The sequence below is a fragment of the Sylvia atricapilla genome, chromosome 6, assembly GCF_009819655.1.
Source record: "Sylvia atricapilla isolate bSylAtr1 chromosome 6, bSylAtr1.pri, whole genome shotgun sequence".
Classification (NCBI taxonomy): domain Eukaryota; kingdom Metazoa; phylum Chordata; class Aves; order Passeriformes; family Sylviidae; genus Sylvia; species Sylvia atricapilla.
Genome location: NC_089145.1, coordinates 46,230,373 through 46,349,599, shown reverse-complemented (window position 1 = coordinate 46,349,599; position 119,227 = coordinate 46,230,373). Strand labels below are relative to the sequence as shown.

The following is a 119,227-nucleotide window of genomic DNA, read 5'->3' as shown; positions in this document are numbered from 1 at the left end:
CATTGGCCCAGCTGTAGATACCCTGAATCAGCTCTGTCTGAAACTGAAATTCTACCAAGAGGAAAACATATCACCCTGAGCCAGGATAACTCCAGCAGACTGAGAAATTTCTTGTTTTCAGGAGCAACATGGAAAGAAGAGAAGGGGGAGAGCAAAATCTCTCTGAAGAGTACAAGGAACTCTTGGCCACACTTCAACATACCAATGCCCCTCATACTTCAGACATACTGACCCAAGGGAGAGAAAATGTTGAGCCAACACATGGAGTGGACTGCTCATGTGTTGTGGCCTGGTGTTATCAGGGATAACTGGCCTCACCTCATGCTCCACCAGCACAGCATCTACAGGTAACTAGTTAAAATCTCAAGGTTATGCATTTTGATCCTCAATGACTTCCTTTGTTAACTAAAAAAGTAGCATCCACCCCCACCATACAGGAATATTTTGGCATACAGTATGCACAATGGGAGGTAAAACTAGGCTGCATTAACTTTGCAGTGTTTGACCTCCATTTTGCACAGATTTTAATAGACAGGCCTCTTTGTACCTTCATTAGTGATCTGTCTCTGATGCTTTTGGTGTCAAGGCCCTACCTGAGAAAAATTGCATTTCTGAAGTGTTGAGACAGCAGTACTGTAGCTGAAGTCTCAGGAATCCTGACCTAAAACTCCCCACAGTACCCTAAGTGGCGATGCAGATTGGCCGAGCAGTGCTTTTGTTTTATCTTTCCAAACAGTCTGACCTGACATTCAGCAAAATTAAGGCTTTTGAGAAGCAATAGGGAATGTTGTAAGCAGTAAACTGTCATATTTGAAAAGTAACATATTGCACTTCAAAGTTACTGTGTATTCTCTTGATTTGTCTGAAATGCATCTATTGAAATAAGAACCACAACTAGCCAGAAAATCAGAAAAAGTCTGAAAGAAAACCACCATCATTTGTCTTTGGCTAACATAAAATCATATATTAAAAATGTACTACAACAGTTTATGTTGGATTCTTTTTCTGTTCTAGGTCTCTTCAAGCCCCTCGTGGTTTTTTGGTTTTTTGGGGTTTTTTGAGTTTTTTTGTAAGGTTGAAGTGCTATATATTAAAGTATTATATTTTATATAATACTTTAAATATTAAAGTATTACTTTTGCAAGTGTCTTGCAAGGAAAGAGATGCATCTGGGGATCTCAGGTCTATGCATTAAAGGAATTCCACAAGATTGTGGAGAAGATCAATGCCTTTGACTTCCTTGGTCCGAGAACCAGCTACTGCTATGCCACTTGGCATGCATCATTTCTAGTAAATCTGGAGCTCCTTGATGACTGAGAATTCAAGCAAAGATTTTCTCATGTGCCCTTGGGAGAACTGCTGGCTTAGCCAATATCTAGTACATGCACAGTTATGTGGATATTCTTGACAGTTATATTTCTTTGAAGATGTGCCAGTACAGGCAGTATTAAAGGGGTACATCAGGTTTTTAGTCTTTTATGACTTTTAACTCTTGCTAGTTCTGTTAATGTTTTCAATGAAAATTGTTAGTCCTCATTGGTAAATCTGTGAGTTATTAGGCATCAATATTTTTTGTGCCCACATGCTGTGTGGATGTTAATGGAAGCTGTAGCCAGCTGTATTGATTGTGTGTACTGCAGGTAGAATTGATTTAAATATGGCACTGAACAATAAAACAGAAAACCACAACTTCTGTCCAATTTAGAAATACAGTCATTCCTTCCAAATCTCTGCAGGGTCTGTGGCACACACTCACATACAGTGCATTTACACCACCCTTTGTTCAACTCCTATTCAAAAATGAAGTGTCCAAAACTGAGCACTGTTCTATTCTGTGAGGGACACTCTGCAAGCCTGGGCATTTACTTTAAGACCTAAAAAAATCAATATCTGCAGTGCTGTAAAAGTCCTGTGGAAGTCCAGAAAGTGGTGAAGCTGACTCTAATAAAGCAGTTCATATGGAAGAAACAGGTCCCCAAAGTAGCAGATGGCTTTAGGTCAAGACTGAGATGCAGATTTCCTTGTGGATGCCCACATGTGCGTATGGATGTGAAAGTGAGAAAGCAGTATCAGGATTCCTTCTCTCTAAGAGCTTCAGTTTCAAACAGTTTAATTTCCCATCTTGCAGGCTGTTTGGTCTGAGAATTTCTGGTAGCCTGTAAGGGTTGTAGGTAGGGAGTAGGTTGTGTGAATGTCCTCTCATCATTTTTAAATTATTCAGATGATATCAATAACTCCAAACTAAAAAACCCCAACCAACTATCTTAAATAACATTCTGAGTGCCTGTTGCTTTCCCATCTATGTCCCGATCTCTTGCACTCCCTGTGCTATTACAGAAGGAAAGTAAATTAGATGAAAGCTAAATGTGAGCCAGCTCTCTGACTCAGCCATTGAACCACATGTTATAAGGGTTCAGGGGAAGAATTCTCAGTTGTACCACGAAAAGAGAGGGTTTATTAGTTTCTACAGGTTTCCAAAAATGACACAGTTTGATCTGGAACTGATCTGAAACTCATGCAAGGGCCTCAGCAAAATTACAGACACAACTAGAAAAACAATTTAGAAAACTTGCTTTCCTAAAACTGGACTTAAAGAAAATAATTTTCCATGCCTTTCATCAGAAATATTATTAGCTAGTAAAACTTTCAGAGCACCAGTAATTATGAGTGCTGCTTCGTGAATCCAGCCATCTGGTTACAGGATAAATATGCCATTACAGAAATAAGATTTCTGTGGTCAAGAAAACCCTAAAACAAACCTGACTAAACAAAGGCTCATTGAATATTTCCTAATGATTCCTCTTTTTCTTCATTTAGCTTCATTTTCCACTGTTTCTCAAAGGTCTCATGAACAAAGAATTTCATTATAAAATTGCCCAGGATCATGTCAAAATATCAGTTAAAGCCCAAATAAAGACCAAACTAAATAAATATTATAGTTAGCCTCATAAGCACTGAGTGGCTGCCTGCCTGGGTGGTGAAATCCCATAGACATAGTAAATCTCTTGTTTATCATAGAGAAACGAAAATGTAGGAGGAATAGAAGCCTTTCAGAATTGCATGCTATAAAAAAACCAGAAAAATTCTTTGGAATACACATTTTTATTGGTTGCTATGTTTACATACACTAGAGGCCAGAAGAGGATAAATGCCATAACAATAGAAATGTAGTCTGGTCTCTTGTTTTTAATACAATACTACAAGGGCAACACATTACTCATTCTTCTTGGAAAAAGCCCTTTTGCCTCTAAAGTTCTACTCTGAAAGGGAGAAGTTCTTCTTCCCCAGTTTTACTTCAGTATATGGCATGTAATTACTGAATGGCATCTACAGAATGGAAGCTTTTTCTTCTGGGGATATTTCTCCCCTTGTGCTGTGACATCAAGGTTTACAATCCCCTCAAAGGTGGCAACCTCAGCATCTTGCATAATTGGTGGGAAGGAGCAGGGTGAATCATTCTTTCAGCATCTTCCCCAGAACGGTCATATTTAAGGAGCCATTATACCCCAAACGAAATAAGACAATTTCCCTCTCTTCTGACCAGAACAGAGCCTGATAATTCCTACTCCACTATAGAAAACTATGAATCCCCCTACTTAACTGCTTCAACACTCTAAGGAGTAATTTAATTGTGAAATAGTAGTGTTTGGGGGAGGTTGTGTTCAAGAGAGATTTTGAAGGAATAATAAGAGACTATCTTAAAAGAAGTTCGTGAATCAGTGAAGAAGGAGTGAAAAATAAAGTTATTTTCTGGCAGTACAAATTGAAATTATCATAACAGGTGAATAAAAAGTGGGAGTTGACCTCTTCATACCAAATAGGAGACAACAGAAAAGGTCAGAGTTTGCAAAGAGTTTGGAAATAAAAAGAAGCAATCGCCAGTGCAGTAAACACAAAGAAAAGCGAGTGAAATCTTCAAAGGGTAAAAAAACCCCTTGGGTCTGAAGGGGTAAAATGTATTCCTGAAGCCTAGGCTAAAAAGCGTGTGTCCCTCACATTCTGTTGATTTACTCATTTTCACAACAGCACTGCTGCTGGCTCCCAGAGGCAATGTCAGCCTGGGCTCCAGAGGGGCTGACAGGCACACAAAGGTCACCAAAGCAGAGAGCACTGTAACCTGGAGGGCAGGACTGGAAATACACGGCTCAGTGTGGTAGATCACATTGTTAGGACAGCTGAACTCACAATTATTCCTGCACATGGACACCCAGGTTTCCCAATCACATACTGGGTCCCTCTAATTAACCACTCTGTATTCTCCTAACAGAGTATCAATATAAAGCTCTTTACATTGCACTGTGTTCTTAACCCGTAAGTACCAAGAAGTACCATAATTAGCAGTTACCGTGCCTGCTCCTCTGGGCTGGTCTTCCTCAGCTGGTCTCCAACAGACTTTACCAGACCTTGCACATAGTATTGCTCTCTGTGAACTCTGGGCTGTTTCCTTAAAGTCTTTGTCACGCTGAGCCCTATAGAATACAGGAAACAAAATTCTTAAGGATGTTTTAGAGTGGGCACAGTCAGACTAAGTAACTCTAGCAATATCCAGCAAACTAAACATCTTTATTTATCAATATACCACTTAGAGGCTTCCTATTTAGCCTTAATTGAAGAGCATCTAATCATGACACCTTTGATCTAAAGGCTTAATTAATCTTAAAACCACAAACTAGGAAGTTGTTTAACGCTCAGATGGAAAATAAAATAGGCATGATTTGCTTTTTGTGATCAGCTTAGTGTATGTCATTAAGTTAATTTAAAGTACCACATATGGCACCTTGTATGGTTTCAACTTTGTAATTATTATTTTAATTAATCCTAATGTTTCTCTATATTTGGAAATGCAACTGACTGAAGTATTCTCTTTCTGGCAATCAGACATGAGGAAGAGAATAAAACTGACACCGCTTCAAAGGAGATGTTGATTTTATTAAGCATGAAATGCAATTTAGGAAAGATTCCTCAAGAAGAAATGTTGCATCTGTCACATGCAACTAGCACTATACCTTGTCAGGATTTATGAAGAAAACAACTTTATTTGATGTGTCTGAATTTGGAGCCATGCTGCTGTTGGCTTTCCTCTGAAGGACATTGAATCAGAAAAGCAGGGGAAGGAGAGTATTTGCTACTGTCTACAAGCCTTTTGCTAGAGAAGCTCTGTGAAAATCCCTTCACCCTTCATTTCAGGCATGAACCTTAGGAGACAGCAAGAAACAGCAGAGCCATTGGGACTCAGGAGCTCTCGGTTATTTCTGCTCTCTTGTGCTGGCATGCAGCTGTGCCCAGAAGAGCACTGCTTGCTCTACAGCTACTGTATAAACTTTATTTGCTGTTTAATGTATAACAGTGTGTTCACTGTGTAAGCCTGTTCAAACAATATAAAGACAGTACAAAAGGCAGTAAAGGTCAGACGAATGTGAGGGGGTCCTTCTGAAAGTGCCATGGATAACATTAGATTTTAGTAGCTAAGGACATTAAACTCACATTAGCTATCTGTATCATAGATTAAATCAATTAATTAATTCATGCCCAGCTGAAGAAGTTCATTAGGGAAATTACAGTCTACTCTGCACAAGGAAAATCTTCTTTAGCCAGGTAAGAAGGCAGATTACATTTTCACTACCATGGAGATGATTTTTAAATTAAACTTTTAAACTTTTAAAGAAAGCAATAAGGCAAACATGGATCACTGAGCACAAATTGTAGAAAGCTGTAGGATTTTGGGGAAGGTCTAATTCCCATAATTAGTAGATAACTAGGGCATCTACTTCTTTGGTACATACCTAGATGGCTTCCACAGACTTCAGCTGGTCAGAACCAAAGCGTTCATGTAGCATGAAGTAGATCCAGGAAGTCTCACAGCAGAAAATCTGAAGAGATAATCAGGAAACTCAAAAGCAAATCTGCAGCTTCCAATGAATGGACATCCTACTTCTGCTGGACTTGGGTCAGAGTGCAGGGGTGTGAGGGGCATGAAAGAATTTGTGCCAATGTGGAAAATTATGGTCAAGGCCTTCTCTGTGAAGGTGACTGAGAGGTGGGGAGTGAAAGGAGGGGTGGGGGCAAGATGGAAATGTTTAAGGGATAAAGATGCTTTGCCACCTCTAAGACCAGTTAACCCTTCCCAGGAAGACCATCTGACACTGCAGGAGCAGCTCAGGTCAGGGAGAAGAGAGTTTCTTCCCCTAGGACACCTTCCTAAGGTTTCTGCTGCAGCTAAGGACTCCTGCCCCAGTGCAGCTTTCACACAGTGCCTATCTGCCTAAAGTCACATACACAAATGCACACACTGCTCTTCTTAATATTTCCTTGCTGGGTTCAGACCCACCAGCTAAATCAATCTAGCTTCTGACCACATATCCCAGGTCCCTTCTTATGCCTAGCTCAGAAATATCCATCCTAAAGCCCCATCCTCTTCAGGACAAAAAAGAAAAATTGCTTAGCAATAACTGCATTTTTATGGAAGAATGATGCATATAAATATCCACTTTCCACTCTCAATTTCTTTCATCGTGTATCACCTGAATTTCAGATCACAAGCTGTGAAGAATTGAAATCATATGGCATTCCTGGCAGTATATAAACTCACCAAGACAAAAATCTTGACAGATCCTATGATTGTTGCATGGGGACACCACTGGTAGCTGCTTCCTTTACTGTTGTTATCTGATCCCCTGTAGGTAGCTTCCCCTTCTGTGCAACTCCACATTACCCTTCTACTGCAGGAATTATTATCTGCATTTGGACCCAGAGTTCTCCATGATCACCTTTGCCTAAAAAGGTCCTATTCCCAATACCTGTGCAGTAGTGTGCTGACTGGTCAAAACATGGAATATCTGGATAGTTGATCTGCAAATATTAAAGAACAGAGAGAAAATAGGAAAGAACAGAGGGAGCCCTCACTGGCATCACAACGTGCTGGAACAAACACATGGAAATTCCTGATGGAGCTCAAGGTGAAAAGGTTGACTTTGTGGTATCCTTAGTACTTGTAAATAAATGCTAGAATGTTGTACTTTGCAACTGTTCCTTACATCTTGTGCTTCTGGTAGGGAATAGAGTCCAGGTGAGCAAAGAGCATCTACAGGAGAAGTAGGGGTTTTTAGCTGTCAGGTTAAAAGGTTGCCAGGTAAGAAAATTCAAGGGGTACAACATGCTTTTACTACAAGGGCAAGGCACACTGCATGAATCACAGTTCCACTGGCCCTTTCCTTTCTCTTTGCTCACAAGTCACCAACTGCAGGAGCACTACCAGCTGGTCATTGCCAGGGATGAGATGAGAAATGTAAAAAAGTATTATGTTTCATGTCTAAGGGCAACAAAAGATGTAAATTATGTGCTTTAGTCAGAGTCCGCACTGCAGTCCATCATCTTACAGGGTATCTCTTTCTTGTTGGTTTTCTTCCATTTCAGTTTTACTGGAAATTTCCCTTCTTGATCATAACCAGAAATACAGCCTTCTTCCTGCACTGTTTTTTTCCAAATCTGAATTTAATTTATTGAACAAACAACTGCACATTTCACATTACTAGATCACCTGCCTCTGCTTATATTGTCTGAGTCTAAAAGACAAGGGTCGCCCTCTGACTGATTGAGGTGATTGATTTCCATCTCATATCTGGGACCAGCTGTTCTCTCACAGCCATCAATAATGTTCTCCTTAAACACACCTGAAGATAATAGAAAAAAACCACCAAAATGCTAACAGGTTTCGTAAGAAGGCTATTAAAAATATTTCATAGCAATTGATTACTACAATATTCCATCTATCATTTGTGTCAACTATTCCTTGTACTTTCATGGCATTCAGGAGTTTCAGTCACCAGAAGCAGGACTCAGCTCTGCTGAAGTGAGTGTGCGTGGGATTGGAACCTTTCCCCTCGGAGGCAGGTTAGTGCCTGTACACAGTCCTCCACACCCTTCCCTAATTCCCACTGGTCTCATCCCCAGATCTGCTTCAGAGTGAATGAAACACCATGCCAGAACAGTTCTAACAAGTAGTTTCAGATTTGCCCTTTGGATGAAAAACATTTTCAGAAAACCACTTTTCATTTTCTGAGTAAATGAGCTGAAAGTTTCTTGAAAGGATCAGCAGGTTTTGTCTGACCTCAGCTGAAAAGCAGCAAATTACTGAGGTGGGAGAGGTATTGTAAGAGTCAGACAACATTTCAAAGAAACTTTTAAAATACTGTTCCAGTTCAGAAACTATCAAAATTAAATGCTTTAGTTTTTCATCTAAAAAGTATTTGGGAAGAAACTATTCAGCAGATTCAGCAAAAGCTTCAGAAGTTGTTCTGACACAACATGTCTGGATGAAGATGAGTTTTGATAGGAGTATTTTACCCTGTCAGAGCCTCTTCTCTCTTCACCATGAAGCTGACCTTCCCCTAACTAGAAATTCTCTAAGCTTTTGTGAAAAAAGAAATGCAGGGAATATCTACATTATTTGCTGTTCCTCAGGAATGATTATCTGTCCCGGATCTGGTTAATGTTTATGACAGAGTCTAGGTGTGTAACATTGTTCAACAGCTGAAAGAATATAAAGAAAAGGACAGACTCTGTACATTTGAGATAATTGACTAGAGCAGGAATAAATATCACCAAAAAATGACCGTATTTAGAAACAGCTACTGAGCATCAGATCTTTCACAAACTGCAACCTTCAGAGCCCCAAAAACCTGGCTTTTCCTCTTAGCTTGCCATCTGCAGTCTCCTCCATGGCCACCATCTCCCAAAATCTGGGTGAGTTTCTGAGGAGCAATAAAGAAGGTAGAAAGTAAAAATAAAGCCATACAAGTCTTATTATAAGCAAAACAGACTAGCAATGAAACTTGGCATGAAAATGCATTTTTGCTGTGTAAGAGATATTTCAAGCCCCTTTTCTTCACCAAAAGACATAAGGTAACTCCTGTTGCTAATATCAGTGTGCTGTTTGGCCAGATTGTGTTGGATGTATCTGTATATGCTCAGATTATTGTGGAGATGATCAAAACTAGCTGGATTTGTTTGCTACATGTCCATGCTCACCATCATGTAAATAGTTGCAAAGTATACTCAATGTCAGCTAAAAACAGCTAAATCAATGCTGAATTTGCACAATAGTCTGTTTAAGTATTAGGAAATACAGAAATTCATGTGGCACTCACAAATACATCTCAAGACCCTCTGTGCAGACATCTTCATATTTTTCTTCAGGAAAGGCACCTTATTGAAAAAAATGCTGGACATTGTTTCTTTCAGGTATATGAATATCTTCCCTTTGAAGTAAGACTGAGGCCTCAGAGTTTTACCTCTGGAGAAATGTAATGTCAAATCAGTGTCAGTGGAGCAGGACTCCACCAGTCCCATATTTCACCAAAAAGCACAGCACAGCCACCTTCATCCTGGCATTTCCTAACTGCAGGAATTTGCAGTTAATGTCCCACTGAGGCGCCTGGCATGTGACAGCCCTTCCAAGAATTCCAGGTTTTATCACCCCATTTCTGAGGTGTCTAAATGCATAATGAACACTACATATTGTGGATGAGACAAAAAAAAAAAAAAAAAAAAAAAAAAAAAAAAAGAGATTCTGGAGCAAGAGAAAATAATGCAAATGCTGGAGCAATCAGCCTAACACACAGGAGATGGTAGTCTTATGGGGTTTAAAATCAAGCTAAATAATAAGCTAGTTTTCAGTCTGCTGGGTATTTGTGTATCTCCAGTTTCTGTAATCTCCAATTGCCTAGCCATTCAGAGAAATCTAAAGGATCTGATCAGAGGTGACGTACTTTTTAAGGAGAGATTTGAAAGCAGAAAGCAATTCCATGGGACATGTACGGAAGTTGATAACTCCTGAGCAGCTTCTAGAGTTTAAATCTCTTATGGACCATATCTCACAGCTCAGGGCAAGAGGTGTGCAGACATTTTAAACCTGCAGAAACCTAGGACCTTCCTTTGGTGAAAGAAGCAACCATTACCAAAATGAAGATCTAACACAGAGTACGTTCAGACCAGATAGTTTTAGAGTATAAAAGCAACAGGTTCACTGAATCTTCCTCTTTCCTTTGGTTCTCCATAGGGAGCAATTGCAAAGAGACACAGAGAGGAAGGAGATTTGTCCACATAAAAGGTAAAGAACTGTCAACATTTTTTCTCAGATGCACTCACATATACTGTGTATTCATGGCTCAAGAAAGAAGAACATAAATCTACTCAATAATAAATGCATGTGTGCAAGAGAAATGAGTGTGTACTTGAACATTTTCCAAACCATGTTCTCCTGTGCTGAAGGATTTTTTCACTAATTAGAGATAGCTCTCCCCATGCAATCACACAACTTCACCTTGGGAGATGCTTTAGCTTGTCCTCAGAAAAGACAGCTAACAGTCAGACCTGTTAAGACACTTGCAGTCATGCCTTTTCTACACATGCTTCTTGCACACTTAGAAAGTAAACGGAATTAAATCCCAACTTCTTGAACCGCCTACTAAGGACGGTTTCAGATGTTTACACATCTGAAAACTTACCATCTTAATGGACATATGTGAAACAAAATGGCCATATCAAATATTTCTTTCATAGCAACTTTTAAAATAGCTCGTTCAAGTTCACCTGTTCCAAGGTTCACCAGTTTCCATCTCTCCACCACACAGGCTATTAGAAAGTGTATCATTAGCAGGCCTGAATTACAGGCAGGTCTAGAGAAATCAAGGCAGTTACATGGATTCCTACTGAGATTTAGTCAGTACTGGGAACTGTCAAGGTTTCTGAGAAGAGCAGAGTCCTGCGCAGTGCTGAGCTCAGTCTGAACACAGGCAGCTCCATGGAGGGGTGTGAGCCACCTGCCATGGCTGTGGCATGCTGGGGGCACAGCAGATGGCCCACCAGATTTGTTTGTTCTCAGTGTGTATTGTGTGTGCTGTGCTCTGGCAGAGCCTGTGTCTGGACAGCCCGGAAGGAGCCTGCCTGCTTTCCTTGTGCTGGCTCTGCTGGGGCATGCCTGAGGACCAGGAAGATGACACGTTTCCCAAGAGCTGAGTGTTTCAGGGAAAAGCCTCTGGACTCATGTGGTGAGAAGCAGAGGGAGTTTCCCTGCAGGATGAAATGCAAACCTGTAGTGCAAGTGGAGACAGGGACACCTGAGAGCATGGCTTCACAGTCATTTTTTGTTAGAAAGGTAGAATAATTTATGTTGGAAGGCACCTCCAAGGTTGGAAGGTCATCCAATCCCACCACCTGCTCACAGCAGCACCAGCCTGGAATCTAGCTCAGGTTGTTCAGGGCCATGTCCAGCCAGGTTTTGGATGTCTTCAAGGACAGCAGTTTCACAGCTTCACACAGAGATGTGGCCTTGTATTTCACTTCCCTGTGAATGCTCCTTTCCATAGATGTCACTGGCATTTCCCTTGCTACAGCTTGCATCCCATGCCTTGCTCACTACCACTGAGCACCTCTGGCTCCATCTGCTCTCTAACATATCCCATTGTGTGGGAGAGGACAGCAAGTGATGTCTCTCCCTTGGCCTTCTCTTCTCCAGGCTGAAAAAAACCTGTTCCCCCAGCCTCTCCCCACTTGTCCTGTGCTCCAGAGACCATCAGCCATCCTGGGGAGATGGCACAGATGATGGGGGTTAAGACATCTCTGGCAGCAGCATCCCGTACTTTGGTCAAGTTAAAGCAACTATGCAGCCACAGCCTAAGAGAAGGAAGCACACTCCAAGCCAGATTTTGGAAGTGATAGAACATAACCCTCCTCGGGATCCAGAAGGTCTTGACTGCATTGCAGAAAAAAACTGATGCTAAGACTGGCAATATGGGAAGGGATTCACTGCAGGGGTTCAGGAGACAGTACTGGGTGTGCATTCCCTCACTGGAGCTGGAATTCATGTCTGTGCTAGACATTTCCCCTTGGGGTGAGCCCAGACCTACCGTGTGGAGTTGGTAGGGGGCAAGAATAACGCACAGCATTAAAGCAAAGAAGAAGAAACTTGAAGGTGAATTCTGCTGTATTCTTACTTGGAAGCACTGGAGAAGGCACTTGACACAACTGTACTTGGTCTGTATTGGCACTTGTTCCAGCAGGTCACTACTGAACTGTTCCATGTAACCATGAGGGCCTTTCCTCTTGAAACACAGAGCTCCACAAATTAAATATAGCCTGCCAGGGGAGAGTGGGATGCAGCTTTCCCTGGCTCCACACTGACATTTACCCTCAGCACTATCATAGGAGGGACTCTGTGCTCTCTGTACTCCAGAGGGCATCATCAGAACAGCAACAACCCATTGTGCTTTAAAATAGCTTTTATGGAAATTAGTTAAATATTTTAAAAAGATGAAAGTGTTTCTCTACTAGGAAAGCAAGCATACAGTTCTTCTAACTTAAATTATTAATTCTTTTCAGACTACAAGACACCTGATTTCAAGGGAATTCATACTGAATGACTCTTGTTAGTGTTGTCAATTTACTAAAAAATTAAACAGTATTATTAGTATCTTTCAATAATAATAATAATAATAATAATAATAATAATAATAATAACAACAACAACAACTTAAAAACTCCACAGTAACATGGAGTTCAAAGTAATGAGACACCTAATGTTGCAGACCAAGAGGACCAAATGGGAGGATTGCTGTTCTTCAGAATACCAGAGCAGTGCCTACATAAGCTTACTGCCTGCATAAAAAGAGAGCTACAAGTTCCTGTGCAACATATTCTGATATCAAATACTGAAACAGAGTCTCAGCAAATTTCAGGATGGCTTACACGATTGGATGAAATGTTACATAGATGAGGAAAAAGAAAACAGGTATCACATTGGATATAACATTGGAGATTGATATAGATTAGATTTTGTTTACATCATTTTCCCTCTTGCACTGCCACACAAATGTCAGCAGATGAATGGCACTTCCAATTGCAAGAATAAATTGCTCTTAAATGAAGTCATATTAAGTCAATTGGGTTTTCCTTCACTTTTTTCAGTAACTTTACTCATAGCTGAACTTTCATGCTCTCATTTTTCTCTCAGTGCATGTGTTATTCATCTACAGTCCAATTATGTTTTAGATAACTTCTTTAACCTCAGAGGATATTTTCATTTGTTGGTTCACATAAAAACAGGCTGCATTGTGCCCAGCTGCTTTTTTTCAGTCTGTAAACAATTCAAACACATTTGCTAGCAGTCTGGATCAAACACTCTGCCTACCTTTGCATAGGTTAAAGGCACCCACAGAAGAGAAAGAGGTAGAAGCCAGGAAGGAAAGGATTTGCAGAAGCTCCAACAGCCCTAAATGCACAGAACCTTTCACGCTGTGCCTACTGGTAGTTTCACATGTGAAGGCATACAGGCTGGAAAAGAGAGGAGAAGAAATGCTTCCATTCATTGCTAACCCCTGAAGAATGGCCCAGAGGAAAATCTTTCCTAAACATTTATTGTGTTATTGTAGAGCTTTTCTTTCTGAAAGATTCCTTCTTTCACATGCACTACAAGAAAAGGCATTTTCTTTACATGAAGGACATTGAGGTGCTTCAGCATGTCCAGAGAAGGGCAATGGAGCTGGCAGAGTCTGGAGCACAAGTTTTGTGAGGAGCAGCTGGAGGAGCTGGAGTTGTTCATGCTGGGGAAAAGGAGGCTGAGGGAAAACCTGACCACTCTTTACAGCTACCTCAAAGGAAGATGCACCAAAGTGGGTGTTTGTCTCTTCTCCCAAGTAACAAGTGATAGAAAAACACGCAATGGCCTCAATTTGTGCCAGGAGATGTTCAGACTGGATATTAGGAAAAAATTCTTCACCAATAGGATTATGAACACTGGAACAGGCTGTCTAGGGAAGTGGTGGCATTACCATCTTTGGAGGTATTTAACAGATGTGTAGATCTGGTCCTTACCAACAAGGTTTAGTGATGGAGTTCTCAGTGCAGGGTTAATGGTTGGGCTGGATGATCTTGGATTTATTTACCAACCTAAATGATTCTATGATGTATAGCACATTTTCTCCTTGAATCCCCTACCTCCCAAGGGGATGCTCCTCCTGGATGGAAGGTGTTCACTGGGGCACTGAGCTGTGAGCTTTTCCAATCCGTCAGCCATACCCACATTAGCACAGTCCCTGTGGCTGCCCCTCTGTGGGTGTTGCTGGAGCACATTCTTAACAGGGGTCATGTAAAACACAGGTGGCCTGACCACATGGCTGCAGCTCTGTGTGAAAACAGGCTCTGGTGTCCTGGCCTGCCCTCCCTTGTCTGCCTTTTGGCAGTACCCGCACTTTGTGCCAGACCACACTGGGAGTACAAGGCAACACTTTGTCCTTCAATCCATTGCTGCACGAGGCACCGGGTGACACCAGTCTGGCCGAGGTGTGCTAGGTGCCATGGGGTCCTGGATGCACATCTCTGCCATCATCCTGCCACCCCTACAGCAACCCCCAGCCACTACAAACATCAGTACTGTAGCTTTAATTTTAAAAGGGAGGTCCCCAGATATTGGCCCTTAATAATGGTAATGCAGGCAATTAAGAAATAGTGTATAATTTAAAATAAATATGCCAAATAAGAACTATTAAAAGTCTGGTATAGAGGAAGCAAAATACCTTGTTGAAAAATACTAAATTGAGATCTGACTGCAGCATGCATCCACAGAGGCCTTTTCCTTAGGCTCATGTCTAGTATTATGTATATATTTCATTTTACTCACTTCAGTTACTTCTACTGAATGAACTCATGCAGTTTACAGAACTTAATGATGCATGTGAAGTATTTCCCAGAGTGAGTAGCTAGATTCCCATTAGGAGGATGTGTAGAAATGCAGGGGACTCTTAGGACTGCTCTAAGAAAAGGCAGGGTCTGGCCATGCATATACAGCAAAAATCAGGTACATGCCCAGAAAAATTGTCTTCACTGTTTACTCTGCACCATTCCTAAAGTAGTAATGCTTGTCTGTCCTGGTTAATGTTTTCTAGAGGACATTTTGCTTTCATAATGCTATTCAACTGAATAAATAAGAGAGAGAGCTGCAGGGTAGTCCTGGTGGAGACAGCAGGATCCTTGGAAGCTGCTGTAAGTAGTGATTTATTTGCTTCCTACAGAGACTTTAAAAGTGTCTCCTCTTGTTGAAGGCAATCAGTTTTAATTCTTTTCTAGGGTTGTATCGTATACTGAAATCTGTCCTATATAATGAGGTTTTATTTTGTCACATAAAGGACATAGGCATCACAACTGAGGCAATGAGTTGCCTACACATTGTCAGGTCACTGGAAGAAGGAGTAAGAATCTAAAAGCAGAGTAGGATGTCTTGACGGAAGGCAAGATGGTCTCAAGAGCCAAGAAATCCTAAAAGGGTGACTTGCCTGATGTACCTCCTGCAAGAAATAGGCCCTGACTCATTAAAAGCCTGATGATGAGTGCTTAGAACATAGGTTTTTTAATGTATTGCTGGTTCTTTTTAAATAATTCTGGTGATTTTTATACTGAAGGTCTACAAGAAATACCATTGCTTAGGGAATGGTGTATCTAATGTCTGCTTCCCTTTTAGATGAGACATTATTGAGGTAATCATCAGATTACAGTCCCATTGAGAGGAAAGTGGAGAAATTGGTGATTTGCACATGTTCAGAAGAACACAGTGAGGTCAACATTTTTAATGAGCCAGAAACCAGGCTGTGGTCAGGTGTACACTAGAAGGTAGAAACTGAAAACCTGGTCTGTTCTTGCAGGGAGAAAATCCTCTCCATCTTAAACACTGCACTCATTCTTTTTTGTCTGATTTTTTATTCTCTTGGCCTCAGTGATGCTTCATCCCTGAGTGTGTGCAGTAACTCAGGTTCAACAGCAAATACTCATGGTGGCCTGGTAGAAGAGTGAGAGCTCATGTCCACTTGCTTCAAGGTAAAGGGAGGGTTAGAGGTGGGTGATGCCACTTTCTGGGTGAGTTCTCTAATGCTAAGCTGGCTGACAGAAGACAGAAAAACAACAGAACAGCCCTGTAAACAGTCAATTTCTAAAGGATGATGTAAAGTAGGCTTCCACATTTCTGCTGCAGAAGGAATTACTTTTAATGAAATATTCAGAGTGTCTGGATTCTCTAAACAGTCCAATGCCCTTGGCTTGTGTTCACAATCTCCTTGGGGCCAGGCATAGACGTATCAAAATGTCTCTGAATGTTCTCTTGTCTCTGAATAAGAAAATTAAATGTCTAGATGATCAGTGTGGAATAAGCCCTGAACCTGTTCATATGATTAAACATGCAGAGCTTTCTGGTTAGCCAGGAAAGCACATGTGAGTTTGTGGTCCTGGACAGTAGGCTTCTGAGGTCATGTTCTCACACAGAGATATGGCTTGTCAAGTCTTTCTTTTGTGATTTTTTGTGGATAGGTGATTCTTTTTACAAGTCTCTGAGTAGCCGATAGTTCAGCAGACACCACTGGTGGTTGTGGTGCTGTAACTTGATGTGCCCAGTGCTCCAACAGTGCTGCTTTCAGGAAACAAATTTCTCAGATTTCCTTCTTCAGAAACAATCAGGAGGGAAGCAGCACCATCTGGTGAGCAAACAGCTTTTCTATTTATACCTTCATATGTTTTTGAGTAGTGCAATTTTTCACATTGTCTGAAATTAGATTATCAGTGAAGACCCCTTATGGGAGTAGTATGGGATGAATATTCATGTCCTGGAATATTACATGGGAATCTAAAGGCAGAATGTTGTCTCCAGAATATCTTCAAATCACAGAGACAGAAATCAGCCCTAAAATGGGCAAAATAGCTATGTCCACAAAGAAGCAAGTTCTGTCAGTCAGAAAACTCAGTCCAGCCCACTCCCAGGTCTTCTGGTGGAATTATTCTAGGGTAACTTCAGCTGATTCCAGTGTTCTCCATTTTCCTTCTAAGCTGCATGATAGGGAATATTGTGTGCTAGGGAAGGGGTAATATATCCAGCAAACGTTATCGCCAAGTCTACTACAGATAAATTGCTAAAAACACTGTCTTCCAAGTGTTGGCATGCTCTTGTATCATTGTCTGTTTTGACTGAAAGCTCTTCTGTAAAGCAACCTATCCTTGAACACCACAAATAAACTGACATTATGTAACATGCACAGAAGACAGGCAGAGGTTAACATGTTTCCTTCCAGGCTATTCAAGTCAGACTAGATTTGGAACTAGAATTGAAGTGCTTTTCACTTCTACTGCCATGCTGATGGACAAACTGTGGTTTTTTCCAGAAATTATTGAAGTAAAGGCATTAAAGAACTTTTTGCAAACTTAACTCCTTCAGTCTAGGAATTTCCTACAGGCTTCACAGCACAGTTTCTCAGCCCTTTGCTTTTTACTGGATCATTAGCAACTATGCTCCAGGGGAAAATCTATCAATCTTTAAGACCATATGAGAATCTGCATCTTCTGTTTCCTGCTGAAAGGGTGTCCATTGTCAATTTGTTAGTGACTGCTAACCCAGAAGCCATAACATAAAATGAAACAGTAAGTATCAAATATGAAATAATGATCCCCAAGCATATTCTGAGGGTTCAGAGGGTGCAAATCTTATTATAAAAGTACCTTTAGGTTTCAAAATAGGGAACTAATGAAGAGGGCCACTTGTATCTTGAAGGCTTAAACAACAAAAAAAGATCTCTACAAATCACAGCTGCTAAGTCTTTTATAATCTTATGCCTTTAAAAGTAACCATTATCAAGATTTTTGTGAGGTCTGACTCATGAGTCTTGACTGTTTGTGATTGGACAGTACCGAGTAACAGATGGATGATTCAGATTCAGATTGTATTTAATTATCTGTGAATTCAGAGCTGTAATAAAATGAAATTAATTCCATGAAAGCACATAAATTAACAACAAAATGTGAACATGTTGTAACTACACAGAGAAAAAAAATCAGGATAGGGAAAGCTGCCTTCAGAAAACTGTAACTAATATTTTACAGAACCCTTACAGAACCACTTTATATCCTTTCACCATAATTTTGAGGTCGAGTCAGTTAAAATCCCTTTCTGCTTTGCATTCCAAATAAATAGCATTGGCAGTTTGAGGCATACATGGCAAAGTCTATCTATCAGATGCAATATTTTGTAAAAAATATTAAATCTGATGAGATAGAGAACAGGTGGTAACTTATGTTTAAAATGAAATTTTTCTCAGTTTTGGTATTCATGTTATGCTTACTAAATTATGACTGCAGCTGAGTAAATAGTTCATAGTAAATAATTTATCCACAGGCAGCTTCTGAATCAGCCTGCTGGATATGGGGAAATAGATTAGGCATAGCTCTAATGCTTTTGTTTGGGAGTTGATTTCTTTTCAAAGTCTGACTAATACTGGTTCACTGATAGTTCTAAAAACTCAGAACTGGAGCTTTTGTATTGAGTTACAAGTATCTAGATACTAGATACATCAAGAATTATTTCAATGTCAAAATCAGAAGAGACCAAATTATAATTTAAAACTACTGTGTATAGTAATTAAAAATGTAGCCACCAAGAACCCAACCCTTATTGTTTTTACACTTGTCAGTAATGCTGTTATAGCAAATCGGCCTGCTTTTTAAAATTACTTACAACAAAAACGTAAATGTTGGAATATTTAATTACAGCTTGAAAATGTTTTGTTGTTCTCATAAGCTTAAGTGGATATTCAACTATTAAATACAAATGGGTCCCTCTGATGATATAGAGAAAACAGGACGATAAGCATAGCACTTTCTGACGAGTCTCTCAAGTTGAGTCATGCCAGAGATGAAAGGTGCAATTGGTATAAAATGTCTCTCTGTGCAGAATTTTAGCAAATCTGGCTCATTATCTCCTCAAACCCTGTGCAACTCTTGCACCATTTCTTTGCCCTAGATTCCTCCTCAGAAACGAGGTCTATTGGGACACTCATATCCCAATTTCCAAGGTCTCTTTTTAAGAGCTTATACAGTGCAGAGTGTCAGCTGTGCAATGGAATGTGGCTACCACAGCAAGTGTAACACATTGATAAATGCTTTGCCCTTTGACCAGTGGACAGCTGATAAAAATAAGGCCTTGTTCTTTGTTAATGACATTGACTCCTGTTGTGCTGAAAAAGAAGCCACTCCAATGGTTTTGATGAAGAGACAGCACATTGTTTCAGGTTCTTATTTAAAATACTACATTATTTCTATAAAAAAACCCCACCACCTATTCTTTAGAGAGGTAGGTGTTTACATCTGGTTTGCTACTGAAGAACAGCCCTTATTATTTGGTCTTTCTTTAAATAGGACACCTTATCAATCTGATCAAAAGTTTATTTAAAGATCTCCTACTTGCCTGTTTGCTCAAATTCTGTTTCTGCATAGCTACTGATTGTTGCTCACTTGTGTGAATTTCCTTTTTCTCCCCTAACTCAAAAAACACCCAGATTTCTTCTATGATGAACTTTTAAGGAATTATTCAGACCATTAGCAGAGTGGTACCGCAGCCTTCCAGCAATTAGGCAAGAGGTGTTTTCTGATGGGATATGCTCCATTCTCCTGCCTGCTGAGGGTGCTGTGTATTCAACTAATCCATGCTGAATTTTGTCTTTGCAGGTATTTAGGGTGGGGGTGGCACAAAGTTGGCGGAGACTTGCCAGGAGGCCTGGGAAAATAAAAAAAAAAAAATCTGGCAAGAACTGGAGAACATGGAAACTGAGGACAAAAGAAAGAGATAAGACTTTTAAATTGGGTGGTAATGACAGAATAACTCTCTCTACATAATTAATTTACTTACCTCAATAATATCATGTCCTTTTTTTCCTACAGGATTTCAATACAAGAAGATGAAGACCACACTCTACCTAAGTTTGCTACTGGCTGGGTTTCACACTGTTGCCCACAGTCAGCTCCCACCCAGTGACCACAAGGGACACGATCCAAATGACCCAAAACATCACGTACACCACAGAGGCGAAGCGCTTGCTTGCCTCAAACTTGTGCCAAACAATGCTGACTTTGCATTCCAGTTTTTTAGGGAGGTTACACAGGAGACACCCAATAAGAACATTTTCTTCTCTCCTGTGAGCATCTCCAGTGCCTTTGCGATGCTGGCCCTTGGGGCTAGATCAGCCACACAGTCTCAGATCCTGGAAGGACTCTCCTTCAACATTACAGAGATTCAGGAGGAAGAGATCCATGAAGGCTTCCACAACCTAATTCACATGCTGAACCATCCTGAGGGTGGAGTCCAGCTCAACATGGGGAATGCCATCTTTGTAACAGAGAAGCTGAAACTCCTGCAAAAGTTTTTAGACGATGCCAAAGCTCTGTATCAGCTGGAGGCTTTTACAACTGACTTTAACAAACCCACAGAAGCTGAAAAGCAGATCAATGATTACATAGAGAAGAAAACACACGGGAAAATTACTGATGTGGTAAAGGACATGGACCCACAAACTGTAATGCTTCTGGCTAGCTTTGTTTTCTTTAAAGGTATTTCTCCTCTAGGGTTCACATTCTCACTATTCATTCTTATCAACAAATCTAATGTTGCCTACCTCAACTGAAAACTGGTCTGGGGAAATTTTCAAATGCTCTTTGCTGGGCCAGAGATCCTCTAATAGCATAGCAGAGATGGTGTAGAGGTTTCAGAACCCCTCTTGGCATAGGGAGGCATCTAGAGGCCACACAGTTTGTTTCTCTTTGTGACAGCTCCAGGAGCTCTGTTCTAATCCACAGCCTTCCATGCAGTCTGAGCTGGTGTTTCTGGGTTTAGCCATAACTCCAACTGTCCCATATTTTACTAATTTTCAGTGAAGGCACTGAGACATATATATGACCTAATCCATCTTCTTAAATTATGCATGATTCAATAGCCTAATTTTCTACATTTCCCCCTATTTCCCTTTCTTTTTCCCCCTATCAGAGTCCTTTATACATGCACACTAACACTTTTATATGGGAGAAGATAGTGACAAATAGGGAGAACACTTTAAGGAACAAAGCAGAAAGACTGCATTTGTGATGTGGGTTAGATTTGCCTTTAAGCCTGACCTGATCTCAGATATGAGGTCCTACATTGTTGTATCTACAAACTGAGGCTTATTGTTAAAGCCAATAGAAATTAATTGCATGCAGTATGAGTACACAAATGATGTTTACAGAAAGGCCACTTAGATCTCCTGAACAGAAAAGCAGTGGTGGGTACAAAATAACCACCTAATTATTTCATTACTGGCATCTGAAACATATATTAAAAGTGGAATACAATGCACTCTTTTGAACAGGTAAAAGATCCTTGCATTATTGTGATACACATTTTAAAGTCTTATGTTTGAAAATTCTGCATTTAATATGTGGAGAAATCGGTGAATATTATTACTAGCTATAAAAATTTAGTCTATCATGGGATAAAACATGGGATATTCAGCTAAATTCTTCTTCTCTGTGTCAGGGAGCTGGGAAAAGCCTTTTAAACCAGAGCATACTGAAGAAAGGGAGTTCTTTGTGGATGCAGAAACAACTGTGAAAGTCCCTATGATGAACCAGATGGGCAGATTTGACTTCTATTTTGATGAGGACCTGTCATGTACTGTGGTACGGCTGCATTATAATGGGAGTGCTACCGCATTTCTGGTTCTGCCAGCAAAAGGGAAAATGAAGCAGTTAGAGCAAACTCTGGACAAGGAAATCATCCAGAAATGGTCAGACCATCTCTTACAGAGGTAATCTTCTGCAGTGGCACCTGATTTATAATGTTTTTTCTTTTTGGGGAATGCAAACACTATGAACACAGCAATTTTGGGAACTGAATGGGTTATTTTTGGCTTGTGTGCTCTAGTTGGAAAAATCTTGCAGCTGGTTGGTATTTAACTATTCTTTTGTTGATGGCTGAGTGATTTGCTGCACTCCCAATGAGAGCAGAGATATTTAGATATTTAGCAGAGAATATTTAGATATTCTCTAAAGAATATCAAGCTTAGATTGGTGTTTCTAAAATACTCCATGGACTGAGAGGAATGGTTGCAATTTTAAGCAAATCTTCTACACTGAGATTTAAGCTAGTGTGTTTTTCCTCTTACGTCACTGGCACACTGACTCAGGCATAAGTCTGAAATAAAGCACAACTTACACAGTTTGTAGTAGTGCTTACAGACATGATATGTCCTACACAATTATGTTGCAGCATTCAGTTGTTGTTAGAACAGACAAGTGATTAATTGTGGATGTCCTGATTTTCTGGCATTTTGTTTTGAAACTATAAATATCTAATGAGTTTCTGTTAGCTTCAACCATTGACACCAACATCAGCTAATGCATTTTACAACCTTGTTTGTCTGGGAGAGAAGAGATCTTAGCAACAGTAGATGAGTAATATCAAGTTAATACATGTTTAATTTACCAAGCTCTGCCCTAAATCACAACTAATAAGTGCAGTTCACACCCATATATCTCAGTGCATCATAACAGAAATACCAGCACAGTTAGTAAAAACATAATGGGTAGCAAATTGAATATGAGCTAATAATGTGATAGTTCAAATATCAAAATAAAAATGTATCATTCTCAGCTGCAATATCAGGAAAACCCTTATCTAAATGAATTTCTGGTGCAAGGTCATTGAGTATCAATATAGGAATAGGTTATTCATGGGAGAAGCTGTGAGAACCAAATGGCATTTTCTGTTCTACTGTTTTGTTGTTGCCAGTGCTGATACATTTGGTGTCATCCATTTTGCTGTTCAATATTCAGCCCAAGCTGTCGCTGGGCAAGGCAGCAAAAGACTTGAGTCATCTAAAGGGTAACCACGGCTGTGGGTGACTTGGATGCTCTGAGGATCCCTGGACAGGCCATGAAAAGAAATCCAATAGAAAGCACAGTAAGCAGGAGCTGCCTACAGACAGCTCACAGTCAAAGGAAAACTTGATCATGGCCAGCCCAGAAGAGGAAGACAATAAGAGGACATGGAATCCAAATGTGCAGGCGGCAGGGAACAGATCTCTCCTGGGGCCATGCCAAATGCCCCAGTTATGCCAAAAATACTTCTTTGATTTGAAATGCTGGGATCTGCTACACTTCTCCCTAAACAGACTTTGTCAGGACCTCTTATCATCTCTCCACCTTCTTGAGCAACATGGGTAATCCCTCATCTCTGCCTGTAAAGAGGGGCTCTTGTTACTGTTCTACTTAGTGGAGTGCTCTCAGATTACCTGAAACAAAACACCAGGTAAATACCATTATGACTGCTATTATGATCAAAAATGATAGTTCTTGTATCACCATGAGATGCATCAGCAATTGAATTCATACTCATGGTACATTCCAGGTCCAAACCCCTGGGATTTGACACTCATGGGAATTAAAGAAATTTCTCACCATCATTTATAATCCTTCTCACCGCCCTCTATGTTTCTCTTCTACCTAACAGCTTTATGAAGCTCTACTTCCCCAGATTTTCTATTTCTGGGAGCTATGAAATAAGTGACACGCTTAGGAAGATGGGAATTGTGGATGTGTTCACCAACCAGGCAGATCTCTCTGGCATCACTGGCACGCCAGAGCTTCAGGTTTCCAAAGTAAGTCTGTGGCTGTTGTCTCGTTCCTTTCTTTCACAAACATGCAGAAAAATCCATCAGTGGTAGCATCCAGAAACACCAGTTATATACAGCTCCCAGCTTCCCAATTTGACTGCAGCTGAGTCACCCAGGCCCTGCAAACTTACAAAAGGAGATTGGCCCTTGGTGACACTGGAGATCAAATTAGATTGCTGCATCTCTGTTTTTTTCCAAGACTGGTATTGGCCAAGATTTTTTCAGCAGTATCTGAAACATGAGAGGAGCATCAATCCCTGACTCCTCAAGGAAAACCCACTAATGCTCCCAGGAACAGCACAGCCTGTCCTTCTCACCCTGGAGACTCAGTTCTGGAGGTGCAGACAATTATGGGTAGAGACTCTATCCTTCATCCAATATTTTCGACTTTTTTTAGGAGACTTCCACAGCTCCATCCTATCCCTCACTTAGGCAGCCATGACTAAAACAATACAGCTCTTCTGCCTCTACACCCTTCTCAGTGGATCCCTCAAAGCAGAGCTGTTTTAAAAGGACTCTGATTCATTTCTCAAGAGGCTGTTGACTGCCCAGAGTGACTGTTTTGTTTTTTTCCTAGGTTGTCCACAAGGCTTCTCTGGATGTTGATGAGAAAGGTACTGAAGCAGCAGCAGTAACTACTATTGAAATCATGCCAGTGTCTTTACCTCCAACCATTGAATTCAGCCATCCCTTCCTCATGCTGATTTTTGATAGAGATACAAACAGCACACTCTTTATAGGAAAAATAGTTAACCCGACTATCACTAGCTGAAGTGACATATGAATTTTGTTTGCTACTACTAATTAAAGATGTGAAAATGCATGACATGATTCATTTCCATCTGTACCAACACATATATGGTTCTTCGTTAGCAAAATTTTTTATTTTATGTCATCATCAAAAACTATTGGTATTGACCATGACACTTGCTGAAGAGAAGGAAAGAAATTATTTTAAATTCAGCTAGAAAAGAACGTATTTTTTACCTGACTGAAAGACAAGGAAAGACCTAAGCTTTGCCAGAATTTGGAAAGAAATGCTTATATTACAATGGAAGACTTCTGCTTAATACAAGGTAGTCAGCAGGTAAAATGATGAACTACATAATATATAAGAATATAAAATTATATTCTTGCAAAGCAAGTAGAAGTGGTTGTAATTTACCATAGGTAAATCTGATACGGGAACAGTTGGATCAACATTGCAGGGTAACCAAAACCTGAAGTTTCTAATGGAGACAGCTCTGGGAATGTGAAAAGCTGCCTTCAACAGCTTTCTGTACCAGAAACCCTTTATCATTCTTAGTATCAATCTAGCAGCAAATCTTCCTGAGTTTCTTGCAGCTTAAAAGAGAACAGGAGGATCAACTCTGCCCTCAACCTGAAGATTTTCACCACGTGTTACCAATTTCACAGATTTAGATGGAGTCACTGACTTTTGACACATGTATCCATCAGTGGTGAAAAGGAGGATGTAGGTGAATGGGAAGGTGAAATGTTCGGATGGCAATTACACAAGCATACTGTCAAGCAGCTGAGATTTGTGGAAAATCTATAAGGTGACTCTGGAAAATCAGAGATTTTTCAAATGTTTTTGTCCCTTTACAGACAAAAATTTAAGTAAGGAGCATGCAACAAGCAAATCATCTGGCCCAGGTAGGGGTGACAGGCACCTAGATAGAATATGGAGCAGCTTGAAGGCTGGCTGGGAACCACCTTCAATGGACTTGCCTTGGCAACTGGTATCAGGAGTACAACTGGCCCTGTTTTCCCTAAAGCTGTGTGGTTTGGGAAGAGATTAAATGGTGTCATGTCATTGGCAATGATGCTGGGAGCAGTCAAATGGCTTGGGAGGCAAACACAACCTTCAGCAAAGTCTTGTGTGACCCTCTGTGAAATTAAGAGCAAATGTGATTTTATTAGTGTGGTGTAAAGCACTGTCTCCTCTACTGCAGTCTAAAGGAAAGCCACTTTCTGCTCTGTGTTCCTAGTAAAAGCCCTCTGTTAACATGATGCATGATGGCATCTTTTTGACTAAATACAGTCTCAGTATAGATGAATATATCAACAATTCATATCATCAAAGGCAGGAGTCACAGTGACAGAAGTGCATGTACTCTTCTGGCACATTCCTGCATACTCGTCCATCTGTTTGGGTGGCTTTGTGGCCCAATGCCCACACAGGAGTAATCAACAAGGCTCCCTACCTGGGGCTTTTCATCTCCTGTAAATACAGTTACAGAGTGCAACTTTTCAGCTGTCATCACTCCTATTGTTTACTGCTGTTAAGTGATGGGCATCCAGCAAAGCAACAGTAAAACCTTTAGAGGGTAGAGAGCTCAAAGAGGTGAGATCCTCAGTTATGTATTGAATTCCCTAGAATTGCGGTTCAAAAATGGAAATAATTGATTTTAGTAGGGTGATACTGTTTACATCAAGATGGAAGAAACAGAGGCCACAGATGAATTAAATATTACTTGCCCCACTTTGCAGTGGATGAAGACATAAACACAGAAACACAGCACAGTGGGAGGAAAGTTGTCACCATGTGGTTCTGGGAGAGATTTGAAGATGAAGAGAATTTCCCACATAAGCAAAATCAGCTTTTGCAGTCTGTTAATCCTTATTTTTGGAAGGCGATTCCTTCCTTTCCTACCCTTAGTGCCTTGGTGCCCTCACAGATCTGCCCCCTGCACAGGCAGGACGCTGGAATTCTGTTCTCCTCACACAGTCCAGGAAGAGCCCACAGGGCCGCAGCAGGAGGAAGGCACAGGAGCTGCGGCAGAGAGCTAGAGCACTTCACAGCTTGTGCTTCTCCCCTCCCTGCCTCCCTTATACGATCTCTCCGTGTCTGTAAAACGCGTCGGGGAGGTTACAGGGACACTCAGCGGTGCCAGCCACGGCAGGACAAAGCCGTGGTGAGGAGGGGTGTCTGCCGTCCCCACAGGGGATTTCCCGTCCCTCAGCATCGGCCTCCCGGAGCCGTTCGCTAGACTTGCTTCATCGGGCAATAGCTCCTGCTGTATTGACATCATGCTGTGATTTTCCACTGCAGGATTTGCCAGAGACAGTGTTAAGAAGAGGCAGGCACCACACTTAGCACAAAAGAGCAGCAGACAGCTTGCTCCCTGCCTACATCCATGCTGCGCTGCACTGTTTGCCATGCGGCCCGCTCTCATCTCTCTCCCCCATCCAACAAATCCTACTCTCCTAATCCTGCTCTCGTCGCTGCAAGCAACAAAACAGGTTTTCCTGATTACACTCATTCTTCTCATTTCCTCTCCGGACCGGCTCTTTTTCACAGCCTCCCACTCTCCCTCCTGCAGACTGCCATGTTGTCCCTCCCACAGGCCGCCGCCGTTTGTTCATGCAGGAGGGGCGGGCTGCGGGCTCCGCCAGCGGGTCCTGCTCTCTCCCCCAAAACATGGAGGGCAGGGATAAACAGGGCTCCCTGCTTCCACAAAACACCTCCGGGCCACTTACAGCACAGCGAAGAAGGCTGGGCAGAAGGGCAGGGCTTCAGGTCACTAGGTTATTGTCATTTGCTATGCTGGGCAATGTGGGACTATAAATGAGCCATAGACACGTCTCAGGGACAATTAATGACCTGGTTCATTAGCCATTGAAGCAGCTGACGCAGCTATCGACCGTAAGGATGGAACTCACGGCTGTGCTGGTGGTGACCCCAGGTTTGGGTGACCTGCTTGTCTCTCGGCCAGGTGCCAGTCCTGTTTCACTGACTGCACCACGGCAACGCCATCGGCAGCGGCCGCCAAGTGCTCCAAATACCCCATCCCAAAATTACAGCAGCCTCCTGGGCTCACACTCTGATTGTTGAAGCAGCCATTTGAGGTTTTGCTCTTTTTCTCACCATCACTAAGGCTGTAGCTGGAGGAAGGGAACCAAAAGTCCCCGTCACCTCCCACCCCACACCCTTCAGCCTCCCTACAAAGAGCAGTCAAGAGAAAAACTCCCTGTTTACTCTTCAGGTGTGATCTGACAGCTCTTGCTCAGCAGGAGGAAAGACACAGGTCAGTATAAGTATACAGGTCAGTATAAGCCCTTACTTCGCAGATACAACAGTGTTGCTTCTAATGCAGTGACCTGCTTTTTGTTTAAGAGCCTTGGTTCTCTGCACTCGCCAGGTTTTGCTTGGACCTGCCCAGGCCTGCCTGGGGTTTTGTTATAGCTATTTTGTTTGTAACAGTAACTATCCAGCAATTGGTCGCTATTACCTTGTTTGTTTAATTTTTTCTTTAGCTTTTTATGATTGTGTACAGATATTTGTGTAACCAGGAGATATTAAAGACAAGGAGTTCTGAGTAGAATGAAGACAGACACAGGCCCCAGAATGAAAAATGAAAGTATATAGAGATGGTGGGATGATAGCAGGGGACCGGAGAGCACAGAGGATGATACTGGACACTTCAGAGTTAAAATCATCTCACCAGTGCTCAGTCACTGGTCATCAAAGCCTTACAGACCTGGCAGCTGGCTGAAAACAGTTTGGGGCGTAACTAGAAACTAAGAGAACAGAGATTGAGTACACAGTGTATGTGAAATAAAGCACAGGTCCTCTGTCCAGGTGTACTGTGGACCTGTGAAACATTGGAGAAAATCAAGGGGAGGAACAGATCTGTAACAGTGAAGCCAAGCAGGCCCCAGAGCACAGAGATTACATCTGCCCCATGTACTCCTCCTGGCAAGGATGTAGCCCCCCCTTTCCTTAAGCTGATGGTAGATGAAGAACTGAGGTTTTGGAAGGAAATCATCCCCTCCAAACACCCCTTTGTAGTCAGTTGGTGAGCTCTGCCAAGTGCTTCAAACCTTCCGGATCAATATTGGACAAAAGGCAAAAGCTGGTGCAACAGGGGGAAGAGGAATCAGAGGCAAGGAGCCAGCCCTGGGTGGCAGTCCCGGTTCTCCCCCAAAGACCCTCCCCTGGCCTTGCCCTCCCACCAAGCCTGGGCCACAGGACATTCAGCTCTTCCCCACAGCTGGGCAGCAAGACTGTGAGGACATCACGGAGGGACAAGGGGACACCCCCAGGAGGGAGGCTGTGATCTGCAGCCCAGGGACCTTCTGGGTGACTGCTCTGGAGCTAACAGGCACAAAGCTCTGCTGAGATGTGTCCCACAGACAGAATTTCACACTGCTTTCTTTATTAGTCCAGAAACAGAAGAAAGCAGTACAACAGGCATCAGTAGGATTCCTTTTTCTGTGCCTCCTTATCTTATCTGTTATACTGATACTCTGTTATTCAGTCACTAGATGTTTAGCAATTTGACCAAAAGCAACTTTTTTTTTTTCTTCCCCTAGCTACAAGAAATAAGATGTCATCATTATTTATTCTGTCTTATCTTCAGGAGCTGAGCCAGTCAGCTATAGATTAGTGGAAGGCATCAGCATGCCTCTACTCATTGACAAAGGAGAACAGCTCACTGAGAAGAGATAAAACCATAGCAAAAAACTCTAGCAGGTTGCTTTCTTCATGGTTACATGGAAAAACTATTTTAAAACAAATCTTCACAGCTGTAAATGGCTGTTAGTTGTCAGTCCTGTGACAGCAACTCAGAAGTTGTAGCAAAACCTATGTGTGCTCAACATGTGTCAGAGTTCCCAGCCTCTGACCAGAACTGATGCTGAAACATCCAGTGCTGTTGAGGCACTGAAAACAGCCAGCATTTTTTAGGCACCTTGTTGCAGACCACATGTGAATGTTGTTGTGCAGGCTGTTGGTTGCAGGAGACAAGCCTGAGAATCTGGTTTTGTTTGTCATCGCTCCCTAGGCTACCTGGGTATAATTTGAAGCACTTACATTACAGCTTGATCTAGTTCTATCCATTATTTTATATCCCTGGGTTAGCTATGTTAGTTTACACAGAGAAGCTATTTGCCTGGTAAATGGTGCAGCTGAGAGATTATCAAACTACCTGCTGTGTTGAAATAGCTGGCTTCAAAGCACAGGAAATAACTGTTTAATCAACTTAACATGTCTGGCCACAGGTAAAAGTCTAGCATGACTTAGTAATTGTATAACATTTAAAACTTTAACAAAAGCTGGAGGGATTTATATTTTATTTTAATTTATTACATTTTATTTTATTTCTTGGGGGGATTTAATTTTCAATATTCTCAAAATATATCCTGAGTCTCTCATACAGTCATAGGGAAAAGACGCACTACTGGAGTGGCTTTGCAGTGGAAATGAGCTCAGCCTGTCATGCTGGCCAGTGAGGGTGATGCCATCCCACAGAGCCCAGGGCATCAGCCAGGAAAACCTGCCTCACTCAGCAGACTTCCCAAACAGGTAGATTTTGTGTGCATGTTTCTTTGTCAAGTTTGTGTCCTTCGGTCGCAAAAGAAAAACTTCCTAATGATTCCATACTTTAGCAAAATATAAATGCAAATTTCAAGGTTGTGTTTTAGCTGGTGGCTGCGGAAAAGCTCAGCCTCTTTGGTTAGCACAGGAAGTGATTTCACTCTGCTTCAGCCCATGGCCACCAGAATTGGCAGTGCTGGGGCTCAGCCTGGCCACTTGGGCAGAGAAAATGGGAGTATCCCTACAGTGGGGGCTGATAATAAACAGGAGTTCAGGTGAGAGGAGGGTTGTAGCTCTCAGCCTCACTGCCAGGCAGAGAGCCACTGACCATGGTACAGCACCCCAGTGTCATCCACTGGGTGTCCCTGAGTGTGCTGCCCTTCCTTGGGTAGCACAGACAGAGGCATGAGGAGAAAGAAAAGATTTCCATGAAGTTGGAAGTCTGAAGTCAGGAGTGTGTTTTTTGCTGCCATATTTGTAGGCATGATCTTCCCTAGAGAAAAACCACCAATTTCCAAATGTCCCATTTAACGTGTCACAAGCAAACCCCACAATTTTTAGGATATGACAGCTGAGATCACCTTATCACTGCAGAATCAAGAATAGACACACTTGAAGACAGACAGCGCATTTTGTTCCAGCTTAGCTCTGCCTACCATGTATATCATATTGTAACCAATGCAGGTTATGTTTACCAACACAGGACATATCTCCACAGCTCCCGAAGTGTGTCAAGAGAGCTGAGTCTCACACTTCATGCAGTTGGGGAAGTAAACAAAGCCACACATCAAGATAGCACAAAATCTGGACATTTTGAGATTACTGGGAGTCTGTGATGACAGCACTTCATAACACAAATTTCTCCCCAGCCCAAATGCATTACTGTTCAGATGACAAAAGAAACCATGGGGTTTAGACTTTGCTCCCTCCTGGCTGTTTCCCCACACCATAGAGCAATGCTGGGGCTGTTTGACATGCCAGCAGGTCTCCCTAGGTGGGCTGTGCTCCAGCAAGGAGCTGTCTTCTCAGACAAGGGCTGTCTTCTCCCAGCTGTCTTCTCAGATTCTTTCCCAAGATCTGCCCTCAGGGTGATTGCAATTTGGCACCATTCCTAAGCACCATTCCTGTCCCTTCCTGGCTCATGGGCAAAGAGACACAGCCCAGTCCTCCCAGCTCTGCATCTGTTTGCTTAGGTCCTGGCACTCAGGCTCAGTGCCCTATTTCTTTCCTAAAGATACACTTGTACACACTGACACACATTGACCTTTACTGTATGGTTTGGGGACATCAAAGTGTTAACCACTGTTAGTATAATTAAATCAAATTACTCTAAAGGAGATGGTGGCTAAGGCACTCTCAGTGCACAGGGGAGATTCTATGAGAAAATGCTTTGCTAGCTTATACCTTTGTTTTTTGCTCTCTCAGGGCAAATTTAAGATAATGCTCATGTTTGCTTTGCAGTGAGCATGCTGACTTTGCATTGTTCTTCCACCCCGACTTCCTATTGCTTGATTTTAAACTAGGAGATAAAACTCTGGGCAGACTCCATTGCACAGCTCATTTTTCTTTTCAGCAGAACTGAAAAAAGAGGAGGCATTTGCATTTCATGTATGCTTAGGACAAAATTTCAACCCTGGCTTCAACTTTTGCTTTTGCAGCCTCATCTGTTAGAGCTTGCTGGCTTTCAGTATCATGCTGGGGACTGGCCTCAGCAGTTGAATCTATCATATCTACTTGAAGTAGACACGCTGTTACCAACATAAACTGCAGCATGTGCATAATTAATTGCTGAAGTGGTCCTTGAGTGAGCAAGGGCAGTTAAACCCACAGCCTGCTCAGTGAAGTAATGGAGTTATGTCATTATACCACTGTCTCATACAGAGACTTTCTGCCACTTCCCCTTGAGCAGCATGAGCTGTACTGACAACAGGACCAGCTGTATTGGTGTAATTGCTCCTACAGGGAGTCTCCCACTGGCTCAGCTCTCAGTGAGAACTCAAAACACCAATGCAGGTCTGGGCACGCCAAAGAGTAAGAGCTGCTGTGTAAGTCAGCTAAGTATGGGAGTCACACAGCCTCAGAGGGACAACAGACTTAATGCTGTGGTGCTAGTTAACAGTGGAAGCTGTGAGTTTTGCAAGGCTTCACATATTGAATTTTGGTCAAAAAGCAGGAAGAGTTAAATCAATTTCCCAAAATTATATTTACTGATGTGCTGAATCATTCCATCTTCCATTGCACTAGATGCATACAAACCCAAGGTTCTCCTATGAGCTAAAGGATTGTTTTAAAATAATATAGTTCTAGATTGAAAAATTTCTGTACAGAAACTTCTGACATAAGAAATCTTTTTTTATTTGTCATCTGTTGAAGGGCTTAAGAGTTTAAGCTCACCCAAGAAGTCACTCATGCTAGAACAAAAGTTCACACAAGGATTTAGGGTATAGACACTTTCCCATTACACTCCTACTGCATTATTTCCTCAGGTAAACAGATCTATGTCAGCTAAAATTAGTGATACAACAATAAAACATCCACACTGAAAGCACTGGTAGTTTTCCTCCCCTTAATATTGGAACTATCTGTATCTTATGGTTTTTTTCCATATGAAGAACATCAGTTCTCTGTTATCTATGTTCTGTTTCATGCTCCTGATCTGCTGCAGCCCGTTGTGTTACACATTACCTGGGAGGAGCAATTTGATCTGGTACACAATAGTGAGAGGCTGAGCATCTAACCACACTCACACACCATCCGTGTTACTCATACACAAGTCTAAGAAGGAGTTGAGACAGGATCTCTGGAGCAGGTTAAAAGCAAAGATACTTGCCAGACCAACTTATATGGAGTACAGGCAGGGTGGATTATCATTGGGTCCGACTCCCACAAGCATCAAAGTAGGTGCAATGACAATATTCTTCCTTTATGTCCAAGCTCAGATCTTCCAATGCCTACTATGGCTACGTTGTGCCTAAGCTGTAAGGCAACTACTGTCAAGTGGAAGATACAGGTTTGGGTGGCAAGTGTATGAACCATGATGTTAAAAATCTGTTCTCTTACAGTCTCTTGATCGAGTCCTCAATTCTTTGCTATTACTGGAATGTGTGTTCACAAGAGCACTTGTTTGCACTTGTTTGCTTTTTGGTCAGAGAGAGCAAAGTCTTGTTAAATATAGCCACTTGCTCAATAAAATGTAGCTGAAATATCATATTCACCCTACGCTTATCTTCTACTGAACAGAAATGTTGGCTGACAAGAAGTCTGACCACAGGACTGGCTGTCCTTTAGAAGGACAGTGACTGGAACTTGAAGACACCACTGCTCACTGAAGAAGAATGGGTGGTGCAATATAATTTAAACCTCCTGTCAATGCAAATGCTTCCTTGCTCATTACAATGCCAAAAAGAAAAATGAATACCTCCATCAAAAGCAAATTATATGATGCATAAATCTTGCATTCATTCTATAATCACATGCTGACCAAGGTTACTATCATTTACTATAGAGCGACTTTAGCGGGATCCAAAAATTGTTTCATTATATAGGGAACAAAATAGGTGCTTTCAATCAAAAATGCCTAAGAGGGAACAAGTAAAGATGCTAGATGAGGCCTTCTGGGAGGTAAGAAGGATGTCTTGGATGTGTTCAGTCACTTTTTCTGATCTGGCCACAGCCCCAGGAAGTGTCTGAAGACTGCTCCCACACTGGAGATACCACTCTCTTTTAAAGGAATATATAATACAGTGTATTATAGGCTTTTAAATGCTTCAGTTTGGCACAAAATCCTGAATGTAGGAGGCTAGGAATCTTTCCAAGAAAAGGCATAGGGAACAGTGCTGATATTGTAGTTATGACTGTAGCACAGAAAAGCTGTAACCTACAGCTGAATCACCACCAGGGTCCTGACAGTGAAGGTGCTTTGAGGTGACCCATGGTCCACATCCTGTGGGAACACAACTTTCTACTCCAAGGGACACAGAGTTCACTGAGAGACTGCATTGTCCATGCCAACCACGTGGGAATGTGCTGTTACTAGCCAAGAAACAGACCTCAAATGGCCAGTTATGTTTCATGGATTGATGGACTCTTGGGCCTGTTCTGAGCGCCTACAAGGTTACTTTTTCTGAGCTCTGTTCAATAAAGTCTCAGCTTTCTGCAACCTTGATTGTCATCTGTTTTTTCTCCTACCAGCTGTCCTATCACCCTATAGGAATTAATGCTTACATAAAAACTGTTGATCATGAATATATCTCACTGTTCTTTGTTATCCTGGAAGTGAATATTAAGATTTTATCTACCTGTGACACGTTGATGGGATTAATTTACTAGCATAAAAATAAGTATCTGAAAGCAAATGTATTTGCACTTTTTTGGTACATACAAAGAGTTATCTGGCCTGTAGATTCAGTGAAACCTGGTTTCCATAACTTCTCTAGTGTGGATTATCTGATGTCTGGCAAAGATGAGCTCACCACTTCCTCCCACAGTACAGGCTGTAAAACTGTCTGCCCTGGATCAGGTCATTCAGCTTCATGAATTTGGTATGTTTCAGACCTTCATCATTTTGTCAGGGTGGATGCAAATAAAGAATACTTTCAAAATATATTAAATGCAATTGAAAGAAGGTCAGAGAGAGAGAATAAGATAAAGAAAATATAACCTAGGCTGAAAATTTACTGACTCAAAGTTCAGCATTAGATGGCATTTTAGCCAGAAAATATCAGGAACTGAGAAGAGCAGTTCTGTAGTGGCCTAAAAGAAATCTCTCAAAAGAGCATTAAATTTAACACCTGGTTTCCATCAGGACAGAAAGTGGTTCATGCATTTGCTCCATTTGCCATTTTTTTTCCAATACAAATTATATTCTCACTAGCAATGTATGTGCATCCTTAAGAAGTTCCATTTCAAACATGAGTAAGGTTGCTAAGTGACATTAGCACCTAAATCAAGGAAGTAAAAATTAACACCTCACATCTGGCATTGCCCACATATTAAATGCAATATTCTTATGGAACATAAAGAAAGCCACAGTTGAGTACCCATGCAGCTCATAGACAGAGGTTGCTGTCCACTTAATTATTTCACTGTCTAAATAGTTTTCCTTATGAGAAAGAAACAATGGACATGTAGATAATGTAGATACTGTCTTCAAAACATAGATACATAGATCACAACACAGATGCTGTCCTTAAAAACTGCAGGAAGGGCCTGGTCACAGACCAGCATGTAGATATGAGTAGAACCAGAGAGGCACAGACATGTCTCATGGAAGAGCACGTAATTCGAAGTGCTGGAGCAGCTTAAACAAAGACACCAAATCCTGTATGAAACCCGATTCCTGCTTAAATACTCCATGAGAGCGCAGCCAGGTCGATATAAACTTTCTCGAGGCAGAAATGTTGCTTTTGAATATCTAGTCCCTACATCCTCTAAGAGGCAGAGCACGGTCAGTGCCAGGCCTGCAGCAGGTTATTGCATTGATCTCTCTGTTCAAATAGAAAACCCCCTAAGAAACACAAGTACCCAACCCCACAATGCAGAGCTCTTTGCCAGTCACTCTGGACAATGCAGGTAGCACTAACTTGCACTCATTTGGTACTTAGCAACCCTCAGCACATTTCACACGTGCCAGAGGGCACCTTTTGCTTGTCTAGAGAGGCCAAAGTGCAGAGACTTCTTCATTATGTCAGGTAATTGCTTCAGACCAGACACTCCAACACCACGAGTACCAGGAACTTAGACTGATTATCACTGCAGTAAGGAGATGCATATGCAGTGCATGTAAATATGGAATTTGGATAAGAAATAGTGGGCAAATAGATAATATTTCAAGTTCAGACATCAGGAGTTATTGATTGCAAGATTTTCTACCATTCTGAAAGTGAAGCAAAAGGTTTTTTCCCCTAAGACATATCAATCTCTTACACCCTTTGTAATTTCTGCCTTTTGAGCTGAAATTTTTTCCAGGAATTTAAAATAGAAATGCACTTGCGTTTCACATCTACTGGAAAAACTTTGAGATGCCCTCCCTGGAGAACAGAAATAGCTACCAGTGCCACTTTTTAAAGCTTGTGTCTCCTGCCTGCTTAAGTCCTGTCTCATGGCACAAACTTAGTAAAGCATAGAGAAGGGCAGCTGTCCAAACACACAAAATGATCCTTCTTCCCATTTGAGAACTAAAAGTTGTGATGACACCTGCTGGCTCCATGGGGACTTGGCAAACACCACCCAGCCTCATCTAGAGCTCTTCAACACTTGCAGGTAAAAATGGAGGATAAATAAATAATTGTGAATTAGCATTTTTGCTTGCTTCAAGTCAGAAAATCATAGGAAACAAGGCTAGGAACTTTAAAAGATCATTTACTCCATCCCCTGGAAAAAAAAACAGCATCTGTGCTACTTCCATCGTGCATCATGGATGATTGTTTTACCTCTTACTGAAAATTTATATACTTCTCTGGACACAGTGTTACAGTGTTTCATCATTTTTGCATCTCCTATAAAAGATTCCACAGTAAGATGTGCTATTAACAGACAATTATACTTTCATTTGTGTGTTCAAGGACACTTAGCACTTGACTGTGAACTTGAAATCACAATGGAGATACTTCAGTCCTATTTATGAGCTACTACAGCTTTACAGCTTTGTCCTCCTTGTGCAGTAGTACACCCATCCCACTGCAGGTGACATGCAGGAATAGTTACCTTCCACTGCAGGAATCCTGTCACATGAACAGTGGCATAGTTGTACAAAAGGGGTTAAGCTTATAAACAGTGTAGGTCTGGAGCGACAGCCACATCCCAATGATTTCAATTATGCTGTGCGTTCTTGGAGTGGGAGAAGCAGCAGTCACCTTGATGAATCAGCTCGTTGACAAACTAAGCATGTTCAGCAGACTGTATAAAGAGCTGGTTTATGACTGTGGGACCATGTTAGTTTATGTGTTATGAATAATTTCACAGTGAGGCTTCAGAAGAACTACAGACTCCTTGCAAATCATCCCCTGCATTATTCCTGGTATTTCGTTTAGTCTAAGAAGTATGGAAGAGGTTAGATCACATTCAGGCTAAATATTTTCTTCATTTGACACTTTTTACTTTTTGTTGGTCTCCATTATTGGTCAGTATTTGTGACTGATTTCACCCAGATCCTTCAAGACAGTTGTAAATACCCTGTGTCTGCCCTTGAAAAACCAAATGGGTAGCCACTAGCTGGGGACAGAAATTTGCAGGGCCTTGAGTGAAATGTATTTATTTGAGCAAGGCAAGAAACTTAGTTCCAAAAAATCTCTCACTGGGAAGCTGGTAGAGATACAATTAATTAAACCACCTGTCTCCTTCCTGGAACCTGCTCTCAGAAGTGCAATCATGCCTACCATATCTCAGAGCCCACTTTGAATCTCAGCTGTGGTCAACTTGCAAACTGCTAAAATGGGTCATGGCATGTGGAGCAGAGGCATTACTTAGGCAAGCACTATTGCTGTTCCAAGGAGATCATAACTGGGAGGAATCATAGCCAGCACAGGGAACCTAAGCCCCCAAACCCCGAGTATTAGGATGACTGGTATCTTCATGGTCACAGAAGGTTTCCTAAAACTGACTGAGGAAATTAGGTAAGAGAAAAAGCAGCCACTGAATTAGAGGTGTTGCCAGCCCTAAAAGAACTGCAAAACGAAGAATTCTTACAAAGAAACTCTGTATTTGGAACAAGCAGCTGAATCTGCCTCTGCAGTACCTACCCCCAGGTACTCAAGAGTCACAGCATTTTGTCAAACAGATGGGTGAGAACCTGGACTACATCCTCACTGCCAAGTTTTTCAGAGTTGCATATGCATCCAAAAACATATTGTTGTCTATTAGAGAACAGACAGTCTTTAGCTCAACTGCTGCTCAGCCTCAGCACTGGCACAAGCTCCCAGCAGAAGCAATGCACTGGTATTGGTTGTGCTTGTTCTGGTTTCAGAGGTGGTTTTGTCCTAAACTGTGGAAAAGTGCAATTCTGCCAGTCACACACCCTCCAGTCCTCTCCCAGTAAATCACTCTGTGAACATGTATAGTTTGGCAGAGTGCTACCCATATGTTGTGTGGAGTTTAACTGCTCAGAAAGCTCTGTTGAATCCAAAGGGCAACTGACAGTATAAATAGGAGTTGGTGGGAGGAATATGTTTAACCCAATAGTGTACGGTGGATACATGCAGCAAGGTGTTACCTGGCATAAAAAAAACTAGCAAGGGCTTTGTGAGTAACTAGAGAGGAAGACAATTCTCTTAGATCTCTGTTACATGGCTAATGTATCTCATAACAGCCTCCTTTTCCCTCTGGGTAAAACAGGATTGATATGGGCCTTGTAGTCCAGCAAAAATTTATGCTAGAGGTTCTTCAAAAACTTGAAGATTTCTTCAAACCCCTCTTTTCAGTACCTCCTATAAACAATCCTAATCTTTTGCATATTAAGTATCAACACTGAGTGTCTTAACTCAGCTTCCAACAGTGACCACATGTGTCAGCATCCTGGTGCAAGGAGGAAGAGGCTTGTTTGCCTCTGTCTGCATACTGTCATTGCAAATAACTGCTGATTTTGCTGAGCACAAAAGCTGGGCTCTGTGGCCATCAGGTTTTCCTTGTATTTTCTTTTGGGCCACAACCACAGTACCACAGTCTCCAGAAGACTCACAGATTCAGAGACACACCACAGTAATGCAGCTTTGTTTAACCGTAACAGATGCAAATTTCTTCCATGTGATGAGAAGACACTTGAATTTCAAATCCAACTGAATTAACCACAAATACATATAGACTAGGCACTAGGGGAAAAAAAAAAAGAAAAAAAAAAAAAAAAAAGGTCCAGTCACATGGACAGAGAACAGAAGTTCTGAAATCACTGGGGCATCCACAGTGGAGTTTTTCATGTTTAGGGACTAGACTGCCTGATGTTAGAGCAGGGTCTTCAGTTCATAACCCCATCTTATTTTCCCATATTCTTTAATACAGTGCCTACACTGGGGGCCTGTTATGACTGGGATTGCTTCTAAAAGAGAGAGTATTTTTAATTCATTTAAACCAACAAGAATTTAAGGAGCTAGAGCATGTGACCCCTCTGTTGAACTCTTAAGAGCATAAATCTCTCTCCTCCAGTATGGTGTCCTTGCAACAAGGGTACAAATCTGGTTAGACAATGGAGGGGCTACATTTAGTTCTTAAAGCTCTTTCTAATCAAATCTTGCATTTTGTAAGCAAACGCTGTTATAGAAGCAATGCTCATCAGCAGCAAACAAAAACCTTTTTAAAATTGAGTCCTGGATGCCCTAATTCTTTTGGGGCTTTCTAAAATGTCCAGTACATCCACTAGACTGCATATGATATTTTTTTTTTTCAGTTCAGTGGAGAATTAGAGACTAGTACCCTTATCTCACATTTTAAAGCCAAATTATTATTCATTTACAATCCAAATCAAAATTAAGGGTTCTACTTCATTTGGGAGTATTTTTTGAAATAATTTAGGAACGTGAGGGGAAGATAGGGAATTCCATGTTTATGTTTCATCTGGAACTGGGCCAACGACAGAAATAGCGAAGAGTTTAGACCATCCCATGCTACAGAATGAACTATCTGTCTTAAAGAATGTGCCTTGCCCAACTAATAAGCCTCAAGACCCAAAGCCAACCTTCAAATCTGTTCAAGCAAAACCAACTGAAATTCCAAAAAATGTATTAATGCCTCCCATAGCTCTGTATAACTTTTGCAGGAATATCAGCTTGGCCCACTTTGTGTTTTGTGGGAGAAACATCCCTCAGTGGTTATCAGGCAGTTGATGCTGGCAGAGTGATACGTCACTGAATGAATACCTGGCACACTCCTCAAAGAGGGAGTGGAGCCCTGGCCTCGCCTCTCAAAGCATGGCCAAATTGCAGGGCAAGGGAGCTGGTAACAGCCCTACAAATGTTCTGTACCTTCTCACTCCCTCCCTCCCCCTTCCTCTCTCCCTCCCTCGTGGCTTGACATATTCTTTTATGTAAGGGGATAATTTAAGCAGGATTGGATACATCTTCCACCACTGAGTAGCTCAGAGCCTGCCTGAAGAATAATTCTCATGGGCTGTTGGATTCGGGGGTACACATCCTGATAGGGTGCTGAAGGGTTAAATGCAAAGAATTTATTTTTCTCTTGTTTCTCATGAAAAACACAACATATTTACTGGAATATACCCTTCCCTTCTTATGCCATTTATTGGAAACACATATTCAGTGTTTATAAAGCAGTTAATTTATAACGGACAAAACCAGATTATCAGTCTTTGGAAGAGCAAATATTTGTTCAAAAACTTCTAAATGCCACAGACATCTTCATCTCATTTTTAAACATAACTGATTGAGAAAAGTAACAGAAGAGCTACCTAATAGGTAAGATAAGATTTATATAAAGCATTTAAAGGAAAGATTATATTTATATATATATAGATATAGATAAAATGCAATTTTACGTATTTATCAATGATTCTCTAGACGTGATGTTTTAAATGGTTGTAGACCTTAATCATCTTCTGATATATTTTTCTCTTGCTCTAATGCCTTCAGAAGAAAAAGGCATTAGCACAAGAAGCTTCTTTCTTTGATATTACTAAAAATAATTTTTTTTAAATGGAAATAATGTTCACTTTGCTTTAACATACACTTTACTAATGAACTGTCTGCTCAACAAATAAAGTGAGTTGTCTAAAATTAGCAATAAGCTTCACTCAGGTATAAAAATACAAGTCAATAATGTACATAAATTCTGCTTTATTGTTCCCAGAACTGTTTTTCCTAGTTCTAGAGGACGTGCTCTATTTCTGACTTAGAAAGATGAATGATACAGCTGCTGTAATGTTAACTTTAAATGTTTGCAACCTCAGATTTGCAGTGATTATTTAGTGCAGCTGCAAGGTTCTTATTCCCCTGTTCATTACACCCAAATTGGTGGCAGTTTTCTGTGTGCTTGCCTGAGGATTCAGGAATCTTTTTTTTTTTTTTGAATGTTGAAGAGTTTAGGACAAACCTGTAAATAAGAGCTTCTGCATTTGTCCTGCCATTTCCAACCAAAACCTATCTGTGTTGGGAAGGTAGAGCCCTCTGGAAGGCAGCTCAGCACTTTGCACAGTCAGTCCCTTCACATCTCCTGGAGGAAGCTGGTGGCCTCTTGAGCCAAGTACTGTCCCAGACTTCCCAGAGTGAGACAGACCCAACAGTGACGTCTGCCAAATGCAACACTGTTGGATGTTGTGCAGGAATTGCATCCTGCCTAGAAAAGATGAGGAAGAGCTTGCACTCTGCATTGCCTGATGGGCAGTTAGGCCTGAGGCTCTTCTAGAGGGAGGGACTGCTGCTGCAGAAAATCCTTTCCCTGTGACTGAATATGATCAAAAGCAAAATTTTATAATCCCTGCCTCTTTGCTAGAGCTGGCTGCAGTGTCCAAGGATGCTTCTTCAAAGCAGGGATGACTCCCAGAGGAAAGAACCTTCTTCTCTGCCAGGGCAGGTACAGCATTGCGGCAGGAACAGGACCTCTGTGCCTCTGTTACTTCCCACTGAAGTGGGTCACTACAGAGGCAAAATGCTCAGCAGTTACTGCAATAGCTCTGAGCTGCCCTTCTTCAGCCTGCCAGTGGACAGGGAGTATCCCAGCACTCCAGAAGTTGCATGCACTGCTTGACCAGCAAGGCAGGAGCTGAAATCAAGTCATCCCCTTCCATGCTCCAGTCTTGAAAATACAGACACTGGGAATCTCATTAAAAATAAATAAAGGGTTAATGGGGAAGAAAAATAAAGAAAAAAAAATCCACAACATATTTGCTGCATGTTTTGCTGTATTCTCTGTCTGCCATGCACTTGAGATCAGGCATAAAATTCATTGAATTCACTGCCTCCCGATTAAGTCATGACAGCCCATCTGTGTTGCAGCAAGTACAGAACGTGACCTATTATCTCAAAAGAAAATAGCACAGCACCTGACTGCCAAAAGCACCTCGTGACTTGGCACCCAAATGCTTCAGTACTCGCATCAACATACCTTTTCAGGACTAACTCCCACAGCCTGAATCAGCCAACTGTGAAATTCAGCTGAACTCCGAATAAATTGGATAAAACCAGCTTTCCCATATGCCCAATCACAAATTATACAATGACCGTAATTTGCTGTTACAGATCTTTAACTAAAAAGGAGTAGTTAACAATTGTCATGTGATTCTAGACTGTTGAATCTCTTACTACTTTAATGATGGGCTATATAATCCATCTTTTAATCTCATTTATCCCTCTGTCCACTGCTATACAAAAGGAATCTGTCCAGGTTTGGTGGTCTTGAACATCCTGTTTAATTTACAATGGGAAAATGCATCTCCAAAGATTGTGGCCATTCAAAATTTTTCTGTAAGATGCAGTTCAACACTCCTGTATGGGAGAGAATTTCGTATATTTCTTTAATGAAAGGATGGATGATGATCATGTTTGCACTTTATGCTTGCAAGGTGTATTTCATTTGCAAATTTACACAATTTCTGATGCTAAGGTTTGTCTGAAGTGTTCTGTAAGATCTGCCTAGTCTTCTCTGAAAATTTTGTTGGCCAGGTTTAGAGTATATACCCTGAAGATGCAGAAAGACCACTTCACTACATCTATGACCTTTTGCACTGTGAATGGAAGAACAGACTAAAAAGTCATCTTGTTGCCTTTTTTTTTGTTCCTAGGGGAAAAATAACTCTAAAGAGTTCATTATTGGATGTCAACATGAAAACAGGAATCTCCATACTTCTCTTAAGTGAAATATGCTTTGAATTAATCAAGGCTGATATTAAACCTAAATTTCCAAAGGAGGAAAAAGAGAGTAATTTCTTGGAAAGGAATAACATCAGTATTTCCAAAGAGTGGTATTATCACAAAAATATCTCTAACCCTTTTGAAGACCAAGGTCTTGAAGACTTCACTCTTCACAACTTCACTGAAAAGACTGCAAATTTTGGATTTAACCTCTACAGAAAAATTGCAATGACACATGATAACAATGTAATCATCTCTCCCCTTTCTGTGTCAGCTCTCATGAGTGTCTATATGATGGCAGCCAAAGGAGAAACATACAGACAAATTGTAAAAGGTCTAAACCTCCAGGCTGTGAAGGACAGAGTGAATCACCAACATTTACCAGCTTTGTTTAAACAACTGAAAGGTAACATCACAACGAATGAAGAATTTCTCCTCGTGCAAGGTATTTTTTCTTTTATTCAAAAGGACTTCAGACTCAAGGAGTCTTTCCTGAATTTATCTAAGCAGTACTTTGATATGGAATTCCTGAAAGTGGACTTTGAAAACTTAACACAGGCAAAACTTTTCATCAATCAAAACATTAACAAAACGACCAAAGGAAAAATCTCAGGGCTTTTTGAAGAGCTGGACCGCCATAATAAACTGGTGCTTGTGGACTACATTGTCTTTAAAGGTAATTGCTGTTTTTATTTTGCAGAATAATTATTTATTAGGAGAATCAAAACTCTAACTTCAGCTACATTAGGGGGAGTTTAAATGAATTTAGATGTCCTGTTTTCTCTGTGAATCTATCAAAGTTTACTTTTTTCTATTAAGCTTATTTAATAGGAAATTATTTTTCATTATAGGGAACCACAGTTCTTCTATACTGTCTTTCATACAATGGAGTCTCAAAGAGAACAAAAAGCCCTGTATCAAACTATCTCAGTCCATCTCCAAATTATCCCCCTTTATGAGAAGAAACAATTTTTTATTTTCATTCACCCATTAAAATGAAAAAGTCTTAATCACAATAGTCTTAAATGCTGGATACTGGGACAAAATCATGGACTGATTTAACACAGTACACAAAATAATTGAAACAGAAATATTTTCTCTATTTCCATCAAGCACCATCTGCCCCAAAGGAACTCAAATACCCCATTATATTACCTTATAGGAGGAGGGGAAAAAAATACCAGTGGATGGGCAGAAACCATTCCATGGAGATGTCAGTGAATCTCCACCCAAAATATTGGATAATTAAATTAAATAAAGGATACTGATCATCTGGGAAAGAATTTCAGAGAAGGTTACATGTTAGGAAAGATTAGATGCTCACCAAGCATTTATAAAACAAAGAGAACATAAATTCTAAACTTGAGTGGCAACTAATCAACCATAGATAAATATTTCCCTTCTTTCTGTGCAAATGAAGCAGTTTGGGGATTACTTTGGGGTTTTCTGTAAAAAAATTAAATACAAGAAACATAAAATATACTGAAATTGTCATCCTCTTATCCCAGACATAACTGACAGCCACTTCAACTAGATACAGAAAATATCCTATAGTCTTTTAAACTTTTTGGGACATTTTTTTTAACAAATCTAAACACACATAATTTTCTAATTTCTTTCTTTCCTCAGGCAAGTGGGTCTATCCATTTAATTCCAAATTCACAGAAATAGAGACTTTCCACATAAACAAATACAGAAGTGTACAGGTACCCATGATGTTCAAGTCAGATAAAATTAATTCAACTTTTGATGAGAACTTAAGATGCACTGTGATAAAGATACCTTACAAAGGGAATGCCTACATGCTGCTTGTTATCCCAGAAAAAGAGGGAGACTACATTTCAATTGAAGACCATTTGACTACAGAGCTTGTGGAATCCTGGCTTGGAAACATGAAAACCAGGTATTGCTTTGACCCATGGGGCCCTAATGTCTTTGATGTCTACTGCAGCAAAGCAACAAAGCCCAGCCAAGTTTAGCTGGTCTTCCTAAGCCTTTTCCCTTGGTAGCATCTCTGTGGCAAGAGATATCTACAGAGTCTTGATGGAGTTTGGAAGTTTTGACTCTGAGTGGACAAAACTTTGGCTCATCTCAGTTAAAAATGTCTCTCTCTGTGAGGGCATGAGTCTTTCTATATTTTTCCTTAGGTTGTCTCTCTTCTTAAATTTAGTACTGCCGAGCAAAATCCACAATAACCCTAGGCATTTATTAAACACTTCTTACCAGGGGAAACCCAGAGGAATTGATAAATTTGAATATAAAAATGTAAACCCAAATGATTCCTGTGAAATGTAGTTGCTGAAGTTCTTTTCACCAGTCACTAAATTAGTGTTATCCTGGTATCAGGACACTGCAACTGCTGGTGGAAGTATTTATACAGAGAAGGAAATTATTTCTAGCATCACTGGCAGTCAACAGATTAGAAAATATTTTCTGCCAACCTAAATTCCAGCAGAGACTCTTCAGTTTTTGTCCCTTCTTTTCCTGTGTAAACCTTATTTCCTGAGCAGTGTGCATTTCAGCAGTCAAGTAACCTACTGATTGCATTGATTTTTTTTTTTTTTTAACAGAAAAGTGGATATTTCATTTCCAAAGTTTAAACTAGAGCAAAAATACAAAATGAAGAAACTGCTTCAAGGTCTTGGAATTAAAAAGCTCTTCACACGTTCAGCAGATCTCAGTCATCTGACAGATCACGAATGCGTAGCAGTTTCACAGGTAAGCCTCCTAAAATTGTTTGCTGTTTGGATTATAGTAGTATATAAATGGCCCAGCCAAGGCAGTCATACAAATTTATAGGGACACTAATAGCAAAGTACCTCATCTGCTGGGTATGTGCCTCTTAATCAGGACAGACCCCACCTCAAGTCAGAGGTGTGTAGAGGTAAGGGGCAATGACATCTACTAGGGGCTCAACACCTCCCAAAGCTAACCCATCACAGGAGAAAAGCTCTGCCTCAAGAGGAATATGGTTGGCAAGGAATGAGCAGAATTTCACAAATACTGTGAACGAAAAAGACATTGTAAATGACAGTCAAATGGCAGAAGCCAGGGCAAGGAAAGAAATTCAAGGAAAGAACTCCTCATACACAGTTCGGAGACAGGTATACTTCTCAAAAAATAAAGAACCTTAGAAATTTTAAATAACAAAATGTCAAAAAGGTAACAGGGAGGAAGAAAATTCAAAGCAGTCCTGCTTTTCCTTCTGCATACCACGGAAGAGAAAAACCAGAATCTCACAGCAAAGGATTGGCACAATATAGTTGTGCTCCAACCCACACAGATGTTCCACTTTGTATGCTGAAACTTTTAAAGAACATTTAAACAGGTAAAGGCAAGGGAAGTGGATGGGCAAGAAGACAGGAACACAGCCCCATGGAAAAAGAGGAGCAGGAAGAGATATTTTGTAGCACTGTTTAAGGGAAAGCATAGATGAATTTCAGAAGACTGATAAAAAGCAGAGGCAGAATGAGAGGCAGAAGAGAATGGAGGACAAAGGACTTGTCAATCACATCAATATCAAGAAGGAGTACGTCTATGTGACCAGAGATGTCTTAGGAAAAAGAAACAGCTAGTCTATAAAAAAGACAATTTGCTGATAATAAGAAATTAAAGGGCATGGTCAAAGAAAGGAGGTGAAAGACATAACACAGATACTTGTGCCCACAAGAATGGAGTGTGCAGAAACAAGATGAAAAGCAATTTATTCTAAATAAAAATTCATTCATTACAGTAAAAGTTAAACAAAAAATCTGAAACAAGATGAAGTTATAAACAAGATCCAAATAAAAATAATCTGGCACAGAATTTAAAAACCTAGCTTTATAAACTAATGTAAGGAAATTGTAGCATACTTGTGGTTGTGGAGGGTTGTATGGCACTGACGATCCAGGACCATAACTCCAGGAGAGGCTTCCCAGAACCACAGAATGGTAAGGGTTGGAAGGGAGCTCTGGAGGTCACCTGGTCCGACTGCTCTGCTCTAGCAGAGTCACTTAGAGCAAGTTGCTGAGGTCCATGTCCAGACAGCTTTTGAGTATCTCCAAAGAGGAAGAATGCACAGTATCTCTGGGCAACATGCGTCATTGCTCAGTCACTATCACTTGAGAAAGCGTTTCCTGATGTTCAGAGTGAACCTTGTGTGTTTCAGCTGGTGCCCACTGCGTCTGGTCCTGTCTGGGCACCACTGATGAGCCTGGCTCCACCTTCTTTCCACCCTCCTTTTGGGTATTTGTACTCTATGAGAAAGAATCCTTCTGGTGCTGCTCTTACAAGTCTCCCTACACCAAATCCTTGTAGAAGCCTTTGTGATTAGCTAGTTAACAGGGTGGTATAATAAACACTTCTATACAAGTTTCAAAAACTCTCATGCTTAACCTACAGGTTTTCACAATTGCAGTGGCTTAAGAAAACAACCTTTCTAGGAAGATGTAACAGCCAAAGAGCAAATATTTAATGGATAAAACTGCAGAGCTTTTCAGTTTGGATGAACTATTTCACTGTTGGGAAATATAATGGCAATCTGCAGCACTTTCTCCCTTCCTCTTGATCATGTAACTTTCATGCTGATTCTCAGCAGTTAACTCTATTGCGTTATGAAAAAAAAATCACACTTTAACAGGAGCTGATAACTGATATTAGAAGCAATATGTGCATCAGCTACAAAGTGCCAGAGGAGCATCCTGTCCCTTGTGAATTGTGAAAGACAAATATATTATTTAAGAATATGTAGCAGAATGCTCAACACTGGTGAAGTCCTTCAACAGTTTTCACATAATTATTTCCTAGAATTAGGAGTTTAGGAGCTGGAAATCCACTAGATGACCGGGCAGTTCACCAATACACAATAGTTCACTAACACAGCAGAAGCACTCAGAGATATAAGCAGGCTGAAAGTACAAAATGGAAAAGATGAAAAAATGAAAAATCAAGATTCTGCCAATTTTCCCTGAAATTCCCTGCAATTTCAGTGGGAAAGGAAAATCTTCAAAGCAGTCCAGGACTGTATCTCATTGCTCTACATATTCAGTCTGTACTACCAAATGTACAAATTAGAAATATACTGGGGAAAAAGCAAAGATTGGTGCATTTCCCTAAGCTCTCACAAAATCAGCTGTGAACGACATATCCAGCCAGTCAGTGTTTGTGAGTGGTGAAAACGTATTTCCTACAACTGAGAAACTCCTTTGCACAGTTACGTGTCAAAGAGGAGCACTCTACACAAATGCAGTGGCTGCTTCATGCAAAACCCCAATCTCTAAGTGAGGTCTGTGCTCAGAAATGTGGAAAAGTGCAGTGACTCCTGAACTAGCACCCACACCATGAGCACTGTGGGCACTGTGGCTGCGCTGACTCCTCTGCTGCTGAAGCAGACAGCACAGGGGTCTACCAGCCTGACACAGGTAGATTGCACTGAACTACTCATTTTAATCCTTAACAGAAGCCTCTTTCAACTGAATGCCTTCACCTGGAAAAACACTCTTCATGTTAATATTTACTTCTGTCACATATTTATTTCTGCTTGCACTTCAGGTAGTCCAAAAGGCAGTTATTGAAGTGGATGAAGAAGGAACTGAGGCTGCAGCTGCAACTGGGTCACAAATAACTGCATTCACAGTGCCTCCTATCATCAAAGTGGACCGACCATTCCTTTTCATGATTTTTGAAGAAACTTTTAAAACATTACTGTTCATTGGCAGGGTGGTTGATCCAACAGAAATGTGAATAAAGGTAATAGTTTCTATTCTTTGGTATGCAAGAGGCATTATTTTTATAAATTTATTTTAGAATAAAAAAGACACTGAAATATGAAACGTGAAAATCTGTTTTGTCTCTCCAGCTAGCACTAGAGTAATCCAAGTAATATTTTATTAATTCCACATAACAAGCTAACTTCATTAAAGCTCAAAGCAACAAAAATGTGACTTACATAATCTACCTTTGGTAAAAGAAAAACCAACAACCACAGAAGTGAAATTTCAAAAGTTAATATTTTAGTGATAAATCTGAATAAAAAGCCCCAGACACTCATATGCCAAAATATCCAGGAAGCTCATTCTCACACACTGCAGATTTCTCAATGTTATCTTCTCTTGCAGAGACCAAAGAACCCAGTGACCTCAATGTTAGCAGAATTTTGCCAGTTATAAAAACAGAAGCCTAACGTCAAGCCCTAAAGGAGAATTTATGATCTAGAGATCTTTATTTTATTACTGTAGAAAATAAGTCTATCATGAAGTCTACATTGTCAGCATGACCTCTTTTCAAAGCGTTTATGCAGACTATCAAATCACCTCATTTTCTCAGAGTACATGATGTGCTTTAAAAGTATTCTTTGAATAAAAAAACAAAATAATTCTAAAAAACAACTTAGGTATTCTGATTTTGGAAAATCTGGCCTATACTATTTCATAGTACAAAGCTTGCCCTCTCCTAAACCCAGAATTTCTACCTGTAATATAATCTAGATACCAGGGTGAACTATGTAACAGGACTCTAAAACTGAACCAAGGCAGACTTTAGTAGGAAAAGTCATACCTCCATTAAAGTGGAATTCAGAGAACTGATCCTAAAATCCAAAAGGTGTTGCCAAGATGTTTCAGAAAAATATTTCTATGATCTAAACAAAATGTTTTTAATTCAAGTAGAGCAGTGTTCTGACAGAATGACAAGATCTTAACATTGAATAGATTTTAATTAGCAGTCCTATGTATAAAGTACGAAACAGTGCAAAAAAGCTACTTCCAGGTTTATGCATCTAACAGATCTCAGTGTTATTCTGCTTGCTCATAAAACCTTCACAAAATAGTCGCCAAAAAAGGAGCAAAAGACTTTTCAAAACCATTTGGCAAAGAACAGGTGTCAATCAGTAAACACACATAGATACATCTGCTAGAGAAGATACAAAAGATACATTATCAGATAAAGCTGGTAAATCTCTAAAAATCACCTCAGTTACCATTTGGTGTTTGCCCACAACAGCCCAGATACTGATGTAAACCGCTCACAAAAGGACTCAGGAGGGAGGCTCTGCTATCTGACAAGACTATGAAGGTGCATCTAACCTAACTCTGGACTGCATTAAAAATGTACCCAGAAAGAGAATCCCTCCTTCCTGCCACTGGTCTATATGAAAACCAACAAATTCCACTGCCCAGTTGACCTTCAGCTGTTATTCCAGAGCTACAGCTGACCAGCAGGTATTAGCAGTGCTCTCAAGGGTTCAAATGCACTGCTGCTCTTTAAAAGAACTTACCCAGAAGTAAGTTCTGCTTGGAAGGAGGTCTGTAAGTGCAAAGGACTGATGAAAACATGCACAAGACACACCAGAGGCATTGCACAAGGAAAATGTCCAGTCCAAAATATGTCTAAACAGAGCATTTAAAGATTACATAGAAGGAATTTTTTGTTATTGAGTAGAGCACATGTTATCAGCATTAAATAAATTAATCAGTCTAAAATGACAGACAGTGACAGCCAAGAAGGAACAAAAGACAGACTGTTCACAGAACTCATTATATGCTTATTAAGGGGAGAAAGGACTTCAAATTTCTGAATTTATTGGTTGTTCACCATTGCTTTAATAATAGCATCGAAAGGGCAAACAGTTTTGAGTCCTGTTCTACAGCTGGCTACTGATTATCTGAATTTGGTCCTTAAGAACAGACTGAGCAGTCTCCTGTGGCCCAGAGGTGAGCAGCTGTAGCTGGCACTTGAGTCAGCTGTGCCTGGGGAACTGGGAGTATCTGTTTGCATTAATGAACCAGAAGCAGAACCCAGGAGGAGCCAGCCCAAGTCATCTGTACACCTATATCAATACTGAATATTACACATCATAAAACTCACAGAATCTTTTAAATAAATTTGTGATTTACAAGATCCTATGCACAGCTGAAGAACAAACCAAAAAATTAAGTATTTCCACAGAACCCAGACAATGCCTGTGACTTAAGACAGAGAATACAGCTAAATCCAACTGTGACGTAGGAAGCTTAAGAGTTCAGACAGTGCTTAATAAAAAGAAACTTTTTGTACTTCACACAGACAGCATACATCCAGCATTATTACTATGTTAAATAAACACCCTCCATAGGTAAGTGCTTTTATTTATTTTAATTATAAAAGATGCCCTGAGAATTTTTTCAAGAACATGCATGTACAGCATTGTCCTAGGTTTTATTTTGAGTAAATCATCATTCATGTTTTTTACATTATAAAAAGTAACCACACACACATATGCATACACAGACCAGATCATCTTTATCATACACCAATAAATTTAAAAACCATATATTTCTGATATCAATATATTTATGCTGCCTCCATTTTGAAAGAGAAGCTGACAATAGCTTCATAATCTCTCTCTCTCAAGTATTGGCATAGATAGAACCTTTCAAAATATGATTGCATGTTTCTCCACATAAATTTTGATATAAACATTAGCATTAATACAAACAAATGCAGATGACATCACTGAACCATGACAGCTTGCAATAGCAGCTGATTAAAAACCAGATTCATCATTATGAATTATTAAAGTGAAAATACAATTCGAAATACTAAAATTAAAACAAAAGTATTTATACAATAAAACTTACGAAATATTTTTTTTTTTACATCATCTGGAGACATTTGCTTTTAGATTGCTTTGAAACTTACACAGAATTTTTATTAACTTAGTACTTCTAAAAACATTAATTCCAAATTCACAGCACAATGCTTTAAAAGTCTATGTTTTTTATAGACTGAGCAATGATTCTGGACTTTGGTCTTAAACTAGGTTTGCAGATTCTTTAAAATGTGGGATTACTTTTTCACATTCATAACAATTCCTTCTATTTCTTGCTTAAAATATGGGAGCTAAGAGTTGCTATGATGGAAAATAAGCCAATTAAATAATAGGTATGTGCATTCTAAATCCAAGACTTCAAACTACAAAGGCATAACCGAAGAAAACAAAATCTTCTCCTTAGCTGCAGCAGTTAAGAGCACATAGCTGACATTATATTTCATATCATTTCACTACAATGTTAGAATTCTGCCACCATTACATTGCTTATCAAAACATATTTTACAGCTTGGAATTCTATTTAGAAGATTTTTTTAAATTTTTATCATTGCAGGATGCATTTTATTCAGGCCAGGCATTACAGAGTCCCATCTGCTGCTCCCATCTTGTCCCTTCAGAACGTTGCTTCCTCCAGTCTCTGGCTCCCTCATTTTTCTGTCAGATGATCTAGGAATTTGATTTTCTGTTTTTTCTTCATGCAAAAGAAGAAGCACACATAATAGGTTGTTACTATATTATTAAATTACATAACACATTAAACTGCCATTGTGCACAACATTTTAACATAACTGTTAGCTGCTATACTTTAAAAATTACAAGCTGTTCTATTGCACCCACTAAAAAAGCCAAATGGATATATTCTGAGGCCATTCTTCTCAAGAAGGGTGAGGTTCTCCATTAAGTTGTCTACAGAAGGTCTTGTAGACATCCATCTGAGTGAGCTGGTCAAGGTGGTACAAGCAGTCTACTCACAGCTACAAAAAGTGCCAAAAGTCTGGCACATTACACTGTGATTTCTAGATGTTTTGTTAACCAAAGGTCATTTGGGTAATTTCTGGATTTTTCATGTCTTAATTTTTTTAATCTTTAGATATATTGTTTTTCAGTTTCAAAGAGTAGTAGCTGTGTCAATTAACAACTATTTGTATAATTTACAAATATTTCAAAGAATGGGGCATAACTTTTAGAACTCTTGGAAATATTAATTTGCATCAATGTTTTACAGTATCATTTACAAATAACACAACATACTGTTCTCTTTAACTGTTCTAAAACTGCCAAGCTGCATACATTACATGATAATATATCAGTGTCAGGATACCTACTAGCCTCATCATAGAAATGGGATGCAAAACACATGCCATTCCCACTGGAACTCGGAACTTCCAGCATCTTAAATGTCATGATGAAAACATGATTAAAGCTGTAAGTAACCAACTCAAAGTGTAGCAGATAAGTGGCAGAATTATTTCATACTGTGCTTCACTTTCTAAGCAATTAAATGACTGGATGAAAGACATTACTTTAAGATACTTATCTGAAACATTTAACAGGTACATCATGGCCATGGACCAAACTGGATGTCTTATAGGTCAGTTGTGACTATCTTATAAAATACTGTTATTTATTTAGATTTATTGTTCCATAAACATTAACTTTCTAATTTATTATTAGAAAATTCTAATTTATTATTAGAAAGTTAGTTTTTATGCAACAATAAATCTACTCCCTCTTTTTACAAGATGCAAAATCTGTACCACACATCTTTGAAGAAACTTTTGATTCAAAGTGAAATAAAATCAGCCAATATCTGTGTGTCTATGGGCAAGATGCAAAATACATAAACGCTATCTATAAAGTGGATATATTAATTGATGAATCTATAAAGTTTCTAAATAGTTTTAAACAATTGCATGTTGAACATTTGCAGACACGTTACAGCATTATAAACTCAAGCAAAACATCTTATTCTCATAAAGCTTAATCTCATAAAGCTGAAAACATTCAAAATAATATAATAAAGCTACATAGCATACTGATACAAGATCAAACTGCTTTGACAGAACACAGTGTTCGTGATTTATGTCAATGTCTGCACTAGGATGATTCATGATCTAACTGGCAACTCTTCAACAGAAAGTCAGAAAAACTTCTCTGCTTTGCAAATTAAGTAAGATCTCTTGTGGGACAAACTACTGAACCAGTCCTCTTTCTGATTCTTTCCTATTCTATCAGGTACTTAAAGCAGGTAGTCATCTCTTTTGTGATTCCCCCATTAACTTATACAGGTGCTGCTTTAGCATAATTCTGGCATTTTCTATGACCTGAGTATTACCTAAGGCCTAGCAACTCACACTAAAACAATATTTCCCTGACACCTGCTTGTGAGCACTGGATCACGATTTACTATTTTGTTTCTTGCACCTATGTTATTTTCAAAAAGAGAAAAAAATGTAATTGGCACACACTTATGAATTAGTTCAAACTTAATGTTTGAATGCATGAGTATGCTAAGAAAAGACTTCCACATATTTACTTAGAAAAAGAAACATATTAGAAGTTTTCTTAGTCAAGTTGCAGAGCCAGCAAACTAAAAGTTAGGTCTTGCCAGAACTGAGAAGGTCAGTGCAAATTTTAACCAGCACATACATAAATCTGCATGATAATACAGTCTAAAAAAACCCCCAATTATTATTTTCTCACCTTAGTGAGTTTTCTGCCTTAGTCAGTCCACCAAAGGTGATGCCACTGATGAGCATCTATTCAATTGTACCTCTCACTGTACAACTGCCAAATTCTTCTCTCAGAGTGATTTCTATCAGCTGCTTATATATTTGGATATCAATTTTTTCTATCATTCAACTTAGAAAATAATGCTTCCTTGAAAGTGATATTTTTGCTGTTTTGTTGTGGTTTCTTTTAGTTTAACTGTGCATCTATTTAGCACCAGGCCTGACTTCCCAAGTAGAAGAAAGATAAAAAGTACAGCTAAACATATATATGATTGAATGCATTTACCACCAAACATTCCTGTATCTGTATCTCTTAATATCTCCTTATAGAGCTGCTTCATTTTCTTACGAAAACAGTGAAGTATTGGGTCAGTTTACAAAAGAGGAGTTGAATCTACACCACAGCAGACATTAAACCACCTTGTCTTTTCCCATAAGAACACTAAAATTCTTACTCTGAACTAAATGTAGGACCTCCTAACTTCCTCTTCTTTCACCAAAAATGTTTTTTCTTCCCCTGGTGTATTCTCTTTAGCTTCTGACCCAATGCAGTTCAGGGACTTTCTGAACCACACAAATCACTCAGACCATTGTGTTTGATCAGATACCTACTTTCAAATACTCTGTTCTTAAGGTATTCACTTGGAATGGCACATAGAGACTTGAAGTTTGTGTTTCTTACATTCCACTCTCCTGCCTGAAGACAAAAGTGCAAACTGCTCTGTGTGAGCCTTTTCCTGTCCCTCTGTATTTGACCAAAAGATATCAGCAGTTCTATTTTAAATGAAAGACAGAAAAAAACTTTGAAATTTGGAAACATTTTATGTGATATAAAATATATGTCTAACTAACCTTTGCACATCACTACTTTGTGAATATTAATTCATTCATTTTCCCCAAATCCTTGTGGGACAGCAAGTAATTGGAATTTCTACAGATTGCTAAAAATATTTACAACATTAGAACTAATTTTCTGGTTTTAAAGCGAGGAAAAGAGGCATACAGTGATTAGAGTGAAAGAAAATAAGGTTTTGAGCACATCTAATTTTTGAAACTATGTAGCACTCCATGACATTTTATGTTCTCAAGATAAATGCCCCATTTACTGTATAGAGAGCTGAAAATGTCAGCATGTCTACTAATCTAACTGCTGACTTTGAAATGGTGCACATTGAAATAAGTGACCCCCTAATGATCATCTATAAAAAGTCTTAAGAACTGTGGGGAGTACTAAGAGAAGCCATTAGACACTGGCAAAGACAGGGACAGAGGGCAAAGTGATTTGGCATCTTAAAGTACTGTCCTTATGCAACCACTAACTCAAACAATCAGTCCATCTGCATTCACAATGCATCTTCCGACCTCCTCTACAAAATAAAAGCAGTTTTAAAAACTATAGGTCACTATGCAAGCTTGAGTTCATTCCAGAAAACAATTTATCTTGCACAGTGAAGATGGTAGAATTCCAGCAGAAAAAAAATCAGGTACACAAGGAACTAAATGAATACTGTCCTGAGAAATTCCTTTTTTGTTAAACTTTTGAGTGCTTTATTTTACAATTAGTAATTTTATTAACCTAAAATCCTGAGAAAAGCTGAGGAGATGTTTTGGTATGCTTTTTAAAAGAAACTGAAAATACGGAAGTGTAAAAACTTGTTCATACAGACATTTAATTTATCAAAACAGACCATCACTATCGTTGCCTCCTTATACCTGGCAAACCAGTATGTTTCCTCTTTCCTATCTTAGCGTCCAGTTGCAGTTTCTGTTACACTGAAGTCTACTTCCCCAGACTCCCTTTCTTGCTGCAGCTGGCCCCTTCCCTTTCTCCATTCTGCCTTGGCTAAGAATGCAAATCTCTGCTAGCAAAGAAAAGTCTCAGTTTGAGCCCACAAAATTACAGCTAGTCCAATGACAGTAATTTAGTTAGTGTAAAAGGAATCTGCAGGGGATTTGCTGCTAGAGTCTAGAGAGATTTGGGTGAGTATATGCCACAGTGATTTTCTATGACTTACACTTTTAGCACAGGAGCAAAAAATACATCTTTGATTTTGTTCTTGCAAAATGCTGAACAGCACAGGCTGATGTTTAAAGGAAAGCAGCCTGAGGGAGATGCCTGGCATTGAATTTTTGGCTTTTTTAAATGGCTATGGTAAGGCAAAAAAAGCAGCATTACTAACAAGTACCAGTACCAGTTCATCATAAGTTTCAAGATTCATCACAGAATTGTTATATAACGATACATAAACATATATAAGTCCACAAAAAGAGGGAAAATGAAAAACTAAGTAGTCTAAAAATACTTCTATTTCTCCAACTACAGGCAGCTAAATCATTGTGACTGTAGTTATTACATATCAAAGGCACTAATCTTCACTTTGTCCCATTAAACCCTCTCAATTATGTACCAACTAAATGCAAATATATGCAGGAGAAACAATGTGAAAGACTAATTAGAAGGTAATGCCATCTTAGAAACACTTATAATTGCATACATCACATTTCTACCCTGCTATTTTAGTGTTTCAAGATCTGTGTGAAGTATAATAAATACAGGCCTAATTTTACAGGGCACTTTCGAGTTCCTTTTGAAAACATTACCCCTAGGCTCAGTTTAACATCTTGTCAACAACTTACATGCTCATCTTTCGGGACTGACTCTCCTTACTTCCATTGTTCTTTTGGTCAGCTGAGTTGAATAAGCTGCGAGAACAGCTAGAAGGGAAGGCAGCATTCCCACTGTTCCCAGCAGAATGAGTCCGGAATGAATCATCTGAAACACAGAGGTGCAGCTTAGACAAAGAATTTTGGTTGAAAACAGTGCACAGAAAGTAAACAGAATGAGCTGGTTTTCCTGTGGCAATAGTGGCACATTTCCTATGGCACTCATCCAAAATTTTAATGGAATAGTTTCTACTTAACATTTCTTCAAGTATTTTTATGAAAAAGTCTCACTAAATAACTGGAACACATATTTTCAAAGAAAACATGAATACATTTAATGTATGTAAAGAGTGTGATTTCTTGGGCCAATCTTCAGCTGCTTAAAATTTAGCCTTTTAATGTAATTTAATTGCCTAGTGCCTACTGGTGAATGGAAAGACAGGTTTGTCTAGGAAGCCATTCATCTCAATCTTATCTTTAGTCATCCAAACTCTTTAAAATTGAATGGACAGAACTGCAAACAGTAGTTTCTCTCTCTTAATTCAGTAGAAGTTTTACATAATATTCACTCCCCTCAAAACCCAATCTTTTAATGATATCTGAAATTCCAACCAGGACATGACAAACTCAGTTTATTTTTACTATTTTTAAATGTAAATTAAAACAAATGTGTAGAAAACAAAAAGAATCTGAAAAATACACCTAATCGACTAGAACTTAAATGCCCAAATGTACTGGATATCTCTTATTCTGCTTTCTTCAGGAAAATGACATCTTAAGAGTATGCCTGTCTAATTAGGCCCATATATTCAACACCTACACAAATAAAACTGAAGTAAAATACATTACAATAGCCTGCTTACCATTAAAGGATAACATACAACTCTTTCCCATCCCTGGTACTGAAGATGTATATCCTGTAGCAGAACTTTTACTTTAAAACAAACAAACAAAACAAAACCAAGTTGGTTATTTCCAAAAGTGTTCCTCTCAATTGTATCATCCTGCTGTTTAATATATTGGAGGTTATTTCTGCATTTATATGAGAAATTAAATGAGAAATTTATGCTGAAATTTCTTGAAGAAATGTACTAAATTAGATTTACCAATTCATATTGAAAATGATTTTAATACATGATAAAAGGTGACGTATTAACTTAAAAGGAATTCATAATAATTTCTAGGCTTCAGCATGCCTTAGATGGTATTTCTTCCCTCAGTTAATCAATTAAACAGAAAGCTGAAAAGACAAGTCACAATTCAGAGAGCACATCACTACTTTAAGAGATCCGTGAGCATTAATTTCAGAAAAGCAGTCTATTAGCAAACATTTGCCTATGAGGTAAGCAAAGAAGATTATAAAGATACTTAGGACACTTGTCTATGTTGCTGTATTTTGGATGCAGTACTTGAGTACTGAAAGATTGGCTTCGAACCAGCTTGGATTTTTTTTCTTCTTTGCCTAAAATTATAAAGAACATTTTTTAATACAAATATTGCATTTCCTCAGTAATTAAGAGCACTTTTAAATATATTTTTCTGTCAACCTATGGCAAATGAAGGAAGGAGATGATTTAAATACTTCAATTTAAAAAAATAAACCTTAGGTCATTATTTACATACTACAGAGTAAAACGAAACTAAAAACCATAGAAAATACATTCAGTTCTAGAAGAACACTTTCCTCTATGCAGTAGATAAAACTTGGGTCCACAGATGTCAACAGCAGCTTTGCTGGGATTTAACCTGATGATGTGAGATCAAAGTGTTCCAGGTGAGTTTTTGAACTGTTCTTACCTGCTGATGTACCAGAAGAGCTTCCAGAAAGAGAGAGATTGATACTTTTTGCCAACACTGATGATGTTTTACTGTCTCTACCTACAAAAAAAAAAAGAGAAAAATCCAGTATAATCCCTTCTCTCTTCAAACTTAAATTTATATAAAAGAGAGGACATAACATATCACAGTCCTGGATTAATAAAAGTAATAATATTTAATCCAGTGCTACTAGCACTTCAGAAATACCACACTATATCTCAAAGTGAAAAATATCAGAGAACTATAACAGTAATGCATTTTATTAATAAAGCCAAAACAAAACATATATATAATTATATATTTTATATAATATGAGGCAATTTTTCATAAAGAACTTCAGAAATATATAGAAACAACTTATATTTTCAATTTCTAATTCTCTAAATCTCTATTTATTGCATGAAGTGTCTTTTTCCTGCTCCCTTCTCTACTACCTTTGTAGAAGAGTAAAGCATGCATAAACATGTACACAAATAAACAAACTTACGCTTCTTTTCAAACATTTTATCATTAATATTTGTAGATCTCCCTTCATTTTTCTGCTTCTCTTTTTCTAATTGCTCCTAAAAGAATAAATAATTTTCTTAGATTTTACTCAGGTAAAAGTAAATAAACTGTGTTTCCAAATAACAGTTAATTTATACTGTCTACTGCTTATAGTACAATCCCTGATGAATATCCAGGGAACCAATTAAGTAGCACAGAAAGAAATCAGGGTACAGGGTATTTTTAAATATCTAATTTAAAAACCACAATCTGAAGAAAGCTCAGAGCTGAAGTTCATATCTACAACTTAGAATTAAAATTATGCCTGGCTTTAGGGTTTTTTAATATTCAAAAAATACAGACATTGGCAGCTGGCAATCTAAAAAATTTCTGTAACACAGACATTCTGAAAATAGAAGAAGCAACACATTTATTTCATACAATTCAATGGAAATGTTTTTCTTAAATTTTAAGGTGTGTCACATATATTCAAACCTTATCAAGGTCTAAAATTAACATTTACAGTTGATAAATCTTTATGAAAAAATCAACTATGTAAAATTGTTCAGGTTCATGGAATTTATTTGCTCTTCTGTAATACTACCCAGCCTAAAAGTACATTCAGTTTGGTGAATAAATATCACTCCAATTTCAAAAAACTATACAATATTAGCTTATTTTCTATATTATTTTCATAATAAAAATTGTTATGTGAACCATAATTGCTCTATTTTTTTCATGTAGTTCTAATTACTACCCAATCAAGAAAAGAAAGAAGTAACTAATTCAGGTCATGGTTGCTTGAAAATAGTTTCTACAAAGTCAGCTACTAAAATTAAGGAAACTTACTAACATATTCAATATTAAAATCTTTAGCATTCAGATACTTTTAAGCGGGTTGAATGCCTGTTCATCTGTTTGGGACTGCAGCATGTCACAATTCACTGTGCCCATCTCAGGCTCCCCAAAAGCATGCCTCTCACAGACAATGCTTAATGAAGCCTTTGTGATACAGAAGGGATGCACATAGGCCTGTATCATAAAAATTCAGATGCTTTTCTAAATATAGCTGTAGAAACAGGGTAACATTTGATGTCATCATACAATACACAGGAACACAGAGCACATTGGAGGCTATTTTACACCACACAAATACTTACAGTATAAAAGCATGAACTGTATCTACCTGAAGACTGCTAGAGCTAAGTTCAAGATTTTGAGTGTGTGTATGCAGGTCCTGAGAACAAAGCTGAACTGCTGGCTTGAGACAATGGGAAGTGGCAGGCAGTCTGTGGGTCAGGTGTATTTATTCATACTGACATGCAATAATACCTACAGACATCAAAGTGGACCACAGCTGTAGGAAACAATGATATTTTTGGGACACTCTTGAATCTCTTGTGGTTCACTACAAAGAAGTTCATTTACTACAAGTCAGAGGAACCATGTTAACATTTTTAGGATCTTCTGAATCCTATCAGCTGCTCAACTTCTCCCACCTCAGGCTGGAGGGGAGGCAGCAGAGACAGGAACACTGCAGTGGTCTAATCGGGGTTCTGTGGAGATTGTGGTGAAGACAAAAGGTGCTAAAGTGCCTACTTCCGCCTTTTGCTTTTGCCTTTTTCCTGGCTAATAGGAAAGCCTTGGGACAAAAGAAGTTATGAGATTAACTTCTTTGCCTAGGAAAGCTGTACGTGAATTCTGAGGTGTTCCATAGATCAGTTTATCATGTTATACATGGTATTTCTCAAGAAACTGAAATTTGCCTTTCTAATTGATACAGCAAAATTTAGGTAGTAAAGAAAAAAAAGTTACATGTTACTTTGAAGCACTTAACCCTATTAAAAAGTGTAAAATGAAACCACACACAGATTATGACCTATCCAGTCTCTCCAAAATATGCCTTTCCCCTACCTTAGTATGATTGCCTTATTCATATGGAGCTACAAACTATTTAAAAATAATGACAGTATACTGATAAACTATACCATTTCCAAAAGATGTTCTTGTCTCTTTTTTTCTTGATCCAGTAAATCATTTTTGTAAAATCTTTTCTGAAACTTGAAAATAAAATCAATAAAAATAAAAAATCACTACATGAAAATGGAAACGAAGAGTAGTTGGTAAGTATTAAAGTTAGTAAGTACTTACAGCATCTACAGAGATCTCCATTCTGTCCAGTTCTAACACTGTCTACAAAGAGAATTAAACATTATTTATTATTACTCAATGGCATGCCACACTTTGAAGTAAAAAATTGTCTTTTCTTCCTAAATATTTAAAGCCTACGCTTTTTTTTTTTTTTTTTTTTTTTTTTTTTTTTACAAATACAGCTTAAAAGTGTCAAGAGAGTATTCTCAGAGCCCTGCTGAGACTCACAATGAACAGATTCACAGAATATCTATACAGAAATCAAAGTACACTCAAGGAAGCCCCCAGAGCAAGAATAGCTATAGCACAGGCTTAGGAACCAGGACTGAGAAAAGTAACTCAGGAATCTGTGTATAACTCAGAGGGTTTCACACAGATGTTCACCCAGTCTCTCTCCTGCTGACTGGCCCTGTAAGGAAGCCACCTACTTAAGCTATTTCACTTCATGGTTTCTAAATTTGAGACTAAACATGGGCATTCCTTAAAGTTGTACTTTTTTTGAATATTCACATTAAAAACACATTTGTAAAATTTTAAAATCGTGCAAATGCTTTGTCTGTATATTGTAAAATATACAGATATCTCTGTCTCACAGACCTGATGAGTTTTACTAGAATCAACATTCAATCTTTCTCTAGTCATTTGCTATTTTTTCATAAATGGTCATTGAGCCAAAATCCTGAATTTGAATCACTACAAAATAACTGCAATATAAGTAACCAAGGAAACATCAACACTCCTAAATTTCACAGAACGTACTATACTACATCTTTTAACTGTTCAAAATAACATAATAGACAATGGAATTTTTAATCTCCTGTTCTTACAGTAAAAAAATCAACAGAAAGCATAACTTTAGTCATCTTAACTTTCAGTGATAAACACAAGATTAAATGCTGCTTAAAAAGAAAAATGCTTACTCTTTTCACAATAGTCAGGACATCTTTGTCTTTCTCTTGACACAGAAGTTTCCTTATACATAATTCCAACTGTTGAAGTAAATGCTTATCAGTGGGAATCTTCAGAGTAGATTTGACTTTTGGCAACAAACAGCATAGCTTCATTCTACAAAAAAAACCCACAATCAATTGAAATAATCACTTTTTGATGCAGATGTTTTTATATATATTATTAATTCTCAGCGTATTGCATGCTAGCATTTGACACAAAATAATTAAGTTAGGCAGTCTTGTTTTTAAGAAGTGATTGTTGCTTATGTATCCAAACATAGTGTTTTCCAAAAGTCTCTACAGACCATGAATACAGTCCATAAACATATCTGGTTTGTCTGGGGCTTTTTTTAATTTAGAAAATTAGGGTGACCTCTGGATTTTCCAAGTTATTTGCACACCTGACTTTATTAGTTATCTAAACAGCCTAGAAATCTGATCCATTTGGTACAAAGGAGCCCAAGTCTCACCAAAAATCATATTACTGCAATTCCATACAACTGCAAGGATGAAAATGTATCAGAGAGACTAAAAAGAGGAAAAGAAAGCCCTTCTCTATCTTCCTCTTTATGTCTGGAGGATGCCCCTGCTTGTGCTGTTCAGGAGGGTCAAGTGCCAGGTCCTGCATTGGGGTCACTCACAACCACCCCACACAGCACTGCAGGCTGGGGGCAGAGTGGCTGGAAAGCTGCCTGGTGGAAAAGGACCTGGGGGTGCCATTTGACAGCAGCTGAACATGAGCCAGGTGTGCCCAGGTGGCCAAGAAGGCCAGTGGCATCCTGGCCTGTGTCAGCAATAGTGCAGCCAGCAGGACCAGGGCAGGGGTTGTCCCCTGTACTCAGCACTGGTGAGGTCACAACTCTGAATCCTGTGTTCACTTCTGGGCTCCTCATGACAAGAAAGACACTGAGGGGCTGGAGCATGTCCAGAGAAGGGCAACAGAGCTGGGGAAGGGTCAGGAGCAGAAATCTGATGAGGAGTGGCTGAGGGAGCTGGGGATGTTTAGCCTGGAGATGAGGAGGCTTGGGGAAGACCTTATCGAACTCTACAGCCTGAAAGGATGTATTGTTGGGTTGGTCTTTTCCCCCAAATAACAAGAAATAGGACAAGAGGAAATGGTCTCAAGTTGCTCCAGGGGGAAACAGACTGGATATTAGGAACAAGTTCTTTAACAAAATGTTTGTGAAGCACTGGAACAGGCTGCCCAGGGCAGTGGTGGAGTCACCATCAATGGAGGTATTTAAGAGTCATGTAGATGTGGTGCTCAGGGACATGGTTTAGCAGTTGACGTAGCAGTCTTAGGTTAATGGTTGGACTTGATGATCTTAAATGTCTTTTCAAACCTAAACAATTTTCTGGTTCATTCCCTTGATTCTGAGATACTGGTTTTTAACTGTTTATACAAAAATGTGTTCATTGCTTTTTCTTTCATTAACACCAAAACATTCTGCAGATTAAATTAAAAATATTTCATGCAACTGAGGAAATAAAAATTCCTTCATGTGAGCAGACATGTAATAGCATGCAATCATGGCTAGTTTTAATCTATAGAAATAGAGTAAAAAAACCACCAAGAACAATATATGGTGATATTCTCTCAGAATCAAGTGGCTTTGGACCAGAGACAATCCTTTGCTAGACATGGTAACTCTGATTATAAACATCCAAAACAAATTTCTCATATGAATTAATTTTACCTTTTTTATACCTTCAAAATATTTTAATCACAGATTAGTCACAATTTCCCATATACCAAGAGTTACACCACATTGTAGAAATCCAGAATAGTATCTTCCTAATTCTGTTTTAAAATCATCAGCTAACAATGTCTAGCCTGTAAACTTCACTCCACTGGAGACAGTGCATTTCTTTTGTACAAAAACAATCCAGAAAAAAATTAAGACGAAAAGAATTTTAATGTCAGTTAAGGGATTGCAAGTTAGTTCAAGTTTCCATTAAATTGTAATATTGTATCAATAGAGCTTTTAATTAAAATATTTGTTAAGAGGAATAAGCTATTTCAGATTATACACAAATTTAGTTTATTGTTTTAATATAATCCTCTTAATTTAAGGACATGATACATGAATGTTAGTCATCATACAAAATGATTTAATTTTTAGGATCCTGCTGAGTTGAAATGTGGTAGTTATACTAAACACAGTGTCTCTTTAAACAGTTTTACTTAGTAATAAACTGTATGTAGCAAAGATTACTGAGTGCATACATGTATGTGCAAATTAAGCTTACATAAATCTCTGTGCAGCATTAATATTAGATGTTCAGATATGTTTGTGATGACCACATGAATGATGCATATCAGAAACAATATTAAAAGCATAAAATCACACAAAATATGTGACAAAAAAAAGGTCTACTTTCTTAATGGTAATAACTGCCTGGTCCCTATCTGCTTAGAAAACAAATTAAAAACAGTTATTACAAAAATAACAGGAAAAACACTGTATAAAAATGAGTAATAGACCAAATCTCCCAATACTATTTTATTGTTTTTCAAATTTCCTTAACAATGAAGTATATACCCTTTTTCCATAATGTAAAACCTGTTCTAAGTTGTTTAGAATTGAAAGAATTGCTTTAGTGTTTTACTTTACACATAGTGACAATGAAATGGATGGGAATTAATGGAGATTGAAATTGTGTTCTCTCTCTATACCCATGAAACAGAATATTACTTTCTTCTCATCTATTGCTGGCTCTCCTCTGACTTATTGCTCCCTTCACACCCAAACCTCGGTGCTTTTGATCAGCCTCTCAAACACTCAAAACAGCCCTGCTTCTGGAATTTTCTAGCACCATTCCCACACCTCCCTGCATCTTTAACACTGGTGATTCTGAAGGCTCTTCATGTTTTTACTCACATCCCACTACTTAAACAAAGCATGAAACTTCTAACAGTATTTCTTAGTATATTATTTAAAGCTTTCTTTTCCTGTCCACTGCTACATAGTCTTCATACCTCACATTTGCCACTGGGTCATGTGTAAGTTCAAGCACAGGTAAAAAGAAGTATTTACAGAAGAATGATTTTGAAAACAGTTCCATAATGAATTCACAAGTATCTAAAAACCGAAGTCTATTCCAGTAACTTTTTCCTTGGCCCAGTTCTGAAAAAAAAATAAAAATTGCAGATATTATCTGTCAAGTTTAAAATGTCAGAAAACATTTCACAAGTTGACCTTTGACTTAAAGATGATAATCACAGTCATCAAAAGACAATTTCTCAGCCTATCTCAAATCTTTCTTTTTACTTAAAAACTAATTCTGTCAGTGACTACTTCAAAAAGTAAAAGAGCAAATGAACTAGCTACTGTGTTAAACAAAGTGCTGTATGCCTCAAACCATGTCACAGGAGTATCAAAATTACTGTGTAAACATTAAGGAATGTTAATGGGAACTGTTAAAACTTCTAAGTTATCTTTAAAACACATAGCATACACCAAAACATCAACTTTAGGTGACTGATTAATAAATTAATTTCTGAGATTTATTCAGCACTTCTTTTGCTGAAGCCCCCAGAGACCTTTACTTCTACAGAGGAACTCTGCTTTTTGTATTGCTGCAACCACAGCTTAGTAATTTTGGCTAAAAAAAGTAGGGTTGGAGGGGTCTTGGTATATTATGAGTTTCTGCATTGCCTCTTCCCCAGGCCCTTTATATAAGCTCCAGATATATTCCTCACACATGCACAGCACAGTTCACTGGTGATCATATGAGCAACTGAATGTCTTCCAAGCATAGTCCCTCCAATGATGGAAGGAAATTACACTGAATAAATGTGACTGTAAGAAGATCTTTAATGTCTCAGTAATCAAGGAAAGACCATCTCACGTTCGATGAGTTTCTGAATAACCTCATGTCTCTGCTCTTGCTTGCGATTGTAGCGCAAATAAACGCAGAGAGTCCGAGCAGCTGCCTTCTGGACTGGCAGGACATTCTTGAAAGAAATTAAAGGAACACAATTAAACACATCTGCAAGCACATGACTAAAAACACATATAGAATTAGAAAAAAAGATAGCTAAAAAAGTAGCCTAACTTTACAAATTTTGAAATAATTGTCATAATTTAAGGGAGAATTAGGAAGTTTGGCCAATTCATGAGACACCTGCTGCTTTATTCCTTCCGCCCAACTTGTAGATTCAACTACTTAATAAGCACCTTAAAATATTTCATGTTTGCAAGGCACCCTTTGTATTGCAGATGTTAAAAATAAAACTTACAGCATCTTCTTACAAGTTTTATTCTTCAGTTAACACAGTAAAACTTCAGACTTACAGCTCTACGTGACAATTTGTTTTAGAAATGCAGTGTTCTTTCATAAAAAAGAAACACAATGTAATGTATGGAATCAGGAAAAAGAAGGCATATTTCAGAGGAAAAAGTTTTGATTTAACTAGAAATAAACTGATGATGAGCACAAGGAAAGGAAGAAGTCTTGGGCAGGAGGAAAACTGTCATTGCTAATTTTGCTCCTTAAATGGGAGCAAGTTTTCAGCAAAAATTCTTTCAGAAAAATGCCACAGCTTGATATACCATATGAAAGGGATAGTACTTTAAGATTAATATAACACAGGAAGTACTACACATAGCAAATATCCAGTGGTTTAACTTGCATTAGCATATAAAAACAAACAAGAAAGCAACAGCTGGGCTCACATTTGTCAAAATGATTGTCAACATTCTGTGAAGAAAACGGTAATAGATCTGATCACTTGATATGATATGAGGGAGACAAGCATATTTCTGTAGTAACTTCTCATGCGTTCTCCATTTTAAAGAAGTCGCCGCTCTTTGTTCTGCTGTTGTTAATGCAGGAATCAAGTCAGGAATAGAGAGTAACTAGAAACAGAAAGATAAACAATAATTTTACATTTCAAGCTGTGTGTCTTGTCACTATGCTTAAAACGCAAATCACAACAATATAAGAAGGGAAGACTAATCCAAAAGCTATTTCAGTACCTAACTAAATACACTTTCATCTCCAATCACTTCTCCTGACAAAGGAAAACTAAACAGTGTTCTCTTTGTAACACCCTTTTACAGATATTAAGACCATTATGCCACCTCTCCTCAGCATTCTCTTTCTCAAACCAAATTAATCCCATTTCTCTTTTATCCTCTTAAACTTTGCAGTTATTGTTCTCAATCCACTAATTAGTTTTAGCAGGAATTAATTTTAGTAGGAATTATATACCTTTTCTCAGTAAAAGGCAAAGTATTTATAGCCAAGCTAAATTCCCTTTAGCATTAAGAAAAATGAAATAGACTGCCACACCTGACATTGCATTTGCTATGTTATATATATTTACAGCTGTAACCATCTGACAAATTTGAATGTTTAAAGTGCACTGTCAACTTCTGTCTGTAAAAGAAATTTCTTCAGTTCTTATACTGCTGCAATATCTCCATTTATCCATACATTTAGGAAGTATGCTCAAAAACAGCCTTTCTGTTCCATCTTAGAGATGAGAAGTCATGGAATAAATCATCATCCAGAGCCACATACAATTAAATTAGAAAAGGTGGGAGCTGAGTACAGATCTCTTAATTCAGTATCTTTACTTCAGGAAATAGATTTCCTTCTAGCAGATGCCTGAAAATGGCACCCATGAGCAATTGATACATCAATATGAAAAAGATTTAAAAATGTTATTAGCTATCATTCCCTTAACATGAAACCAAGGGGTTTTTTTCACTTAACTGTGGTTAATTAGAAAAAGAACATGTATAAACTGTTAATTTTCATACTAACTCTAATCTTTCCAAATTTTTTTAGTTTTAGAGTTTATAAAGTCAATCATCAAAAAACAAACCAAACAGAAACTTCATATATGTCCAAGGCAGAAACTAATCATGAAAGCCTTTTCCTACAAAATTTGTCTGAAATTTCTTACTCCCTTCATTTAGAAAGAAAATTTAAAAAACCCAATGAGAATACCCACCTTGCTTTCTGATCCATTGTTTTCTCCTCCATTAGTCATTAGTTCAAGGATTTCAGGAAGGTGACCTACTAGGGCATCTAACACCTATTTAAAGAAAAGCTGCATGAAAAGGTCTGTAAATGAACTCAACTCCATTTTTAACTCACACCAACATATCCCTGCTGACACCTTGCAATACTGCTCTCTCATGTGGAAAAAAAATGGAGATTAGTTGCATTGATTAGTTGCACTGATGACTGGTATTTTAATGCAGTAAGTAATATAAGCATTACAGGTCTCAGGTTTTATGTGATCAGACAAGTATTCTAACTGGAGTAGACCAAATTACTACTGGAGTAACCAGTATCAGAGGAAATGATGATTTTTTTTTTCTCCAATATAAATGTGTCTCTTTTTTTTCCTTCCAAAAGGTCTCACTATGTTAACTGCAATATAATTGATTCATGTTCTATGCAAGATACCTTGGATCAAAACTCTTTCTGTAAATCTTGATCTTCGAACCATATACAACTTTATCTCCTCTTCAACTGGACAATAAAAATAAAGCAGAAGACCTTGAATTCTATCTACTATTATTTTAATATAGTACCAAACCCAAAGCATTTTAGAGTTTGTAAGGTAATAAACAATAGAGCAATTACAACTATTTATAATAATTATTTTTAAAAGCTAATAAATTTAGTGTGGGTTTACTAAATTCAAACACCTTCCTATTTTCCTCCTTTTTATTCACAGAAGGCTGGCATCTTTATGCAGAGTCTGTGCAATAGAAGTAAAAGTTGTTAATCATTTCAAATTGTTACTCTACTGTGTCAGTGAAGAGTTATTAAACATGAGGATAATCTGCCTCAATGTAACAAGCAAAAAAGTTCCAACAAAAGTGTATTACCTCCAGTGACTCATCCTGTAATAGCGTAACCAGTTCTTTATGTATTGTGTACACATCAGAATTTAAAAGCTTAGCAACCTAAAAAATGACAGTAAGATAGCAAGGTGAAACATTCTTTAGTTCTATGGCACAACACCACTCACTTACTTTACAGCAAGAGACACAGAAAAAGTGTTTAATATCAGCTTCTTAAAATTGTGTACTTTTCCACTGATCACATTAAAAATATGCTTATATAAAGAACATGAGACAAGAAACAGCTCTATTATCTAACTGTGAAACATGCTTTTAGAATTAACTCTATTTCACATTTCCCAAAAATGTTTTCAGCTGCACTGCAAGGCTAGAAATTTCCTTGTGGAATATTCAAATGTCGTAAATTAGGAGAGTTAAGAGTCAGCCTGCTTTATAATTTATAGAAGATAAAATGCGAAATTTTCTTAGCCTGTGCTGGATTTTTCCTCAACCTTCCACCTGAAGTTTTCACTCCTTACTTCTTTTGGATTTTGACCATGACTTATGTGATTCATAAGTCTCATTTAAATTTTTAAAGAACACCAGCAGTTCATCTCCATGCTATTAAAAAGGTTTTATAGTAAGCATAACAGAAACTTGAGGAATGAGATTTTTTTTGCCACAAGAAATATTTAGATGATGTTTTTAATGTTTTTTAAGCCAAGTGAAAGTAAGAGTTTACTCCCAATCAAGATGAAGCTTTAAGGAAATGGCTACAAGGACTTGTATTTTTTGGAAAGTAATCCAGCTAGCGGGGAATGCCATAAATTACTCGTTTTTTCTGTCACATGGTTGCCTAGTTAAGCTGTTAAAATTAAATCAACGAGAACTAAATGTACATTTAGACCAAGGTATAATTTTACAGGTTTTTATAAATGAGATAAAATACTTTCCTTATATTCAAGCAGCACCTTAATTGTGTCATACAGCTAAAACAAAATATTATCTAGAATTAGATATTAATTTTACATTTTCAACAATTATCTTGGACTATCATTCATTAAAACAAGGCATTAATAGGTAATGACAACTGGAAATCCACACATTTTTCTTCCAGTGGTGAAAATGGAGCCATTTCCCCCTCTACTACTCATTTAAATGCTTTTAGAAAACTGCTTAATTTATCAATTTCCCCAGCAAAAAAATGGAATTAAAGCTGAGCTCAAAGACTGATACACAAACAAAGATTCTCACTGAGAGAATATGAAAACATTGAAGATTTCCTTATATTGGTTTCTATATTCAGCAGTGAATTTTAATTTCTGGAATTCACTCCATATAGTTAATATTACCTATGCACTTGTATATTTCTTAAATTTTATGAAAATAACAGAGTAGAATTTATATAAGCTGAATGGAAATACAAGACTACATATGCTGTTACATCGGCATAAATTTCTAAGTAGTTTCATATAAAATTGACAATTTCATTTAGATTTGTTCCAAAATATTCCTCACATACCCTAGGAAACTGCAATTCTAAAGATTTTCAGGCACAAAAGAGGGAAGTTCCTTTCTCCCATTTGTCTGGTTTTTAACACTATTGAAAAACTTCAAGTATTATAGATAGTACATTTGTTTATGTTCATATGTTATGTACATATGTTTATGTTGTTGTGTTGTACTAGATCATCAGAAATTTCTTCTCGCTTTTGCTCCTTGCAGTCTAACCTGGCAGTAATCTCTTGTAGCCAAATGTCACACAACTTAAATAAAATAATGTGTGCATATGGGCTATATACAGAGTTTAGAAGGAACTGAACACCCTTGATGAATTAAACAATTTCAATACATTTTCTCAAGTCTCTTTATTTTGGTTGAACAGTTACAAATGTAAGCTTAAAGATAAAAACAAAATAAAATAAACCCATGTGAGCAGTAACAAAGAACCATTGTAGACTTACTTCAAAGAAGCTTATGGCCATGGTATATCTGACAGGAACTTCAGGGTCATGACAAAGGCAGAAGAATATAGAATAAAGTTCTAAATGGAAATTCTTTGGATCCACAAAAACAATCATGGCCTGTGGAAGGATAAAGTCCTTTTTTAACTACACAGCTAAAGGATGACACTAGAAGAGATTATCAGATGAATTTCAGAGATAACAGGTTGCTATTTTAAGGAGGAAGTGTGGAGATTTGCTGGCCTTGTTAAAACATAGGCACCAGACAAAATCCAGAGTTGAGAACTAAACCAAATTTATTTATCTTCCAGACGTACTGCAGGCTGTTTTTCTGAAGAAAAGCACTAAAACCATGATATATAAAACTTTGTATTTACAAATATTGTTTATGTCTCTGTACTCTAGTAAAAACTGCAAATGGATACTTCAAAAACAAAGAACATTTTAGCAAGCAGCAAAGCAAGAATCTGAATTTCAATATGATTGTGTTTGTACATACCTTGGTTTTGCTCAAATAAACCAACAGATGTCTACCTCCATACAGTGTGCTTGCCTTTAAAAGGCAGAAGAAAAATCAGTTTATCTATTGGCTCTTGGTGAAAATATGTTTTCACTGAATACAAATGCAGAATGTCAAAATAAAAAGTAGATTTACAGAAATACGACTGGTATTTAAAGACCTCACATAAAATTGAAAAGACTTTCTGTACTCAGGCAGCAACATGACTAAAACATCAACCTGAGCATCCAGTTTCAATCTCCAGCTCCCTAGAAGGATGTGACACACAGTGAAAGTGGAAGTGTAGATTCAAGTGGTTTGAAACTGGGGACCCTGTTTCACAGACCTTTTCCCAAATCTTTTGTGCTAAGCATTGGGAGGAAATGTGTAGGAAAGAATAAGATCAGTAAACTCTTAGAACACCATTTCCTCAGTTAAAATTCGCCAATAATTTTCTGAGGCTCTGCAAAGAGTAGTATGTTGTCCTAACTCTTTTGAACAATCTCACTAACTGAAACTTTGCAGGAAAGAGCTAAAATCTAGCTAACAATGAACAATTTGGGAATAACTCCTCTATCACTTGTACAGTCCTATTTGGTGAACCATATGCAAACCACAAATTAATATTAAACCTTAAATTATTATTACTTACTGGAAAATTGTAAGCACAGTTCTTCCTCACTGAAATATACTTCTTTTCCTGTTCCAGAGTTTGCAGATGTAGTTGATTATCATTATGCCCATTTTCCTGCTGTAAACCCAGTGTGGAAAGCTTCTTATAAAATTCCAAAAACCGCAAGTGCTGTTCAGGAGTAAAAATGCCTCAAAAAAAGAAAAAAAAAAAAAAAAGACCAAACAAAACAACAAACTTTCCTCATTACAAATGCTATTAATAATGTACCCCAAAAAATCTTATCAAATATCTTGATTTTATCCCTCCTCTCCCTCTCACCCCCCTTGAATATAGCAGAGTATAACCAGGACACACAAGTACTCAGAACAAACTCGAATGCAACTAGCAAGATGAATTCAAAAACTACAAGTACATTAGTAATAAGAGAATAATCAAGGAAAGGCTCAATTTTCTATTCCAGAGAGAGAGGAAAGCTATCAGTGATTGGTATCAGAAGGCTGAAATGCCTAATTATTTTATTTTCTTTTTCAAATTCCACTAGTATCATCATCAGGCTGAGTACAATTACTAACTGACAAATATTCAAACTTTAAGTAAATAAGCAGCAGGTCAGTGGATCTTAAACAAGAGGTTTTAAAAATGTGCAGTCAGATGTGTTTCATTCCAGTATTCAAAACATTTAGTACTAATTAAGTACTAGTTGCTGAAATCTTAAGTAAGTCAAAGAATAGAAAAGGGCTGAAGTAGTTTTGATATTTAATAGCTGGAGAGGGAAAGGACAAGCCATATAATTAGGTAAGCCAGGTGACTTCACGTTTGAAAAAATTGAAACAAAAAAGGAAATAAAAAATTTGCTATTAAATAGCAACATACACACACATATGCCCACATATACCCCCCAAAAATAGCAGTAGCCAACATGGCAAAAGGAAAACTCATCAAATTGTCAAACTAATTCAATTTCCTTCTAGTATGGGATAACAGGACATGTGAAACAAAAGAGGCAGTAAAGGTCATGACTTTCACAACAAGGGAACAGGAATGATAAATTTAAAACTATAAAGGTGCTCCAAAACTGCTTGGAAAAACAACTAAGAGAAAACTACCCATGTACTACTGACAAGATAGGCCACTGTATAAATTAAGTTCTATCCTAGTTGTGGTACTATTCAGTATTTCCATTGATTTTTCTGGATGCTAGACAAGAGACTTGGCTTATTCAGTATTCTGAAAGCACCAACCGAGGACAGAGACAGCTTATTCAGAAGAGAGAGTTTAAAATGATCTTTGGTAACTGGACATATGGTCTTAAAAGTTTCGACTACTATTCCATTAGAAGAGCAGTAAGGTACCATGCTTGGCTTGATCTGCATCACCTGTGCAAGGCCAGGAAATAGAACTAACAAACTAGCTGCTAGATTTTTAAAAAAGGCAACTTTTCATACTGAGAAAATGTGAAGAGCAATATCTGAAAGACACATGAAGTAACCCTTGCACTTCATTCAACTGTACTAGGGCATAACACTTCAAGAAAAATATTAATTTGTCAGATGGAGTGCAGAAGTCAAGGTCAGGAATTAGTCATTCAACCTAGAGCAAAGAAGACTGGAAAACATGATAAAAACAGGATGGACTATCCTAGCTCTCTCTTTCTGAAAATAACATTTTGACACTGTGGAACAGTCATTTCAAATAATCTGTAGTGAAGCAATGGTCACTTTGATAGTCTCTAACATAATCTTGAAGGTTCATTTTAAACAGCTGTAGGAAAGATCAAAGGGTTTAAGATTCTAGGAGGAAATTATAATGTAAAGCCATGATTCTGTGCTGTTCCTCCACAGGTAATATATGGTGGGCAGAATTATCAAGGAAAGTTGCGAAAAGTGAAAAATTCAAGCATGAATTATGGGTCTAAAAGTTATGAGTACAGATGTGGCCTCAGCTGCAGCTGGGGAATCTGCCTGGCATTAGATCTCCTTTCTCCCCTGAAGATCCTTATGGGCCACACTCTGCACTCTGCCTTAAAAAGGACATCAGCACAGAAATGAAAAAAGTTAACATCATAATGTTTTCAAAGGCTTCTAGTTTCAACAATTCAATCATCCAAATCACAAGCTCCAGAATACCCAAAGGAATCAAACCAATAATGATAAAACACCATGTTTCCATCTTTGACGGCAATAAACAACACATAGATGGTAATCCTAAGAGGAAATATCCTAAATCTAACTAACTACCATTTCATTTGATACATTCAAATCTGGATATTTTCCAAGGGGTTCAAATTCTCCAATCTTCCCACATTCTTAAGATTTTTAAAAAGAAATTAAATCGTACCATATAATCCATTACAAAGTTTCCCTAAATGGAAAGATAAAGAAACTAGGATAGATTCATCTGCTTTGAAGGATTTTTCACAGAATGATTTCACTAATGGGAGAACAGTTTGACTCCGATCATCTGAAAAACAGAAGAAATTTTAGAGTTAGCCATTTGTCAACTTTTCAGAAAGAGCACAGAGACTGAACTTCTGTAATAAATTGAGAAAAAATTCATTTAACATTCTCAGGATTACTTCTGGCAGGCACTTACTAAAGGTACAGCACCAGAGGTAGAGAGAATGATCCTAAATTTAGTACCTTTCCTGCCATGTTCATTTGTTTGCTGGTTGTTAGTGAAAAGGCATCCTCCAGTAAAGGATGAGGCAGAGAATAAACAACAGTCACTACCTTCTCCATTCACAAAGAATATAGAGAGAGAAAGAACACTGAAGTGATCCTAAAACAAGATTTCCTCCAATAGTAGGAATACAGAGAGATCAAGACTGAACAAGATTACGACAGTAAATAGAAAAATCAGGATATGCTGCAAGTTAATTTTTTAAATCTACTGAGAAGTGCTTCAAAATGTTCTGGTATACAATAAATTCACAGAGAAACAAAGTAGTTAAGGACACAGGGAAAAAAAAAATTAGAAACTAAGGCCAAATCCAAATACTCTGCATCCTTAGAAAAGAAAGGAGCAAATGTCTGAGGAAATTTATATCTTTGGACTTATTTTAAATAAAATCATTGTACTAAAATGTTTGAGTTTTAAAGGGATCATGATTTTTTAATGGTACATCAACAGCAAAATTCAGCAAATAATTGTGGCTGAACAAAATTAAGTTGGCCTGAAGAAATATTTTGATAGTGTGAAAGAAAAACTCTAGAATGTAATTTTAGGTCATCTACCTTCAGAAGTGTTAATTTTCTAGTTCAGCCATGAAAGCAAAACCCACGCAATTCCAGTTTCTAGAAACATTCCTTAAAAACCTGTAAATAACCCCTGATTGCTTTCTCTAAGCCTCTTACAGTAACTCAAAGCAGGAGTTACAGCAGGGAGTGGGGGAGGAGGAGTGAAGGCTGAGAGGTGCAAAGAGAGGCACAAACTTGATAGCATCAATACAGAGCCTCAAGAATTAGAAAATTAGCCTACTATCATACTTACAGATATAAACTCTAACTGCTAAAAAGTCCATTTACTGTATTCTCCCCGAAATTATATTATTTTTTCCTTTTCCTTATCCACTCCTCGATATGGCTTAAATACAATTATATATTGTAGTAATTCATCACCAAGTTCCTGTGCAGTACATTTTTGTTGAGCTAATAATTGTATTCTGTGTACTGATAGCACTACATTAATTAACTAAATACTAGCAACACAATATTCCCATAATTTACACACTCATTTTACTCATTCCATTTGGGCATATTATATTAGAAACTTGGAATATGATAATTTCATGGACAACTAGCTTACCTCCCTTAAAACTTTCTGCATATCAAGCACTGCAAGACATGAAATATAAGGAAATATAAAGGACAAAAGCCATGATCAAAATAAAATCAGAGATGTCTGAATAGTGCAGTCAGAACAAAAAGCATTTAAATACATTGTAAGATGCACAAGAGTGCTAAGAATTGGGCTAGTAAACCTGAATTAAATTTGTACCTGCATCAAACATATCGAGCAGATTCACTAAGGTCTCAAAAGCTGCCAGGCGTACACTGCTGCCCTCATCTCTTGCCAGTTCCACTAACTCAGGAAGCACCACAGTTTTTGTTAGTTCTGTCCTGCAATGTGAAGCAAGCAGTCAAAAGAAAACTTCCAGTGAAACCATACTGCCACTGCAAAACAGAATTCTTCCTTGAAATACTCATTTAGATATTACTTGGGTAGTCAAGAAGAAAAAACTAACAAAGTTTTAAGGAAATTAAAGTCAAATAAAAACCTCCAGTCAATCTCAGGACTTTTCTTCTTCATCAACCAAAGAACCATGCAAATTTTAAACACAAAACTTTATTATTAAAAAACCATTCAGATTAGCTCAAAATCAATTAGGGAAAATGTAGTCTGAAAAAAATCAAAGGACTCCAGCTATTTCACTGTATCACTAAGAAAATTCTTATGATCAAATATGCTCATATGATGGTCCAAAGCCAAAATTGACTAAGTATGAGCCATGTTGGATTGAAGTGTCTGGAAATTTTATACATCAAAGATGAGTCTTCTTTAGAGAGAACATCTAGTGCTCAGAGAAAATGCAATTTCCCAACTAGTCTAAACACTGGCTCTTGGCCTTGGTTTAAAGTAGTAAATAAAGGGTCCTGTTTGTCCTTTTTTGCCTTGGTACATACGACCTACTAACATACTACTAATACTTAACTCCAGAATTCTGAATTAAAAATGCTGAAAATATCCCTTCCAGTCAGACTAAAGCACTAATAGCTGCCCCTTTTCTAACTCAATATAAACAATAATCCTTTCAAATGTTTACAATCAGCATCAAAGTGATTTGCACCATTAGAGTTTATTTTAGCTACCAGCAAATCAAGAGGTGTTTACAGTATTCTTCCAAGCAAACAATGAAAATTTCAAATAAAATTACAAGAAAATGATAGATCATTTAGTGGCAATAACACTAACTAGAAAAAATAAGCATTTGGATTGTTGTCACATTATACCTTCAATATTTACCTGAAAATTTTCTCATGTCTGTTTAGTTATTTTTTTATTTACCTACTACCTATTCATCCTCAACATGACACAATGGAACAGCTTCCATACTGAAAGTACTCAATGTTCCCCATTTCTCAGGAGATTAACTCATCTAAAGCATTGAGAACGGATTAAGTAAAAACTTCAGAGAGAGAACAGTCTATACGAATAAATTAATGCTAAAAATAAAAGTAGGTGAGGAAAGAATCAAAGAAAAATACACAGGACAGACCACTAATTGATAACCAAGTATTTAGCCCTATCAAACCCACTGTTCTAAGGCAGGGTAAATTACCAGCAATGCTGTCATTTGCCACTGCAAAATACCTATGATTTTTTGAAACTTTCAACTCCCAGGTAGAATAAGTGAAATTTAGTTCATTTTAAAGACACTGAACAGAACTAAGAAAATTTCCTTTCCAGTATGCTTACTTATAAGATCTATCTCTGCTGTCTAGCACTGGGTAAGGAATGTCACTTGATACATTTTCAATTCCGTAGAAGCTACTGGGTTTTTTTCCTCACTGACAAAATAACAGGTAGAAAGACCTCGAATTTTAAAGTATTTGTTTACTCAGAGATCAATCCTGTGTGTAATTAACATTTTCTTTATTAAGTTCTAGACTCCTCCTATGTGTGTGAATATTGAAGGCCTTCAAGCTTCGAGCAAAAGTTAATACTGAGCTGAAATTTGCTTACAAAAGCCATTTAGCATCCTTCCTCAAAACACTGCACAGTAATTATCAAGACTGCTAATACTTGTCAGAATTTTTAAATAAGCCAAATATCACCAATGGATAATTGAGATACTTCCAAAAAGTTATAAATGAAGTCATTATTTAAAAAAAATTGCTGGGTTTATGGTCCAGCAATTTTACTATAAAAGAGAAAGAAAAACCTGAAAGTGGGAAAGAGACAACTGCCAACAGCAAATTACTAAGAACACATCTGTACATTCCAAATTCATTACTGAGTATGCATGAATTCAACAGTTTTAAAAGGCATTTTTGGGTCAACATTTTAGAAAAATAATTTGCATTTAAGATCAGTCAAGGAAATTGCACTCACCCTATTCCTCGAGCTACATGTTCCAGTTGCCGACACATGCAAGTTCTAACTTCATATTCCACATCCTGGCACAGTGATTTTACCAATGGAAGAACCTCTCTTTTAATACTAAAAATGAGAACTTTTTTTTAATACATAGAATAAGAATATATAAAATCTATTGAGTAGTACTGAACTGTACTCACATATTAATTGTTTATCCCATATATTACTAATTTATCACACACAGTAAATGGTTTTTCTGATAATCAGCAATTAGAAAAGAATATTGTACACTGGATGCAAATATGTGCTACAAAGAAACAGGAAAAGGAATATTTACTGTCATTATCATTTGCTCATATTTCATCTATTATTTCTTATAAACTACAAAAATAGTAGGTAGGCTACTGTAGTAAAATGCTGTCCTCATTTAATAACCTTCTTCAGTACAATTTCTGAACAGCCACTGACAGAGTAAGAAGATTATATAAAGGGAAATGCAAATCCCAATTAAATGTCTGTAATACCTCATCTTTGATATGCAGGTATCACTCAAGACATAATTAGGAAGAAAGGAGAAAAAGAATTCAAGATTAAAAGATTGAATTTTGCAATGCCTTCAGGCAAGTAGACCAAGTATTCATGTAGATCAATGGCAGATACAAAATAAAAATTTTGATTTCTATATCAGTAAAAAACACATATTACAACTTGGCAGAATCAGCCACTGTGTTTCCTTTCACTGTCCAAGGTTCAGTCATACGTATCCATAAAGTGTCTTATAAAAATCCTCATGTTATTGCAAAATTCAAGATAAATAATATGTAGACACTGACAAGCAAATTTTCAAGCCAGCTTGCATAACCTCCATTCATTCCAATGAAAATTAATTTACTTCTTGCAGTAAAATTTAGCCTCAAGTTTCAAAAACTGTACAGTCTTGAAAGTTTTTAGAACACACTAAATTAGAAGCTACATTAAAAAAGAAAAATACTTTTTAACTTGGAACACTGGAACAGAGGGTAGAAAAACTAATATTCCATGAAAAGGACGGGATACAAATAACCTGGGAGTAACATCAAATACAAAGTTTTTAATTACAGTATGAATTTTATGAGGAAAAACTGTGCCATTCTGTAGAAGAAAGTGAAAATATGCTTATATATTGCCTACTCCTGAGGCTAGATATGTCTTCTGGGCCTGTACCAAGAGCCCTTCTGAAAGGGAGTGTGTCCTGAATTTTACTCAGTCTGCCACATTCTGTACCTGAGGACCCAGCTCTCTTTCCAGGCCTCTGAACTACACTCAGAGCTCTCTACCAGAAGAACAAAGTGTCCCAGAAAATTCTGAGTTATCCTTCTTAGCATGCAGTGGCTGTGCAGAAAAGATGATAAGACCTGTTTACAGAAATGAGGGGATTCCTTCTTCTGAACAGCAAGGAATCATGTTGAAGAAATACCACAAAAGATGTGATTATTATGGCCACTAATTGACACTATTATATCTTCACATAAGATTCCAAGTAATCCATTAAAGTCACTTATTTCCATGAAAATGTATCCTCAAATAAATAAATGCAAATGCTATTCTGACAGAGTCCTAGAGATTTGGAATATAAAGATTTGGTAACATTCTCAAAAAATACTACTGTACCATTTTAATTAATTTTTGAATGTCCAACAAGTATAGTCTAAACATCAAATTAAGATTTAGACAGTTTCCTTTTGGGTGCTTCTAGTTCTTTTTTATTGAAGGAAAAAAAACCATAATCTAAGCAAATTTATTCCTAAATGTCTTGTCATATTGTCCGGTCGTTCTTCTTTTCTGTTATGCTGAATTCTTATATTTTGGGTCAGATGAAAATTATTAGAGTGGACTTCCTCAGCTAGACAGTTTTTGGGGCTTTAGTGGCCCATGGTGGGCTTCTTTTGTAATTCAAAGTCACGCTGTGCTGGATTGGTAGAACAGCAAACACATTTGGTGAAGTTCTCCTATCATAAGCCTGGATGAAGTGACCAAGGAATGTATTACACCAACTGCTTTGGGCAGATGAGTGACTCAGATTTAACTTCCATTATTTCATCCTCTTCTGTCCAGACTCACAGACACTGAATCTAAGGGCTGGAAAATATCAGGGAACAGCAGTAGTTCCTGATATATCTACATTTTAATTAGGGATAGAAGAAAACAGATCTACATGCTAAATTTGGTTACATAATAAAAAGTTAGGAATGGAATTCCTCTTCTCATTACAAGAAACTGTAAGGGGATGAAGTTGTGTTTTGTGCCTGTAAGTAAGAAATCCACTGTGTGGTTTATTTTCTAGTAAGAAAAACAATATGGAAGAATGGCATGAAAATGGTATCCATTCAAATGTGTGAAAGAACATACAAACTCAAGTTATAAAATGATGAACATCAGCAAGTTTGGACATGCTAGTTGAATAACAAAAGTGATCTGTGAAAAAAAAATTCATTTTTGCAATAAACTCCAGTTTTCTTGTAGTAGTTTTTCTCCACTAAGGAAAAAGTACTAGTTTACACTGTGGAATGAAAATATATTGACAGTCTACTTACATATGAGCTTCAAATTTGTTAGCTACTTTTCCCATGATTTTACAACTAACTAAGCGGGACTGAAGTGTTTGAGAAAGTTGTGCTTTGGAAACAAGTGGATTCAGGATCTACAAAGAAAAAAACGAACAGATATGAGCAGAAAAATTGTGAGCATTAAATAAAGTATTCCTCTTCTTAAAAAAAAAATCTAGAAAAACTTACCCCAAATGTCATTAACTTTTCACTGAATTAATCAGTACTAACAATAAAGGCGCCTATGCACATTAATAGTCGATTTTGCTTAAATGACATCTTTGAAATTACATTGCAATTAGATTTTGGAAGTGACTAAAATAGTTTCTCTGTGTTTCTTCCAACCTAATTTTTAACCCTTTAGAAGATTTTTTTTTAAACAGTTCTGCATTTTACTCTAATATTAATGAGAATTTTTATACTACACAAATAATCCTATATTTAAATCTCCATATAGTTTTAAATTATACACACAGTCAATATGTCTGTTGTGAAGCATTTAATCTTAACAAAACACTTAATACTTAAAAGTGAAAAAATTAGCAGACTAAAGGGGACTGGCATTATAACTTAGGGACAGATTTTATTCTTCCTTCTTGAGATACACAGTGAAAAATTAAGAGTGCTTGCAGTGTGCTTTTTTTTTTCCTAGTGCATTTAGAGTTTTTGGAACACCAAGAACTACTGAAATACAATAAGGAATGCATCTCCTCCATTCAGTTCCATTTAGTAGATATTAGAATTGTAGTTCAATAGTAAGCAAAATGTAGTTTCTTCATGAAGACAGAGTGAGATACTATCCTGTAAACCAAAACAGGATGCAGGAAAACATGTTACTGAGAATACAAAGTGCAGTGAAAGTGTTACAGTGTTACACTGGAGTGTTAGTGTTGACTTTATTTGCTGAAGAACACTATTTTTTTTAAGATGACCTTCCTTCCTGTCTCACCTTTTTGCTCATTCATCTCTTACAGTATGTTCCACAACCACAATCCACAATTACCATTTTCACAGATATAGAACTGCCATAATCTGACTGAGGTGAATAAAACTTGCAGGGAAATACAGTCTTACAATCTTAATACTCTTTTTTGTTAGCATGACAGATTAGTATTACCTCATGTCTGACAGTTTCTTTTGGTAAAGCTTCTATTACAGCAAGAAGAGTTTCTAACCATGCATTGCTGACACCTGTTTAAAAGAAATGAGTTATATGTGATGTCTTATATTGTACATACAACTAAAACAAAACATACACCAGTTTTACAAAATTTGCTCTAACTTTTTACACATATCTTCGAGGAGTCATGTATCTGAAAGCCACTATATTAACATTCAAGACTTCAGAGTAAGAAGTAAGATAGGTAAGAAGCAAAGTCTGCCCTCATTTTTTCCCTTTCCAATTCCTATATAAAATTAATAACTAGCCTGATTGCTTAATAAAGCTAATTTCCCTTATTTACAAGCACTGAAACTTTCTAGTTGCACAACAGACCTTTTGTTTTTCTTTGTATTTTAAAATAGTGTCAAAGAAATTAAGAAAAAAATAATCAACACAGAAGAAATGTCAACCATCTTCCCTCCATTTTTTCAATCACAAAATGTTGGTACTTCAGGAGAAGCCCAGACTCAGAAACAACTTTAGGATTTAATCCTTCAGACAAAGTGAGAGGGTTTTTTTGGCTTCCATCAGAAATACATTTAAATATCAGTATGAAAGTGGTCATCATGCCAAAATCTTTTCATTCATGCAAGTCTATATACAAAGTCACAGTGATTGCACTGTTGACACAGTATTGTTAGGTCACTAGGGAAACAAAACATGTAGAGGTCATCAGCCATCAGAGTGGCTGTACAGCCCTGACCTGCATCTCTGTGTTCCAGGTTCTGGAGAATGATGTGTAGGAAGGAGTGGGAGTACGTATGAATGGACACCGACTCCTCTTGCAGAACAGTCAAAAAAGAAACAGCAGCTGTTAACTGCATTTCCACTCCTGCAACATGGAGAACCTCCTGTATAATTACAAATTATAACAATTTAGAGAATGAGGCAGAAATGTACTGAAAGAACATCCAAATTTTTACATTCACTTTCAGAATTAATATGCAACAACCTGGGTAAATTACAAAATTTGCTGCAAAATTATTTTCTCTTAATAGCAATTTATTGCAGACATTAAATTTTCTTGATATATCATGATATATCACAAATCTTCTAAGAAAAAATCAGGTACTTATCTTCTGCGACTTTAAGTTTCATCAATGCAATGCGTGGATTTTTCTGCTTTACAAAATGAGGGGTAGAAACAGACCAGCCAACAATTGCACTTTTGCTGTTCATGCACATGAATTTAAAAAAAGTATTTCATTCATTCATTCATTCATAGATACTAAAATAGCAGAAGGCAATTTAAATTTCATCCCTCAACTAACATGGAATGCAAATAAAAAGTACATATATATAGTCTTAAGAACAAAACAAGATACAACAGAATATTTATGTAGCTAACTAAACATTCAATACTTCTGAGCTCTGACACACAAGAATGTAATTAATTATGTTGCCTTTAAAATCATCCATTCAAAAGTTTAAAAAAGTTAATATGCTGGAATGAAATATTACTAATTTTTAAATTTAAAAACAGGCATACTAAATTTTAAATTTCAGATTTATGCAAAGCCCTTGCAGAATGCAATCTTTGACACGGCATTCATTGTAAGCATTAGTAATTGTAAATCTTTTTCAACTAAGTGTTCCATTTGTTTACTTTTCTAAGTGCGTCTTTCTATTTAATGAGAAAAAGTTAACTATTCTACTGCTAAAGCATTACACTCATTTTACAAGTGATTCCAAATTCAGTAGGAGTCTAAAGCCCTTATTTCCTACTTAGCCCTGTATATATGTGGTTGTGTTTGTTTTTCAAAGTGCTTGATATGAACAGTGTTTTCTCAGATCACTCACCAAAAATGAACTGAACTTTTAACTGAAAATAAAAAAATAAGCCTGGATCAGCTTAAAAAAAATAAATCATTTTGCACCTAAGTGCATGGTTGCTTATGGATTGGACTCTTCCTTTGGTTACAAACTGGCTGCATGGTCAGGTCCTGAGAGCTGGTGAAAGGAAGAACATCCAGTTGGCAGCCAGCCACAAGTGGGGATGCCCAGGGCTCAGTGTTGGGTCCAGTCCAGTTTAATATCTTAATTAATATCAAGTCCAAGGCCAACTGTGTGAGGTTCAACAAAAGCAAGGGCTGGGTCCTACACCCTGGCCCCACAAACCCCATGCAGGGCTACAGGCTGGGGACAGAGTGGCTGGAAAGTGGCTTTCCTCATTGAAAGGGTGGTCTGGCATTGGAACAGGCTGCCAGAGATGTGGTGGAACCACCATTCCTGGAAGAGTTCAAAAGGCATGTGGATATGGAACTCAGAGACATGGTGAAAATCATGGTGCTGGGTAAACAATAATCCTAGGGCTTTTCCAAATTTTAAGATTCTGTGACTGTAAGCATTGCATATCAGAGGAATTTAGCTGAGAAAATAGTTTGTAGAGAACATCTGAGAAATGACTACTTGACTTGATAAAAACCAAGAAGTTTTCATTCCACAAATATCAAACCATTTGTACATGCAAATGTACACACAAATTATTAGCTTATCTTATTTCAAGGAGAACCATAACTTATCTCTCAAGACCTGTCTCTGCTTACAAGCGTGTTTCTTTCTAAAGAGATTCTCTGTGTCCTTGCTCCCACAAATGTAAAAAAGAAACAGCACTGTGCTGCCTTCCAGCAAAGTATTTCCATTCAATACCTATGGAAACCACTTTCTTCTTGTTTGCACAGACTCTGTCCTTGTTCCACCATTGCTCTTAGAGCCACAGCCAAGAAAGAGTAAGGACACCCACCAATTTTGTATTTTGAATATTTCTGGGATCAGAATACCTGTCCATATTTTTCTGGGATTCTGGCTTACACTTGTTCAAAAAAACATCACCAAGAGAACCAAGAGCAGTATCTACATGCTGTAGACACCAACACAGCAGAGCAGACCAGAAGATCATGGAGCAGTGTCAGGTTAACAGTTGGACTAGATGAACTTAAAGGTCTTTTCCAACCTAAATAATTCTGTGATCCTATGAATTCCGTTTTCCGTACTTTCCATATTTACTTTGTACGCAATACAAACAGGGTTACTTACCAACAAACAAAGTTTCCAAATAGTCTCCTCCACTGATCCACATAACTCTGGATAGTCATGTGTGAGAACACATTCTCTGGATGTGCCTCCTCATGGACCTCGGGAGACATTGAAATATAAATTTCTAGACTGCTTACACACCTGCCTGCACTGATGTTTACACTCAGAACTGCAAGTTCTGCATTTGGAAATGTATGGGTCTCCTCTTTCCATTTTTGTACAACCCAAGCTGTGTAACTCAAATCTACTCAAAATAAATTTATTTGTTTAGAAACTAATGCATTTTTCTATACAAGGATACTCCACAAATTTTCACTCCCGACTAAAAAAGCTCTCCCTATCTTATTCAGACAAGCATATTTAATGGAATTTAAGGGTATTAGCAAGTTCTTAACTATTCTAATGTCTACAAGTTAAATTCAGACATCAAATTAAAAAGCCTGGTTTATTCCATTAATTGGAGAAAAGAAAGTTCATCTCTACTTTAAATGCACATTTTGTCCTGCAACAAGAGAATTGTCTTGAAAGAATGCTGCAAGCAGAGACATAGTCAAATCACTTTATTAATTGCATTGGTATTACAGAAATTTCCATTTAAGACTAAAAGACACAGAAATAATAGAGATTACAAAAGCTTAAGGATACAATGAGAATGGACATTAAAATTAATGTTAGGTATAAGGAAGGATGAAAATTACCTCACCTTTTCTTAATCTATAAAATCAGCTATGGAAAAGAAAAGCTTTCAAGAGGAGGCTGATTTATTAGGAAAATAAGTACCTATGAAAATGAGTTTGGAACTAATCAGACAACACTGAATAAAGCTTGATGTATACACAACAAGAAGAATAAGCATAGTTCGCTGCAATCACAGCATTTGGAAAAATGTTTATTAGTCATTCAGATAGACACCTACAATCTCCCTCCATCACTTTTGGTTGCAGAGCCCAAAGATGGAAAGCAGGAAAAATACAATTAACATCATTTGAAAAGAGCCATTTTGTGCACAAAGAAAAATGCTTATAAGAATGTCTGAGTTTCCCCTAAATCTGCATTTCAATGAGTTCCAAGGTTCATGAGGAGGTGCATGCAGAAATCCAGAGTGGGGTTCTCTATGCAGGAGAACACATACAAGGATGCAATTTAATTTTAACAGCAGAATTTTTAAAAGCACCTTCCTATTCTCATTCCTAAATTAACATCTAAATTATATACTGTATGTTTGTTTAAAGAGCATAACCAAAATACTGACAATTAATTCAACAATTACTTATGTATGTCACACTTACTGATTGATGTATTGATTTTACTCATCTCAGACCTAAAACACTTATGTTAAATATAGTGTCTGATACAATTTTAATTAGACTTCACAGAATGATAAGCAATTTGCATACACCCATTTCTATGTTTCTAGAAGTAACCAGGTTTATCAATTTTTCACAAATTAAATACAAATTTGCAATGTATTCAGACTGAACATTCCTTGCATTTCTTTCTTTCTTCACCTGCTTTACCCTCAGCTCTAATAAAAACATTAATTTTGCTTTGGGTGTCTGCAAGCATACTAAATAAGCACACTGGTTTCCTTATGCAATTATATGGTGACAATACTTTCAAATAAACAGCCCTCTGAAACTACTACAAAATTCATTTTTCATGTGCCAATTTCATTTCACAAATTAAACCACTCCCAACCTAAAGAAGTAGAACCTAGTGCAGTAATTTAAATTAGTTTATTTTCCTGGAATGCCAGATTACATTTGCAAGACTCCAAACGCAGTTGTGTTCAATTACGCCTTTACACACTATAAAAGTTTCCATTTAATGGTCAGGATGATTCCTCCAATAAAAACAAGGTTAAGAAAAAAAAAAAAAAAAACAGGTCAAGTTAATGATGTCAAAAACTGTTTTGCAGTTAAAAGTGCAGTGCACATGGCTACAACATCACTTTACTTCTATTACAGATAAATAATATTAGATAACAGAACACGATTGAAGAACTGGCTTTATAATTGCATTGCCACAGAAAGAAACTTAATTCATATACAGTCCACAAAATTTCAATCTACAAAGCTTAAACTTGAAAGGAACTCTTGGATTTAGACTGACCTCATTATACTCTACTTTTTTACCTCTGTCTGGAGCCCATTAACTTAGGTTTCATTTATTTTATCATCTAGGAAGGCATCCAGTTTTGGTTTAAATGGCACTGTAAGATGAAAACCACACTACTTTTCTCAGCAATTTGCTCAAAGATTGATTGCATTTATTATTAAAGTTGTCTGCTTCATTTCAAAAATTTCTATCTTCAATTCTTAATGCTTCTGTCTTCATATACTGCTTTCAACTGAATGTCTTTAGTATTATACAGGAAGATACTTTTACAAAGTAACTAAGTACAGCCTGATCAAAGATCGCACTGATTTCTAACTCCCACTGTACAAATACATTCCAAGCTCTAGGCCCTATTCATGCAAATGATCATGCTTTCAAATCTTTTCTTCATCCCTATATGAAAGAAACCTTAAAACTAGAATCAAAAACTGTATTCCCATATTAGACTTTTTATTGAAGACAGGCCAAGCCCAGCACTTCTCTACAGCCTGAAAAATAAGGGTAGAAAATCCCCAGTGTTTCCTATTCCTCCTTAATTTCAGGAAGAATTCTGCCCTCAAAGTAGAAAAACAGAGGCAAAAATGGATTCAGTATGGTAAGCATAAAAAAATCAAACCAACTTTTCTTGAAGCCAGTAGGTTGGTTTAGAAAGACTGCATTACACATGTCAGAATAATGTGTTTCTAACTGCAGATATTTGGTGCAAGTTGAAGGTGCAATTTGGTGCAATTACTTTGCAACTTCAAGTCATCCTTCTCAAAGGACTTCTACACTCATACATATTTAAACAAAATGCCTATTAACCTGCATCTTATAGTGCAGACTGCAACCAGAAGCATTTTAATGTTTTCTAAACAATCTGTCAGTCTGTACTAGTCATTAGTCCTGAGGAGAGCTATTTCTTGACTGTGGGGGTCGGCGGAGCCCCAGCTGCTTTGCTCTGGAGGGAGCTAAGCTGAGGAGTTAAGAAAGAATTTTGCAACTTCACCCAGAGCCCCTAAGACAAAGACAAACCTCCTAGCCACGGCGACCTGTCCGGAGACCCACAAGACCCCTCGCGAACTTATGCAGATCTGTTACAATTGATTGGTTCTGTACCCTTTTCCTCCCACCCTGGTGTCCCATAAAAACCCCTGGGTTTCCTCTGGTCGGCAGAGGTTCCTCGTCCCTGGATCCCTTTCGCTGGTACCCTCTCAATAAAGTACCACCTGCGGAAATTCCATACGAGACCTCTCTCTCTCTCGCCACGGCCGGCTAAAAGAGGGGCAAACTCACAAGGGCATAAGCTAAGAGCACTGAGCTGAAATCACTGAAAGCTGAAATCACTGAGCTGAAAAATCACTGCTCTGCCCGCTGCTGAGAAGCCCCTCTGCCAGCTGAAGAGCGCCCTGACCCCCCAAGGAGCTGTCTTTAGTGAGACATCTTTTGGGGTGGCTGTGGCTCTCTGGGTCCCAAGCGGCAGACCCCATCTACCAGCTGGAATACTTGACCATTTGCTGAATCTAAATAATCAGACAAAAGTTGGAACAGTTCCTCCTAAGAAACAGAAGTATCCTGAGATCACAGATGTTTCAGGAGATAACATGAAGTTGAAAGGTTATGTCTGATATTAACAGAATGCTTGAGGCTGGAAGTGTCCTGAAGGACATTTTGTCCAGGCCCTCTGCTCAAGCAGGGCCAGTTACACTAAGACATGTCCAGACTGCTTCTGAATACCTTTAAGGAGGAAGACAATAACATTTCTAAGCAACTTGTGCCACTGCACAGTCACTCTCACAGTGAAAAAGTGATTCCTGATGTTCAGAAGAAACCTCCTATGTTTCTGTTTGTGCTCACTGCAACAACAGCTGCAGTTCTGTCACTGGGTACCACTGTTTAGAGCCATTCTTTGTCTTTGCTTTGTCAGGTACTTGTACACATTGATAAAGCCCTCTCCAACCTTCTCCTTCTGCAGGGGACTTAGGGGTCTTTAACATTATTAAGTTTTGCATTTGCAATTTAGTTTGTTCTTATTTGGCCAAGGCTGCTGCTTAAACAACACCTTAGAACCTGTAGACTTCTGGGCAAGGATTCCTATCTGGGACAGAGTGCAAATACAGAGACAGTAACTTCTCCACAATCACAGAATCATAGAATGGTTTGGGTTGGAAGGGACCTTTAAAAGTCAGCTAGTCCACCCCCACAGCAATGAGCAGGGACACCTTTCACTAGACCAGGTTGCTCAGAGTCCCATCCAGAGTGACTTTGAACATTTCCAGGGAGGGAGCAGCCATAACTTCTCTGGGCAATCTGTTCCAGTGCTTTACCATCCTCATGTTAAAAAATTTTTTGTGTCTTGTCTGAATCCATCCTTCTTTAGTTTAATCCCATCACCCCATGGCACATCTCAAAAGGCAATATCAAAAAGTTTGTCCTCATCTTTTTATAAGCCCTCTTTTAAGAACTGAAAAGTCAAAATAAGTTGTACCCAGACCCTTCTCTTCTCCAGGTTAAGCAACACAATTATCCTACATGAAAACATATCTCTATATAAAGTTACTGTGTAACATTACATGGTCAGCATGCATTTATCACAATTAGCAGTGACTTACTAAAGATGTGGAGGGCAGAACATGAAATTGTACAGACATTTAAAAGCAAACTATACTCTTCTGGACAGCACCATGAAGATATTAATGTTTGGATAAAAGGAGACTGAGAACATCAGAATCAACCATTATGACTGGATAGTCCTCAAAAAGAATTCTCAAAAAGCTGTCAAAACACTGGTAAATCTTTAGAGCATTTAAATAATATTAATTCTGCTTTTCTTTCCTCTCTTGTAACAATTTTTAAAAAACTATAATACCTGTAATACTTTGTAAGTTCAGTGAATTAATGCAGAAGACCTACTGGACATACAACTCCTAGAGACTGAGTTTGCAATAAAAGTGGTATTTTTATTTTCTTTGTTAAAATACTTAAACTGGCAGAAAAAGATACATTCAAACCTCAATACACAAAACTTACTCTGATTTTTGGTAAAACCCGACGAAGTGTTTCTGCAGGATTCTGTCGCATAAGAACTGGAAGATTTGCCACCACACTTGTTCCTTGGATATCCTGACCAGAACTTACAGAAACATAAACATACATTAGTTACTATGATGATTACAAGCTTATGGCTTTCATTAAAAAACAAAACCAAGAAAAATAAAACCTCCACTACTCAGGTTTTTCATGCAAGCAAAGAGAGAGTTTTTTTAGGGTTTTTTTATAGTATGTGGTAAAAGACTACATTTAAAAATATCAATCTATCAAGCTATTATATATCATTTCCGACAAGGAATTTTAATTTTTAGTGTAGCTTTGCATAAAAATACAAAACTTCTGAAAGATCTTTTCAAATCTGATGATCAAGGCAGTGATTTCATGGAATCTTTTGCCTTATAGCAACACAAGGGATAAACCATAGGAAGGAGGCAAATAGAAGATATACATGAAAACAGAATGCAATGTGAAACATTTTAACAGAAATCCACCATTATTTCCTTTTTGTAGGGAAAGCAGTCAGATGCATAGTCATATGTACACAAACATGATTAAAAATGGAAGTAAAACTTGGTTAAATTACAGATCTTGTACCTTTCTCCTCATTCTGTCTCTCTCAATGGTATCCCACAATTGAAAAAGGAAACAAAACCAAAGCAGGATAGGAAGGAAATGGTAGGCAGCAATTTAAAAAAGTATGAGGCAAAAAGAAAAATTACTCAAGTGGATCAACTCCTAGAATAGAATCAGAAAGCAAGAGGGTCTGGATGCCAAAATTAAAACTAAAATTAAACATCAACACATCCTTTTCCTTTGGCAAGCATGCATATCTTTGTGTCATCCAGGAGTAATACAAACAGCCAAGGTAACTTGGAGGAGCTATTTAATGGAAATGTTATTCATTTTGTATCAAGATGGAAGAACCCCTAATGGCTAAAAAATGCAAACAAAATGCTACCATTATCCATCAAAATGTAAAAAAAAAAAAAAAAAGAAAGCATTTCCCTTTAAGCCAGAAATTCTTAGTATCTGGCTTACTGCCAATTAAGAATGTGAAGCAGGAGGCATTTCAACACCTACACAGTCTGTAATTTTCCAACTGCAGAAGATTTTTCTTCTATTTCTACCAAGTGAGCTGCACCATAGATTTTCTTTAAATATTGAGGACTTCAGAATTATAGTGAATTATTGCTAAATGCTCAGATGTACACATTTTTGTACTAATAAACAAATTAAAATAAATGCTAAGTCTTTTCTTCAGAGTCAGTATTATGAAGGCACTATTCCTTTATCAACAGTGCTAACTACAGAAGAACACAACAGAGCCCTATACTTAGAAGTAATTTAGCTCAGCCTCTTTTGTGCTAGCAAAATCCACATATTTAAATATAAAACTTCAGGACTCATCTTCTGAGTTCATCCTACAGGAGATCCCAGTGACTTAGCAATGCTGGGAATCCTCATGCAGAGCGGAAAGCTCTTGGGCCCCAACATTCCTGTCCTAATACTTCCTTCCTCTGCAACAGCTGCTGCTTGCTGGTACCAGACCTGGTCTAACTGCAAGACCCATTGCAAAGCACTTTTCAAACACCTCTCAAGCACAAGCACAGAACTAAGCCTTCTCCCTCTAGCCCCTGCATTTGCTTTTTACTTGTTTCCTCTACCATCACAAGATGAAGTCCATGTGATATTTGTGATGCCTTGAGATTAAAGCAAATGGAAAGTGATATGGACTGAAAACCAAGTGAGCTATGGAGCCTAAAGGGTTGTGATTAGTGACAAGGAAGCCAGTCACAGGTGGTTTACCTCATGGTTCACCTTACTGGGGGCAAGAACGTTTTCATTCATGGCCTGGGTATGGGACAGAGTGTACCCTCAGTGTACGCAGATAACACAAAACCAGGAGGAGGTACTAACAGACAGAAGACTTGTGATTCAACAAGCTGGAGAAACACACCAACAGGGATCTTAGGAACACCAGCAGCAGGAAATGCAAGCTCTGTAGCTGTGGTAGAACAGCCCCATGCACCAGTAGAGGCTGGGGGCCAGCCAACTGGGAACTAGCTTGGCAGGAAAGGACCTGGAGGTCCCAGTGGACAGGAAACTGACCCGGAGCCAACAATGCATTCTTGCAGTAAAGGTAGCTGACAGCATCCTGGGCTGCACTCAAGAGCATCACCAGCAGCTCAAGGAACATGATTGTTTTCCTTTATTCAACACAAGAATCTCACAGACGGGGGCAGCGAGTTCATCACAATATTTGTGCAGAAGCTTAGACAACAGGGATTTTTAATCTTGAGAAGAAAAAGCTGGGGGGCCTTATTTGACATTCATAAACTCTGATGTGAGACAGTAAAGAAGAGAGAGGCAGATTCTTCCCAGTGGTGGCCAGTGATAGGATGCAAAACAATGGGAACAAATTCAATACACAGGAAATTCTACTTAAACCTTAAAGAACTCACCAATTCTTCTATGTTAGAGCATTCAAATATTGGAATGAGTTGCCCACACAGGTGGTGCAGTCTCCATCCATAGGATACAAAATCCTGAGTTCAGTACAAGACTCTGAATATATTGCTCTAATTAGCACTACTTTGAGCAGGGAAGTGGACTAGATGATCTCCAGAGGTCCCTTCCCACAACTATACTAGATTATGTTCAAGGTATGTGTTGCCAATTTTGCAAACTTTCATAAAGCTCAAGGAAGACAATAAGATTTTTTACATTAATTCTTAAAGCATTTGTAAAAACAGATTCTACAAGATAAGAACAAAGAAAAATTTAAAAGTCCATGGGTACTCAATTAGAAACATTTCTATCTGAAAAAGGATGGAAGGACTACAACTCCTTCTGAGGCATGAAGAATGAAGATTTCTCACTGGATATACCGCGAGACAATATTACCACAAAGGATTTTGAAAAAGAGAAGATAGATTTACATTTCTCTCTCCTTCATTCACACTAGCCTACAAAACATGATGACAGGAGCAGGATACAGTATTGTAAAGAAGACTGAGGTACAATGTTTACCCAAGCTCTAACTGAAGCTCTGTTTGTGTAGAGGCTTTTCTTTCACACTGTGGCTAACTGCACCAGTTCAGCAAAAATGGTTTGTGAAATAGCCACTGTTGAATCAACCACTCAAGTCTGTGCTCTGTGTAAACAGAAGTTCTGATAAATGGCTGCTGGGAATTACAGTGTTAACTAAACACCCCTTAAGTGACATCATTTTCAGTCCAAGATTCTATAATGTTCTATGCTGGTCTGAATCTAAATCTGTTGAAGTAAAAATTTAGCAACTTTAGTGAGTGAGCTATTAGAATAGCGTGATTTAAAAACAAATATTAAAGTATTCTGTAACTAACTGGGTATTAGGAAACGAAATTTACAAACACTCAAACTTCAAAAAGGGCATCCATGGTTGCAGGAATCTTTGGACACATCCATAACTCATGTGCACAATGTCTTGAGCAATGTGATCTAACATCAAATGGCATCAGACTTGGAAGCTGGCTCTGCTTTAAGCAGGACATTGGACCAAATGACTTCCAGGGGTCCCCAACTGTAGGAATGCATTTCCCACACCCCCAGCAGGTGGTTCCAAATATGGAAAGAGTTTCAGTTTACCTTTAAACATTTTAGGAAGTTTACCTAGAAACTTCCATACCCTTCTGACAGCAATTGGCTCAGTGCCAAGAGACAAGCATTGATTGGATTTTGTCACCATTCTTCAAATTCTGTATCTCTCTCTACTGGCTGCAAGCCAGGTTCTCTCTCCTAAAACATTCAGTATTTAGGAAGGAGCACAAAAGGAAATAAGGGCTTTTTGGAGTGTCAGAGGTTTTCTCAGACACCTGTGCAGGGCTTTTTCATTTGTTTTCTGTAATGTTTGTTATTTTGATGTTTTTACTTATTAAAGCTTTTGATTTACAAAACACCTCAGAGGAGCAGTCTCGCTCAAATTAATTACAGCCACTTCTCCACAAAGGCTGGACCCTCAGAGATTGATACATTAGCACCTGGCTTATTACACTCTGGCCATGAGCTAACCTGTATCACCCAACCACCTAAACTATTCAGTGACTGGGATTCTTAGTCCTAGACCTAATTTCCTATTTGTATAAAAGTTCAGTATCTGACAGGATTTAGCCTTTTCAGAATTATTCAACTTCAGTTCTCCCTTCAGGATTTCTGTTTTCCTGTACAATCTACTGTTGCCAAGGCAAACTAGAAATCCAGATAAATATTTCTGTCAATAACATAAAAGTGTGTGCCTCATAGGACTTCTTTGAGAATCATCTTTAGTTTATTGTGAAGGTTTTTACATAGCAATCTTTGCTATGCAGATGGGTAGACACAAACTTAAACTTATTACACTGCCTTTTAAGTACTGCCCTTGCTAATAAAACCAACACTTTTATAAGATTTTGGAGGAGGTTTTGAGGGGGTTTTGGTTTTAAATTTTTTCTTTGACTAAATAATGTTAAGTTTTTAGTAAAAAAGGGGGGGAATCTAGAAATTACAAAAATGTCTTGAAATCATAAATATTGATGTGTCATTTTATGACTGGATTTCATTTTATTTAAGTGAATATTCCTTTGATAAAATACAACCTAGTATTTTCTGTAAAAGTACAACCCTTTCTTTACACTGGTGTAAAGCAAAAACTTTCCTTTATTTCATGTGAGGTATGCTTACATTTCAATTATACTTCTTTAAACACAAACTATGTAACAGTCATGTCTGAACACCTATTTGACATTTACTGTCAAGTATATTATAAACAGACTCAGTCCCATGGAATGATCTGTTATTTTGTTATAGTAATTTCCTTTAAGATCCTCAGTTGGATAAGGACAGAATTGTGAGCAATATAATTATTAGCACAGTCTTGAATCTATGTATTACAAGACAGTAAATCTGCAGTAAATCCACAGTAAATTAGAAGAGACATAAAGATATTTCTTTAAGAGAAGAGACTTCATTTTTAGGCTTCTGTAACTTTGCTGAAAATAAGAGAGAATAAAGTTAATCTGAAAATTTAACTCCATAACAATATCAATTTTCAAGACATCAGAAGTCCTAATAATATCATAGGCTGAACATCTCCTTACAATTGACATTGCAGTCCTTTCCTAATAAAAATCTAATTTTCAACACCAGTTTCTCATTTTGATCTTCCACTTAAGATATATGTGCCCATGATCATTTTAGTGCAGATCTGAATAAAACCTACATGGACTATATATAAATAAGAAAAAAATTATCTGTTTTTAGTACATATCTGAACTTCTACCACTACATGTGAAACTTCTACTGTAATTAAAATAAGAACCAAACCCCCAGATTTAGCTGCATGGTAGTCCTGTATTCACAGCAACCTTGTTTACTAGCACAGATTTGGTCAACTGAAGTCTCTTATTTCTGTTTCCTTGCTGATTATCTGTCAAAGAGAGAAAGGAGAATGTCTAACTCATACAGATACCCCTTTCTGTTTCTGAACCATAACAAAGACATTATAATGACACAGTAATTTCTTTCTTCCTAGTATCATCAGTTTCTATGAATTCATACATTAATTATTATGAGTAAACATTGAGCTTTTTTCCCTTGAATTTTAAGAAAAGTTTCAAGAATGCAAGAGGTGCCTCAAAGGAACACATTTTTCCTCACAAATATTACCCCAATATCAACAATCTCCTAGAAGATAAATGTTTCTTCTTCCTTAGAGAGTCTATAACACATATTGTATTTTGTATGGTTTCTAGGTAGAATTCGTTTTGGCATTTATTATTTTGAGTCTGAATTTGAAAAGTAAAAACAGTCTTTTTACTTCAAGATCAAGATAATGCTATTTCCCATTCCTATAGTAAAAATGAGCTATGAGCTGGTATTATCTTTCATTCTGCCAATCTTCATTCACTGACCCAGAATTTACAATTTTCACATTCAACAAGATTTTTCATGTCCACAACATGCGTTATGTGCTATAAGAAGCCTTCTGAAAAAGTACAAGGCCTGTAGTTTTTCTACACTGAAAGTGGGAAAAAAAATCACAGATGCTAACTGAATTCTAGAAGGGTAAATTACTTCTGTTGACCTAAATTTCTCTTATAGTCTAATTTAGACATAGGACATCTTTTCATTCTCCAATCTTATTTTTTCTATCAGTATACTGCATGCATACAGAGAGGAAAACTTTAAATTACCTAATAAGTACTAAAATCTACTTAAGAGTCTTCCTCACCTTGTGGGTCCCACCTGTGTGGAGCATTATAAACAACAGATCCCAAAGCTCCAACTTTTCTACTATGTGTGTTTCTATCATGCCTTCTCAGCCTTTTTGACTATAGCACATTCCAACTTCTATCAATACTTTTTTTTTTCATAGCAACTCTAATCTAATAGTCATAGAAGCTGATAAGAATTTCTAAAAAAAAAGAAAGCTGTAGCTGTACATTTCAATCTCTCTCTCAAATTGACTCACAGGTCTAAAAAATTGCTTATTTTTTCAAGATTTATTGACAGCTCTAACAGAAGCTGCCACTTCACCTCAACCCTTGCTATTAGTCTCTTCAATCATTTAAAAACAAATTACGTTATGCTAAATCCACTTGCAATTCCTCTGCATGCTATTAAGAAAAGCACATCAAAGGTAAAGAAAGCAACTGTTAACTGGTCTTTCTGCCTATATCTGCTTGGCTTCATAAAAAAGACCTTTCTGTATATGCAAGAGTTGAAGACCACAGTAAAAGCCTGAATAACCCGAGCTTTTTAAGAATTAAAGTACAAGTAGAACTTCTTACCAATCTTTAAAAAAATTCAGACTTTTTAGAATAGGCTTGTAATTCCCGTAACAAAATCTTACTAACACTGAAACATAGACAAGTGGTAAACAAAACATACATTGTACATGAGTTGACCAATCTTTTTCAAAATCACAGAGACTGGATCAAAAGAAAATGCAAATGTAAAAGACCCATAGAAACAATATAAATAACGCTGAGTACAGAAAGAAAGTACAGGGTTTTAGTACAGTGACTGAATGAAAAGCCACAAGAAAATAAAAATGAAAAAGGGTGAAGAGAGGGTTTGAAGCTTTTGATCACAGCATTTTTCTCATATGCAAGTAAACCATAACTAGGTATCTTAGATATATTTTATATAGATATCTAGAAATTGTAAGTAGATAGGCATCATATCTATATCTAATAATACAAGATAAACTTATGTTCTAAACTGCAAGATATAGGAGTAAAATTGTGACCACTGAAAAATGCATCTGAAATTTTAGAAACTATTTGAAGTTTTAGCTGTAGAAGCAGCTTTATTCTCAGCCAAAGGGATCTAACTATGAGCTCAGAATGACTTCCAACAGTTCATATTAAATTTCTATCAAATTACTGCTGTTATACTCAAAGGGGCTGATGACTCAAAAGAAAAAAATAATCAGAAAATGAACACTAAACAGTGAACTTATTCCTCATAAGAGCTAGGTTTAAGACAAGTCAGAAGTGGAAAGCTTTGCTGGTTCACATTCTATTAATTATTCAAGGACTATACATAGCAGTAATACTTATATTTTCAAGTATATTGGATAGCTACTTCAGACTGATGCAGTTCCATGCGTCAGCAATACAACATTAAACAGCTGACTCTAGTGCTGCTTTCTCATTTATCAAAAGCAACCATAGATCAAAGGCAGCTTTCTGAGGTAAATACACAAATAACAAAAAACTGCTTCAATTTCAAGCTGTTCCTGATTCATATTCTGTCAAACAAAAAAGTGTTTTACTTGCTTTATGTTCACTTTGAAAAGTAGAACAAAATTCAGATACTTAACGAAACAGAAGAGTTAGAGTCACGTCTCTCAAACAAACATAAGACTTGTTCCATGTTGGAGTGGACAACCAAACCAGGTAATACAATTAACATAATAAATAAATTGAAGTGGTGACACAAGTCTTTCAAATTTCCAGCTCTCTGACAGAATAATTTCACACAGTAGATAAAAATGAGCATTACATATACAGATAATTAATCCATATCTGCATTCTTGTAAAACCATTATCAGCACATCATCAGAATCCTTCTGCCTACCTGTGCTGGTTTGGGCTGGGGTAGAGTTAGTTTTCTGTCCAGTGGCTGTGTTTTAGATTTGTGCTGAAGACAAGGTTGATAATAAAGAGATGTTTTTGTTATTGCTGAGCAAGGCTTACACAGAGTCAAAGCCTTTTCTGCTCCATGCTAGGGAGGAGACCGGGGGTGCATGACTGTGGGGAGACACAGCCAGGACCAAAGGGATATTCCAGACCATATGGAATCATGCTCAGTATATAAAGTGGAGGGGAGAAAGGAGGAAGGGGAGGATGTTTGGAAGGATGGTGTTTCACTTTCCAAGCCACCATGACACAGGACGGGGCCATGCTCCCCTGGAGATGGCTGAACATCTGCCTGCCTGTGGGAAGCAGTGAATTTGCTTTGCTTTGCTTGTGTGGATGGCTTTTGCTTTCCCTATTAAATTGTTTTTATCTCAGCCCACAACTTTTCCAGCTTTTACCCTTCTGATTCTCCCCCAATGAGTGAGTGGCTGCGTGGGGCTTGGCAGCTGTCTGGGGTTAATCCATGAACTACTCAATTATATTTAGGTACACTGTAGTCCTAGTAACATTCCCTATCTTAAAAATCACTACAATCATCTTAAATAGCCTTTTGTTACACTATTTGTTCCTCACATAGTCATATTATATGTACTCACATCATAGTGGTACAGTTATCCCAGATAGAGTTTGATGTTCTGCAATGGAAAGAGTAAACAAAAGCATTTACCAGTTATTCCACCCACATTTACTAAAATTGGACCAGAATAATCTCTGAAGAAAAGAGTCCCTCTTTCCTTTGAATGCATGTCAAATATGCTCAGCTGCATAGCATATATTCACAGCATATATTCAGTGTTAACCATCAGAATTTCTGGCTTATCTATTTCGTATGTTGATATCAATATCACTCTATGGAAGAAAAAGTAACACAGAAAAATTATGTTAAAAAGCATCCACTGATACAATACTACTGCTCGCCATTCTCCTGCCCTCTTCCCTATGGTTTGTTTGTTCCTAAAAAGGAACTTAATTCATTGATCAGTAAAAGCTTTGGGACAGTAAACTTTTAGTCTAAGCTCATGGTGTAATATTAACACAAAATATTGCTTTCATGAACAATACTTTTATTATCTATCTGAAGAGACATGTATGCAAATGGATATCAACTAGCAGAATTTACCATAAACACAGTGCTTAAGCATCAATGATTTTTTTATTGTACAAAGAACTCCAAAGTTACACACAACTTTCATTGGGCCAACATAGTCTTCACAGAAGTCACACAAAATATCTCAGTTGGTATTCAGCAAGCAGTCCTCTGAAAATACTGAGCTTAAGGCAAACTCTCAGTCACAGCAACAAGGGCAAAGAAAACAAAAGTAAGAAAGGGGAATGAATAACATTTGGGGAAAAATACTCACAATCCTTTACCAAAAAGCAGGTAGAGTCATGAACATCTCAAATGAACTATCAAGTACTAAACTCTAGTTGGAGTTTTTTTCAGCTCATTGGTTTTACAGCTGTGGGACATTATACCAAATAGATCCAAAAGCTGCCACATTCCAATTTAAAAAGAACAAAACTCCTTCCTTTAATAAGTAAGATGAGACACTGAAGAAGATTTTACCTAATTAAGATTCTATTACCCAGAACTTGCAATAAATATGTAAGATACAAAGAGTTGTATATTAATTTTACTGATCTATCTACACTCTAACACATCATTCTCAAATAGATGGGACAACTGAAGTGATCAAAGCACAAGTGTACTTATCTGCAATACGAGTTGATTTTTACATACAAACTCATGGTGCAAGTATTTTCTTGCAATACAACAAGGATGCAGGGTTCAAAAGAATTTACAATTGACCCTAAAAATACACCTAATTTGGCTTTACATGGTGATAACAACTAGAATAAATAGACATACTCTTGGGTGAAAACCTGTAGTAAAGAAGCAGGTTAATTTTAAGTAGCTATCATTCTTTTCTCCATTGATTTAGAGACTATCAATTAGTGCAGCCAGAAAAAACAAAATAAAATTAAATCTTGCCCTGAATCTAACTAACCATAATCTAACTAACTTCTAGTTCCCAAAATGGCAGAGAAATAGGGGTCCTAATCCTAACCCTATCCTAATAGGTCCTAATCCTAACCCTATCCTTTTGCATAAAAGAGATTAACTGTTTATAACAGAAGAATTTTGGTGCGAGCAGCAATCAGGCAATGACTCATGTTTTGCTATTTAATATGGACATAAATCCTCCCCCTCAAAAAGCTCAGTTACAATTTCAGCAGTGAAAATGGTATCTTTTCTGTTTCTCCCTTTAAAGACAGGATTTTTATCTCCAAGCCTGCCCCAACAATGTAAGCAATATTATCACGTAAAAAAGTGTATTAAAGCAGATGCCTTTCATATCTCTTTTACATATGTTTATTCTGCCAGAAATAATAAAATCAACCCCTACTTACAACAAAAATAAAATTACCATGTTTAAAGCATTTTCTTTCTGTCCCTAGTTGAGCCTTCTCAATATACTCTTGCTAAGAAAAGTTATCCAGCAATTTCACTGAGGAGGGAAAAAAAGCCAGTTTACACTTCAGAAAATTTGACCACAAGCTGGTCATCTGCACTTCTCATGCAACACAGACAAACAGTAAATCATCCCATTTTTTAGGCATAAACTACTGCAAGCAAAATGCAACGGTATTATTGATTGTAACATCACTTCTGCTGTGAAGCTCTGTAAATATCAATTGTGTTACTAAATTATTTGATCCACCTTGAATCCAACTTTCCTTGTCCACTCCAACTGGTAAAGAGAAATGCTTTGGAATTAAACAACAAGCTTTGAACAGCCTTTATTTAATCGCAGCACAAACTGGTGGTTCCAGTGCCTGATGTTGTTCTTTGCTGTCCAACAATAGCTATGGGGAGGTAGCACGGATGGGGAGAGGGAGAAACTAATTGATACCCACCCAAATTAATTTATTGGTTTTACTTCAAAAGACGTGGAATTTTTACTCAAGGGATAATTGACAATTTGGACACAAAGCTATTCCAAAAAACAAAACAAAAACCCAAGTCCTCCAAGATTTTCAGTTTATACCTTTTCTCCTGGACTGTCACATAAAACCCTGTGGAAACCTATGTAATTTTATTTAAAGTTACATTGCTTTGCCATTTAAAAAACTAAAAACAAATTATACCATTCTGACTTAAGACAGACTGGGAAAAGAAAAAAATTATTTTTATTTTTTCCCCCATAATCAAATAGGAGATTTAACTCTAAAAACCAGTGAGAAAAATGCCCCAGGAGAAAATGCTGTATTGGTCTATTTCCAAAGTTAGAAGTATTCTTCTAAACTGGATGATTCTTGACAAATGGATAAGGAAAAGAGAAGACATAAATTACTTTGTTCCCTATTAGAAAGAATGTAAGACTATGCCCTTTGAGACTGAAGCCTTTCTTCACCACTATACATTATATTGACTTAGCAGTGTGGGTCACCTTAATTTACATAATCTTACAAATACTGTCAGTTCAAAAAAAAAAAAAAAATCTGAAGTCCTACAACAAACCTTTGTTACTATCCATTGCTTGGACTCACATACACTTAAAATGATGCAATTCCATTCATGCCAGTTCATCTATCCCTGCTTACACACTGCCTAAATCTGACTTTCTTATAGTAAATTCAAGAACGACCAGAAGAACATGAAAGTAGGCATTATATAGAAACACTGAGGCTAAATCCACACTGTAACATCTTCCTGTAAAGAAAGCAACTGCAATTTTGGAATTATGTACTGACTAAGAAGTACAACCTATGTGTAGTCTGTTAGGAAAGGTAACATATAAGGGATAGATGGGCAAGGCATTTCCAACAACAGTTAATGAGTCCAGTAAAGCATAGCAATTACCTCTGGTCCTGCTCTGAATTTATCTGACTGACAAGGAATGACTCAGCCACTCTGTACATGGGAGTTGCACACATTCTCAGAACCCACAGTCACATAACATGGAATAAACAAAACTGCTGCTGGCACAACCGCTACCAAGATACAGGGACATATCCAGAGCCTGATATTTTGGTTTCTTAATATTAACCCCTCATTAGAGTAATGTTTTGCTAAGAGAAACATGCAAAAACATTTTTTAATGCAAAAGAAGCTAAATAGAATAGTTTAAATAAGAATGCCTGCATCATCAAGAGTCCATTCAAATAATAACATGGATGTGAAACATCTGGTACTTGTGTAAAAAGTATGAGGCTGCAGCAAAAAAGCCTCAGATGTATGCAAGAGATCTAGCAGAAGTTTTCAAGTGGTTCTTTGTCTCTTTCTTCATTCTGCTTAATTATCACTCTTAAACCAAAAAGATATTTTTCTTCCATATGCCAGGGGCGATAGGCCACAGGGAATTACCAGTCAGAGGCAAAGATTCCATCTTTCAAACAGTGTCTCCATGAGACACCAAGGATATTCATGGAGAGAGGAGCAACTTCCAACTGCAGTGAAAGTGATGGCCACGTAAAACTGGTTTTAATAGATGCAGGCCTGGGAATTTAGGAGAGCCCTGGTTTTCAAAGCCTGCAAAGGATACTGTTACTGTTCAGTCTGCAAGGACACCTCCACAACCTGATCTAGGAAGGGAAAGATACCTTGGGGGGGGAAGGAGAGGAGAATCAAGATATAAGAATGCCAGTGACACCTTAATTCTCAAAGGGGGAATTTCAAGAACAACTCAGTTGTGGACAATTCCCATTGGTGTGCTTTTGTATTATTGGTCTTTTTTTAAAAAATCTTTGCCCAAGGACATAACTGTCATTGGCTAGAGATGCCACTTCTGGCCTCAGTTTTTGAATCTGAAGCAATTCTCTTATTCAGGTACAGAGTCCTATAATTGTGTATAATTAAAACAGTTGGTTCTTTAACTGTAAATATGGGTTTTGCCAGCCTATGTCAATAGAAACCCTTGCTATAGAAATCACTTCAATTTCCTTTTCTGTTTGTCCTCAAGAACTAAAGATAACTTCTCTTACACAAAAAAATGCCCCTAAAAATGCTCCTACCATCACTGGAGAACTCCTCCATGAATAATGTAGACCTCTTTGACCTGCTTAGTCTCAAGGACTGTCTACATTCCCACTCTATTTTCATTGTGAGAAAACTTCTAAGTAATTAAATGATCCTGGGTTTGTTTCCTGCGACATAAAGCTTTGGGCTCCAAGGCTTGGCAAAATCCAGGGTAACTCAGTGTTGGCATTTAGAGTACCAGCTGATGGAACAAGGACAAAAACATTAATATTACTAAAGTTAACTCTAAAAATAGCTAGATGAACTATTATACAAGTTTACCCCAGAGAGCAGGATTAATTTTAAATCTCAACAAAGCTCTTTCTTGTCTCATTCCAAATTCTTCTGTCATAGCATATCTGCTAAGGCACAGATACAGGCCCAAGACTGCAGTCCTAGTTCCCAAAGTCCTAAAATTATAATCAGAATTTCACCTCAGTAAAACTACTTCCCTTCACATAAAGTTTACAATGTAACAATGAGTCAATATATAACAGACTCCAATATATAATGGAGTTATATCTATCCTGCTTTGCGGAGATTGAGAAAAGCTTTTAAACAGCCCTGAATGCAAAAATACAGGGTGTATCGGCATATCAGCACTAAGAGTCACTCTTCTGAAGAGTCTCAGAGTATTTTTGGGACAGGTAGTGGTGCATGCTACTAAACTGCTTTTAGGGAAAGAGTAGCTAAATCAATATTAAGTGCTGTTTCTTCTTTGTGCTAGCAATGTATGGAGTCAGTGTGCAGGGCCACAGGAGCATCACATCACGACATGTGAAGGGCTTCCTATGGCTACAACGAAGTTGTACTCAAAACGCCAGAAGAAATTTGCAAGAAAAACTTGTTCAGTAAATAAGGAATTGGTTGGATGTTTACACTTACAGGATAGTGGTCATTGGCTCAGAGTCTGGATGGACATCAGTGATGAGTGATGTCCCTGAGAGGTCTGTACTGGGACCAGTGTCATTTAGTATCTTCATTAATGATACAGACGAAAGGATTGAGTGCACCCTCAGCAAGTCTGCCACCGACACCAAGCTGAGCACTGCTGGAACATCATGAGGTTTAACAAGACCAAGTGCAAGGTGCTGCACCTGGGTCAGGGCAAGCCCTAGTATCATGGCCAGGGGATGAACAGATCAGAGCAGCCCTGCTGGGAAGAACTGGGGGCTGTTTGTGGGGGAGAGGCTGGATGTGAGCTGGCTATGTGCACTGTGCAATAGCCCAGAAAGCCAACTGTATCCTGGGTTTCATCCAAAGCAGTGTGGCCAGCAAGGCAATGTAACCCTGTCCCCCTACTTTGCTCTCATGAGACCCAACCTGGAGTGCTGGGTTCCTCAGCAGAAAAAGGACATCAATCTGTTTGAAGAAGTCCAGAGGAGGGTCACAAAGACAACTAGAGGGACAGATCACCTCTCCTGTGAGGAAAGGCTGAGAGAATCGGGGTTGTTCAGCCTGGAGAAGAGAGCAAGCCTCTTACAGAAGCCTTACAGTACCTAAAGGGGTCCTACAGGAAAGCTGAAAAAAGATTTCTTACAAGGGCATGTAGTGATAGGACAAATAGAAATAATTTCAAACTGAGAGTAGGTTTAAATGGAGTATTATGAAGAAATTCTTTACTGTGAGGGTGGAGAGGCACTGGAAGAGGTTGCCCAGAGTTCCCAACCCTGGAAGCATCCTCAGCCAAGTTGGATGAGGCCGTGAGCAAAGTGACCTAGTTGAAGGTGTCTCTGCCCATGGCAGGGGTTTGGAATTAGAAAATTAGATGACCTTTGATCCCTTCTGACCCCAGCCATCCAACGATTCTATAAAATTTGACTTGAGATTTGTGTTTCAGTCACCAGCATACAACAGTCATTATTTTACAGGGTACCATCATGTACCATGTAGCATATTCAGACTAGCCCTAAATGGACAGCTTGATCAACTCTTTGAAGAGTCTGTACCTTTGATGTATTCTAACACAAAATATTATATTTTCCTATCTACATCTTCATAGAGTTTCCACTGGATGCATTTCCAGGTCCTGACAAAAACTAGTCCAATATTATCATCTCTTGCCAAATCAGGCAAATGATAAAATTTAAATTAATAATATTGAGCAAGCATGACTATAAAAGCTCTTTATGTGGACAAAATGTTTTTATAAACACTTGGAACTTTCTAAGGAAGGTGACTTAAAGAATAATTATTATATTTATACATTGATTATGTGACATCTAAAATGAACTGTGCCACTGTTAAACTTATTTATTAAATGCCAGGGCTCACCCAAACCAAAAGAAACTCACTCTCCTGCTGTGCAACATGCTATCTATATATGGAATCCATCATGTAGAAAGAAAGAAATATGAGAAATATTTAGCTAGATATTCCTATGTCAAATGTTTATAGGAAAGGATGATAAGGTTTTCCCTTATCCACTTTGTTGGAAGCAAGCATCTGAAATTTTTTTTTTGGATTAGCATGTATTTCCTAATCTGACTGAGATTGCATAGCTGCAACAGCATCAGCACTGGTACACAAAACTTATGAGTAGATGCAGTCACATATTTAAAGGAGAGGAGAACTCCTCTCTGATATCAGGAAAGCTTCTTTCAGCTTAACCTGACTGTGAAGCCAGACACCAGGAAACCGTAACTTCATAAGCATCATAACCTAGCCAAAGTCTCAGATATTTCACCCCCTCCCAAGCATTGTTCCCATGCTGTTATTCAATTCCTTTGTGCTGGCAATGGGGTTTTTTAAAGCATATGAAGTCCTGGACCACACAGTTGATCAGTTTTAAAACTAACTATAATTTTCAAGGTTTGCCTCAGGTAAAGTCCCCAATGTTCTGTGCAGGCAAAAAGGCAAAGATAGCTCAAACACTAGAATAGAGAGAGGACTGGCACTGCCATCTTCCTGCACTGTAGCCTGAGAAAGAAAACTGAAATGTAAACTCTCCTTTTTCTTTAAAGCTTCTCAATGCACTACATTAACTCCGCTCAGTATATTCACAGCTGGTTCCTCTGCTGCAGTTTCAACTCAGCAAATATGATTAACAGAAGTATTTGCACAAATCTAAATGTGAATAAAAGTATGAGCCTTAGCAACACTTTAGGAGTCTACAGGTACGCCTTTTACTTTAAGGTGAAAGAATCAATTTTATACTCATTATATTTGCATGACATATTTAAGGTCAAACCAATAGTTAATCTGTCCAACTAAGTGAATCAGAATGAAACTTTTATAAAACTTTTGCAATTTGAAAAATAAAAGATGGGGAAATTAAGAAATACTTTTTACATTGATATTTACAGTTTGGCAGGACAGATGGAAGAACTATTTTCCAATATGCTGAGCATTACAGCTGGATCATTCAGTATACCATGTATGCATCAAGACCATAAACTGTCTAAGTGGAATACAGTAGCCAGTGTTCATGATTATGCAACACACCAAAAAACTGATAAAATGCAGCAAATCAGCTCCTAAAGTTACACGTAAATGAAAGCTTTCATTTAAAACAAATGATTTTGAAGTGATTTGCCTGCACCTACAGAAAAACTAAATTTTCCAAAATTAACACCATCATTAAAAACTAGACAAAAAAACCCCACGAAAACTTCTAAATAGTAGTGGTTTTGACATTCACGATCAACAACATATAATGTATTAAAATATGTTTAGAATTTGAGAATGCTCTAGCCAATCAAGGATAGCTTGTACAACAAAGTACAACTTTTCTTGTTGCTGTGGTCATTTAAAGTCATCATAAGTTTAGAGGCACTGAATTCTTTCCAATCTAGATAGAGTATCTATTGTGTTAAATAGAGTATCTATTAAAAAACTGTGTTAAATGTTTTAGAAAGGGATTGTGCCGTTTTCTACACTGATAGATAGGACCTCTCCAAAAACAAAGGGTTTGTTCTCAAAAGGGTGAAAAATTCAATCTTCCACCTTGATAACTCATTATTACCCTGTTACTTTGACTAAGACACAAGTGTCAAGGTCTGGAAACTTTAACACTAAGCAGGCACAAATGAAAAACAAAAAAACCCCTAGCTGAATACAAAATCATGCAGTACACACAACAGTGTATAAGCCCTAGGGAAATCTATCAGAAAAGTCCTCAGAAAACAAACCACCCTGCAGTGCACATGCCAGTAAGCATCCAGAACCAGAATCCCATCGGGCAAAGAATACCTGCTTTTGGGCTGTATACCACAAGAGTGAGCTACAGTAAGAGAAACTAATATAAGTAATAACATGAATCAAGCATCAGAGAATACAGAAACTAAGATTACAGGCAAAAGCTCACAGCAGGAATAAAAATTATTGTCCCTGAGCTGCTTATTGCCACTGTCCTCGTAGAGAACACCATGGGCTGAGGTGGAATGGAAACTATTCAGTTGCTTGAGTATGTTTTGGCAGCTTCTCTTAATCTGTTGATGGTCTTATGATGAGCCATCAATCTTGACAATGACTTGGTTGAGACACACAGCCATTTCGCTGTCCTTGTTCTTCTGTTGGGCCAGTATCAGGCAAAGCACAGAGAGAATACAACTCTTCAGTGATTCGTATTAGAGGCTCCAGAAACCACCAAACACACAAGCTGAAGCTCTAAAGCATAGATCTGAGACACTCAAATGCCTCTCCCTCCCTAAGTCCCTAAACCCATTTGATTTCAGTGAGAAGTTCATAAACATCCCTGACAGTCTGGTCTCAGAAAGCCCAAGTTCCTCTACCAGAATCAAGGTTAAATGAGATTAAAAGAAATTACAGTCCACTTTGTTACCACATTCTTCTTAAATTAGAACTTGCTCAGTCTAATTGCAGAATGTTACCTAATTAAAACCCACTATTCTGGGCATCAGAGATTTAAAGCAGAAGTTCACTTTTGCTCAAGTCATACTAAAGTAACCCCAGCCACCAAGAGAGCTACTACATCTTTCCTTTTACTTGCAAAACTGTTTCTATACCCACATGATGTAGCAAATCAAAGAGTTGATTTATCTGAAAAATAATGTGACTAGAAATTATCAGCTTTAGCTAGATCCTCTTATCAATCTACCTCATTACATAATTATCTGAAAAACGGTATAAGCAGAAAAGGGGAGACTGAAAGCAGATATCCACTAGAAATAACAATGAGAGAGAGATTAACTTTTCAGGATTATTAAAATAACAATTATCACTTTAGAATGTAAAACCAAATTATAATAGGTAACAACAAAAAAGCAATTACAATGAAATCATGTCCCTATGGAACTAAAATCTCACACAAGATCAATGTATCAATGTACTTACCGCATGCTAAAAAGATTAGCAGGTATATAATTACATCATACTTAAAAGAACACAATGAACAGAGATTTACAAAATCTGTGGCCATACATCATGGCTAGACACAGACAAGACACTGTGAAAATACAAAATAATCATTAGATGGTTACAAATACATACCATATGAGCAAAACAGTTAACTTTACAATACCAAAAAGTAAAAGACCATGCCAGAAACTCTACAGTACTACTGGTAAATGAGAAGCGAAGAACATAACAAGCGAAAACAGAAGAATAGCTGATGAAACTCTGAGAGTGGGGAAATTAATACCTTCTCATAATATTAATACCTTCTCATATAGTAAGCAAGAACATGTCACTAGGGAAAAAAAAGATGATCTATCCTATCCAACTTGAATCTCAATGGATCTATTTTTAGACTACTATAGTAAAAGACTTCAGGAGCAGAAATCTTCTAAAAACATGTATCTAGTAATCATACAACAACTCTGCATATAAACAAATCAAAGTTCAAGGGTAGGGAGTAGAAGTTAGAGACAGGTTTCAGAAGGAAAGGATGTGAAAAGAGAAGAAAGTGGTTGAGGTTTTTTTGTTCAGAATGAAAGCCTTTAAAATGTGAAGACTCTGCGCTTCCTCAGAAAATCATTAGTGCAACATTAGCTTTGCTGTAGCATACAAAGGTTTCACTCAGTATTAATCAGCTCCATTGCACTGAACAAGCAACGCTGAAGATACTCACCTCAGTAAATTTAAAATCTGCAGATTAGGGTGCAATAAGTAAATGACAATACAAAAAACATTGTGACAAAAGTAGCATTTTGATGCTATCTGTAGATATTTAAGGTGAGAGATTTGCTTTCTATTATTGTTCTTGTATATTTTTAATTTATAAGGAGTAACACCATCCTTTCCAAATAGGGTACAACAAAGGTGCCATCAACAATTTGTTTCAATCTCAGGAAAGCTATTTCTATAGACAGATTTTCAGAAAAGGCAGTGGCTTTTTGGATAAGATCAAGGAGAGTCCCACATAAGAAACAACCTGAAGGACAGTGAATAATGCATCTGAGTAAGAAAATGAGGCACGGAAACACTGGACTGACATTACTATCAAAACAGCAACAGGCAGGGATATTGTATTAAAATTGATGAAAAATTCCTGGCAAGCCAAAAGTACATAGTCTCATACATTATATAAAAGGTACTACGGGCTTACAGGCAGCTTTTCAATGCTGCTTTTACTCCACTCAGTACAAGGACAGCAATATGCTATTCAACAGCAAAAGCTTCCACTGGATTATTGTATTAACATATCTGCACAGTGAGACTACCTTACAAAAAACCTATCAAGCAGAGTTGAAGGAACCTTTCAGCAAAGGTACAATTCAGAGGAAAACAATTCAGAGGAAAAAAAACGAAAGCTTCATAAAAAGAAAAAGAATGTTATGTTTCAAGAACAGCTGCTTGCATAGAGAAAATCAGATAAAGATGTCAGGAGAAGGTCAAGGCCAGGTTGAAAAGCAATTGATGAACTGAAAGACATGAAGTGAAACCCTTTGCCATTTAAAAAGGTAATGATCTTGTTAGGACATATATGCTGGAAACATGATCTTTAACTGGAAAAAGAGCAAAGAAATTTCCTACTACACTGGGGGGAAAAAAAAAATCACCCCTGCTGGTGGTTGTGAAGTAAAATCCAGAATGGATACACGGATACGCATCCTTTCAGTGATATGTACCACATGCAAAATGTTTCCTCTGAATTTCCCTACAGTCAACAATCTGCTTTGATTATAGCAACTAAGAGCAAAGCAAGTTTTAAAACCATCTATTTAATAAATTTCAGCATAAACAATATACCCAAACCATAAAGAGAAGTCAGCATCAAAAGCAGTATCAGTGGACAAAAATGATAACTTAAAAATAATGCCATGCACCCCAAAAGGAGAAAATTATATCACCAAGAATATATATTCTAAATACTGAGTGCAGGCATAGACTAGAAAAGCACTTAAAATAGCAGAATAAGCAAACTGAGAGGGAGCTGCAGCTGGTTCTCCAATTACCAGGTATTGTTTAAAAATGCATATTCAACTCAAAATCCCCCAGAACATTTGTACTCTCAAAGAGGACTTACACAGTAGTTAAAAGATCCAGATTTTTAACTACCAAATTTAAGTTATTCAAGTAGCTGCAAATAAATACTTTAAACAAGGAGGAGGTAAAATGAATAAAACCAGAACAGAGGGAAGTATTAACACAGTATCTTCTACAGTAATTTCTAAGGACGGTAGAACTAATTTCTCAAGTTTTCTCTTCTGAAAGTCCAAACACACACAGCTACAACAGCTACCAGCCTGTTTTAACTTGCCATGAGTGAATATCTGCTTAGAGTGAGGATGAACTCCCTGAATTATTGGTGTTAATAACATTAACTCAGGGAATCTTGCAAAATCAACTGCAGGGGAAAAGATGATTAAGTACAATACCAGCAGGTGAGGAACATATTAAAAGCTCAGAAATTCTTATATAGGTACACAGACATCCCATTATAGGGGGATTTTTTTTTTTTTTTTTAATTACAGTACCTATTTCTACCTTGCCTATATGCTTAACATAGTTGAAGGTAAAATAACTACTTATAGACAGAAAATTAAAGGAGTGAGGAGTAAAACACTAAAAAAGCTGGATGCAAACACGATGGTCAGCAACGTTTCACAGCAACATTTTAGGAAATACCTGAGTAGATAAACAGCCCTTTCAATATCACTGAGTTCTTCATCAACTGTCAGTCTTTCTATTTCTTCTGGTGTCTGTCAAGTGTGAAATAGAGATTATGAGTTTACAACGCCTAACTATTTCACTGTTTCAGTCTTAACACAACACCTTTCACCCCATACATAAAGGGACAGTTTCATCAGTAATTTGAATTTATTCATGAAACCTCTAGCCAACATTTCAAATTCAATCAAATAAATCTTCCACCAGGAAAAGATGGAATGTCAGAGAAGCACAGTTTCAAGCCAGACACTACCACTATTAAACAAGTGGCATATAAATTAACCTAAAGACCCAAGTTAGTCTATACGTTCCCATTTTAACGTTCTTATACTGAAGACATGAAATTCCTCCTATAGAAATTCGAGATTGTTTATTTCAAAATGACTGACAAGAATGTTTCATTTCCTGTGCTATAAAAACAAACAAAACAAACAAAACACCAAACAACTGTCTATTCACTTATTTGTGTACAATTAAAGAAGCCACAATTTAAAATGGATTTTAGAGCACCGTTCTTTTTCGAGGTATATACCTTCAGGCTCCTGCGTACTGGCCTCTCTATAATAGTTAGTTCCTGCAGGTCTTCTATGTATCCAAAAAGGCTGCTATGACTAAAATCCATTTTGGAGAAGATTATTGGGCGCATGTAACAACCAGAGCCTTCGGCAGCCGCCGCTGTCGCCGAGCCTCACATCGCACGGAGGCGGCAGGATGAAGCCCGGAGCGCTCCCGCGGCCGGCGGCGGGACTCGCACACTGCGGCAGCGCCCGCCGGCCGCCGCCCCCGCCCAGCCTCCCGCCGGCAAACTTTCTCCGCTCCGCCCGCCCGGGGCCGCTGCCCGCAGCCCCCGGAGCCCGCCGCAGCCGCCGCTGCCTCGGCGGGCCGGAGTTTCGAGCCAACTTTGCCCTCGTCGCTGGCCACCCCCGTCCGCAGCGAGGGCGCGGGGAGCCGGCTGGAGCCGGGGGGAGCCGGGTGCCCCCGGGCGCCACAAGGGCAGGACGGAGCCCTCGGCTGCGGGCGGCCCCTCGCCGGCGGGGCTGGGCGGGCAGAGCAGGGCGCGGAGCGGAGCGGCCCCGCCGCGGTGCCCGGGTGCCGCCTCTCCGCCCGCCCCGGGAGGAGGGACGGTCGCTGTGGTGCAGTGACGCTCCCCGCCCCCGTCCCGCGGCGCAGCCCCTCGGTTCTCTCCCCGGGTGAGCGCCACAGCCCCCGGCCGGCGCCGGTCTCCGGGGCGACGCGGCGCTACCGCGGCCTCCGCGGGGCAGGGAGCGCCGGGCGCGGCCCCCTCAGCGCCCGGCCCCCTCAGAGCCCGGCCCCGCTCCCCAGGCCTGCGGCGGGCACCGCGCCCCGGCCCCGGCGTCTTCCCATCTCAAAGGGGAGAGCCCCTGGTCCTGCAGCCCCTGGTCCGTAGCCACTCGGCGCTGCTCCTCCGGCCCTGCCCTGAGGGCCGCCGCGTCCCTCGCCGGCGGCGCTGGGACCCCCAGCAGCGTCACCCGTCTCACAGCTGGGCCAAAGCACAATTACAGCGGAGAAACTGGTAACAAGTGCTGTTTTTAATGAGAAGTCCAAAGCGGGTTCTTCACCCAATGAACGTTTTTATATTACAGTTTAGAAAAAAAAAATACTTCTTGGCAGTACATTGTTAAATTCTGACGAAGACTTACACTCTTCATAAATTCTTGTTCTTCACCTTCTCCATTCTAGACCCAGGTTACACACCACTGATAGAGCAGCAGTACAGATTTCCATACAGATAGTTTTCCTGATTTATGGAGTTAGGCCTTGGATGCCTTTACTATTTTGGCTCAGAAATGTGGATTTCCTTGGGGGTTGAATGGAGAGTTTTCTTTTTAAAATAAAAGTATGCTAATTACCTCTGATTGATATACAAATAAACATGCGTAATCTTTAAAAACTTAGTAAGAGAGCTTCTTTTGGGGTGCGTTAATGATGCAAAATACATACAGGACAAGAAACATCACGCAGAGTTACACTCAGCATTTACTGATGTAAGTAATTCATCCGACAGTGGCCTTTGTTATACGAACACATCACACTCAGACCAGGAATTAACAAACCTGTAAATATTTCACAAGGGTTTATTTGAGGGGTTGCAATGGTTTTTTATCCTTGTGAAATGCCTATGTGACCAGGTAAGTTTTGCTGATAAAATATCAAAAGTAATTCTAGAAATCCTAAAGATTATATGATATTCTGAAGTATATTGCCTAGAATTGTATTAATTTTTATTCCATGACTAGCAAGTACCTCAGCTTTTATCTAGCAAAAAATAAACATTGTCTCCTATGCCTTACTTCTCTGTCTACCAGTTAGGCCAAGTCCTGTGCTCACATAAGCCAGTAAAACACTAAAAAAATTGAGCATCTCCATTAATTTCAAATGTACAACACAACTGTTAGCAGAAAAATCTAATCCAATATGCATATAAATAAAGTGTTATGTAATAGAAAACTAAAACCATTTGGAATTTGCAAGGCATGATAATGAATTAAAATGAGAAACAGTTTTTTGAACATCTCCTTTACAAAACCTTTTTAACCAGGCAGCATCATTAGACAGCAAATGCAGCAAAATAAATAGCTATAGCTGAACCTCAGTCCTCTCAGAGTAGGTAAGGAACTAGCTCTACAATAGGAAATAAAAAAGAATTTTAGACAATGTTCCCTCCTCAAATTAAAAATCCTGGCATGCAGGCTTCTGCCATTGATAAGTATTAGGAAAACATACTGACACCCCAAATATAGTTAGTTTGGAAAATCCTTTTGCAAGTTCTTTCACAGCCAATCTGTGGTTATTTCACTTTACAAGTAGTTCTCAATAATCTTAGAGATCTTCTGAGATCAAAGGTATTTTCTTTTGCATGCCTTGAACTAGGAACTCAATGCAGTTTTCAAACAAGGAATTCCAGAATTCAGTTTTAAAGACTAGAAAATATGGAGTTTAAATGTGCAATTAGGATGATTTGTCCTGTTATATTTTACATAAGCTTTGTAAGCCACTAAGGAAGAGAGTTTTTTATAAATGTGTAAACATTTAGAAAAACATCTATTCCTTACTGCCTTTAAAAAACTGTCCTTCTAACTCAGTCCAGGAAACACTGAGCAGACATGACTCCCATTAACTTTAAAATTTGTAGATATGTCAAAGAAATCTACAAATACCCTGGAAATGTGAAAAGCAGAATAAAAAATATTTTTTTCAACAAATATAGTACTGGACTAGAATAAAGAACACATAAGGAATTAGATTAAACATAAACATATCTCATTTTAACCCATACATTTGACAAGAAAAATACGCTTGCGTATTTTGTTCCGAAACCAACCACATACATAAAAATGAATCCCCTCTGACAGTAAACCTGCAGGCAAGTGGTCTCTCATTCTCATCTGGAATTAAAGTCATGTATAACTTCCCTTCCACGGCTGCTGCTTTCAGCTCCTCCCTTTCCCACTCCTCTCTTCTCTCAAATAAAGCTCTACTCTCAGCTCCATTCTAACCTTTGTCATAGCTATTGTATTAGAATCAAGAGCTATTTCATGCTGCTTTAGTGAAATACAGAGTGAATTGGAACCTTCATTTTAACATAGGAACTGTGTAACCTTGGAAAGACAGCACCAGGCTGACTTCAAATAATTCTTCATTGATGACAGCAACTGCAGAGCACCTGGGAAAGTGGCACCCATACCTAGGGGAAGAAGAGAGAGAGAGAGTTATTCATGCCTTCTAAAGCAATGAGCTCTAAATTCAACACAGGTGAAGGATTCTTCAGGCACTCTGAACTTTACCTAAGCACTCTAGGCTGAAGTGATTTGTCAGGTTGGACAGATGCACAGTTCTCCTTTGCTACCCAGCACTTAGGTGTCTGCCTTCTGGAAACTGCTCTGAAAAAGTTGTGTTGCTTGCTCTATCTGTTACACGTACCAAGAAAATCAATGTGTAAATTAAACTATTCACAGAGAAATTGAAAACTTGTGAGGTCTCGGAATGTATTGCAACGCCTGAATCAACTGAAATAGAAAGGAACTGGTTTGGGGAATACAGAAAGACATGCCAAGAAATGCTTTCAGGCAAAACGTGTGCTCCCGATTAAGAACCAGAATTTCTCATGCTATAGCCAAATCAAAAAAGAAGGAAAAATTCAGCAAAGTACTTTTTAATTATGTTGGGGAAAAAAAAAACCACAAAAAACAAAATAATCCTTAATTTCCCATCTTCTCTAATTTAATAGCCCAAAGAAAAATAAACACTATTTCATAATGTACATGATGTAGGTTGTGCACTGTGTAATTACAGTTATGCTCAGGACTCAGCACCTGAACTGTGCAAAAGTTCAATTCAGAATTGTCTGTTCACCACCACTGAGACAGCCAAAGCTGCAGCAGCTGTCGCTCAGCATTTCCAAATGAGTGACCTCTTGACTGGAATTGGTTTTTACAGCCCACCAGACTCCTAAAGAAATGCAATTTTGATGTTCAATCTAATCCCTTAGCCTTACAAAACAAGGTTGTTTTTATTCCATTTGTACTCCAAGTAAAAATGTAGCCATTAACAGTGATTCTTCAGAAAAATCTCCATGTCAAGGCAAACATGTAACAAGATTAATATAAAAGAAACATGCTCAAAAATATGAATCTACTTCAGAACAATACTTGGAACGTAGCACACAAACACCTCAGCAGGAAAAAGATATTATTTAGCATATTTTCCAGTTTGTTGCTAAGAAACTGTTGCTTCATTTCACTTTTGTCATTTGCAGAAAAAAATTTGATTGCTCTTTTGCCATTTCGGTCATCTCATTTTAACAGCTATGTAAATAAATGGGTTATAAAGGAAAAAGCACTGGAGTGTGTACAGTGTGCTTTTATCTGTAGCCTGATCTCCCACATTCTTTTCTGTAATTTAGTTCCCTCCAATAAGATGTAAAAAATCAAACAGATTCTTTTACAAGAACACAGAAAAGATTCTTAAATTTATTTTTGTGTAACGTATAAAATCTGTAAGATCACAGTCGCTGTGCTCACCCTGTCCTTCTCTAAGAACTAGTAATGTTCTCCTACAGTGTCTAATCTGCTGCCCTCTGTCCAAAAGTAGTTAAAAGCACATGCAAAAAGATAGAATAGCAAAAGAGAAAACAGAAAGTGTTGTTTTTCTTCAAATCTTCCATCTATTTGTATGATTTTACTTGGCTGTAGGACATAATACCCAACTACTTTACGAAGTTTAAATTATTGATTTTCTATTGTAAAGACTGGCTCTGCTATATTCATAAGAGGAAGCTGATGAGTCCAGTTCCTTGCTATGACAACTATGAACACTGTCTGTCATACTCATGTCAAATATATATTAAAACTAACAACTTTTTGCCTTCAAGTATTCCTTACTCATTAGTTACCATAGAAACTTAAGATTTCCTACCTAAAATTATGGCTGGCGAGTTTACCAAGTTTTTTCTTGTGCTAGTGTCCTTTACTTTATTCTTCCTTTCCTGGTATGTAAGGACTGCAGTCATATCTGCTCTAATCCTGGATTAAACAAGCTAAACTCAGAATTTAGTTTTCACTCCTAAAACAGGCTCTTCATTCTCCTGACCACCTTAGCAGTTACCTTGGCATCTGCTGCAGTTTGACTTCACCTCTCTTGAATTAAGGTGATCAGAATGCAGCACTGAAAATAACAATACCTGGGAAATAATGACTCTTGCAACAAATGAATATCTGTACAGGTGTCAGTTTACCAAATATACTACATTGGCAGCTCACAGTTAATCTTGTGGTCAATTACTACTGTCATCCACAGTGACCTTAAATTAATTAAGTTCCATCTTAATGGCATGCATTCTCAGTATTAACTTTAGCTGAATAGTGCTGTACTTTGTATAATACAATTCATCCAATTATCGTGGTCCTCAAGATCCTTTCAATTTGCCTTGATATCATAATTTCCCTCTATATTAATAACTGTGTCATCAGCAAATTTAATATTGTATCACAGTTACTTATTAAATAAGATTAGTCCACAAGTCTTTAAGAAACGCAAGTAACTCCACATAGCTGACAGGTTAATCTATCAATATACACACCAATGTGCTCCCCCAAAAGAAACATGCATTTCCCTTCCTCTTTAGCCAACTTCTTTCCCCTTGAAGTTCTGTACTATTTCCTTTTTCCTCTGTGAAAAATGTTTTGAGATTCTCCAGATATATTACGTGCAATTTATTTTTCTGCCCAAAAAATCAGTTACCCTCTTAAGGGACATGGCCTGATTTCCCATTTCCTCTTGGTCAACCAATATTGACTTTTATTTTATTTCCTGTTATCTTCGTAACTTCCTTTTGTATTCTTCCCTTGAAAATAGATTCTGAAGTAGCTACTGCATCTGACTGCATTTGCAACTGTTTCTCTCATATTAAATGGAGTTGTCTTTGCTATTCTTCCGTCACACAGAAAAATCTTCACCTTGATAAATCTGTACGTGAAAAAAGTCTTTGCTACTGCAACTAGAATTAAACATGCCAGTACTCCTAAATCTCATGCTTAGAGATGATCTTGTTCTCCTGGCTTTATGAACACATTCACTGAAGGAGGAGGATGTCTGACAAAAGGCTTCACAGAGGTAAGTAAGAAATGTGTTTGTGAAGCTGGAAGAACAGAGAAAAAGTAAAAAAAGGCAGCACAGACAAAGGAGTATATATTTTCAAATGAGGTTTAACAACAGAGAGCTATTATTTCCATGGTGCTATGCCATAAGAACTTGTCAGTCCTAGACTGGTGTTCCAGAACTTCTGAAAATGACAACAAAGCCTTAAGCCCGAGAACCAAAGCTTTACCTTTCCACTTCAGCACCAGGACAAGCTTCATCTGGCTGCATGCCAGAAAAGAGAAAAGAGCAAATTTTACAGTCTGCAAAGCACAGGAGACATCAGGGCTCCCACTGGTCAGCAGCTGCGTATTCTTCAGGTGCACAGTGCACTGTGAGTATTAATATAAATCACAGTACGGTGACATTCTTTTGTTAGCAGAAATGGCTTTAAAAATCAGTAATTAAGCACATACTGACATTCCTGCAAGAGACAAAAAAAAAAAAAAGAAAAAAACAAAAAAAAAAAAACCAAAAAACCCCAAAACACCCTGCCATCACAAAAAAACAAAACCAAAAAAGACCAACCAACCAACCAAACAAAAAAACCCCAAGAGAGAAACCGAAGAATTTGATCACTCAGTGAAAGCCTACATCCGTTGCTGACATGCACATTTAACTGTTCCTGGTGCTGAATTCAGCTACTTGAATCCCAAAACTAAAGGTATTGGTCAAAACAACCTCTGGCTTATCCCTCCATAAGAGATGTCTTCCATGTTTTATAAAAAATCAAAATATTAAATTAAAACCACATAATATCTATTATGTAATACTGCACAGGAGGGAGCAAACCACAATCCCTAGGCTACTGATCTGCAGGAATGTAAATTTACAGCTGGGAAGAACAGGATCTGTTACCAGGTAAAGTTCTGTAATGAGGTTATCAAACCCCTCAAGTTCTCTTGGGCTCTCAGACACATTGGCTTAAATAACTTAGAAACTATTGATAAAATATGCACGAACTGTCATGAGTTATGCAAGTAAATTACATAATTCATTAACGTATTAAGACAGGTTATTTACCTTCAATTCACAATTTCCTGGTATTTAAATAACTGTTGATCTAAAGAAGCCCTAGGCGGGGGTAAAGCAGATCTGTTTCATTTGTCACTGATATTTTTACTAAGAGCTCACTTGGCACTGTCAATAATGGAATTGTATTTACCAGGAGCTGACTCTCTTTTAGGACACAAAGGTGAACTTCTGATTGACAAAGCCTTGTCACAACACACCAAAGCTACACCTCTTTCAGGTCACAAGGACGCAGAAAGATTAATGTTACAAAGGCTTAGAAAGATTATTGTTACTGTAATACTAAGCAAACGTTTGGTTCCCTTGGTTATCCCATTTCAAAGCAACTCAAATAACCCAACGCCTCTTGTACAACCAGTT

General features: G+C 37.9%; 3 protein-coding genes across 5 annotated transcripts; 2 read left to right on the top strand and 1 right to left on the bottom strand.

Moving 5' to 3' along the window:
- Positions 1–14,993: 14,993 nt before the first annotated feature.
- On the top strand, positions 14,994–24,330 carry LOC136362882 (alpha-1-antiproteinase 2-like). Of its 2 annotated transcripts, XM_066321805.1 has the most exons (6): positions 14,994–15,036; positions 15,765–15,864; positions 19,744–20,409; positions 21,371–21,641; positions 23,345–23,492; positions 24,085–24,330. In XM_066321805.1, the coding sequence occupies exons 3-6, from the start codon at positions 19,761–19,763 to the stop codon at positions 24,277–24,279; spliced, it is 1,263 nt and encodes a 420-aa protein (XP_066177902.1). In that variant the 5' UTR covers positions 14,994–15,036; positions 15,765–15,864; positions 19,744–19,760; the 3' UTR covers positions 24,280–24,330. The 2 variants fall into 2 exon arrangements, with proteins under 2 accessions (XP_066177902.1, XP_066177903.1); XM_066321806.1 differs by lacking the exon at positions 15,765–15,864.
- A 15,817-nt stretch (positions 24,331–40,147) lies between these two features.
- Positions 40,148–48,363, top strand: SERPINA10 (serpin family A member 10). Its single transcript, XM_066321804.1, has 5 exons — positions 40,148–40,229; positions 42,551–43,296; positions 44,250–44,523; positions 45,191–45,338; positions 48,153–48,363. Exons 2-5 carry the CDS (start codon positions 42,591–42,593, stop codon positions 48,342–48,344), a joined length of 1,320 nt encoding a protein of 439 aa, XP_066177901.1. The 5' UTR covers positions 40,148–40,229; positions 42,551–42,590; the 3' UTR covers positions 48,345–48,363.
- Positions 48,364–51,730: 3,367 nt separating this feature from the next.
- On the bottom strand, positions 51,731–111,866 carry PPP4R4 (protein phosphatase 4 regulatory subunit 4). 2 transcript variants are annotated; one of them, XM_066321816.1, is made up of 25 exons: positions 111,711–111,866; positions 111,137–111,210; positions 89,903–90,005; positions 82,443–82,590; positions 81,695–81,768; positions 80,566–80,672; positions 78,008–78,115; positions 75,893–76,014; positions 74,234–74,356; positions 71,915–72,084; positions 70,764–70,883; positions 68,845–68,922; positions 67,956–68,039; positions 66,670–66,852; positions 65,843–65,948; positions 64,971–65,118; positions 61,961–62,105; positions 61,041–61,082; positions 60,878–60,949; positions 58,891–58,966; positions 58,383–58,463; positions 57,954–58,047; positions 57,449–57,519; positions 56,559–56,694; positions 51,731–51,880 (listed from the first exon to the last, which is right to left on the bottom strand). In XM_066321816.1, the coding sequence occupies exons 1-25, from the start codon at positions 111,822–111,824 to the stop codon at positions 51,856–51,858; spliced, it is 2,604 nt and encodes an 867-aa protein (XP_066177913.1). In that variant the 5' UTR covers positions 111,825–111,866; the 3' UTR covers positions 51,731–51,855. The 2 variants fall into 2 exon arrangements, with proteins under 2 accessions (XP_066177913.1, XP_066177911.1); XM_066321814.1 differs by lacking the exon at positions 60,878–60,949.
- Positions 111,867–119,227: the final 7,361 nt, after the last annotated feature.

Excerpts from the sequence above, each read along its gene's own strand:
- SERPINA10 (XM_066321804.1), top strand. The coding sequence starts at position 42,591 with ATGAAAACAGGAATCTCCATACTTCTCTTAAGTGAAATATGCTTTGAA. Across the intron at positions 43,297-44,249 it reads GGACTACATTGTCTTTAAAG|GCAAGTGGGTCTATCCATTT; the intron begins GTAATTGCTGTT and ends TTCTTTCCTCAG. Across the intron at positions 45,339-48,152 it reads AATGCGTAGCAGTTTCACAG|GTAGTCCAAAAGGCAGTTAT; the intron begins GTAAGCCTCCTA and ends CTTGCACTTCAG.
- PPP4R4 (XM_066321816.1), bottom strand. The coding sequence starts at position 111,824 with ATGCGCCCAATAATCTTCTCCAAAATGGATTTTAGTCATAGCAGCCTT. Across the intron at positions 66,853-67,955 it reads ACAATGGATCAGAAAGCAAG|TTACTCTCTATTCCTGACTT; the intron begins GTGGGTATTCTC and ends TTCTGTTTCTAG. Across the intron at positions 51,881-56,558 it reads CAGTCCCGAAAGATGAGCAT|AAAAAACAGAAAATCAAATT; the intron begins GTAAGTTGTTGA and ends TTTTGCATGAAG.
- LOC136362882 (XM_066321806.1), top strand. The coding sequence starts at position 19,761 with ATGAAGACCACACTCTACCTAAGTTTGCTACTGGCTGGGTTTCACACT. Across the intron at positions 20,410-21,370 it reads TAGCTTTGTTTTCTTTAAAG|GGAGCTGGGAAAAGCCTTTT; the intron begins GTATTTCTCCTC and ends TCTCTGTGTCAG. Across the intron at positions 23,493-24,084 it reads CAGAGCTTCAGGTTTCCAAA|GTTGTCCACAAGGCTTCTCT; the intron begins GTAAGTCTGTGG and ends TTTTTTTCCTAG.